General features: G+C 39.9%; 1 protein-coding gene across 1 annotated transcript; it reads left to right on the top strand.

Moving 5' to 3' along the window:
• Nucleotides 1–2,930: 2,930 nt before the first annotated feature.
• Nucleotides 2,931–99,327, top strand: nckap1l (NCK-associated protein 1-like). The gene is made up of 31 exons (XM_002935658.5): nt 2,931–3,216; nt 7,317–7,427; nt 8,475–8,567; nt 10,272–10,328; nt 10,781–10,923; nt 11,971–12,061; nt 12,160–12,297; nt 13,315–13,363; nt 14,631–14,787; nt 15,644–15,700; nt 17,027–17,123; nt 20,059–20,168; nt 21,060–21,192; nt 21,290–21,371; nt 23,932–23,990; nt 26,472–26,617; nt 27,921–28,053; nt 28,933–29,052; nt 29,465–29,604; nt 29,730–29,861; nt 30,217–30,435; nt 35,719–35,855; nt 39,874–39,971; nt 40,636–40,729; nt 42,259–42,341; nt 43,090–43,170; nt 59,632–59,725; nt 61,436–61,552; nt 63,038–63,147; nt 69,162–69,251; nt 98,361–99,327. The coding sequence occupies exons 1-31, from the start codon at nt 3,115–3,117 to the stop codon at nt 98,472–98,474; spliced, it is 3,387 nt and encodes a 1,128-aa protein (XP_002935704.2). The 5' UTR covers nt 2,931–3,114; the 3' UTR covers nt 98,475–99,327.
• The last annotated feature ends 12,906 nt before the right edge of the window (nt 99,328–112,233 follow it).

Raw genomic sequence — 112,233 nt, 5'->3', positions numbered from 1 at the left:
TGGACTTGTGCCAGGGAACGCAAAAAAAATCCTTTTTACTGGTTGCCAGTCATTGGCTGACGTTGAAACAGCCCCTTCTACCAATTGCTCATTACTACTCTTGCTCTAATCAAAATTTAGTAGTTAAAAATTCCTCTATATTACATATCCATTGGAAACTACAGTAACCCCCCTACTCCTAATTAGACTGAAAGTTTTTATATAAACAAGGGCCATATTTGTCATAATTATGGGGCACATTTATCAAAGGATGATGACGATGATTGCGAAAAATTCATATTTTTGTTTAGAACTTTTAGTACTGTTAACGATAATATCGTTAAAAAGTACGACTTTTTCATGATACATTCACTCGTTATTCCACGAAAAAGTCATACAACGAAAATTTCAGAATTCAGTCAAGCTTTGGTATCGTGACTATCTTTTGGCCAGGTTGGAGCTGTCATTGAGTCCTATGGAAGGCTTTTTAAAAGTCAGAAGTTTCAAAGTCAGAAAGTTTTTGCGCCGTTTACAATCATTCGAATACAGAAATTTTGTAACTATCAGATTGCAACCACAATATTTTCCTACGACACGAATTTTCACGCAATTTACGCACAAACAGTACGAATTTTTCCAATTTTACGAAAATTTGTACTTTAATGAATGGGCCCCTTAGAGACAAAGCAAGGGGGTGGGGCAAATTTGGGAGTATGCAATATCTTATATTGACCAAAAGTGATCTTGAATATTTTGGATTTCCTTTACTTGGCATTACAGAGTCCCTGTCTCTTATGTGAAAATGACCTTGCCAGGAGACCAGCCTGCCATCTTGCCTCTCATTGTTCCGCAGTGCTTAGGCTCTTTTTTTTAAGGTGCCATTGGAGGGTCTCAGTGGTTTTTGTGAAAATAAAGGCAAGATATTTCACTTTTCAGGGCCAAAACAGTGGCTTAGGAGAAGACAAATGACTGAAATGAACCAAAAATAATCTTACATTTTTAGGCTCTTTTGGACACTATACCAAACTAGGATCCAGATTCTACATCTTTGCTTTGTTGATTGGTTAGCATGCTAGTGTGGGCAGTGACTGAATGCACTAAGGTTTCACCAGCCTTCCAGTTCTTTGCAAAGAGTTCATGGTAGGATGCAACTTAATATGGGCTGTGCTTGAGTATTAATAGGTGATTATATAAATGATTACAAAGCAATTTAAAGATTAATGCAATGCTGTTTAATTTAAAGGCACTCTGATTCAAATTAGTTAAAACTGAAAACACCTAAGCTGAACTGTAACAAACTTTCAGTTTGGGATTCAGTTGTCTTAAACAAGAACAACACATTGCCTAAAGAAGTAATTAAAGACAAGAAAGGTACTTCACTTAATCCACCCATCTTTTTACATTACAGCAGTATCATATGGGTATTACACATTACCACACCATATACCAGGATATAGCTTGCCAGGAGCTCTCTGTGTTGGCTCAAATGACTGTGAATATATATATATGTATCCAGTGGAGAATGTTGTGGTAGTGTAAAGGTTCGTGAAAGGTTCATACTGGAGTCTCTCTTGGCAATATATTTGCCAAATGTACATCAAAGCATACTTTAGCTAGAGGAGTGGGCTGGATTTTGGGAAGAGCAATCCATTACACTCTTGTTGATTGTTTTCTACAGAATAATAAATTACCTTTATCTTTCTATGTCACAACGTGGCTTTCATCTTTCCGTCTTTTGCTTATGTCTAGGGTCACCACCCAGCTGGTATTTAACCGGCCTAGCCTGGCAATATAGCTGACAGTAAATTTGTAAGGTTGGCAACCCTACCTATAATCCCTCCCTTCCTTGACTCCCTCCACAGCAAATCACTCCCTTTTATATAGAGGCCAGTTTCTGCCCCACCCATTTCCACTGCCTAGCCCAGGGGTAGGGAACCTATGGCTCGGGAGCCAGATGTGGCTCTTTTGTTGCTACATCTGGCTCGCTGCCAAATCTTTAATAAAAAAAATAACGGGGGCGTGGCCTGTGCTCGGCGGATAAAAGACGTGTTCTAAGCCTTAGAACACGTCTTCTATCCGCCGAGCGCAGGCCACGCCCTCCTCCACATCGCATCTGGCATCCTTGGCACCCACCGTACCTTGCCCCTGCGCTCGGCGGATAGAAGACGTGTTCTAAGCCTTAGAACACGTCTTTTATCCGCCAAGCGCAGGCCACACCCTCCTCTGCATCGCATCTGCATCCGGAATCCTTGGGACCCACCCTACCTTGCCCCGCAGCATCCACGGCCAAACATATTGTATGGCTCTCACAGAATTACATTTTAAAATATGTGGTGTTTATGGCTCTCTCAGCCAAAAAGGTTCCTGACCCCTGGCCTGGCCTGTCCATTTCCCCGCCCCCCAGGGGATGTCACTGCCTGCCCCACCCAACCTAAAGGTTAGTAATAAAAGAAAAAAAAAAGTGTCAATTCTACTCATGTCTCACAAAGTGTTTTTTTTTTTGCAGAAAACTGCTGATGAAAAAATAACAATTTTGTCTAGAAAACTGAAATCTTCCCCATGTGTGCAGTGACAGGCAGATGCTATTCCTCTCACTGCCTACGCACATGGCAGAAACAGGCCATATAGGTATTTTCTTTGCTAGCGGGGAAACCCTGGGTGTAACATTAGCTTTACATACAGGTATAAGATCTGTTGTCCAGAATGCTTAGACCAGAGGTATACTGGGTAAGGTGTATTTCCATAATATGGAGCACTACTGAAATATAGTGAAACATTTAAAATAATCACTATAGGATTGTTACAGCAACAAGCACAAAGGACTGACTATGTTTACCGAAAAAAAGTTGTATGAGATGCAAAGTAGGAAGAGGAAGTGCTTTGTGTCAGAATATCTGTATGTACCAATATATTGTCGTGCATTTAGTGCTGCTGTGCAGCTATAAGTCTGACTCTGTAGGCGTCTCCCTTTGTGAGGAAGAGGGGAAGCAGAAGTTAGAACAGACTAAAAACTTTTTACTTCACCACTAAATATTTTGGATACTAATTGGCTAGCACTGGCCAGCATAGGTTGTGAGTAGATCGCACTTGTCATTTCATTTCGTGGGTGCCGACCATTTAGCTGGTGGTGGCAAGATGTCTCTGGGGTCTGTATATCAACACAAACTGGCAGAGAAGCTTATGATACTGAATGACAGAGGCAAAGGGGTCCTGATCCGTATTTACAACATCAAAAAGGTAAGACAGGCTATTTTAAAATCAATAGGGCCCAGTCTCTAATTTTAAGCACTTAAAATCACATGTTAAAATTGAGAAAGGGAGGTTCTATGGAATGAGAAAAGCAGCAAAATAAGGTGGGTCTGTAGGAAAAGAGAAGTTTTGCTCCCAAATAGTTACTTTGTGTCCTTTCTTTTATTCTTATTAGATAATTTCTGTTATTCCATACATAGTAATATACAGTACAGAGTTGCTGACATACCTCCCAGTGTTTAAATGTAAAAAAGGGGACATTTTAGGCCACACACCTCCTTGCACTTGCCCTGCTCTTTTTCCAATAACATCAAAACTTTTCATGGGCTGCAATTCAAGAATGTAATAGTGCTAAACCTACACTCAGCTAACCATCACCATCATTTATATACTTATTTATATTAGGGATGCACCGAACCCACTTTTTTGGGTTCGGCCGAACCTTCAAACCCACCCGGCAGGATTCGGGCGAATGCCGAACCGAATCAGAATACTATTTAACATATGCTGATTAGGATCGTAAGGGGTTGTGGCGGAAATTTTTTGTTCACTGCCCATTTAACCCTTTCCGAATTCTAATTAGTATACGCTAATTTATGCTAATTCAGATTCCATTCGGCCGGGATCACAGATCCGGCCGAAACAAATCCTTAAAAAACGCCGGGATTCGGACGAATCCCAAACCGCAGCACTTCATAATAAAGTTAAACAGGAATATTAAAAAGTTTAACAAACAAGGGTATCCCGAGTAACAATAGGATCAGAGGGCCCTGCTCATGAGAGCTTACAATCTACAGGTTGTGCTGGGCTCTGGCCCACAAAGAGAAATTTGTGTGCCTCTGGCTTTGATTTGATTAAAATGGACACAATGTTAGATGGCCTTCATGTAAATCGGAGCTTTCTGGATAATAGGTTTCCAGATGTATGTGTCTCAAGTCTTTCTGTGAAGGATTCACTTAATGTAGTCCCAATAAAGGACCTCTGTTCCTTTGTTCCTATTTTACCTTTATAACTGTCCTACTGAAATATTAAAAGGTGCATCTATTTTTCTCTGATTTTATAGGTTCCTAGCATACAAGAAGTAGGTACATGGGGGATTAGTCTTGTATTGCTGTGTAAGCATCTGACCACAGCCTGTCTTTGTTCTTTCTATAGCCCTTCCCCAGTGTTATAATTCTGCTACAATTCTTTTGCAAGAAACCAACATGACACAGCCAAATGGGGACAGATATCATAGGGGCTTGTTATTTGTTAAATTCATTAACTAGGTCTAAGCAAGAAAGACCTAGTAGGAAACTATGCTGACATGGCTATGCTCCGACCAGAACACCAAGTTCAACAGAAAAACAGAACCATTTTCTGACTTGTTTTACTATTGAGAAAAATAAACTGTTTTGTTTCACTTTAAGGCGTTTCTGAAAGAATCGTTTTTTTACAGCATTTGATGGCTATTTCCTTGGTGCAGAAAAGTCTGTTTCCTGTTGGTTGAGTTATTATGTGAAAGAGGAAGTAGGGGGCTATGGCTTGGTTGAGATAGTTTGCTTCTGTGTGTGTATACAACTAACAAAGCCAGTATAAAGGGGTTATAAACTGCTTAAAACAGTTAAATAATAATAAGATGCCTTTTATTAGAGGCTTCCTAATAACTTCTCTGTTTAGTGTTTCTGTAATTCAAGTTGACGCTTGTTTTAAGTTCACAAAAAATCTAAATGATTAGTATTCCATGTGCTTGCTGGAACCACACCGGTGTTATTCTACAACATCAGTCACACTCACTCCTGCTTTGGTTTCATTAAATAGGTGTCAGGCACAGGTGACTAATAGCAGGCCCGCGGGGTGACAGACTTCTAAAACCCTTTTCAGATTCTGTATTTGCTGGCTTTTGGGCATATATAGTCCCACATGAATGAAGTTAGCAAACTCAATCCGTTTTTAAGCTGGAAGCTTCAATAAAATAGAATGAATATTGTTAGAGGTGAAAGGTCTGTATCATCTGTTTTTTTCTCTGAAGTCAACACACCTGAAGGAAAACTTACACTCGCATTGTAATATTGAAAATAAGAAGTAGTTCAGCCTTTTAGAGTTCTTCTACAGAATGAGCCCAAGAACGGCTAACTGACAAAAAGCAGACCAAATTTTTGTTACCTAAAGATGGCCATATATGGGCCGATAAAAGCAGTTTAGCAGCTTTATTAGCCCGTGTATGGGGCCCTTAGACAGCCCTTCCTGATATTGGGCTGGTTTAATAATCCTGCCAGGATGAGGAGGGCATTGGCATGTTGATGCGGTCCTCGCCCCGACAGCCTCTATCCTAGCAATATGACTCATCATTTGACCCAAGGGCTGAACGATCGGATCAATCTGATATCGCCTACCTCAAGGTATGCATATTGGGGAGACCCACTCATTTCCTCACCAGTGATCAGATGTTCCATTGTATGGCCATCTTTAAACTTAAGCACCAATTAGATATCTCCCTTATCACTCACTAGGGATATTAGAGCTCATTTACTTCCTCAAAGTGCAGTTTCTAGTACAATTGCCATATTTTTTTCTAACAACACAGCAATTTCCACCAGAATAATTTGGCATTCTGTCTGATGCAATTGTGCTGTGGCAGATCTGTGAAAACACAATTGCTTATGCAGTTTGTTGTAAACCAGGCTCAATTCCATTGCATCTTTTCGAAGTCTGTGCTTAGGTGAATGATGCAGGGCACAGTGGGAACCCTGGAGCTACCGTCTGGCCAGGAGGTTTGGTGTAGCCCCAGGTTTTCCCTGTGCCAACATGCGCAGACGCACCTGATTCAGAACAGAAGGCAGGAACACAAGTAAAGTGGTTTAACACCTAGTTGCCCACTGTGCTCGCGGGCATAAATGGGCCCTCTTGTTTGGTAACAATAGGGATATTTCTATGCAGAAGTGCCAGAGCGCTGGGGCACAATAAGCAAACCCCAGTGCAAGATGCTGTTGGCACAGGCTAGCTGGCCAAAGTTTTCATTATCACATCCACAACTCTATGATTGTGTTTAAAACACTCTGATTGCCTGAGCTGCAAGTGCCCTGTCTTGTTTCAGGCAATTACCAGTCAGGTCAATGAAGGGGCAATTCCCAATGTTTGATACCCACCAAGCTGGAATTTGTGGGGAAGGCAGAACGCTGGCAATCTTCCTGTGTTACACTGCATTAAGGTTGTAATATCAGATAAGAAGACCCAGTGAAATATTTGTATTGCTCAGCAATTCTAGTCAGGTCTCTGTTTTTTTGCTTCTAGATTATTGTTATCCCATTACTTTCTTAGGGTGAAATATACCCTTGCTAAAACATGTTTTTGGACATAGATTTTATTGCTTCCTTACTAACTTGTTATTCATAACATTTGGTTCTTTATAAGAAATAATCTTTCTTCTTTGATTTGCATATCCGTTAGCTATTCCACTCATTTCTTTTTTATATACTGTATAATATAGTGAATAATGTACACCCTTATTGTAAAATATAAGGTTATTGTAAGTCACCGAGAAGTTCCATGACATAGTCTTTATTTTTTTTTACTGAATCCATGACATAGTCTTTAATACAGGTCATGGAACTCCGAAGTTAATTCTAATAGCCTTATATTTTACAACAGTGGGTACATTATTTATTTTAATACACACATTTCAGTGAGTTGAGACAGAAATGACACTATTTAGCACCAATTATAACTAATGTCATCACCTGGGATGCAGGCATAGGACCTGTTACCCAGATGCTCAGAACCTGGGGTTTTCCGGATATGGGGTCTTTCTTTACTTTGGATCACCAAACCTGAAATTTTCTAAAGATCATATTAACATTAAATAAACCCTACAGAATTGTTTTGCCCCAATAGAATTAATTATATCTCAGGATCAAGTACAAGTTACTGTTTTATTATTACATAGAAAAAGGAAATCATTTTTAAAAATGGAAATTATTTGGTTAAAATGGAGTTTATAAGAGATGGCCTTCTCATAATTTGGAGCTTTCTGGATAAATGGTTTCCAAATAAAGGATACTATACCTGTACCATTCTCAGTGCATATTGTTTTCTTGATTTTTTTACAGACATGTTCAGAAACAAAGACAAAGCCACCTTTTTTCACTGAGAAGTCAATGGAATCATCTATTAAATACATTAACAAGAAATTCCCCAATATTGACGTGAGAAGCAGCACGGTAAGAAGCAGTTTCTGCAGAAACAGTAGAGTTTTTATGAAAACATTCCATTTTTTATAAATGGAATATCAGCAGATATCTGGTTGCTAGAGTCTTGTCTGCCTTAGCAATCAGGCAGTGGTTTGAATGAGAGACTGGAACATAAATAGGAGAGGGATGGAATAGAAAGATAAGGAATACAAATAACATAAAAATTTGAAAGCTGGATAGATGCAGAAAGGAAGGCAAATAATTTAACAACTAAAAAAAATAAATATTGCAGACCAATTGCAAAGTTGCTAGGAAAAACAAATTCTATAACATACTAAAAGTTAACTTAAAGGTGACCCACCCTTTTAAGAATTCCTAGGACAGGAATACATGCAATATCCATATACACATAAAACAATCCTAAGAAGAATATAGGAAATGCACACTTTGGGTTTTTTTCTGGATAACTAGCTAAACTATTGTGCAGAACTGCAGAATATGTTGGCTTTCTAAAAATACAAGTTATTGATAATTGTAATAAAATCTAACAAATCATCAGTTATCACTCTTGCACTGTGTATAAAAGCAGTAAATTGTGCCGTTATATTTTAATTAAAAAAAAACAAAAAGACTATCAATTTAAAGGGACAGTATTACTTTATTTTTGCAATTACCATTATTTTTATACTATTTCAACTGAATTTGCCTAAGCCGTAAAGTATAAAATTATTATCTATTAGGTGGAGAGTGCAGTGAAAAATAACAACAAAATGGAATATTGCATTGCTGCAATGGCTTCAGACAGCAAAGAAACCAGTCCATTCCCCATTCAAATCACTTTCTTCTAGATAAACTATGAAACTGGGCAGACACTGGTGGATTTTTTTGCTTTAGCAGAGAGAGGTATAATGAAGATAAACTTGATTATTTCAGAAACAGTACAGCATTTTTAATTGATTAAATTTAGAAAGTTTCTTATTTCAGTATAATGAAGCATATATCTTTTATTTATTTTTATTTTCATAATAGTTCCCCTTTAAGTATAATAGCAAACTTTTCACTCTTCTTTACTTACAGCAACACCTTGGCCCAGTTCACAAAGAGAAATCAGAGATTGTGAAATGCCTATCAAGCTACTATTTGTCATTTGTGGATGTCATGGAATTTCGGGTAAATATATTATAATTGCACTTGTCTGAAGAGATCTTCTTCTAAGGTTTGTCTGTGTGTGAAGGGGTCAGAGATTAGGTGCCCATGCTGCATTCAGACAAGGTTGCTTGAGGCCATGAAACATTGTGTTTCTCCTACAGGAGATTTCTCTGCCATGTTCCAGTAGTGAGGTCCAGATTGGGGGATAAAATTGTTCATTGTTAAAGAAAGGGGTTATTTAGCTTATGTACCTACAGAAGGTAATCCATTTCACTTGTTGCTTGCAGGATAATGTTATTTATAGTGAGATCACATACATTCATGTTAGGTACTGTAATTTATTGTGCTGGGACAGCAGCTGGTCACATGTTCTCTTCTTCCTGTTCTTACACTGTGTATGTGGAAGTCTAAGTCTATTTTGCAGTGTGCTATTATATGTTGCTGTGTTAACCCTTAGTAAAAGTTATTCTCTACAAGACCAGTTCCTGTGTGTGCCTGTGACCTGGTTCACTGTCTTAAGCTGGCCATACATGCACCAATAATATCGTACGAAACCTAGTTTCGTACGATATTCGGTGCGTGTATGGCAAGTCGGCGAGTCAACCGATATCGCAGGATGCTGCTGATATCGGTCGACTCACCGATGGGACCGGTTAAAAGATTTTGATCGGGAACCATAGAAGGCGCCTGAGCAAAATCTGCCGTTAGGGCTGAATCGGCAGAAGGGGGTAGAAATCCTATTGATTTCCCTGGAATCGCGGAAGTTGTCTTGAGAGGAAACTAAAGATACAGTGACACTTACTGGCAAGGTGTCAAGTAGCTTACCAATTTAAGGTAAGGTATCAAATATCTTACCAATTTAATTAGGTCAGCAGAATATTTAATTTCAGGGTAACACTTAGTACCTGCCTTTGGTTGCCTGTTGAAAGTATTTCCTCCTACATATTACCATGTGTAGGCTCTGTCTATAGGTATTGTTGCATAGCTAAAACAATCAGATTTGCAGGTACTAGTCAGCACAATGCCTTGGATCTGTTTTAAATTAGTGCAGGTTCTCCAATGGCCACTTCCCACCGGTATATCCAGACAGATAACAATTTAGAACAGCACCATTTGTATTTCTTGTTTAAAATGCCTTTATTGCATACATCTTAGGGCTCTGGCACACGGGGAGATTAGTCGCCCGCGACAAATCTCCCTGTTCACGGGCGACTAATCTCCCCGAACTACCATCCCACCGGCGAAAATGTAATCAGGGACAAGACAGGTACCAGGTTTCTCATTTACTGTATCTTGATGTGAAACTTATAGAAATATAGAACATGCCTCGCGAGGCATTTTCGGCGATTTGCCGAAATCGCCTGCGCAGCGTGTGCCATCCCACCGGCGACTTACATTTTCGCCGGTGGGATGGCAATTCAGGGAGATTAGTCGCCCGCGAACAGGGAGATTTGTCGCGGGCGACTAATCTCCCCGTGTGCCAGAGCCCTTAGGGCATTCCAGCAATGTTTCAGGCCAGGTGTGGCCTTTTATCAAGCTGATAAAGCTTGATAAATGGTGCTGTTTTAAATTGTTTTCTGTCTACTTAATGACTTCAGAAACTGAACTGTGAAGCCCCTGTGTTTGTTTTGCTATGATAAGGCAGTTTGATGGTAAGGTGATAGGCTGTAAATAAGTACAGATGTTTGAAGTAACTGAACTATGAAAATGTTTTTTGTTCTTTAGGATCATGTCTATGAGTTGCTGAATACCATTGATGCCTGTCAGTGCTACTTTGACATTGTAAGTATAATTAATTCCTAAATTACTAAAGAAACATATGAGAAAGTGCCCCCATAAGTCACAAACCGGGTTAGGTTGGTCTCCTTGTCCTAATAAATACTATATAGACACCTTTTTTTTTTTTTTTTTTTTTAAATCTACCAGTCTATGGCCACCTTTAGAGTCCTAGCTGAAATATTTTGCCAAAATACTACTGGAATTTTATATTGAGCCAGGCAATTGTCTTTTGCTTACTTCATTCCATTCTACTCACAGCACCTACTGATGGCTAGAGCTAGGCCATGGGAAGGCTGTGTAAGTAGAGAGTTATTAGATATCCAAATGGGGTTCTTTTTAAACAACAGTTAGGTTGTAATAAAAATAAAAATGCTTTTGCCTAATCTCTTTTTTTCTTTTTAATGTACAAATGTAAGTTTTGTTTGTGTTTTTTATTTGTGTTTTTATTGAAACAGAACATTAACTACAGCTTTACCAAAAGTTACCTGGATTTGATAGTGACATACTTCTCTGTCATTTTGTTGATGTCCCGTATCGAAGACAGAAAATCACTAGTAGCTCTTTTTAATTGTGCATCTGAAATGCTGCAAGGGCACAGGTAAATTTATTTTCCGTAGGGCAGAAATCCATTAAAGGAAACATGCCATTTTGAAAGTAGATTTCCAGTTTGATATCCAAGTAACCCTTTTTGTAAAACTCACAACCTTTTTGTAAAACTCCCAAGGCCATGACATTTCAAGTGCACAAAGGCCCAATAAATAGTGACTGTCTATGCCATCTTACAGCAGCCCCTCTGGCATTTGCCAGAATCCACAGATTCTGTATCAAGCCATTCATCACGAGTCAGTTATGGTACAACTAGGGATGCACCGAATCCCGGATTCGATTCGGGCCGAATCCAGCCTTTTTTGATGGATTTGGTTTCGGGCGAATCCACGGTCCTGGCCGAACTGAATCCGAATCCTAATTAGCATAAATTAGCATATGCCAATTAGCATTCAGAAAGGGTTAAAATTTAGGGAGAAAATTTTTATATATATATATTTTATGGTATTCGGCAGAATCCATCAGGGTGGGTTCGGGGTTCGGCAGAACCCAAAAAAGTGGGTTTGGTGCATCCCTAGGTACAACTGTTGGAAATTTCCATAAAACAGGCAAGAATCTCATATTGCTTTCTTAAAACTGTCTCTGCTGGTAGGTCCTCTCTTACAAGTAGAGATCTATATCTTCAGGGCCGGATTTAAAAATAGGGTGCCCCTAGGCCCCAGGGCTTCAAACAAATGTGTCTGTTGATGAGATTATGCTGATGTACATGAAAACTTTTGTTATATTTAAATATAAATAAATGTAACAAAATGTTCTTTCATATCGGCTCAATACATAGGTACATGTTTTCTTTAGTGCAGTTATGTATACAATTACATTATATGCAACCCAATCATTCTTGGAATCAGCTTTGTGGCCAAGAACTGATTTAGAATCAGTTATGCACCTGATTTAGTTCCTATATTTCCGGATGAAATGTCCCTTTGATATGCCCTAAATAGCATGGGGTCCTGCTTTTGGGTTCTGAAACATTGGAGTTTATGATCTATAGGAATAAATATGTTGCACTTTAAGAAAAGGCTGACATTTTTTTTTGTAGTGACCCAACCTATGCCAGGTTGGCCCAAATGCTACTGGAATATGACAACCCACTAAAAAAGCTAAGTGAGGAATTTGGACCCCATACAAAGGTTAGTTGCATAGGAGAAGATTTTTTTAATCTAGCATCAGACTGTATGATATATATGAACGTCTTTTGGGAGTACAAACTGATTAAAAGTCTCTTTAGACAGTGACCGAGGCTCTGATGTCTCTACGCTTTCTCTTCTGCCGGAGGACACAACCAGCAGACCAGTGGAGAGGGGCCCAGCTCTTGAGCCTTCTTAGCAATCCAGCTTCTATGATTGACCCATCTAGTTCTGACACAGTAAGTAAAAATGTGGTCTGAGATATTTTGGGTCAATATTGTTTCCATATATCAGTCTAGGAAGCAGAGGAGATATTCATGCATACAACAACAAACGACACCATTCCTACAAGCACACCCATAATTACATTATGTTTTTACCTTTTTGTTTTAAATAAAATATGGACTGAAAGCTATTTTATTTTCTTCTTTTTTAATAAAATCACCAAATATGTTCAGCATCAACCTACACTATTACAACTATATTAATCAAATGATGGTCACAATAATTGCTTCTGTTATGTAGTTTCTTGTTATCACAAACCACACTATATTGAGTTCCTGGCAGTCTATATGTAAAGACTTTTCATGCAATATAATCAGTCCCTAATCAAAAGATATGACCATCCTGCATGTGTAAACATGTATTTAAAGCCATTGTTTTACCCCATTATTTTTATTGCATAATGCCAAGTAAATTCCAGCGGTAAAAAAGCAATAGATGCTCACAGTTTTAAAGGACAAGGAAAGGCAAAGTCACTTGGGGGTGCCAAAATGTTAGGCACCCCCAAGTGACTTAAATCGCCTACCTTTTACCCCGAGCTGGTGCCCCTGTTCTGCGAGAACAGCACCAGCCCGGGGTACCTGCAGCGCTTCCTCCTTTTGGCTTCGTGCGCGCATGCGCAGTAGAGTGAACAGTGGAATTTTAACAGAGAAGTCGGCTTTTCACTCTACTGCGCATGCGCCGGTCCCGGGGTCCTGGCAAAATGAAGCAGGAAGGAGGAAGCGCTGCGCTACAGGTGCCCCGGGCTGGTGCTGTTTTCTCCTAACGGGCACCAGCCCTGGGTACAAGGTAATCGATTAAAGTCACTTCGGGGTGCCTAACATTTTGGCACCCCCCAGTGACTTAGCCTTTCCTTGTCCTTTAAACAGCATTTTTAATGGACCACTGCTTTTCATGCTGAAAATTCACACATAAAAATGTATGCTTAAAAAATGCTGATTATATCACATGACAGTAATTATTTATTTATTCAGATGCCATGCGAATATCTCTCCGTTGAGACAATGGAAAGATGGATTGTGAGTAAGTACATTTGTATTTGCTACTGTTGAAATTTCAATTCTGATTCCAATGAAGCCTCAGGTTATTGATATATGTTCCCATATTAGCCCTGCACTGGGGAAAATGTTGACTGTAACTTATGATGTTGTAGCCCAGGGCATGTAACCCTATTTTGAAACTGCAGGTAAGGCCCATGTAGCACAATATTGACCCTATTACTATTTCCATGCTCTTAGCTACTTGTTAACCACCCTTTTCAATACAAAACCTATAAAATACTAAATTTCACCTATTACCTTGAAATTGAAGAAATAGCAATATAAACAGGACTTCTAATGTTGTGGATTATAGCCATTATCCAGCTGGACTTTAGCTTTAACAGCATAAAAATATGTTACATTGGACCTAAACACTCCCTACTGATAAACAGATTCACTTGTTTTGTAACAGGCCATAACTACACACCTAAACTTTACACACCTAAACTTTACACTCTATGGCAGGGATCCCCAACCTTTCTTACTCATGAACCACAGCCAAATGTAAAAAGACTTGGAGAGCAACACAAGCATCATAAAAGTTCATGGAGGTGCCAAATAATGGCTAAGATTGGCTATTAGGGAGCCTCTATGCACACTATCAGCTTACAGGGGGCTTTATTTGGTAGGAAATCTTGTTTTTATTCAACCACAGCTTGCCACCAAGTCAGAAATTCAAAAATACCACTGGTTGGGGTCACTGCTCTATGGATAATGTCAGATGGGCTAATTTTTAGTCTTCCTTATGCTGGCATCAGCCTCTTCCTATGCCTTAATCTGAAGCCATTGTGTTGGGCTGGGTGCAGGCACCTGGAGTGGATTTTGGCACTGAAATGCGCACATTATTTCAACATAATGGCTTCAGGTGCAGCCACAGGGATAGGCTGATGCCAGCGTAGGGCTGATCCTCAGTCATTCCCATCTGGCATTAGCTTATATTTGTTCATAAAACTAATGTTTCATGATTTAATTAGAAAAGTTTCACTTATTTATTTTAAACCAAGAAATGTATTTCCCCTTGTATATGTGGTTGTTTTCGTTTTTGTCTCCCCCCCTAGAAAAGCCCCATCAACAGTTCTGTAGTGTTTTAAGGCTGAGATCCCAGCTACATTTGTAACCGACCATTCTGTCACATTAGTTATGAATCCTATCTGAGTTTGCGCAACTATTAAAATGAGATATGCATAGCAGTATACAGGGGCTACTATAAATCTTTCAGCTCTCTAACATGATTATCTGCCCCTTCCCAGTTGGATTCTTGCTGTCTCATGGCTTTCTGAACACAGTCCCGGCCAGCATGGAGCTTTGGAAATTGGCTCTTCAGGGTTCCCATTGTATCACACTCATCCGGGATGAGATTCTCTTCATACATCGTGTTACAGAGGACTTCTTTGGCAGCATAAAAGGGTGAGATACAAGGTGTAATGGTTTCATGGATTAAACATTTTTTATAGTTGTTTGTAGCTTCTTAAATTGATATTAACTACAAAAAAAAACTTAAATTACAAGTCAGTCTACTGGTGCATCTACTACAGAAGCAAAGCTGTTTTTTGCATCTTGCACTTCCAAGCTTAGCACCTATAGGCACAGATCTAGTGATGAGTGAAATTTTTCACCAGGTTTCGCCACAAATAAATGCCAAAAGACTCCAATATCTGCAAAAAAAGTCACACAGTAAAAAAGAGATTCCTCAAAAAAAAGTCACCTATTGACTACAATGCATTTTGCGATTTTTTCTTGCTAATTTTTAGGTGAAGCAAAATGGGACAGATTCGCCCATCACTAGTCTTCAAACTGGATTGCAAAGACCAACATGTTTCTTATCAATATAGTGACTGCCTTTGGCACTGCTGTATTCATGAGGGGTGGGCTTGGGGTGCCACATCCGGCGCAGGATATTAAGCACCTGTGCTCCTAAGGTTGCTGCATTCTGCCCCTTGCACTGAATTTTTAGTCAAGTGCAAAGTGCACAGTGCTCTGTAGAAAGGTCTTCTTTTTTTTTTTTGATGACATTCGGCATGCTTCTTGTGCAAGAATCATCACACTTTTGAATATCATGTGAATATGAGCAGTGTTTTAAAAATTACTTTAACAATGTTTCAGTTGCTTAAAGCCAGACAGACAACCTAGGTCTGTAACTCAAGTAATCTGATTATTATTTTGAATTCCATTTTTGGTTCTTTTGCTATTTTCCCTCTCACTTCTCTCTCTCTCTCTCTGGCCATCCATATCCATACGCGCTAGTCATCTTTTCTTTTAACAGGTATGGGAAACGTGTGGCAGATGTGAAAGAGTGCAAAGAACACTTTATGACACACTGGTTAGTAGTGCTTTGTCTTTTATTTATGTGGTAGAGCACTCTGTTATTATTTGAGCTGTTATAAACTGCAGCCCAGTAGTATATTGGCATTAGAAGCTACTAATTGACAGGCTGAGAAAAGACAGTCAGGTTGGCAAAAAATTATCAAAATGACCTATAAGTAAATTTTAATGAACATTTATACTATGAGGAGAATATTTTGAGGTTCACTCCCAATTTAAGTTTAAATTTGCCCAATCTAATATTATTTATTGTACAGTTCACTGCAATTATCCTTTATATGTTTGCTAGTGCCAGGGTTTATTGTGATCAGCAAAGTAACTAGGCTCAGGTTTGATCATTTATCATTCACAGTGCCACTGATGTATAGTAAGTACCCTCACTTACAACAGCTATCTTGGGAGGCAACCCAGAACTATAGCTGAAAGAAATGACTTGGTCAAGATGAGGAAATGTTTGGAGAGGTTGTGTCCTTTTAAAGAGGAAACTTTCTAAAAGCTCTTTAATGAGTGCAAAGTGAAGGGTACAAAAATTTACCCAAATGTCCATTTTTTTTAATCAACAGTGCTGTGTAATAGTGGGCAAACACAGAGCAGCTGCAATTAATTTTCTAGTACAGAAGTAAACCAGAGTACAGTTTAGTAAAGAACATGCAGTGTGCAGCCTATGTTTCTTGTATTCATTGCGTGTGCAAATTCCATCATGTCTGACAGGGGTGATTCTCATCCTAGAGCCAAGCTGAGGCAGCTCCTTTGATGCCACCCCCTCACCCCACAGTGCTTACCTTACCGGGAAGAGCTGCATTTCGGCTCTTAAAGTGACTTTTTGCCACCCCTGCAAACTTGTGGGTGCTGCCACCTGAGCCGAGTTTCTAAACTCACCTCATAAGCAGCAGCACCCCTGATGTCTGGTCTACAAATGCATGCAGCATTTACTGCTTTACCGTGACATTCATTAGGTGCAAGGAGCAGAGACAACATGCCTCAACACAAGAAAATTTTGGTAGAAAATTCTCAGGGTCCACTTGTGTGTTGTGTGTGCCCTGTACTTTTGCATTTTGCATGCAAGTTGATGCTAGTAACAAGCTGTAAGGAGTATGTTTACATGCAAGTACCTTTTGAAACTCATTTAAGAACAAGCAATTTTGTGTGTGATTTTGTTCTTGTTCTTTGCTCAACCCTTTATAAATTATCAATTTGAAAAGCCAAAATATTTTGGAAATGAAATCAGTTTTCAGGCAATATCATTTATTATCTCTATGCCTGGTCTTAATGTACAATCTACGTTACGGTTTATACAATTAAGATCCAATCTGTGTTGCCACAGTGGCCAGTTTCATCGTGCCAGACGCTTCTTTCTAAGAAGTGCTGTCAAGGAGTTGGAAGCCATTTTGTCTGATGAACCTGGACTTTTGGGACCCAAGGTAAATCTAATTCTTTTACTATTTATTAAAGTATTTGGTATAGAAGGTGCATAGCTAGTACACACAGAAATAGATAAATACTCGTTTGTGGCCTATAAACAAGCAAAAGAGAGAGGGACATGCTCCCATAGAGTAATATAAATATATAGTAATATACTGTAAATTTATTCTATAACAGTAAAATGTAAAGCTTAGAATTACATTCAGCTCATCAAAACAGTGTCCCAAAGGGTTTTGTCATATATACAACTTCCATAGGGGCAAATCACAGTTTACACAATAAAAAGTATTTAAAGGGGACCTGTCATCCTAAGACATAACTCCAAATTATTTTCTATATTGTTAGTTAAGCAAAATAAACTTTACTTACGCTATATAAATAATATAAATCTTGTTTCCTTCCATCTTGGAATTAATCAATCAAAGCAAGCAGGCAGGCACCATTTTGTGGACACTGTTATGAAGGCAAGCTTTGTATCACCCCAAAATCTTGCATATGTGCCAGAATGGGGGACCAGATGCCCAGGCCCATGCACTGGCTACACAATTAGATGATGAGGAGGGAGGGGAAAGTGAGATGTGCAGTGACATCTAGGTAGTGCTGAATGGAAAGCTAAAGTTATTGTCTGCCCCGCCCTAAGGCATAGAGGTGGGGCAAGCAATATATGATTGACAGCTGGGATTTTTAAATGCCTTTATAATGGGTTTGGATTTGTTAATATAAAAATGAATTTGGGTTTCATGTTTAATTTGAAAAGGACTTTTATTATATAGCTTTCTATGTCTGGGTGACAGGTCCACTTTAAACAATGCATTCAGATGTTGAGCGAAGTTACAGCAGTGTTCAAAGGTAAAACTGCGCACTTGCCGGATGTTAAAATTAAAATAAGGCCTGCAAACGCTGAGGGAAGTGACATCAGTGTTAAAAGACAAGAGTTCCCTATGTTAAGACTGGGAGTGAGTAGTAATCCATGTGATTATTGTCCACTCAGGTGCCCATTATCAGGCAATAATAATGGGTAGTGATAAGCGAATATGTTCCATTCCACTTCTCCAAAAGATTTGCAAAACGGCAAAAATTAGCAAATACCACACAGCTTTTTTTACCCTGCAACCTTTTTTAGTTTGCGGCCATTGGAGTCTATGGGTGTTTTTTTACAGTGAAACCTGGTGAAAAATTTCACTCATCACTAATCATAGGTCCAAGACCATCTGCAGTGATATGGGGGCAATAAATCAAATCACTGTCCTCTGCAGAATGCTCTCCTTTGACATGAAACTAATTCATGTAGGGCAGACTGTGGTACTTCACATTGAAGCAAACTAATTTTTTGAGTAATCAAAATCTAAATAAATGTGTAGTAAAGTAGATTTTGTTATTCTCTTATATTTTATTACAGTAATGTACAATAATACAGCAGAACCCCCATTTTACGTTTTCAGGGGACAAAAATAAATGGTTTAAAATCTAGGAAAATGTGTTAAAGCAAAGTAAGCTTCCAGCATTCATAGGTTATAAGCGCTGGCATCAGCCTTTGTTTACTGTATAAATTGCAAAGTGCAGTACAGCATTAATGTTACACTATGGGACAGGATTTCCAAAACTCCCCTTGAGAGTCAGATGCAAAACCTAACACTGTATTTGAATTGTGGATGTCCAAAGGAACTGCAAACCAACTGGAATTGACTATTTACAGAAGGATCCAGGTCCATATGTGTATATGCTTAGTATTTTAAAGGACAAGGAAAGGCTAAGTCACTTGGGGGTGCCAAAATGTTAGGCACCCCCAAGTGACATTAATTGCTTACCTTGTACCCCGGGCTGGTGCCCCTGTTACGAGAAAACAGCACCTGCCCGGGGTAGCTGTAGCGAGTGCTTCCTCCTTCCTGCTCGTTCTGCCGGGACCCCGGGAAGGAGGAAGCGCTGCAGCTACCCCGGGCTGGCGCTGTTCTCTCCGAACAGGTTGCACCAGCCCGGGGTAAAAGGTAAGCGATTTAGGTCACTTAGGGGTGCCTAACATTTTGGCACCCCCTAGTGACTTTCCTTGTCTTTCCTTTAACCAGATTCACGCAGAACAAACAGACGTTTTTTGGAAGACAACACCACATTTTTGGTGTAAAATGTGGGAAAACATGGTGTAAAATCCAGGAAGAGCATCCAGTGAAATGCCTTACAAACTGGCAGAACCATAACAAAAATGGTGGAAAACGGGAAAACTTAGAATGCGAAAATTTACATTTGAGGTTTCACTGTATTAAATTAAATAGTATTGTTAGGGAGTTTACACAAATATTGAATGTTGCTTTGCAACATGTGTGAAGGAGAAATGTAAAAACAGACATTTAAAATGTAACACTGGCCAACTACAGGATGTGCAGCCCCCCTCACTCCCAGACTAACTTATAACATAGATACTCATTATTTCTACAAGGTCAGCTTCAGATCATGCAAGAGTTAAAGAATGAGAGTTATAGAATGAGGTATATAATTGACAGTTAGACATAGAGAGAGTATAATAATCCATAGCACTACATTCTCTTATTAGAGTTAAGCTCTTTTCTTGCTTCCAGTTAGTTTGTTATGGAAGTAAAACACCTTACACCTTTACAGGGACTGGTCCAGAACCAGTTCTATAATAGTGGTTGAGGTCTATATTTTTAGTTTTATGAGGCTGCTGTAACAAATTTGAATTTGAGTTTTTTTAAGCACAAAAAAAGTGCGAACGTTGATAAATGTTCCCCTTATTCAAGGGTTTTAACTGACCTTTAAGGCCATTATGTATTTTACATTTATACTGTTCAATTTATTCTGTAATAAATATAGTGGACATGTGCCCTTGACACTAGTGCTATTATCACTTGGCACATAAGTACACACACTAATCATTTTTTATTTTGCAAAGTATGTCGCTTTATAATAAAATCCTTTCTGTAGGCACTTTTTGCATTTATGGCTCTGTCCTTCTGCCGGGATGAGATTAATTGGCTGGTACGTCATGCTGAAAACATCACCAAAACAAAGACACCAGAAGATTACGTGGATGTGTAAGCAAATATATATATTAATTTGTATAAAATTGTGTTTAGAAACCTTAGTAATCAACACAATGGCATGTGTGGGCATTTAAAACAATTGTACTTCAAAAAAAATTAATGTGAATCAATCCCATTATAGTCCCAAGCTACTGTAAATGTAATAAAAGGCCCGCTCGGGTTTAGCAACCAATCAAATGATTGATGTTGGTCTTGAAACAGCTAATAAGTAAATCATTTACCCCAAAAGACAATATTGTTTATAACCCATGCCACCCCCCCCCCCTCTAACCACATCAACCCCATTGTATTATTGTCATCTGTTCCCAAGTAACAGCTTCCCAACTGCAAAACTGCTCAAGAGGATTTGGAAGCCTCATCTTTGGCTACATGTGTTACATTTGGCCCCCGACTCCATAGGTGTTATCAGTGACCAGGGCATTTACACTGGTAGCTGACCCATAGTCCTGGATAGTGTGTATGCACCTGTCCAGCAAAGTGATAAAGACATTCATGGGTTTGCCAATCCCACTATGCAGCTCTGCAGTTTGGGATTGGTTAACTTTTAGGCAGCTTAATTGAAGCCTTTGGGGTGGGGGTAGGGAACTAGAACTTAAAGGAATAGTTCAATGTAAAAATGAAACTGGCTAAAATAGATATCCTGTGCAAAATAAAAAAAAAATTCAATATAGTTAGTTTGCCAAAAATGTAAATCTATAAAGGCTGGAGTGAATAGATGTCTAACATAATAGCCAGAACACTATTTCCTCCTTTACAGCATTCTATGCTGTTGGCAGTCAGTAACCAATCAGTAACTTGAGGGGGGGCATATAGGACATAACTGTTAAGTTAGTTTGCTATTGAATCTGAACTGTTTTATTTTCCTTTTTTACCTTTTTTTAGACAAATTGCAGAACTGATCTTTTACGTGGAGGCGATTCGGGCAATAGTAAAGAAGCATCTGTCTGTCATACAGAAATACCACATTCAGTATCTGGCTCGGTTTGATGCTTTGGTTCTGAGTGATGTCATTCAGGTACAGAGCTGGGGGATTCTCTCTGCATAAGTGAAATTTTATAGCAGCAGTACAGAATGTAACAATGTGCATTACTCTATATCAACATACTTTACAGAATCTGACTGTCTGCCCAGAAGAAGAATCTGTGATCATGTCATCATTTGTTAGCACCTTGTCAGCACTCAGTGTAAAACAAGGTGAGTATACCTCTAACCCTTGCTAAACTGCACCAGTGCAACTGCCTTGAGCAAAAAATCAGCACATGGTTTTGGTTGGTTCAGCACAAGGTACAAGATGAATACAAAGACCTGATTAGTTTCTATGGGCAACAATATGAGGGTAATCTAACAACTGAACCCAGTTATTTTTTTTCATTGACATCACTGGGTGGGTATCTGAAAACCAGGAATTTTATAAATACTGCATTGAAATCTCTTTTTTAAAAGTGCAAACAGATTTTTTGTATTTTATTTTGAAATTTCACATGGTGCTAGCCATATTCTTAATTTCCCGGGGTTCCACAGCCATGTGACCTGTGCTCTGATAAACTTCAGTCACACTTTAAATCTCTCCATGGGACATCAGCCTAGTCCCCCGCAATAGATCTCTGTGCCTTTTCACTGGTAACATTACAAATCACTGGTGGAAAGGCCTACAGTTGTCTCAGGAGGAAACTTCACATGACTTCGGAAAACCAAAGCAATGCATAGGCCTTTCCACCAACAATTATTAGGAAAGGCATTTTGGAGAGATTAGTCGCACACAGTGGAAGAGATCTATTGTGGGTGACTAAATCTCTCCATGGGACATCAGCCTTACTGCTGCACTGCAAGTTGGAGTGATATCACCCCCTTCCAGCAGCCAATCAGCAGAACAATGGGAAGGGAGCAAGGTAGCAGCTCCCAGTAGATATCAGAATAGCACTCAATAGTAAGAAATCCAGGTCAACAGAAACTTAGGCAGATGGTGATTTTTTTTGTTTGGGGAGGCTAAAAATGTTGCTTATCTATATGCAATGACAGTTACCCCACTCATACAGACAAGCATTTTTTACATGCGTTTTCCTGCGCTGGATCTTGCATGTGTTTCAGCGCAGGGGAACACAAAAAGAAACGCAGGCCTGTATTTCCTATATGACTGTAGTCACTGTGGCACAGGCAAGCGTGGAATGCAGGTGGAATGCAACTTGCTGTGTTAGGAGCTTCCCTGTGCCACACAGAGTACAGCCTAATAGGATATATAGGCCTTCCTGTGCTGAAACACATGAAAAATCCAGCACAGGGAAACACAGGGAAAAACACTGTAAGAGCCATGAACAATTTTTAAAAAATGTTGGCACACATATACGTTGACAACTTTAAAATACTGAAGTAAAAATGCAGGTTGGATCAGTTAGGGTAACAGAAAAAAAAACATTCATTTTTTGGTGGCATTGGTCCTTTACAGCTGAATTTTATTCGAGATTAATTTTAAACCAACAGCTGCCTTACAATCAACTCCCAGCATTCATTTTTAAGTTCTACAGATTGTCTCTTGCACCCATTATCAGCTTAATATCTCCAAAACTTAAACCCCACAATAACCAATTCCAGCTGAACATTTCTCCCATAAGCCTTAACAGAGTTCATATTTCTAGCACCCCAATCCTTTATCTAGAAAGATTAATCTAGATATCGCCAAAAGAATCAGTTTCCACCTCAGACTTAACTCTTGGGTGTACTTCTAATTTATATGAGCTGAACATTAGATCTGTTACAGCTATGTAAAACTTTGCCAGCACTCCTACAGTTCCGATATAGTACAAGACTATAAAAATAAATGATATATAAAGGAATATATGTGAGCTTATGTTACTAATAAAGTAAAGCAGCACCTTTTCCAGCTCTCTGCATTGCTTTCCCTCAGTAATTTCAGCTCCGTGTAGCTACTCCCCCTGCTGGGCGGGCTAATGTTACACTGGGAAGGAAGGCAGGGAAGAGTAGCAGGCTATGAGCAGAAACTAAGGAAGATTGTACTTAGCCTGAAAGGTGGCATACATTAAGGCTGGATTATTATTATACTTGCACCCCTTCACATCACAACCCTCCTTTCCCCACACAGCCCTGCTAGTGATACACTGATGTCTGATCTTAACCTGCAACCTCCCTCATGTTCCGTTTTCAGTTAGAAACTTGTACAGCATTATATTGCAAACAAGTTCAGGTAAATTTACAAAGTTCTAATCTGTAGCGCTGGCTACTTCTGAAAGCTTAGACTCAGGCACAATGCACTGAGATGGCGCCTACACACCAATATTACAGCTAAAAAAATGTTGTTGGTTTAAGAATAAAATGTTAAATGGTAAAGGGAATGATTTGCTATGTAAACAGTGTAATTTATAAATAAAAAGTAAATAATAAAAATTATGACAGAATCCTTTTAAATGTTTGGGTATGAGGTCCATTGTCTGAAAACCAGTTGTAAGAAATGTAAGAAATACAGGAATGCCATTTTCCCTAGAGTCAAACAGTGAAACAGTTCTCCATTTTTGACTTGCTTATTCTCTGTATGAAAACAGTACTTTGTGTACCTTGGTGATAACTAAGCAGTCTAAATCCTAAATGTTTTATAGTCGCTTTAAAGCATGGGGCTCCACATTACAGAAAACCCCTTTTCCTGAAAACCCCATTCCTGTACTGTATATTTAGTTATAAAAGTTTATAGGACTTTTCAAATACATGCCATCTGACTGGCTTTATACATCCTATTCTATTACAGTTGAAAACAAAGAAACATTTGATTTTTGCGCTCTGAGACTTGACTGGTTCCGGCTGCAGGTGAGACACAACACAATTTCTACATTATACAATTGTGCAGGAGCCCAAAGTGCATGATTTTCAGACAAAGAGAATAATGACTTTATAAATCAAATTGGGCTTAGCGAATACAACCCTGAAACCGAATGTAAAGCAGATATATTATGACTAGTGTGTGTGTGTAAAAATATAATATATAATATATATTATATAATAATATATTAGTATGACGTAGACATTGATAATCTGAGGCAATTTGCACTTGGGTTCTGTTTTTTATTTTTTCGTGGTTTTTCAGTTATATAACTTTTTATTCAGCAGCTCTCCAGTGTGGAATTTCAGCAGCTATCTGGTTGTGAGGATCTTGTTTAACTTAGCAACCAGGAAGTGGTTTTAATATGAGACAGGAAAATGAATAAGAGAGGAACTGAATATATAAATAAGGAATAAAAAGTAACAATAATAATAAAAACCTACCACATATGAGACGCTTAGTCGACTTCCAATATTGGCCACAATTAGGAATCAGACACCTAGATGATCTACTGGTGGAAAACTGTTTTGCATCATTAGAACAACTGAAAGTCAAACTCAATGGGCCAAATATTGAGTTTTTTCGTTATCTTCAACTTAGACATGCCTTTCATTCCCAGTTTGGGACCTACCAACTCTCACCCACATTACTGTCGTGGGAAGCTAGACTCTGGGCCTTAGACCCCACCAAACTAGTCTTTCAACTATATAGCATAATCCAGGCCTCACACCTGGCTCCATTTAATAAGGCCAAACGTAAATGGCTGGCAACTGTTCCATCCCTAGACGAGGATCAGTGGGACGAAACAACCGATAACTTATATGACTTCCTAATATCACTCAGAGATAGAATGATCCAATTTAAAATGCTTCATCAAATATACGTTACCCCCCTGAAACTCAAGGCCATGGGGAAATTAGAAAGATCTAAATGCGTGAAATGTAATATTGCAGAGGCAGGGTTCCTCCATTTGATTTGGGACTGCCCCGAAGTACTAACATACTGGACAGAAGTCACTCACTATATAGAGGAACACCTGTCCATTCCTGGCATCAGGTCCCCCGAAGTATGCTTGTTAGGAATAATTGACGAATTAATACCTCTTCAAAAATCAAGAACATTACTACGCTCCCTTGTGTTCTACGCAAAGAAGGTAGTAATAATAAAGTGGATGAGCCCCATTCCTCCCACAATTCAACATTGGATAGAACTAATAAATGGGACACTTCCACTGATCAGGCTGACATACAATGCCCGGGGTGCACCTGGGAAATTTGAGAAAATATGGGAACCCTGGCTAGATGCCAACCCCAGTATATCTCTACCGGATGATTAATACGCACATAACCCCTGGTGTACCTTGACAAGTTGATACCACATGGAGTTCTAACTGTCACCAAGTGTATAATGTAAATGATATATACTGTAAGTGATAAAGATGATGTAAGTGCCAATTATTTTACTGTATCTGTTTTTCTTTTGTTTTATTTTTGTTTGTTTAAAAATGCAAAATAAAAACCTTTTAAAAAAAACAATAATAATAAAATTGTATACTCACTGAGCAAACGTTTGTGGCTGCCGGAGTCAGTGACCCCCCTTTGAAAGCTGGAAAGATGCACAAGACAAAGGCACATCATTAAAAAACTGCAAATTGCAAAGTTACTAGGAATAGGGTATTCTATAACTTACTAAAAGTAAACGGAAAGGTGAACAACCCTTTTAGTGAAGAAAGTGCAAATGCAATTGAATTGGGTTGGTAACCTCAGACAGCATGAAGCCATTTTAAATGGCCAACAATACAAGACAGGCAACCCTTTTCTTCATCCTGGTGTCCTGCCTCGTACCATCAAAGCAACGTGCCTCTGAATTTATTGAGACATCAGTATCATTATCACTGCAAAAACACTTTAATTGCCATATATTAGGCCACAGTCCTTTTGCATCATTAAGTTTGTATATTGTAATTACTATTAACATATATTTCATTTTTAAACCTCAACATATTCTGTAGCCCAGACGTTAGATGGGTGAATACACTGTGCATACAGATTACATACAGAAAACAACAACCCTTTTTATCAACTAGACTTCTTCTGAGATTTCCTTAATTACTATATCTTAATATTAATAATGCACAGTAATGCAGAGAGCAGAACATATTTCCACTTACTTCATCTTTCAAGACATAGAAGATATCCTTGAACAATACCTAATCCTATGATAGCACCCAATGAATGACTGGCAAACAGTATGCACTGTGTATGCCTAACATGGAGCACGTGTAAGATAAAGTGGTACTTTAAAGATGAGTAGGACATTTAAAACTTATTAATACATTGGTATTTCTTTTATTTTCACCGTTTCACCCCTAGATAGATGTAGCTCATGTTTGTACATGTGATTTCTCTAATGGTCACTAGGTGTCACAAAAACCACACAAACTGACAGCTGTTCCTTTCTATCCTTAGGCTTATACAAGCATAGCAAAAGCCCCACTTTCCCTGCGGGATAACCCCGACTTAGGCAAAGTGATGAATCTAATCATGTTTCACAGCTGGATGTTGGACTCAGTGGAAGAGCTTCTTGTGGAGACATCTGACCTCTCAGCCTTTTGGTAGGTAGTATGCTTTTCATTTTGACAAGGATCATGATAGAGGCTTTTGGCTCTGACACGTGCACTTGGGACAGCCGCCAATCTTGCTTTGGTTGCCACTATAAAATGATAAACAATATATTTGTATTTACATTTTAAAAATGGTTTCAATGCAGAGGGTTGGGTATATATTGTTATATTTTATATATATTTATTTTATATATATATATATATATATATATATATATATATATTTATTTTGGTTGAAACTATTTTTAGATTGCTGGAAAAGCCCTTGCAACTGGATGTATCTTGCCTGGGTTTGACATTTTTACATATACATGTGAACATTCTGATTCTGAAGCAACTTGCCTTTGAACAATAAAGTTGGTAAAATATGTTCTAAAAGTTTAGCTGGTTTGCCAGTGCTGTATTAAAGGTACAGAGCATTCCCCACACAGGAAGGATCAGAGGTTTGGTGAGGTATCAGGGCCATAGATTTTTTTATATGGCTTCTGTGCCTGTGGGTTTGTACAGCATGCTATGACAAAAGGATGTTATTACTATTATCCTATACAGTTTATACCACCAATGTTTTACCAAGAGCTTTATAGATGTTGTTCACCCCTGTGGCGCTTACAGGCTCCTACCATTCCACACATGTATAGTGTTAGAATTAGTATTAACTGGGAGTCATTTAAGCTGTATGTTTTTTAAGCGTAAGAGAAAACCAAAAATACACACTGAGAACATACAAACTCTTTGCAGACAATACCCCAGTCAGAATTGAACTCAGGGCCCCAGTGCCAGGGCAGCAATGCTAAATATAAGTCCATTTAGCTTAATTTTGTTAACCATAAAAAAAAATCATAGGGCCCATCACTTCCCTTTACCCAGAAGGCCTTGGGTTACTAGCCCCAAACAAGAAAAAAAATGTTCACATATGTAGCACGCTATACCACTCTTTATCATGCTCCCAATCTGCCTAGTCTATGTCCAGTTACACTCACAACCTGTCCAAACGCATCCCTTTTCAGTGCTAGAACCAACACGTCCGTTTAGCAGCTTACTGGCCTGTTTATGGGGCCATCTAACGGGCCTGCCTGACCAATATCTTTCTGAAATTTGTTCAGATATTGATCAGGGCTGCATCTGACCGATGACATGGTGCTTGTCCTGAGTGTCTGCCTTGCCACAATTACAATCCAATCATTGACCCAAGGGCCGAAATATTGCATCAGCCAAATATTGCCCGTTTTGCAAAATCTGCAAAATATTTTTTAATGTGCTATAAGCTTTTTGTTAAGTTGTTGCTCTGCTTTAGCTTTCATGTACGCACATTTGAGAAGATGTTCTTGATGACAATGGAAGAGCCTTCTGCTTTGCGTTATTCGATTGCCTTTCCTCTGATCTGCTCCCACTTCTCCAGTTCCATTCATGAGATGTGCCCAGAGGAGGTGAGAGCCATAGACACAATATTAAAAGGCCAATGGTCCAGGTCCCTGGACTGAACTTTATGCTAAAAGCTAATTTAAGTAGCCTTGTATTTTCTCACTTGCTAAAAAGACTCTTTCTTGAATCTATCTAACGTATATGTGAGTACAACCACTTCAGGAGAGAATTTCACTTCACAACTCTTGCTATAAAAAACCTTTTTTGATTTTGATTTTGTTATGGAACCTCCTTTCTTCTAATCTAAACAGTTTGAATGATCTACTGGTAGAAGTATCAGAGAGTTTAGTATATGCCCCCTGTATATATTTATACATAGTTATGCTCGAGTATGCAATTCCACATTAAAACCTGCTCTGTGTTCCTGACCCAGGCCTGCCCTACAGGAAACTATGCGTGACTTTGGAAAACTGAAGTGATACGTAGGCCTTTCCACCAGCGATTCATATTGTTGCCAGTGGAAAGGCATTTTGGAGAGATTAGTCGTCCGTGGTAGCAGAGATCTATTGCGGGCAACTAAATCTCTCCATGGGACATCAGCCTTAGCCTATGGGGCAGATTTATCAAAATTCGAGTTTGTGAGAAAAAAAAAAATGCAGACGTGAAAAAAAAAAAAAATGTTATACATTTTTTACCACGTATGGATTAGTTGCGAAATTTCGCATTTTACTATTTCTTCAAAAAAGTTGCGCAGCAGCTGCATTTAATGAAATTTTCATTCAGCACTAGTTATCATTAGTGTTTAGTACTCTATGCACCTTATGCCACTATTTCCAACTTGTGGTTTATAACCAGTTAATGCTTACCTGTAGACACCAGACAAACCTGAACAACTGTTGTAAGGAAGATATTGTAGGAAGATAATGTGTTCATTGTATTTTCAGTACCCACATCTTAAGAACTGCAGCCTAGGATTCTGCAACAACTTCTTGGATGAGATGAGCAAGCACGCCAGTAACTGTGCGATGGACATCTGTGCTGAGCAGTGCAACCTCAGTGAGAAGGTATCTTTTGGTTTCATTTGTAACAGTGAGGTCATTGCTTCTGATATTCAACTATCATTTATCACCCTTTTTTTAAACATTGTTTCAATACTTTGTTCACAGGACACATTTGTGAAAGTGCACGTAGACTCACCCATACCTGATGCATCAGAAATGTGTGTGTGGGGGCAGGCAGATGTTGTTCTCATGTCTATCCAGTGTTATTTAATTTATATTTTCTTCTTACAGACAGGGTTAGATACAAATTGGCAACAGGTTTCACTTTGATTAACTATAGTTAAAGAAATTAATAAAGGTAATCAACCACCCAGGATTAGAGAAAATTGGGTAATGCGAAAACAATAAAATCCCCAGAATGGACTTTTGCAACTATATTCTTTATTATTTATAATATATTTGTGTTTGTTTTCAGCTGCTTCCAAAGCACTGTGCTGCCACAATCAGCAAAGCCAGAAACAAGAGGCTAAAAAAGCCACCTCCAAAGAGGGCAGAGCCAGAAAGGGAAAAGCCAGGCGCAGAAAGCCAAAGACGCGACCGCAGTGTTACTACAAAGTAAGAAACACAGACATTTATTCACTATTATTCACTATAATACCTAATACACCATTGGTTGGCAGCCCTGTTGTTTAATGGCCTTTGTTAATTTTGGTATACCGTACGTATTTCCTCTACTGTAGCTTGGACAAATTGCATCTGACTCTGTGTGAACTCTCCATGGCACTGAACCATGTGCGAAGTATTCGTGTGTTTGAGCATGTGGTCACCCCAGCAGAATACCTGAGTTCCCACCTTGAGAACCGATTTGGGAGGTATGTGCCTATCTGGACTCTAGGGCTAGATGCTTCTGGGCCATGTTGATCCCATGGTTCCTGGAACTTCCACCTTCCACCTGGTTCAGCAGATGCAGGCCAAAAGAGAAAGTACCCACCTCCTGCTAAACACTATATTACAGTGTGGCAGGAAGTGGTATCAAACATTATGGACCAATGACACATAAAATGCTAATAGCAAAATAGATATACAGGCATCCGCCCATTAACAGAAATAATGAAGTGTAGGGATTTAAAGCTATAGGGAATGTTAACCCTATAAATCCCTACAGGAGTTTTAGCAGACTTTGTGTCTTTTATTACATTACTCCATATATGTGTTTTCTCTTTGTAGGGCTTTAGTTAATATGGTGAACTTCAAACAGACAACGAGAGAAATTCTGCGCCCATCTGAGGTCCTGCATGGGATGCGTTCTTACCTAAGTACCCTTAAGTCCATTGGTCACTTGGTAAACATAGATGTGACGCGTATTATACGGAGCAGCTTGTTACAGCAGACACAGCCAACTGATGCCAATGGGGAACCAACCATCACTGCTTTGTATACTAACTGGTAGGTAGGCTAGCAGACATCCTCCTGTGTATATGTATGATACAAAGGCAAGTGGAGCGTGAGGCTCCCTGGGTGTTCAGAACCAAAGTAGGTGAATAAAGCAGGAGGCAGATTAAAGTGGGGCTGAAATAGATACAGGAGACCCTAAAGGTGGCCATACATGGGCCAATTATAGCTGCCGATATCGATCCTTTAGGCCAATGCAGCAGCTTATCTGCCCATGTTTGGGCACAAGTGACGGACCTGCCTGACTGTCATCTGGTCTGAAATCGACCAGATCTCAATCCGGCAGGTTTAATTTTTACGTCGGATTGGGAATGAATCTGCTTGTTGATATGGTCCCGAACCGAATGTGCTTATACCCGCTGTTCTAATTCAATCGTTTGGCCCCAGGGAGAGATCCGCCAGTGGGAAGGTAAATGATTTTAAGGATACCTTGAACTATGAGACCTCCCAGCAGACAGTGGAGGGCAAGGCTTGTAGGTAGAAGTGGGTGCAGTGCCCAGTTTCTCTATTATTGTTAAATAACAATATGCCACTGATGGTATAGTCATGTATGGAAACCTTAAAGGCTACAGAGATATACTGTACATCATCAAAGAACTGCAATGGTCATAATCTCCCCGAAATGCCATCCCACCAGTGATTTACATTCTAGCTGGTCTGTCACAGCCCTTAGAAATGCATTTTAGTAAACTCCCATTGTTTCCCTGGCCTTCTTGGCCACTTAGCTTTCTTTTAACCTACTGTGCTCTGTGCTGCCCCACCACTGTTCCTGGTTTATCTGGTTTCTATCTAGTCCAGTCCCAAGCACATTGTATTAAGATAAAGTACTCATAGGCGGATGGTGATTTTTTTGTTTGGGGAAGCTGAAAATGTTGCGTATCTATAGGCAATGACAGTTACCCCACTCATACAGACAAGCATTTTATAAATGCGTTTCCTGCGCTGGATCTTGCGTGTGTTTCAGCGCAGGGGAACTCAAAAAGAAACGCAGGCCTGTATTTCCTATATGACTGTAGTCACTGTGGCACAGGCAAGCGTGGAATGTAGGTGGAATGCAACTTGCTGTGTTAGGAGCTTCCCTGTGCCACAAAGAGTACAGCCTTATAGGATAAATGCAGATTGGGGCAGTTAGGGTAACAGAAAAAACACATTCATTTTTTGGTGTCAGTGGTCCTTTACAGCTGAAATTTTTTTTAACTCTGTTCAGTTCCATAATGCTGTCTCTCTAAGAACTCTTTTCACTACCTGTCATTTCCTAGAAACATTAATCATAAAAAAAACTATCTTCAGACAGGGGCGTTTCTGGGGTCTATGCTGCCCTAAGGCAGCCTTTCAAATGCCGCCTCCCTCGCAGAGGTGTGAAGAGGGGGCCACATTCATTGCTAGTACAGAGTAGAAAATGCGATTTAAAATCTGAAATTCAGCTCTTAAAGCTACCAGGAGCAGCTTTTTGCCACCCATAGTAACTTGCAGGCTTATGGCAGCAGCGCCCCTGTCTTCAGAATATCCAGCTATTGCTGACCTGCCACTGCTTTCAGTCTGTTACTGCCATTGGCATTGGTCTGATATCTAATGGGCTCTCATAGTTATATCACAAGCATCAGGGATGTGTATCAATTGACTTCTTATTGCCAGTGGAAAAAAACTGATTTTTCCTGTGACAATTGCTTTCAGCTGCCATAGACCTCAGATGAGGTGAGAGTGACATATAGGGAGAGGAGGTGGCACATGAAACACATGAAAGATCCAGCACAGGGGGAAATGCAGGGAAAAACACTTGTCTGTAAGAGCCATGAACAATTTTTTTTAAAAATTTTGTCACACGCTACATTGACAACTTTATAATACTGAAGTAAAAATGCAGTTTGGAGCAGAAAAAAAAAACATTCATGTTTTGGTGGCATTGGTCCTTTACAGGTGAATTTTTTTTAACTCTGTTCAGTTCCATAACGCTGTCTCTCTATGAACACTTAATATGAGATTAATTCTGAGTGCATATTTCTAGCACCCGGAATCCTTTATCACTCCCTATCATTATTTCCTAGAAAGATTAATTATTATTAAGATTAGATTATTAAAAAAAGATTAATTATTAAAAAAAAAAACTATTCATCTTCAGACAGGGGCGTTTCTGGGGTCTATGCTGCCCCGAGGCAGCCTTTCAGATGCCGCCTCCCTCGCAGAGGTGTGAAGAGGGGGCCACATTGCTAGTACAGAGTCGAAAATCCGATTTAAAATCAGAATTTCAGTTCTTAAAGCTGCCAGGAGTGGCTTTTTGCCGCCCAAAGTAACTTGCAGGCTTATGGCAGCAGCGCCCCTGTCTTCAGGATATCCAGCTATTGCTGATCTGCAACTGCTTTCAGTCTTTTACTGCCATTGGCATCGGTCTGATATCAAGTGGGCTTTCATAGTTAATATCACAAACGTGTATCAATTGACTTCTTATTGCCAATGGAAAGAAACTGATTTTTCCTGTGACAGTTGCTTTCAGCTGCCATAGACCTCAGTTCCACTAACTGTGACAGGGACAATCAACCATAATTAAGGCAGGCAATTTCATAGCTGGTATAAATCATTAGAGGATTGGTGGGGAAAGGTAAATGTAGCCACTGAAAAAGTAAAAACGGCTCTCAAGCTGCCCGCGCAGCTTGCTGGCCGGGACATGGGTATGTGAGTTAAGTGACTTGTCCAAGGTCACAAGGTGCACCTAGGGTGGAATCGAACCCGAGTCGCAGTGGGTCACCCCACTGAAGGCCGATTCCCTAACCACTAGGCTATCTGAGTCCTCCCACTTGTAGGAGGATCTTTTTGTTCTGTTGTCTTAGATATGACAGTTGGTGCGTCCTAACTGTGTGAAGGAAACATGCAGGGTTAAAGCCGGCTGCTTGCACCAAGACCTGTATGAGTAGGGGGACTGTTATATAAGCAGAGAGAATAAATCTGGAAACTGTGCTGCACTATTCATAACATAAAAATAGGCACAACATCGATTTGAAAAGTGTTTGACGTGAAAGCAGGTGCCTGTATGGCTATTCAAGCTGGACCCAATAAAGCCCTATGTGGGTTATATGAGAGACTTTCCATACAAGGCTGGCTGGCCACTCTTATATCATGTATGTTTTCTGCTTTATAAATGTGTATATTGACAGACATATTGGTAGATAGTTTAGAAGCAGGATGGGCAAACAGGAACAGAGCTGCCAATCAGTGGGAAGTGCCAGAACATAAGAGACTTTTATCAGGGCTGCCATCAGAAACTTTGAGGCCACATACAGGTTATTTATATGATTAATTCTAAACCAACAGCTGCCTTACAATCAACTCTCAGCACTCATTTTTAAGTTCTACAGATTGTCTCTTGCATTTTTCTGTCAACTCCCAGCCAGTCCAGCCATTATCAGCTTAATATCTCCAGTTCCAAAACTTAAGCCCCCCACAATAACCAATTCCAGCTGAACATTTCTCCCATAAGCCTTAACAGAGTTCATATTTCTAGTACCCCAATCCTTTATCACTCCCTAGAAAGCCCCAAAAGAATCAGTTTCCACCTCAGACTTAACTCTTGGGTGTACTTCTAATTTATATGAGCTGAACATTAGATCTATTACAGCTATGTAAAACTTTGCCAGCACTCCTACAGTTTCGATATAGTAAGACTATAAAAATAAATGATATATAAAGGAATATATGTGTGCTTATCTTTCTAATAAGATAAAACAGGACCTTCTCCAGCTCTCTGCATTGCTTTCCCTCAGTAATTTCAGCTCCGTGTAGCTACTCCCCCTGCTGGATGGGCTAATGTTATACTGGGAAGGAAGGCAGGGAAGAGTAGCAGGCTATGAGCAGAAACTAAGGAAGATTGTACTTAACCTGAAAGGTGGCATACATTAAGCCTGGATTATTATTGCCTTATACTTGCACCCCTTCACATCACAACCCTCCTTTCCCCACACAGCCCTGCTAGTGATACGCTGATGTCTGATCTTAACCTGCAACCTCCCTCATGTTCCGTTTTCAGTTAGAAACTTGTACAGCATTATATTGCAAACAATTTCAGCTAAATTTACAAAGGACTTCATTAAAATCCGCCTATGAAAGTACTAACATTTTTGGTGTTTTTCTGAAAAAATACAGCCAATGCAAATATGGAAAACGGTAACAGACAATCTATGTAGGTTCAATAGTTCAGTTCAGTTATCAACAGTCAGTATAACGTTAATAGCGGGTTAGAAAAAAATAATAATTTTCTATTTAAAGGGACGGTTGAACTTTAATAGCATGTTATAGAATGCCCTTTTCCTAGCAACTTTGCAGTTGGTCTTTATTATTCATTTTTTAATAGTTTTCGAATTATCTGCCTTTTACATCTCTTTTACATCTTTCCAGCTTTCAAATGGGATTGTCTGACCATGACAGCCAAAAACTATTGCTCTGTGAGCTTACAATTTATATTATTGTTACTTTATATTACTATATACTATTATATTACTATATCCCAGTCTTTCATTTAAACCACTGCCTGGTTGCTAAGGTAAACAAAACCCTAGCAACCAGATAGCTGCTGAAATTCCAAACTGGAAAGCCACTGAACAAAAAGCTAAATAACTGAAAACCATAAAAAAATGAAGTTGAATTGCAGAATATCACTGTCTGCATTCTCTTTGGAAATAAAATTCACGAAGGTAATAGGGGCAGTGCCCCACTGGGTAATGGCCTGGGCACAGGAACACAGAGCAGATTTTTGGCACAAAACTGCTCGATTATGCAGTCTCGCTCGGAAGTCAGCTCCATGTGCGTGCACCCTGGCTGACGCAATGGCTCCGGGTGCAGGCACATCAATACATTTTTGAAGCGTAGGTGCAGATTCTCGACCTGTGCTTATCTGCAGGCTGATAATCCGCGACGTCTGGCATTAGCTATATAAGCTTAAGGCCGATGAAGGCTGGCACAATGCACTCCTTTTATGGCCACAGGCTAAACATAACTTGCTATATAAGCTTGTTGAATAGATCCAGCAACAAATTGCTCTTACTTGAAACGTGGTAGTACCCATTCCCAGATAGAAAACAAAATAAAGATTTCCTAATTTGATAAATGTATTGTCAAACAGAATTACCAGGTTCAGCACACATTCAATGTACACATGACTTCATGCTATAATTTGTTGTGTTAATACATTGCTAATTATTTCAGCCGTTAATTGCTAAGATATGTCTGACTTTTGCAGCAAACTATGCATAGACATGATTGGGAAAATCATTTTGGGACTGTGTTTAGGTACCTGGAGTGTCTTCTCCGCCAAGCCAGCGCAGGGTTTATTATCTATTCACCAGCAAGGAGAACCTTCATGGACCTACCGACTGAGATGAGTGGTGAACAAGGCCTTAATGCCGAGGAATACTCCGACGTGTCAGGTATGAAATGAATATGTGTGAAACTAAATGTTATTTCAGAGTCTGTCCCCAGCAGTTTGTTCTCTATACAGTATGTCGCTGATTGAGGCAGTAACATGTTAATAGGAAATCTGAACTTATAGGCAACTCATCCATCTTGTTGCTTAGTTACAATATGAAGAAAAATGTTGGATACTTATTTTTGCAGCATATCCCTAAACTATTAATTTGCCTCAGGCTTATTGCTGCTCCAGAAACTGAATCTCAAACTAATGTCTAATGTATCTGCCAGTACTAATACCTCAGGGAGATAATTCCAGAACTTTGCTGTTTTCACTGTAAATAGCACTTCCACATGTTTAAATGGAAAAATTAGCTTGTGTGCCCTAAAGAGATCTAATGAGAAAATTGTATTATATATGCCCCTTATATATTTATAATTTGTTTCAAACAGGTCCAGATTGTGATTCAAAATAGGCCCTGCTGTTTCATGTACACAGAGGTCCAAACAGCCCCCCGCCAGTCCAAGAGACTCTCTAGGCATCTTACTGTAGCCCCTCTGGTATTTGCCAGAATCGCCTAGTTTCAAATAACCTAACCGTAAATAATCCTCACTTCAGTATTAGGCTCTGTCCTATTGTTACAAAAAGACAATTTGAAACTAGTGCAGGGAACTCCAACCTTTTTTACCTGTGAGCAACATTTCAATGAAAAAAAACAACTTTTCTAGTAGGTGACCGATAAGGACTCGGATTGGTTAAATTAGCAGCCCAATGTGGACTGGCAGAATACTAGAGGCTCTGTTTAGCAGTACACATGGTCTTTATGCCTCCAAGTTAGAAATTCAAAAATGAGCTCCAACTTTGAGGCCACTGGGAGCAACATCCAAGGGGTTGGTAAGCAACATGTTGCTCACGAGCCACTGGTTAGGGATCGCTGAACTAGAGAATGCCCAGGGGTATCCCCAGTGCTGTGTAAAGGGTTAATAAAAAACACTCTTCTCCTGTGAGTCTCTAAAGGTGGCCATGCACTGGCAGATTTTAGCTGGCAATTTAGATCCTTAAGACCAAATCAGCAGCTTATCTGCCCCTGTATGGGATGCCTACCTGACTAATATATGCCCAAAAATGACTAGGTGTCAATTGAACAGGTTTAAAAGTCTTGTCTGAGTGATGACCGCATTGGCTTGTTGATGTTGTCCTCGCTCTGACAGTCTGTATCCCTGTCATCGTGATCCAATTGTTTGGCCCTTGGGCCTATCTATCGGATCAATGTGTGACCAGCTTAAGAGCTTGCTGATCCTCACCTTTTCCTTTTTGTCTACAAGTTCCCTCTAGATAACTATCTAGCATAGTTGCAGGCACCCGAGGGCATAGGAAGGCCCAGACTGGCAATCTGTGGCTTCTGGCAAATGCCAGAGAGGCTGCTGTAAGATAACATTGACAGTTACAATTTATTGGGCTGGGGCTGTTTGGGCCTTTGGGTACTTGGAATGCCACCTATTTTGACTCCTAGTCCAGACCTGGGCCTAGGGTGGCAGCTTTAGTGGGGAGGCTATTGGGTCACCTTAGCCTGATACTTTAAGCTAAATCTGGCGGTGGAGATGAGGGAAGAGGAGGTACCGCCGCAATCAGTGCATGCATAGTACCACAGACTAGTCGTAGCATGTGCTTATTGTGAGCAATGGGGCAAGAATGAGATCCAGTGTCTAGGGCGACGCTAGACCTTAATACAGCCCTGGCTGCGGTAAATAGAGTATATGGCCTGTATATGTTGAATTTAAGCTCATAGCCTTAAATTTATCTACATTATTCTATCTTTATTAGTGGCACTTGGCTAGTGCCGTATGATGGAAGCCTGGGACCTTGGAATCTGGCACCAAAGTTCCTCACATCAATACCCCCTAATTCATTATTTAATTATTCACAATGCATATGCTCTTTATTACTGCTCATACCCACATTTAAACTCACTGTTTTGTACATCATTCTTTCTCCTGTTTTTCAGGAGAAATATTTGAACCATTTTTCTGTTCAAGCACTTGGGTCACAATGTTCTAACAGATCAGCAGCAGTTAGAAGGCAATCCCTGCTCCTATCTGTGATTATCAGTTAGCAGGCAGAGCCTTCCTTTTGTTCCAGGCATCTGTGGTCCTGTGCACTGAGCGCATCCTTCCGAGCATGTTGCCATGGAAATGTCTCTGGTTTCCATCTTTACACAGTTTTAATTCTCGTCAACTGTTCTTAACCTCTTTAATTTTATAGTGGAAAGCCATAGTTTCAGTTAATTTTGTTACAACGCTGAGAAGTGAATATTAGGAATTACCAAGCACAGGTATTTTTTAATGTTCATTAGCTAAAAATGTTTTCCATGCATTGCTAAAAAGATGCTGCAAGATACACATCTTAATGAGCAATTCTGGCTTCATGGTATCTCTCAGAAACCTTGTTAAGCTTGCATGTGAAAATGCTAGAAATTCATAATGGGAGTCAGCATGATTATGTTATGAGGTTTGTACCTCATAGTTATTTAGACTGAGCTCTTCTTCAAATCTGTTATGGCAACCATTTGTACTCTGGATGTTTTCAAACTACAGCTCTCAATGCAGGAGCCTGGGCTGCTTTAGTATAATATATAGAGGGTGCCTGATCTACTCTGCTTCTACAGTATAATGGAGATTCATTCACTCCTTCCTGTTCAAAACCCTTAAGGGTCATTTTCAAGTAGTAGTACTTTCATGGAACTCACATACAGTGAATACAAGACAAGCAGAAACTTAAAGGACCACTAAAGTAACACTAAACACTTCTGTCTTGCACATGTTCTGTTATGCATCTGTTATGCATTTGCTATTAGCTCTGCTGCATTCATCCATCATTTATCCATCCATCTGATATTGAAATAAAACTCCATTCAGTCTGTTATGCTTAATGGAGCCTTAAGAAGGTCAACATCCAACTATAGTTTTATCCACCCAATGGTTGAATCATTTTCTGATTTAGGGGCGTGTTTAATAAGATTGGAGATAAATATCACCAGTGATGTTGCCCGTAGCAACCGATCAGATCTTTCCTTTTGATTTCTAACTTGTAGGTGGCTGCTTAAAAATGTAGAAGATTGCTCAATGATTGGTCAATTTGATCAGGGCTGCTCCTGCCATCAGACAAGGTGTAAACCTTGCCTCAGGTGGCAGTGAGCGGGCAGTTACAAGGGGCAGCAAAAAGTCACCTCTAGTAACTTTAAGAGCACAATAGTTCTTTCTCTACTTGAGATGCAGCCTCCCTCTTGACCCGGTCCGACATCAAAGAGGCAAGACCAGATCGGGTTGCTGGAGCAGCATCAGGGCTGCTGCCACACCTGGACAGAAATGGCTCTGAGATTGGTATGCCAGTATCCTCAATGATGAGGTCTTAAAGGGAAAATAAATTCCCCTATTTGGCATGAGCTCATTCAGTTCAGCTTTTTGTCTGAATTTCCATATATGTATATTGGAAACCAAGATAGTTTGTGTGCCAGCTGGGACCGGCTTTCTACTCCTCTTGAGCTCACAATAAAATGCAACCCCATCTTCACCTTGTTCCATTGTGAAGTTATGAATTCTGGTTCTTGAAGTCTCTCTGCTTTCCAGAGAGTCTGTGCACCAGACTTTAAGTCAAAAAGGGGGGTATGGTTTCCCTTTAACGGGCTGTGGCTCTTTCACTTCAGAATATGAAAATGTACAGGCATCTACAGTTTAAATTTATCATCCAGTCAGACTCTGCTTTCTAAACTGCTTGACCAATTCCTTCATTTATGGTTATATTTAATATTATCATGCTTTCCAGAAATGATACTGAAATTTGACAAATGAAACCTGACATTGGAAATGTCTTTGAAAAAAAAAATCAGTAGGGCAGGATTCTCATGGTCCGGCCTTTCTTGAGGATAGTAGATTGGTAACATGTTAACATAAAACTTAGGTCACAAAGCAACAGCATTAATCAGCCATTAGATTGCCTACTTCGAGCTGGCTCATTGATTTTTCTTTGACTCTTTCTAGAAATGAAAGCTTTAAGTGAGCTGATTGGCCCTTATGGAATGAAGTTTTTGAGCGAAAATCTGATGTGGCATGTAACCTCCCAAATTGTGGAACTTAAGGTACTTTATACTTGAATAATATTGTAATTATAGAATGTAGTGATTATTTGATTGATATATTCTTGACTAATTACCAAAAATGTTCAGTAACAAGTTAGAAGCTTTTTAGTTTTTTTATTAATTGCTGTTATATACAAGCTTTTTAACAATACATTTTCTGTAAGTCCGTACCTTTAATAATGCAGATAGCCTGAAAATAATTACTCTACTGTGTGTGAATGTGATAGAAGCTTAAATTGTAAGCTCAGGGGCAGGGACTGAATGATGTATCATCTTTATAAAGCACTAGAGAATATATTGGTGTTATATACATAATAATAAAGAAAATATTATGGTGTATTCAGTGAGAGATTTCAGTTTTACAATCATCTGATATATCATATACAGCTTTTACTATATATACCATAAAATGACACAGAACATTGCTAACTGAAGTTCCCAGCACTTTGGGATTGAATAAATGTAGTACCTTCTTATTCTTATGCAGTAGAATGAAGCTCATTTGCTAATTGTATTGCAGTAGATCAGAGGCATTTTTCAATTAAAAACACAATGCTGATTACAACAAAATTATGAATGACTAATAATAATTCAGTGCACAGTGTGAATATTGTACACTGAGATCTCTAAGAGATTTTGTCTGTTCTTTACATTTCCTTTTCAGAAACTGGTTATAGAGAACATGGATGTGCTGGTACAAATCCGCTCGAACTTCAGCAATTCAGAACTTATGCCGTCCCTTCTAGCCAAGCTCTCCTGTACGTCTAAATACACATCCAGCTATTCTTTCATGCTACTGTTTATAAATGATGCATGTTCCTAATAATAACTGCTCTTCCATCTACAGGGGTGATCCTGGCACCTCTAGCTGCCCACAGCTTCTATTCCTATGTCACCCCACTCGTCCCCCATGCTTAACTCTTCAGCTTTGGAGGCGGAGTGAGGAGGGGCAGCATTGCTAGTGCAGAGAGTGCTATTGCAATAAAAAACTGAATTTTGGCTCTTGAAGTTACCAGGAGCGGCTTTTTGCCACCCCTGCTAACCCACTCGGCACTGCGCCCCTTTGCATCTAGGCCTCCCTTCTTTTCTGGGTGACTTATATAATCCTTTTCCTATTTTACTATTAAGTAGCCTGTACAGCCACAACAACCCCTACTTTTACTAATGAACCAGGTAGAGTGGTGCTGGGGATATTTCCTGGTATCAATTTAGCTCCACATTAATCTGTTCCAAACTGGAGAGCTACTGAACAAAAAGCTAAATAGTTATCTTGTCTTATAATATCAATGTGTACATCATTCAAAAAATGGTTTTAAAGGTAAACTAACCTTTTAACCTCATAAAACTGAAATCTGAGATGTTTTTGCCGAATATATGACATGCAGTGACCATGCCCAACCACACCCTGTTACACTTCAGCTACGCCCCTTGCTCCATTCAAATTGAGGTGTAATCAGTGTCGGACTGACCCACCAGGATACCAGGAAAACTACCGGTTGCTAATACAAATAACCTTATCCGCGCTTAAACTAGTATTAATACCCAATGTATAGATTATACTTAGCAATTATCTAAAATCCAGAATAATACTCAAAAAGTGACACCCCACCAATAAAGTGAAATTGAAATAACCTAACGTGAACAGCTGCCTTCCTCCAAACTAATCCTCTATCAACAAAACTATCTCAAACCAGAGTTGGCGCTCTCACAAAACAAATCACCATGTAATGTGAATTAATTCAAATAATTTATGTTTATTAGTGAATCACAATAAAAAACAAATACACATAATTAGTTCTAACAATAAAAATCTAGATAAAATACACCAATATACAGGATAATCCAAGATTCATTTGAGGAACTGGGGTAAATACACATTACATGGTGATTTGTTTTGTGAGAGCGCCAACTCTGGTTTGAGAAAACTACCGGTTGGCCTAGGTGTCAGTGTGCCTTCCTGCTCACCCAGCCATTTGCCGTTTTTGCTTTTATCATGGTCATTCCTCATTTCTATATGAAAATAAAAGGAAGGAGGGAAAAATAAATAATAATATGTATGGGGAAGTGATTAAGAGAATAAATAATGTGAAGAGAGAAGGAAAAATTTTTGGAGACTGGGCCCACAGTCTAAGGTTTTCTGGTGGGCCCCAGGCACCCCAGTCCGACACTGGGTGTAATGATGTAATGACTGGTACAGAATGGTACATTAACCTAAACAGTTACAGTCAGCAATCATTTTTATGCCAGGTTTTTGCTGACTTTGTTACTGTTTTCTTTTCTGTTACAGCTCCTGAGAATTTGCTAAAAAGAATGACAATTATTGGTGTTATCTTATCTTTTCGGGCTTTGACACAGGAAGGTCTCAGAGAGGTGGGTGCTGGTCTTAAAAAACACATCAGTTAATAGAGCTTCTCCAGCAGAATCCTGCATTGAAATTTATTTTTTAAAAATGCAAACAGATTTTTTAATATTTATTTTTGAAATTTTACATGAGGTTAGCCATATTCTTCATTTCCCAGGGTGCCACAGCCATGTGACCTGTGCTCTGAAAAACTTCAGTCACACTTTACTGCTGCAAGTTGGCCTGATGTGACCCCCCAGCAGCCGATCAGCAGAACAATGGGAAGGTAGCAAGATAGCAGCTGCCAGTAGATATCAGAATAGCACTCAGTAGTAATAAATCCAAGTCTGGCTTGGGACTCCTCCAGTTACATGGGAGTAGGAGAAACAATAGGTTACCTGAAAGCATTTCTAATGTGTAGCGCTGGCTCCTTCTGAAAGCTCAGACTCAGGCACAATGCACTGATATGGCACCTACACACCAGTATTACAGCTAAAAAATAAATTTGTTGATTCAAGAATACAATTTTAAATGGTAGAGAATTATTTGCTATGTAAACAAAGTAATTCAGAAATAAAAAGTACACCATAAAAATCATGACAGAATCCCTTTAAAACTTTTTGGCAAATAGAAACATTTACAGCAACCAGATCTACCATTTTCATTTTATTTCAGTGTTTCAATGGCATCTTGCAATGACCCCTGGATGATGGGCCATAAATTAACCTTTCACAGCTAAATTGAATTTAAAAACTGGTACCTTTTCCATTTCTGTAGGTGTTTGCTCATCATTGCCCATTTATAATGAGTCCCATTGAATCGCTGAAGGACCTGGTGAACCCTGATATTGATATTCAGGTAAGGGTTCAAGTTTTTCTGACAGCTTGATTTTTTTATCTTTTCTTTATTGTAAGTAGCCATTTAATTTAAAGGAGTAAATGAACAGTAAGTTTTAATAGAATGAATGCAGGCATCAACTTTTCTGAAGTTATACAATATTATCATCTTGAAAACTTGATCTCCTTTTGTTTTCCAAAATATGGTGATGACCTACCCTGTGAAAAGACAAGAATAATTTATGTTTAATGTTTTGTGTCACTGAAATAAGCAGAGAGTCTGCACTAATCCTCAGTGTTAATATTTGTGGTTTAGTTCTCAAATATCTGCAACCTGTTCTGTACTGTTCCCAGCAGCAAGAAAGGAGATTTGTTTTTATTGTTCTTATTTTTCCTGTTGTCTGTCATCCAAATGCTTTCTCACTGTTTTCATATCTTTTTTTGAATTATCAATAATTGGCAGCTCCGCAAACCTTTCTCCAGTTAAAGCTGCAGAGTTTACACAGTAAGGCAGAATGAATAAGACACAAGTCCACCAAGTTCAAAACATAAAAATCATTTACAAGGAGTCTGTTGTGAGTTTGTTGTGGCATATGTGGTTTCATGGTGACTCCCTTCTCATGCATATGGAGAACCTTGCCTCATTGATGAAATAATTGCCAGGTGTATGTTCTTACTTGAGTAGTAGGACAAGCCAGTAGTACCAAGCAACATAGCGTAAGATTGCACCAGTCCTGGCAATCAATCAGGCACCTTGCAGGGGGAGCTCATTCATAGTGTGTGGGCTGCAATGTGGCATTTTCACTGCAAAATTCAAGATAAAGGGATCACTGGGACCAAAGGTGTAGCGCTACTCTACTCTTAGATCCTGGTGTCACTATGATTTTTGACTTTCTATTTTATTGTGTCTGAGAGTTTTTTGACTGATCCTGATCACTGCCTGTCCTGAACAACTCTGCTTGTTTGCCTCCTCAGTTTATACTTTCTGGCCTTGACACACAAACACCTGCTACACCAACATAATACTGTATACTGTTTATATCATTATATACACCATGGGATTCATTCATTTTTAAGTTCTACAGATTGTCTCTTGCATTTTTCTGTCAACTCCCAGCCAGTCCAGCCATTATCAGCTTAATATCTCTATCTAACTCTATCCCTGAATCCCTCCGTAGGGAACACTCACCCACTCTCTTAAAGATAAAACTCAGATGCTACCTTCTGGAGTGCTAAAACATTATTTTGCCTAGTCCTGCGCTTGAATTGATTGTAAGGCAGCTGTTGGTTTAGAATTAATCTCATATTAAGTGTTCTTAGAGAGACAGCTTTATGGAACTGAATAAAGTTAAAAAAACAATTTCAGCTGTAAAGGACCAATGCCACCATTATTTTCATTTATTAACCCCACCCTGTCTCCAATCCCCATATATCCCTCATGCAATGCTGGTCATAACAGGCTTTTCACCCATATGCCATTCCCCATGTGTCACTCACTGCCACACTCACTGCCCAGTGCCATTCTTGTGTTCATGGGGGGACCCATATAAATAACTTGTATGGGGCCCCAAAGTTTCTGATGGCAGCCCTGATAAAAGTCTCTTATGTTCTGGCACTTCCCACTGATTGGCAGCTCTGTTCCTGTTTGCCCATCCTGCTTCTAAACTATCTACCAATATGTCTGTCAATATACACATTTATAAAGCAGAAAACATACATGATATAAGAGTGGCCAGCCAGCCCTGTATGGAAAGGCTCTCATATAACCCACATAGGGCTTTATTGGGTCCAGCTTGAATAGCCATACAGGCACCTGCTTTCAGGTCAAACACTTTTCAAATCGATGTTGTGCCTATTTTTATGTTATGAATAGTGCAGCACAGTTTGCAGATTCATTCTCTCTGCTTATGTAACAGTCCCCCTACTCATACAGGTCTTGGTGCAGCCGGCTTTAACCCTGCATGTTTCCTTCACACAGTTAGGACGCACCAACTGTCATATCTAAAACAACAGACCAAAAAGATCCTCCTACAAGTGGGAGGACTCAGATAGCCTAGTGGTTAGGGAATCGGCCTTCAGTGGTGTGACCCACTGTGACTCGGGTTCGATTCCACCCTAGGTGCACCTTGTGACCTTGGACAAGTCACTTAACTCACATACCGATGTCCCGGCCAGGCAAGCTGCGCGGGCAGCTTGCGAGCCGTTTTGACTTTTTCGGTGGCTACATTTACATTTCCCTACCAATCCTCTAATGATTTATACCAGCTATGAAATTGTCTGCCTTAATTATGGTTGATTGTCCCTGTCACAGTTAGTGGAACTGGGGTCTATGGCAGCTGAAAGCAACTGTCACAGGAAAAATCAGTTTCCTTCCATTGGCAATAAGAAGTCAATTGATACACATCCCTGATGCTTGTGATATAACTATGAGAGCCCACTAGATATCAGACCAATGCCAATGGCAGTAAGAGACTGAAAGCAGTTGCAGATCAGCAATAGCTGGATATTCTGAAGACAGGGGCGCTGCTGCCATAAGCCTGCAAGTTACTACGGGCGGCAAAAAGCCACTCCTGGTAGCTTTAAGAGCTGAAATTCTGATTTTAAATCAGATTTTCGACTCTGTACTCAGGGCAGCATGGACCCCAGAAATGCCCCTGTCTGATGTCTGATGAATAGTTTTTTTTTATGATTAATCTTTCTAGGAAATGATAGGGAGTGATAAAGGATTTATGGTGCTAGAAATATGAACTCAGAATTAATCTCATATTATGTTCTTAGAGAGACAGCATTATGGAACTGAACAGAGTTAAAAATAAATTCAGCTGTAAAGGACCAATGCCACCAAAACGTGAATGTTTTTTTCCTGTTACCCTAACTGCTCCAAACTGCATTTTTACTTCAGTATTTTAATGATGTCAACGTATGTGTGTGACAACAATTTTTAAAGATTGTTCATGGCTCTTACAGACAAGTGTTTTTCCCTGCGTTTCCCTGTGCTGGATCTGTCATTTGTTTCAGCACAGGAAGAAATGCAGGCCTATATATCCTATTAGGCTGTACTCTGTGTGGCACAGGGAAGCTCCTAACACAGCAAGTTGCATTCCACCTGCATTCCACACTTGCCTGTGCCACAGTGACTACAGTCATATAGGAAATACAGGCCTGCGTTTCTTTTTGTGTTCCCCTGCGCTGAAACACATGCAAGATCCAGCGCAGGAAAACGCATGTAAAAAATGCTTGTCTGTATGAGTGGGGTAACTGTCATTACATATAGATAAGCAACATTGTTAGCCTCCCCAAACAAAAAAATCACCATCTGCCTATGGTCTCAGGAATCAGTATCATAGCCAATACAGCAATAGCCAACAGTGGTTTGTGTAAAATACAAAGGAAATGTTGATACTAACGGCTCTTTATCAAGTTGTTAATCAGTATAATAATTCTGTGCCAACTGGAGTGGCAGGCAGCTATCCCAGCTCCTTCACCCTCTTCTTCATAGGCTTTCACACCTTTCCAGTAATATTATCAAATTTTCAAAAGTGAAAATGTGCTATTGATACTAATGGGGCTATTAGACAGACAAGAAATAGAAGATACTTTGGGGTTATTATATTATATAGTTTACAATGTATGGCGAGTCAAGGGTGTAAGAGGTTGTATGACATCCTTTAATGGAACAGTAACACCAAAAAAGTATGTCATTGTAATTCAAATAAAATTTAGTGTTGATCTGCAGTGTTTAAAACTGTGTGTTTGCTTTAGAAACACTACTATAGTATATATAAGCTACTGTGTAGCCAGAGGGGATAGATATTCAAACTGAAATGGGGCTAAATGGCACAAGTTATATAGCCAATAACATATAAGTCCTGTTAAACACCATTGTATTTCACAGAGCTAATTTGTCATCTGTTATGTAACCTGCACCCTTTCTCCTTTCTCAGTGTTGAATGGCTGCCCCCATGGCTACATAGCAGCTTATTTATGTAGGGATCCCAAGATTTGGGCCCCTTAGGTTGGGTTCCCTTTTAGACAGGCACCAGAGGGTGGCCTTATGGGTTATGGACACCTAAAGGCGGTCCTAGCTGTTTATGTGTGAAAAGGGAGTTTCCCTGTTATTCAACCACCAGGTAGTGTGCTGCAATATAAAAAGGAATGACACACATTCTGTGCAAGGTCTTTTGTCCTGGGACCCCCCTCTGTAAGAGGCCAACTTTAGGCTCCAGTTATACAGTTTAGAGAGATATGTTATAGTCACTCTAGGAGTGAAAGGTTAGCTAAAAAGGGCAGTCTGAAGCCCCTCCAGGAGATATTGAGGTTAAGACCTCCTGACATTACTGGCCGGAGTTCAGGTACACTAAGTGGCCAGCTCAGGTGGTAGCTAGGGACCACAGAAAGGAGATTGCCTAAGCAAAGGGTATTCTTGGTGTGAGTACCGGGGAGAGTCCTAAGAGAGTGTCACTTGGCGGGAGTACCGGGGAGAGCCCTAAGAGAGGGTCTTCTGGCATGAGTACTGGGGGGAGCTCTCAAAGAGGGTCTTCTGGCAGGGAGTACCGGGGAATAATCCTATGTGAGAGGGTCTCCTAGAGGAATTAAGGAGAAAGTACCTGAACCTGCATATCATACTTCTGGATACTCTGTGTGAATACAATAAACAAGTTCATCTGGTTAATCAGCACTTCCAGTGTCTTGGCTAATTCCTCAAGGAGTGGATCCTCAACTGCCTGGTAAGCAACCACCCCAAGGGGGGCAAGGTCCTGGGAGTTGCAGGGAGTCCATACACAAGGAGGACAATACAGAGTTGTCCCTACCCTGGGTGGAAGCTATAGCCAAAAGTGGGCTACATTTATATAAACTATAGTAGTTTTTCAGAGGCAAACACACCAGATTTACCCAGTGCAGGGCAACAGGACACCAATATTTGTTACAGGTTACAGTCTTTCCAGCCATTTATTTCCAGCAATTGACATTATTTGACTAGACAACTGTCATTATTGCGATATTTCAGCATTTCACAGAGAGCCTTCTTTAAATGTAACCAACAATTTAATGGGGCTCATCTAATGTACCCCCTGGTCATATAGCCAAAGCTAGCAGTTGAATGCTGTCAATCTGCATACAAAGCTCTCTGGAGCTAGCTACATTGGATAGGGAATTAGGTTGTCCTTTTGCCACAGGTTCATGGCCAAATGTGTCAGCAAATAAAATAACAGTACATTGGCGCTCAAAATCAATTAATGCCATTCTGTTCAGTGCTATTTCTGTTGAACTCCTTAGCTACAGATCAAGTAGATTCAGGAATATAGTGAGGTTGACAGTGGTGTTTCATTTTCTGGTCTATTGATAGGCAGTTTACTTACAGTATCTAACTGGCAGATAAACTAGAATCACAAGCATGGGGATGTTCTCTTTAGCCGTGTATATAACATATATTGATACCAATCACAGGCAATAATAAAGGGAACAAAAGAACGTCAGATGGCTTATCTTCACTTATTGCAAAAGACTACAAGGTACATATTGTACATCTTTCTTTCCCCCTTTGATTGAAATGCTCTGTTCATGTAGGTTCCATTTCAGGTTTGGAACTTTTTCTTGACATTCCTATCTCCTTGGTAGAGCACAAACCTCTCTTTCTAGCTAACCTGTCTATCTCATTACATTTAAAAAGGTGCTATTATAGGATATGCTATTCACTGTCTGCACCTTGTTCAAGGGTCTGTTTCCCAAACTTCACTAAGGGGTTTTCACTTTCTTTAAGGCACAAAAATTCTTATTCTCCAGACTTCCCAGCACATCAACCTCTGGCACCAAGTGACGTCCAAAGATAAAGAGCCAAGGAATAACTAAAAGGAAGGGTCATGAGCCCCTTCTCTTTTAGTGTTGTGTGGGCCAAAACCCGTGGGACCCTCTGGCGCTCTGATTCCTTCTCCTTTCCTTGGCTGTGGCTTTTTTATATACTTGTGTATATTTACTGACATCAGAGAGGGGGTGAGTTGGGCATGGGTATATAAGTAAGGGATTGGGAGAGGGCATGTTAGGGTCAGGCCGTTTAGAAATACAAAGAGGTGTATTTATTAACACTGGAGACAAACATCACCAGGAATGTTGCTCATAGCAACCAATTAGATCTTTCTTTTGTTTGGAGGAGATTGTTTATATTGAATTGCTGATTGGTAGCTATGGGCAGCATCACTGGTGATGTTTGTCACCTATGTTACTAAATACACCCCTAAATGTAAATGATATCATTTTAGGCTCTTTAAAAACAGAAGAGGAAAAATGTTTTTCAAATAAACAGACAAAAAAGTTGTCCCTTGCCTATATATGTCTCAATGAGGTTGCAGAGACTACTGCCATCACACATATATATATATATAAGCCTCAGGAATTATGATTTCTTCATTCCCTTATTGCATTAATGATGTTTTCATAATTGTTTTAACGCACACAAGTGTCAGCCAGTTAGGGTGATTATGATGAATTGGGGTCTTTGCTCATACGCTCCCTTTACTTTATTCAGAATTTCCAGGCACTGACTCTCAAGTGACCTGGTCATGACAGGGCATTTATCCAGCTGGACAGGAGTCAGACATGCAATTTCAGAATCTGCAGAATGAAAAATCCCCCAGAAATAGCTTTAATTGGCTCTGCCTTTTAACTTCTTTGCTTAATTTCCTTCTTTTGTCCTTAACTTTTTGTTGGAAGAAATTTTTATTTGGATGTTTCCTATAAAAAAGCGGTTTGGAGTCATTTACGTATCCCTTCGGTGCAAGTGCTAAAACATTAAGAGCATGGTGGGGTGGTGCCCCTTTACATCTTCCCCTTATTTTATTCTTCCATCCTTAATTCTTGACACCTCTACAGGACAAACTGAAAAGCTGAGATTGTAAGAGAAAAAAATTGAAACAGGTCACTATGTCATTTGCTCCTGTAAGCCACTGTGCCATGGCTTTTGCGTCTGAAATTGCACTTTGCTCACTGTTTCTGGGTAAGTGAATGGGCCCTCATGTCTTGCTGTTATAAATGATTATTACCAGGTGTAGAAGAGTGTGGAATCGAAGAAGCATCTTGTGTTGCCACTAGAGGGTGCTCTTCTCCTAAATATTTTTTGGTTTATTGTTCATAACCTCTTTACCCTGTTGGTCCCAAAATGATTAAATGCAATTAAGACCACAGACGCAATATAAAGCCAAAATGATGTTCCATTTGTTTTATAGTATTACATTACAGATTTATACAAATAACTAAAGTAATTATGATAATTAAATACGTTTTGCACTGTGTTAGTGCGAGAAATATGTTATTGTGGTTAAACAATATTTATCATTGCGTCAGGTCATTGCTAATGCAGAAAATGGTATTTATGCTCCAGTGTGTAAGGACAAGGAGAAACTCTGGTCCAGTTTGTCACATTTAGATAAAATGGATGAGCTTCATTATCCTTGACTCTGATTTAAGTTATGGGCTGGAATAGCTAGTAGCTTTCGGGAATACTGTGATATGATTAATTGGCAATAATTGAGATTAACATTATGTTAAAATGAGTGCCTTATGTTGTTAAGTGAGCCTTCACGTAAGAAAATTTACCACCTGCTAATCCTCAGCATGCCATAACAGCCACAGGCTGGGCTTTCTGTTTGCATTACATTAAAGGGTTATGGTTCAATTATTGTATGGAAAATGATTATATGTTTAAAAAGGTTACAAGCAATTCATTCTGCTGTCTTGTGACTATAAAATTAGTAACATCTCATACTGAATCTCCAGGATGTCCCACCATTTTCAGTAAAGATAAATAAATATAATGTATAAAGATGAAGTGGTAATCTGTTGGGCAAAAATCATCTCAAGATGATTGGTCTGTGTCAGTCCCCAGCGTCAGTAAGGGTGATCAAACTGCTGTGTGTTCCCAACAGCAGTGAAGCTGGTCCCCTGGGAAGGTAACGTAAGGTGGCCTATAAAGCTGCTGAAGAACTGAGTCGGCAGCTTATCTGGCCATGTATGGGGCCCTCATACAGGCCCACCCGACCAGTGCCCGATTTCTAACCCGGACAACCCGAGCCCCCCCCCCGCATTCGTCCCCCTATCCCCCCCCCGCGAATGCACGAACACGTAAACACAAATTTGTGCCTCCCTTTGTGGCGTCGCCACAAATCTGGGCCTACAGATCTCTATCGGGCAGATTTAAAAATCCCATTGGGGTGTGGACTGCATCATCTTGTCGATTTGGTCCTCAGCCCCAAGGCCTGCATCCTATAAGTTTAATATAAATGTTTGGCCTTAAGGTGGGCATATCAGGGAAAGATCTGCTCATCTGGCAAGTGTATGACCACCTTTAGAGTAAAGAGTTCCTGGTTGTTGTCTTTAATGCACCTGAATGCCCAGCTTCAAGGTCAACTAGGGTGAGATTTGGGGTGATTACCTATAAACTTTGCTATGTATCCATGTAACTATGGCTGCTGCTCTTCTTTTCTATATTTGTAATCTTGTCTTAGTCTAAGGTGGACTTTAACCCTCCAATTGGGGGGGGGGGGGGGCTTGAACCAAATAGGTCAACAAATTGTGAACAGAGGTTTCAGATAGAATGTATGACCATAATTATAGAAAACTTTGTTTAGAAGACTGGAAGTTAGAATTTCAGCTATAAAATATACACACATTTAAAATGATGACAGCACAGTGACTAAAGCTCTGCCTATGTGTAGTGCAAATAAAAAAATTATGTTTTCACTTGAATACCTAAACTGATACAGACAGGTTTCGTTATCACTTAAATCTCCCTAATCTCCTGCGCTCACTAATAAAACAGTAGAAAGTCACACATTAATTACTAAAAAGCAAGGTGCTAATTAGTTATTTTTATTATCAATCTACAAGCCCTGCAGGAGTTCATATAAATGTTTATAACTCAGCCTGTGCTACACGGCTGCAGAGCTTTGATTCCTTCTGTGTCTCTCTGAAAGGTCCCAGGCTTTGCTATTAAGCTATTTTGTCAGTATGGAACATGCAGTGTGATAGACAGTGTTAGAGCAAATAAGTGCAGTAACAACTGATGTAACATATATATTTATACCAACACGCTCGCCTCGAGCTGCTTCCTACAGAATCCCACAGGGATCCATTCTGATTGTTTTTGCTGTCCACTTACATAATGGAATGGGGGAATTGCACAGCAGCCACTATATTATATGTCAGAGTATTTGTTTTTATGTACTTGTTCCCTTTAGTTGTCAATAACAGTACATTTTATACAGTAGATAATGACCACCATTTAAAAAAGTACTCATGCTGTAACTACTTTATTATTGGTGATTGTTAGTTGTACATGAGCAGAGATTTGCGAAAAGATTTAATTATTTATTACTGAGAAAATGGCAGCAATTGACTTTGCCACTCTGATGGCATTTCACTTAATAATATCACCACCACACCTCTGGTGTGTTCCTTGGATTTTGTAGGAGCATCTTATCCCTATCTCACCTGTATTAGTTCAGTAGTGTATACAGTACTCTGTTCACACATGATACCATGAAAATGTTTTTTTTTAATGTCATTCATTAACTACTGCCACCATTAACTAGTTTTCCCCCTAGTCAGTACAAAAAAGTACAAATAGTTTTGGCCACTATCGGCTCCACCATCACACGGAGCACTCATGGGTGAGGCGATAGTTGCTCTAAAATACTGACCAACACATTTTTTAGGGACAGATATCTGACATTGGCTGTGCTGCAAAATGCGGTGGTCAGTAATTTTTTGAGCAACTGTCGCCTCACCCACGAGTGTTCCATGTGATGGTGGAGTGTTGATCTCCCTTTTGTTGTAATCCATTGGTTTCCTTTTGGTCAAATATCAAATCCTCTGTAAGAGATTTGGAAAAATATTGCTGTGGACCCAAAACACAGTTTAAGCAAAATCCCTGGGAAAATACATTTTGTTGTCTTCAGCTTCTACCACAGAAGCAATGTACCTAGGTTAGAACTTTAAGGGGACATTTGCTAAAACTTTAACATTTCTCATATTATTATTTTTAAAAACTCAAAGAAACTAATTTACACAAATTTCTGACATTGACTAAAAGGAGAAGGAAAATCACATTAGTGCCACCTAGAACACTATATTTATTCTGCAGAAAGCATTGCCATTCCTGAGTAAAGAGCCCTAGACACTTTCTTTGTTTGCTTAAGATTGCAGCTGCCATTTTAGCTTGGGCTTCATAGCTTCCTGCTGTATAGCTCTAACCCTTATAGCTCAGATTACACATTCCTAAGGGAGGGGGGTGGGAGTTCTTAGTATTCTTATGGGAGGGGGAGAAGGGAGGGAGGTGCAGACTCTGGCCCTAGGAATGAAGGATTTTTCTGAGAGAGGAAGTCAGATACCCAAAGAACATGTTTACAAAAAAGGAGACAAGAAATCCTGTGTTTCTTTTGATAGAGGACCCAGTGTAGTTTTTCTATGATTGTTTTTGGCTGTATTCCCTTAAGAATGTGTAATAGGAGATATAACGACTAGAACTATACAACAGGAAACTAGGAAGATCAAGCTAAAATGGCAGCTGCAATCTTAAACAAACAAAGAAAGCTTCTAGGGCTATTTACTCATGTATGGTAATGCTTTCTGCAGAATAAATATAGTGTTCTTGGTGGCACTAATGTGGCAAATCTATTGGCACTAAAATGCCAAAATGACTTTCCTTCTCCTTTAAAGAGATACTGACAGTATAAATTAAACTGTTCTGAAAAAATCAAGTTTCTTTTTACTCGCCCCCCCATATTAGCAATCTTTCTTTCTTCATATAAGAGTTGGAGTAAGATTTTCCTTGACAAGTTAGGTATAATAAATCTTTTAGGGGAGTGCACCATTGCCCACAACATGTACTAGAGCTTACACTTTTAGAATAACCAACTCAGTCAGAAATTGGAAAACTGGAGTGGTTATTTGAGTTGAGAATGAAGAGAGACAGTGAGAAGAGAGATTGTTAAAAGGGAGATAGTGAATGGTGATAGTTGATTATTTCAGAAATAGTACAGAATTTTTGATTGACTATATAAAGAAAGTTCCTTATTTCTATGAGACAAAGCTTACATTTTCACAATAGTTCCCCTTTAACGCAAGCTTCTGAGACTTAAAAAGAATACAGTTAGAAAAAAATATTCAAGTTTTTTTGTAAACTGATGGTCAATTATGGTAAAAATATTACAGTTTAAAGCTGTCTACACTCACATTCACCCTTCAATTAGCTTAGAGACTCATTTGGTGTCTAATGGTGCCTGGAAATGGCTTTGCCCAAGGTTGTACTAAGCTCCTCTCTACACTGGCGTGTCCTGGACCCCAGACTTTTGACAGTAAAATCATAGGTAGTGTGGCACTTGTTCCCTGTAGTAGCGGCGGCGGCATGCTGTGAGCTGCTTGGTGATGCGTTACACACAGAAGGAACTTGACGTGACTAAAAGATATCAGACATGGCTTGTCAGGGGCTGGAGTTCCAAGGAATACTAAACAGAACCTTGCCATGTGTATACAGAGGAGACTCTCCCTGCTGAAGATGTGCACTGGCAGCTCTTTCAGAGATGCACGATGAAGGTGCTGACATTTCTACTGGATCAGCTGAGTGATGTCTTAGAGGAGTCATTTGTGACAAAGTACTATTCCTACGTTACACTCTAGAACTGTTGGAAGTCAGCTGATGGCAGAGCTTGTGTAACAGGCAGTCACGTTTGTCACAGAGAAGAAAAATCTGTTATTTTACTGAGGCAGTTACTACCTTTAATAAATGACATGCTATTTCATGGGTACAATATCTACTTAAGTTGTAGCTTCTGATAAGTCCAGAAAGCTTGGAGCTCAGGAGCAGTACCTTTCAATGCAGATTAATAAAGAACAAGGGACACTTAAAAGAAATCTATACCCCCAAAATAAATTCTTGACCAACTGATCATTTTTGTCATATTATGTGATCTATTAAAGTATCTTACCAAATTAGAATATATATATATATATCGGTAAATATTGCCCTTTTACATCCTTTCCCTTGATCCACCATTTAGCGATGGACTGTGTCGTCCCTCCGAGATCACATGACAGGAAATAATGCAGCTTTAATTGTAACAGGAAGTAGTGTGGGAGTAAAAGGCAGAACTCTGTCCATTCATTGGCTGATGGGGCCTAGCATGTATGTGTACCTTGGCTTGTTTGTGTGCACTGTGATTCCTTTGATCGCAGGCGGCGGACCTTAGTACTTAAACTGGCAATTTTCTATTTCGGATTACCCAATAGCACATACTACTAAACAGAGGTTTTCTGGTTTTTTGATGCTGCTGTTATCGTGCGACAAGTCCGAAAAGTCATAGTTTTTTTTGACAGTTCTGCAATTTTTTTTTATATATACATTTTCAGTTTAGATATTTTGTGGAAATTAGTTTTCTTGTGGTTTCTAAAAATAAAAATGATAACATTTTGAATTTTAGTAAATCTGCCTCAAGTACAAGGTGCTGTTTTATTATTACAGAGAAAAATAAAATTACTTTTTAAAAATCTGAATTATTTGCTTATAATGGATTCTAAGGCAGATGGCCTTCTTATTATTTGGAGCTTTCTGGATAATGGGTTTCCCAGTAACAGATCCTATATCTGTATATATGTTTTATTCTGTGAAAGGTAGCCTGGAGGAAGCAGGACTGCTATCAGGGGAATCCACGATATCATGACCATTGTTACAAGGTTGCCACCTAGCTGTTATTTAACCAGTCTAACTGGTCAGAATAAAGCTTGATGCCAATGTTATTGGCAACAAAGAATGCTAAAAATAGCTAAAAGATAAGAAACCCAGTATTTTTCTCCAGGAGGGGTGCAACATTGTCCTCATAAGTGTATCACCAAGACCGCAACCCTTTCCCCAAAATCTACTTCCCATTAACCCTCTGCCCCACCCTACTTATCTCTAGATACCAACCAACCTGCTTGTTACGCTCCTCTACTGACCTTTTTCAGATCCTCTCTCATTCCCTCCTCACACACTGGCATTCAACATTTTGCAAGGGCTGCCTCCTTTCTCTGGAATTTGCTCCCACAATCTGTCAGACTTTCTCCCAATCTCTCTGCCTTAAAAAGATCTCTAAAAATGCACTTATTTAGAGAAGCTTACCCTCATTTAGTTTAACATAACCTCAGTGTGCTGCTAAAAGCAATAACCTGTGCCACACCTCTCACATTGCTTAATTCTGATCTTGCCCACTCCTACGCCTTGTCTCAACTCTTTCTCCTTGTAGAAGCTCTTTTGGGCAGGGCCCTCTTCACCTCTTGTATCGGTTATTGGTTGCTTAATATGTTACTCTGTATGTCACACTTAGGGGCCCATTCGTCAATGTATGAATCTGAATCCTGAAAAACGGTCATTTCTGATGATCGAAAAGGTCTTTTCGTTTTTATATGAAAATTTCTGAACTTTCGAATCATAAGTACGAAACTTTCATATTGAAACGATAGTAAACATATTGGCGATCCGAAAGTCACAAAATTTTCGTATCCCAACGATCGTAAATGGTGCGAAGCCCTTTCTGACTTTGAAACGTCAATGCATGCTTTGGGAAGCTTTCCACAGGACTCAGTGGCACTCTGCAGCTTCAACCTGGCCAAAAGAAAGTCACGATACCGAAGTTTGAATGAATCCGAAACTTTCGTACTCATCAAATATGATTTTGTCGCAAGAATTGTCGCACAAATTGTCGCAAAGTCGCGGAAATTAAAGAAAAAAAAAACGCAGAAAATACTCACAGTTCTAAAAGTTAGAAAAAATACGAATTTTTTCTAATTGTAAGCAATCGTACATTAATAAATGGGCCCCTTATTGTGCAGCGCTGCGGAATATGTTGGTGCTTTATAAATAAATGTTAATGATAACAAATACCCCTTTTAATATATACAGACACCATAGTTGGAAAGAGAAGGCTGCAGTTATTTTTTAGGAATAACAATTGACATCAGTTAACATGTGTAACATTAACAACTTACATTTACGTAATATTTTGTAAAACAAACAATTAACAGCAATCAATAATAACTTGCCTCCTAGAGGGCCAACCCTGTCATGTCTTGATTCCCTATACACAGGTCACTGGATCCCATGCCTGAAATATGAAAATAAATACAGTATGCATCACGGTTATTCAGTGCTGTAAATGAGAGGTATTTAGACTCAGGGGCTGACACCCTAGGGGTCCTGTAGCAGTCCATGGATGGCATACATGCTGAATGCCTACCAGGTTTAGATTTAGTGGTTTATAGTTTCCTGCTGTGCTGGATATTTCTAGAAATGCTTACTGTAAAAGTCATATTTTAATGTGTCTGTACCTATAAGCTGCAAAGGGTTTGACTGACCAAATGTCAAATAGAAAATGATAAGTAAAACTATGTGAAAGCCGTTGCCCTAATGCAAAATTAAACAAGATGTCATTTATATTTGACTGATCTCCACAGGGGAGACATAGATGGTAACAACTACCAGTAATTGCAGGAGTTTCACTTAGTAGTGTTAATGGCCCTGCAATAAAAATCAATTTTGCAATTAGCAATTAATCAGAAGCATATGTCATGCACAGTCCTATGTCACAGACAGGGAGCTGGGAGATTGCATAAAGCCAGAAGGGAGTCTATATATTGACATTTTGACTAGGCATGTATGAGCTTTACTTAGGGACCCTAAAAGCCAACAATTCTGTTAAAGGTGGACTAAACCCTTAAAATGAATATGGCTAGAAATGACATTTTATATACTGAACTTATAACATCAGCTTAAAGGAGAATGCAAGTCAAAATTTAAAAAGCATACTGCCCAATAGTCCTCCTATTGTTTAGTAAAAACGCCACACTTTTGGCTCACCTAATCAAATATTTACTCAGTCACACTTACTTCACATTTTCTAGAACAGGCAGCCATCTCTAAAAAGGTATTCTCCCTTCCTTTCCCTCCTTGCTTCATACTGCACATGTGTTTCATTCCCTCCCCCCCTCCTCTCTGCCAGATCTGCTTGTGATTGGCTGGTGGGCATGTGTAGCTCAGAACAGGAGACAGGATCAAGTTACACACATGCTCAGAGAATAGGAAGGCTGCCGCTGGCACCTACAGGAAGGGGAGAGAGATTTCAGTGATGTCACTGTAGGCTTCACACTGCTGTAGGCTGTCAGCACCATATCTCAGAGAAGCAAGCAGGGATCTGGGAATTTAGATATGCAGTAAGTACTTAAAAAGAATGCCTTTAGACTTACTTTTAATTTATACTAACCTTTCATTGTCCTTTAAAGGTTCAGCATCTCTATAGTAGTAATAATCCAGGCCTTCAAAGTTGTGCATAGGAGATCTCCATCTTTGATTTTGTTGTTGATGTGTCTGTGGCACGCACATGCTCAGTGTCCCCCACCCAAAATAATTTATGTGGGGCCCCCATGAAGACAAGCAAGCAGTACAAAAATGTTGCCCATGCCCCTTGTGTGTAATATAAACTACTGATATTACTATATAATTAGCCATTCATATAAAGAGTTCCAGTGCTAATAAGTCATTCAGTTTATTGGGGGTCAGTGAAATTTGTCTTAAGTTTAGCCACTTCCCACCTACCTGCCCCTGCTCTGTGCTGTCATTGCTTGATATGGAAGTTTTTGCGTAAGTTTTATGGCCCAATGATCTTGCTGTGGGGCCAATAACTAGTCAGTAGAGGTTCATAAAAATAGTAAAAATGGGTAAATGTTGGCCTTTTTGGTCTCTTTTTCCAGTTAGAAATGTTGTAAGCTAGTATTTCCCAAAGTGCGATGTTTGCAATGGACCCCAATTTCTATCTTTATTTTACCATTGGGACTTCATTCAGGAAAAGACAGACAAGCACAGGTTTTTCCCAGAGACCTGTATAGTCGTACTAGTGCTGTACAGCTGTAGTTTTGTGTACATCTAAAAAAAGAAAGTTAATTTGTGTATAATACGATAATAACTCTTGTGTAGGGCCTAACAGGGATTTGGAATGATTGCATCCTACAGGCACCTGTCTACACAATGTTCCATTCCTCTCACTGTGTTGACCTACGCAGATTTAGAAAACAATTTTCTCTTTATGGTGCACAGCCTTGAGGAATTAATAGGTAATTAGATGAGTGCTAGTTGTTCATAATAATAAACCAATTTTCCACTAAGCAGGAGGAAAAAAAATATGCATGGTGCGGCACATTAAGACCAACCTGTTTCAGTAAACCTAAAGGGATTCCAGGCCATTACATGCCACAACAAGAACAACGGCACAGTGTGAAGTTTCCATTGTTTGCATACTGTGGGAATTAACCATTAAGTAATTGCCTCATTTCAGAGGCCCCATGGGATGGCGCTTCCTCAACTTCAAAAACCCCAAGTGACTTTGAAAGGTCAAGCACAGGATGGAAGGTAAAACCTTTCTAACAAATAATGCATCAGTAACACTAAATGCTCTTTTTTTTCTAGGTGACTCTGAGCATTTTTGAACTGGCAACTGCGGCGGGTGTGCCCTGTGATGTAGACCCAAGCCTGGTTGCCGCTCTCTCAAACATTAAAACAGGTAGGCATGAATCTGACTCAGATACAAAGCACTGAATGACAAGGTAGAATTCACCATTTATCAAAGACCATTTGTTAAGTGGAAACTCTCGTTAATATATGAACTATTGGCCTGAAACAGTGTTATTCTGAAAGGCATAGTTTTACTACTGTTAATAAGATTTCAGATTCACTTATTGGATCAGTGACAGCTCCCTAAGCCGATAATGACTACTTTTAGCAGGACCAGCAACCCGTTTACAATCTATGTATTAGGGACACTTTTAAGTGAGTGCCTACCCTGCTATACCCAGCACCAGGAAAAAACTTGTTGGGCACTGCGACTCCCACTGAGCCAGGTCTGCTCTCCCAGAAGATAACTATGTGCTGCGCTCTCCCTCTCATCGTGGCCTCAATGAGGAAATGCCCTAGTGTGGATGCAGCAGCTCTGGACTGGGGGGGGGGGATCCCAGGCAGCAGGCCCAGTGGGCCCTGGAGACCCCAGCCTGGCACTGCTTTCATCCACAATCAACTCAGCAAGAATGCAGACAATATATATATATGTGTGTGTGTGTGTATATATGTGTGTGTGTGTGTGTGTGTATATATGTGTGTGTGTGTGTATATATGTGTATATGTATAGAATTTCTAATATAATGACCTGTTTTGCTTTGGCTTAAAAAGTTTTTGACCAAGAACACACAACTGACTCTTGTTTATCTGCAGTTAATCTATGAAATGTGCACTAGGCAAACATACACTTTGGGGTTTTAAATATCAGCTAGTGATTAGCCTAAATGTACTGCAGTTTTAGATCACACTCTGATGTGAGAATGTATCCCTGTCCTTGCATATTATCACACACAGTGTTGGATTCTGCTGCAATCAAATCCAATCCAACTAATGTTGTATTCTTTGCTACTGCAATAACATAAAAATGAGATCCATTACAGTTATTGAGGTATACAGGGCAATATGCTTCATACCTCCTTCACCAGCCTCTGGCTGTATCCTACTCCCTCATTCATAAAACCCAAAGACCTTTACAGCATTTCATTTCATCAAGCATTTCATTTGGATAATTAAGCATTGTATTTGGAAAAAGGCTGGGAAAGAGTGATGCTAAGAACAGGAAGTCCAGCAATGAGCAGTGAGAGGTTAAATTGAAATTATCAGATCCTATAAATTGTAACCTGCACAATCTATCTATTGGGTTAATACAGTCTCCTTCCTATATAATTCTCTGCTAGGGAAATATGAATCTCACCCACGGTGAGTATGTTTCACTTGGTTTTAAATAAATAACTTAAATAAAGCCTGGCCCTGAATTCCCCCCTGACTAGAACCATTCAGATTCACTTAGGATATTAATCAGACAGCTTTATTTGAGGTATTACAATACAGAGTAGTAAATAATACCTTGTGCATGGTCTCAGAAGGTATCTGTGTAGTGCGTGGGTTTCTGAGGCTTTTTGTGACTTTCTTAGCCTAGCACATGGCAGTACTACTGACAGGAGACAATAGATGTGGTCCTTGTACTGCACAAAGCACCCTAGCAAACATCTCATCCATGTGCGATTAGATTGCAAACCTAAATACAAGCAAATTGGTAAGTTTGTAGCCCCTAACAACAAGTGTCACACTAGATTGCTTCCAGAGCCAAAACTTTCAAAATGATCTAATAACTGTCCAAAGACTTTTGATTTAATTAAAATCCTGATTTTTCTTGCAGACAGTGCTTCCCTAGAGGAAGAGTACAAGGTAGCTTGCCTGCTGCAGGTCTTCCTAGCGGTATCTCTTCCCCTGCTGGCCTCAGATCCAATGTCATTTTACAGCATTGAAAATGATGGTAAGATGGATTTCTGGAAATTAAGGGCAACTTGTAGGGGTAGTTCACCTAGTTAACTGTTATAGAATGGCTATTTCTAAGCAGCTTTTCAACTGGTTTTCATTATTTATTTTTTATAGTTTTTGAATAATTTGACTTCTTCTTCTCTTTTCAACTTTTTAAATGGGAGTCACTGAGCCTGGCAGCCAAAAAAAAAAAAACTATTGCTCTGTTTGGCTTCAATTTTGTTGTTATTCTTACTGCTGAACAAAAAGCAAAAAGTGCAAATTGTCTCTGAATATTACTCCCTACATCAAACTGGGGAAGCACCAAATCCACGATTCAATTTGGCCAAGATTCAGCCTTTTTCAGCAGGATTTGGCCAAACCCATGGTCCTGGCTGATCCTTAAAATCATGTGACTTTTTGTCACATAAGCAAGAAAGTTGAAAATTTTCAATTTGCCTACATGGTTCTTTTTGGTCCTTTGAGCACTTAATTTGAATATGCAAATTTGGGTTCGGTTCAGTATTTGGCCGAATCTTTCACAAAGGATTCGGGGTTCGGCCGAATCCGAAAATAGTGGACTCGGTGCATCCTTACATCAAACTAAACTCAAATCTGAACAACCCCTTTAAAGGAAAAGGGCTAAAAGGCTAATAAAGAGTTAATCTCAAGCTGCAGGCATACCTTCAGCTGTCTCAATAGTGCCCTTAAGTCTCCCCATATTTCTCCTGTTCAGATGATCAGAAGCCAAGAAGGAAGCCAAGTAAGAAAAAACGCTGAGCTGTGTAAAGAAAGTTCCCATAATGCCTCACTCCTGCACCAAAAGCAAGACCCCTGTACATGCTCAGTTAGTTAGACCATGAGTCAGCTTTCTGCTGATTGGCTCAGATCCACATTCCTAAGGGGGGGAGTGAGTTCTTAGAATTCTTGAGGGAGGGGGGAGCAGGAGAGGGGAGATAGCAGAGAGCTGTGTGTCTCTGGCAGAGGAAAACAGACACAACAAATCCTTTGACAGAAAACACAGTGCAGCGTTTCTGTGATTGCTTATGGCTGTATTTACATAGACCTTTCTTATAAAGTTTACTTAGTTTTTAACTTTCTTTCTTCTTTAAGCTTGTGTGTAAAGAGTCTGGTTATAATAGTGCCCCTTTCAGCATACAAAATAGACAAAATGTATCACAGCGCAGGCTCAGTCACAGCGCCACTGGGACTGGAGCGGCGCAGTCAGGCAATTGGTGCTGCATGGTCAGGCACAGTCACAGAGCAGTCAGGCTACTGGTGCTGCTCGATCAGGCATAGTGACCAGGGGCCACATAAAACAGCCAGGTGGGCCAAATCCAGCCGCCTGGCTGTTTTATGTGGCCCCTGGCTGTTTTATGTGCTCTAACAAATCAAAGCAAAGAAAGATCTTCCAGGGAAGGGAAGGGAAGGGACATCTGCATTGACTTAACATGATCTCAATGTAAAAATGTATCTCATGCCATTTTGCCTCTTTCTGTAGGTTACAATAACAACATTCACTGCTTGGCCAAAGCTATTATCCAGGTGTCTGCTGCCCTCTTTACTCTCTACAATAAGAACATTGAGACCCACCTAAAGGAATTCCTGTTGGTAAGAGACAAAGTTGACTGTGTTTAGAAAACTACAGAAAATAACTATATTAACTTAAATACAAGGAGAGTTCCTAGACTGGTCAGTGATAGTGATGATGGTATAATATTTTGAAGGTTATTTATCTGTATACAGAAACAGGATCCCTTATCCATAAACCCTTTATCCAGGAGGCTCCAAATTATGAGGAGGCCAATTTTTAAAAATAATTTTATTTTTCATTTTTATAATAAAACAGTCCCTTGTACTTGATGGTAACTAAGCTGCATGAATCCATATTGGTGGCAAAACAATCATCTTGGGTTTATTTCATGTTTAAATAAAAAAAAAACTTATAGTATGTTACATAGTTACATAGGGTTGTAAAAAAAGTCCATCAAGTTCAACCCTTCCCAGCACACACAAACCTATCTACAGTATACACTCACACAAGCATTCCAGATCCTTTACATGTGTTACTATAATGTGTCTGATACTATTGGTACCTGTACAAGACCAATAAGATTATAAAAGCACTTTCCCTGAGTTGATAACTTTGGTTGGACCTCTCCAAAAAATATTTAAAGACAAATTAAGAAAACAAAAGTAAAAAAATATATAAAAAGGAAGCCAGTAATGCAATGAAATGTACAACAAGGAGACTGAGGGACGGAGTATTCATCACAATTTAGTTGCACAGTGAAATAAAAGAATAATAATTCTAAGCATTTGCCCAGTATACAGTAAATTAACATATTCATTAATTTAAAACTATTGCAAATATAATTGTTAATAAAAAAAAATATATGTCTGTACTTCACAGTTCTCTTTACGGCTTGTCTGACTACAGATACACTGTATACCGTAACAGAAACTGGCCCTCCTCCAGCCAAGAATCCTATTCCCATTGGTACAAGTAGTGAGAACAAGCAGTGAAAGAATAGGAGGGACAGACAGATACTGCTTTCAGTAGCCATGACATTTTCAATTACAGGGATAGGATTCATTATCCAGAAATCTTTTATCCAGAAAGCTCCAAATTACGGGAAGGCCATCTCCCATAGATTCCATTATGGTCAAATAATTTGAATTTGTAAAAATTATTTATTTTCTCTCTGTAATAATAAAATAGTACCTTGTACATGATCCCAACTAAGATATAAATAATCCTTATTAAAGGCAAGTGGTGGGTCTCTACTTAGAAGGGGGAACTGTCATGGAGAAAGTCAGGGAAGGGAGGGATTTATAGGTAGGGTTGCCATTACAAATTTACTGGCAAATAAGTTGCTGCAGGTCTCTGCACTCTGCACTGTTTGTAACATAGAGACCTTTGGATAGCACCATGAATACATTGTTTCCTGCATGCTGCAGCTCTTTATACTTAAAGGGTTGTTCACCTTTGCGTTACATTTTAGTATGATGTAGAAGGTAAAATTCTAAGACAATTTGCTATTAGTCTTCATTTTTTGTTATATGCGTTTTTTTTAATTATTTCACTTTTTGTTTAGCAACTCTCCAGTTTGGAATTTTAGCAGTTATTTGGTTGCTAGGGTTCAAATTACCTTAGCAAATTACCTTAGTGTTTTAAATGAGAGATATAGGTATACGAATAGGAGAGGTATAATGAGAGGTATACAAATAGGAGAGGACCTGAATACAAAAACATATATCAAAAAGTAACAATTAAACCAAAATTGCAGCCTCACATAGCAATAGTTTTTTGGCTCCCGGGACCCCCATTTGAATGTTGGGAAGAGTTAGAATAAGAAGGCAAATAATTAAAAAAACAATAAAGAATAGACCATTCTAAAACATTTAAAAAGTTTGCTTCAAAGTGAAGGGGGGCACATAGGTTTTGCACCCTTTCGGCTCCTAACTTGCGCATGATTGAGACCCTCAAGTTAGGGTCTACACTGTCTACACTGGGTCTTTCTAATGAATATGTAAAATCTCATACACCTGCATGCTTCTGCCGACACAATTCGAATAGACAGAGTACAAACAAGCGGCACAAATGAGCTGAAATAACACAGACTTGCAGATAAAGATTAAATAGTCCATATCTCACACAGACTAGTGAAATCGTTATGTGAAGGAAATGATTTCAATCTACATGAAGAAATTTGCACTGGGCATATGGATGCTGCTTTACATGCAAAGTATGGGCATTCTGCATTAACCCAGAAATAAAGGTGATGCAAGACTGGATGGGTTATATTTTTGCCATAGTGATAATTCTAGGCTTCAGGACTTAGAGATGAGTGAGATCTTTATCATGGTGAGATTTTAAAAGGGGCAGTAATACCGCCTTTTAAAAATCAGCGCAATAAATAGGACTTTGTGTGCTGGTACAAAAATACTAATATGTCTTAATTAAAACAATAACAAAAGATATATTTTATAAAGCCTAACAAAGGCTGAAGTTTAGGGCAGGGAGGGGTTAGTTTATACAAAACTCATTAGGGCTGATTTAAATCCACAAGCACAGTTGGTAACTTGTGCTTTTCATCACTTCTCAGTCCTTCCTGCCTTCCATTCTGCTGCTCTTATTGATGCAGGGGAACTGCCAGACCAAGTGGTTGCTCCAGGGTTCCCTCAGTACCCTGTGTCAGTAGGCACAGCTCACTTGCTCCAAAAGAATTAGTGCACACGTAACTCGCTCACCAAACACTGGAAATTCTGGAAATGAAGCCTAGTATACGACGGATGCAACTGCAGTAAACGCAGCACAATTGACACAATGACACCCTAATATTGTGAAAAAAACATGGTGATTGCACTTTGCCCACTGCCTCAAGGCAAGTGAATGTACCATCATGTCTCCATTTTGAATAAATGACCCTGTTTACAGGGAAAGACCTATAGATTAATGGGGAGTGGTCATCCTAAGCAATAATTCCAAATATTTTGGTAAGCAAAATAAATTTAGTAACAGTATATCATTTTTTTCAAATCTTGTTTTCTTAAGTCTTGGAATTCCCATTTACAGCAAGCAGGCAGCTGCCATTTTGTGAAGACAAGCTTTGTATCAACCCAAAATCTTAATTATGTGCCAGAATGGGGGACCTGATGCCTATTCCCTTGCAGAGATACACAATTGTAGACCATGAGGAGGGTGGGGGAAGGAGAGAAGTGCAGTGACATATAGGAATGGAAAGTGAAAGTGATTTCTTTCCTGCCTCTATGACTAAGGCAGGCAATATATGACTGGCTGGGATTTTTAAATACTTTTATAACAGGCATTGATGTTTAAATAAAAAAAACAATTTGTGTTTCATGTTTCATTTGCAAATGACGTTCTTTCATGTCTGGGTGACAGTTCCCCTTTAAAACCAAACAATTTTGCATTAGTGCTTTAAAATTGGTATACAATAAGGAAATTATGGATATGAATTGGTAGAAAATTATGGATATGTTTAAATGATAAAAATAACAGGTATATACGGTATATATGTGTGTACTGCCCCTTTCATACTATTTCTCTGAATTCTTTGAGCTGCAGATTCACTCAGCCCTACAGCATTATCTGACATAGCTGATATGATATTTCAAAGAGAAAATAAGTGGGTGGATTAGTACAAATACTTTGTCTTCATTATGCCACTAAATTGTATTAGAGAATAGCAGGGCCGTATTTATATATAGGCAGCTGCCTATATATTTGAATTTCTCCTGGCTGAAGTGTTTTAGGGGGTGAGGGGGTCACACGTGACTGGACGTGCGTGATGCCACTTCCACATCTGGGGGTTTTATTTAGATCCAGTGCCTACCGTGCCACTGAACCTAACTACAATACTGGAACAGTGCCATTTCGATTTTGTGAAAAAAGGCTTAAACAAGTACATAGCCAGTTTAATTTTAAATATGGAACTTGTTTTGAATCATTTACTGGAGGAAAGAAAACCTATGCTAAGTGTGCCATGCAGGAATGGATAATATTTGATTCTATTAAAAGTGATTTCAAACAGAAAAAAATAAATACAACAGGCATAGCAATTTGCAGTATTTAGAATAAACAAGAGACAGGAATAACATATCTAAATGGCAATTAGTAATGTACCTAGTTTTAATCAACACAGAATCAACAAGGAAGGAAATGTATTGCAGTTTGAAATCACAGTTTTTCCCAATTAGAGAAAATCGCAGCAAAAATGCCATTTTTATATATATGAAAATTCATGTTTTTTCTAACTCAAATTTTCTAGAGTTATCAAAAAACTTGAACAAGGACAGGCTTCCAAGGTTAAATAGAAGCCAATGAAATGTGTATCTGAAGCATTCAGGCAAACTGAGTGGCAAACTGCTTGGAGTTTGCTCAAACAGAGAAGATTTTACCGCAAAGGAATGGAATAATATAAATTTTGTTTGTGATTTATTTGCGATCACAGAAATATAGTTATGGAACACCTTAATATATTCTGTTATGCTTAATATGGCTGCAATATTCCCTGTGTATCCTAAAGATGAGCAAGTTTAACAGTGTTAACTGAATGTTAAGGGGTTGGCCCATCCAACATCAATTCAGGGCTGGAACTAGGGGTAGGCAGAGTAGATTTCTGAATAGGGTGCAACGAGATGGAAGGGGGGCAACTTGGAGGAGTGGGGGGAGAACATGGTAATTGAGGGGCCAGCAGGGGGAAGGAGTAGGGCCTTTGGCACCAATAGAGCCCTAGTGTGACACTGTATAAGTTTACTGTGCAAACAGATATAGATTGTAAGCTCTACGGGGCAGGGAAATCTATCCTCTTGTGTCTTTGACTCTTAACTTATTTTAACTGTATTTATCTGTATTTATTGTTATACTTTGTATTTATCTATTATTATCTTAATAACCCCCTGTTTGTATTAATGGATTCTACTGTACAGTGCTGGGTACATAAGTAGCGCTTTATAAATAAAGATATACATACATACATACAGATAATGAACAGGATGACTAAATCTGAAAAATAGTGGAATGCAAATCAAGTAAGCATTGCTTATTAGATCAGATAAGTTAGGATAGAAAGCCATCAAGATCAGCCCTTGCAAATTGTTCTACAAGACAACAGGAAACATTAAAGGACATGCACAATCAGCAGAGTAAGGCTAAAAAATACAGGTGCCCAAGGCATGGACGCCCGCTTGCCCAACCACCCCTGCTCCCCAGGCACATGCCAAACCACCCCTGCTCGCCACCAACATCAGCACCCCTTAGCTGGCCTTCTCTTCTCTCTCGTTACTAAGCCCCACTGTCAAATCGCTCATCTCATGTGGCGCTTGCTCTCCTTCTCCTTTCGATACAGGGTGTGCGAGTTAAAGAAGGCAACTAAGGCATGTGTCTAAGACCCTAGTGCCCCCCACCCTAGTTGCACCCCAGACGAATGCGTCTGCTGCCTACCTCCAGTTCCAGTGTTGAAATCAGATGAAATTTATACCCACACAAATAATCTAACTTCAGTGGTAAAAGGGAAATAAATGAAGAGACAATGAGACACAGAATACTTTATAAATATACCTGCTGTAAAATTGCTCTGTGCTCTGTCATTTTAACACAAAGCTGCACAGCATCCATCAGCATGATTGAAGGGTGTTTTTTGGCAGCACTGATTGACTGATTCAGTCCTGCTTCCCAAACCATATGATAGGAACTAAAAACAAATTGTGTGTAATATATCATCCAAATGGCAGAGAAGCCACTGCAGCAATGTTGCTGAGTTCTGACATTGCATCTGTACACTGCATCCATTTTGGCTGCCGGGACCCTGTATCCTACAGCTTGACCAGTGTGTAACTTTATTTGTGGTGGGACCCACCATTAAACTTCTAAACCCCATGCCTCATAAGAAAATGCATCTAGATTTCCTTTTCATTTGTTATGTGACAAATCTGCTAAATTGTGTAAAAAAGCCATATGGAGGAATTCACAACACCCTAGCAAACTGTTGATTGGTTGCTATGGGCTACTGCTAAGGTAAAATGACTGTAATTCCCCCTTAGTAAATATTACATTCTTTATCTTCTGCCAACAATCCATTTTGATTTTTTTTCCCCAGATGGCATCAGGGAGCCTGCTACAACTTGGGGAGGAAACTGATAAATCAAAAGCCAGAAATCGAGAGTCGATACTGATTCTGCTGCATCTTGTAAGTTACAAAGCAAAGTGCATTGTTCTTTCTTTTTCTATTACCCTAATGTGTCCATTTCCTAGCAGTTTACTCCAGTTCACTGAAAACTGTGCTTTTTTTTCTATATTAAAAGGGATGTCCGCCCAAAAAGTGTTTTTGCATATGAATGAAAAAAACTGTAGAAGTTCTACAATTAGGAAATCAGTGTGCAAAAAGCAAAAAAAGAGATCTGCGTTTTTTTCCAATCCAATTTTTGACATTTGCACACTTCCTTGTTTAAAGCATTTGCCTTAGGTCTCTAGTCTCCATTTCAGCCTGCAGCATACACCATAAATATCACACTGTACATCATTTTCCACCTCAAGCTGGATTTTTTGGCGCTATTTGCCATTCGCAGTCAGTCTCTGCTTTCTCTTGCGCCCCTTAGTGCTCATGCTCTTGTAAATTACTCTTAGTAACCTTCTATTATACATGAATTAAATAGTAAACAATTGAAATGATTACATTCTAATTGCAATTGAAGCAATATTTATTTATCCCTTTCTTTTTTTGTAACTGATGTTTTATTTTTCATTTATGCAGAAAACAAAATACACTGCAATAAGAAAGTATATATTAAGTTTCAATCATCAAGGGGAAAAAACAGAACATTGCTTTCAGTGATAATTTCTGTGTATTGTGTCTTCTTTATCTGTAAAAATCTTACCAATCAGAGCATAGGAAAAAGAATAATAAAAAAACAGATTATAAAAAGAAACAAATAGTTTAACATCAAAAAAGAAAACTATAGCAATATCTTTCGAATTGTGAGGTGGATGCTAGGCCATAAGACATATGGGTAAGTTGTAGGTTATCAAGAGCAAAGGTTTAACAAGGGTAGCAATATAGTAACATAGTAACATAGTAAGTTGGGTTGAAAAAAGACATACGTCCATCACGTTCAACCATAATGCCTATATATAACCTGCCTAACTACTAGTTGATCCAGAGGAAGGCAAAAAACCCCATCTGAAGCCTATAAACAATGAATTGTGACCAGAGGCAGTGGGCAGGTGGGTGTCCCCAATATAGGCTTAATTAGGTGGCCAAGCCCTGCATTTATTTATCCCTTTCCAACATCTGGTTTTGACTTTTTGATAATGTTGCTGAAGTCAGTTTTTCTCCAGGTGTGATAATCAGTTGACTTCTCAAATCCTTGAAAATTTTGCATTCCAGATGTAAAACCTAAAAGGCAATAACTGTGGGAGGGAGAGACTGAGATAAAATCAGAAATAATGGGCTGGCTAAAACTGAACTAACCTCTGAAGTACTTACTTCTACTTTGCTTAGATGTTTATGTCATGTCCTCAGTCAGCCACTGAAACTATTTTTTAGTAGGACCTTCTGTACTACTACAATGTCAGACCTGTAATACTTGCTACTCTATACCATATAATTAAAAAACAATATAAATTAATGTAAATTCCAATGTATATTGCACTATGTTTGTCTACACAGAGGGTAGGACAGACCTGACTTGATAACTGGATCCTACTTATAACCTGCATATAATAATAATATTTGCAACACATTCATTATTATCTACTTGTCCTCACTTTGCCCTTTAAATTGTGCAGTTATTTTTGCATATTTATATAAATCTGAAAAAGACTCCTACAAAGTCAAAGTAAGTCAGGGGGAAATACTGCAAAGAACTGCGTGACAGTCAGTGTATGGGGTTCTTCTTTCTGCATAGTTTCAGTTTTTATATTGTAACCCCCTTTTTGGCTGTAAAACAGACAAGACCAGCTACATAGGCTAAAGAGCTAGTCCAGTACACTGGATGAGCTTTCGCTATGTGGAAAGATCAAGGGGGTGGTAGTGAAACTACAACTCACTTAGGCTATGTGCAAAGTAAATGAATTAAGGACGCCAGAAGGTTCTTGCAGCAAACTCAAACTGAACTTAATTATTGTACAAGACAAGGATCCACAGGGTTATGCAGTAAATACTTACAAAACAGGTGTAACATTGGATTAGGCAATGTAGAGCAAGCAGAATGGAAAGGCACCACTGTGGAGAGTAGGATGGGTAGTAACAAGGTCCGTAGGGTTTCTAGTGGTCCAGATCCCCTACAGCAGACATGGATCAGGGAGAACAAGTTATACCTGATACCCTTGTCACTACTGCGGTCCCTTCAATAATGCAGGAGAGACTCTAAAGAAGAATTCTCCCAGCTACCTCTCCTGGTTTCTATCTAAGGCTAATGCCACATCATGTATGGCGTATATTTTCGGCGAGCTGAAAATACGCACCATATGCTCATTAACTGTGCCTGCACCCGAATTAATTGAATACACTCGGGTGCAGGCACATGTAGCCCAAATTCTCTTGTGTTTTTATTCAGATTTCGGCTACATGTGCCTGCACCCGAGCGTATTCAATTCATTCGGGTGCAGGCACAGGTAGGAGCAAATGGAGCATAATGCACGTATTTTCAGCAAGCGTTTTTCAGCTTGCCAAAAATATACGCCATACCCATGGTGTGGCATTAGCCTAAAGCTGATTGTTTCATTTTGAAAGTTCTATTTCAAAATATATCCTGCTCTAATCCTCATTTATGGGTCCCTGCTCCCTGACTTCTCTAAAGGTAAATGTCCCTCTGGCGTATGATGGCTTTACTGGGGCCTTGTTGATCCCAGGATCAAAAGAGGAAGAGACACCTTTGCAAACACAATGTTAGTGTAGGGAGCAAAATATAGATAATATAGGTAATTTAATACGGTATAAGATAAGAAATATGGATAAGACCTGCAATCCAACCTGCGACCCACAGACCTGTGACCCTCTGACTCGCATCTATACCCACATCTAAAAAATCTACCTGCAACCTACAGGGTACCCTTTTTTTTAGGTAAATTTAAGACAACTCTTAGTACTCAAGTCCAAGTAGTTATCCAAGGTCTATATATTTTATAGGGACATCATCTTCTTAGGGGGCTTAAAAAATATTGTCTTCATACAGGTAGGCCATAAAGCCTTGACGGCTTGGCCTTGATGTTTCTTTTTCCTTATTTCTTTAACCTCCCAGCCATGCTGCCTCTTCATTATATAGTAGTCTAGCACACTTAAATATGGTGTAACTTTGCCACCAAGCTACCTCCACTGTAAGCCTGGGCGTAATGGTGGCTAGTGTCATAATAAAAAATGGCCTAAAGTACATGAAGTGTCTTAGACAAAGGGCTACTTACTATGACAGGGCCAGAAATAGGGGTAGGCAAAAGAGGTAGCTGCCTAGGGTGCAACTGTGCCCGACTGGGTTGCCTAGGCTGCCTGGCCAGCTTTGCCTGCATCTGCTGTGTGAGATTGTGTCCTTAATATATCCAGACGCAACATCATACACTGCATATATTAGAGGAAGCTCAGAGGCTATGTGGTCAACATATAGATGGCACACGTTTCATATTAAAAAGTAAAGAATAGTCCACCTAAGAACCTCATTGCTAGCAACAATTTGAGGGATTTTATTTCGTCTTTCTACACTGTTGGTTGTGACTCTTAAAACAATGTTGTAGAAGTTAACTCTCCTCCAGCAATGACTCTTATTTGGCACACAGCTTTGCAGCTTCCTCACAGGCCTTATAATCTGCTGGTTGTTTCAGGGTGACTATATTTACATTATTAAAGCTGCACATGAATACATTTGTTACAGAACAAGATTGCCATATTGGTACAGAGATTCATTCAGGAAGCAATATACACATTTATAAAGCAGATAACATACATGATATATGAGTGGCCAGCCAGCCTTGTATGGAAAGTCTCTCATATAACCCACATAGGGCTTTATTGGGTCCAGCTGGAATAGCCATACAGGCACCTGCTTTCAGGTCAAACACTTTTCAAATAGATGTTGTGCCTATTTTTATGTTATGAATAGTGCAGCACAGTTTCCAGATTCATTCTCTCTACTTATGTAACAGTCCCCCTACTCATACAGGTCTTGGTGCAGCCGGCTTTTACCTTGCATGTTTCCTTCACACAGTTAGGACACACCACAGGCAGCTTGAGAGCCGTTTTGACTTTTTCAGTGGCTACATTTACTTTTTTTCCCCACCAATCCTCTTTTTTGCATTTTGATACCATCTATGAAATTGCCTGCCTTAATTATGGTTGATTGTCCCTGTCACGGTTAGTGGAACTGAGATGGAGGAAGAGACCTGAAGGAAACCCAAACTCTCCTTGCAGACAGTGCCCAGTTTGGAACCAAACTCAGGACCTGAAGGAGCTGAAAGGCAGCAATGCTATAACCACTGATATTTATAGACCATATGTGTCTGTCTATTACTTCTAACAGAACAGCAAACCATCCCCCAGACTTTTTTGGTTTAATGAAATTCAGTGGATAGAGCAGAAATTTAAGCTGTGTCCGCCTGAGCATTTTTTTTTGCCTTGTCCTATATTTTGTCTTGACCTATTTTTTTGCATTCGTGGTTTTGGATAGCACTTGTGAATTGTTTTTGGGCATAAAGTAAAATAGGGGAACAACAAGACACTTCAATAATCCGCTTGCTATCCACCATCCAGGAGAAGATGCAAAGGCAGGTGAACCCAATACAAGTGGTAAACAGCCGATTGTGTGTAAATAGCTTAACAGATTGGTGAAGGGGTACAAGTATAAGGCAATAATAATCGAGCCTCAATGTATGCCACCTTTCAGGCTAAGTACAATCTTCCTTAGTTTCTGCTCATAGCCTGCTACTCTTCCCTGCCTTCTTCCCAGTGTAACATTAGCCCGCCCAGCAGGGGGAGTAGCTACATGGAGCTGAAATTACTGAGGTAAAGCAATGCAGAGAGCAGCAACGGATTTCAAATCCAGCCTCCCTGAGGCCGCCCCCATTTGCCCACCCCTCCCCAATCGCGCATGTGTGAAAATCTCTTCCCTTACCCCCCCCGCGCCACCGCAAGCGCGCATGCACAGGCTTTAAACTCCCATACGGAGCTGTGGAGAGAATTCCCATTGCTCCGTATGGGAGCAAAATGACAAAATTTTGTTGCGGCGGGGCGGCATGCCGCCCCTAAATTTGTGTCGCCCTAGAGAGCTGGAGACGGTGCTGCTTTACCTTATTAGTAAGGTAAGCACACATATATTCCTTTATATATCATTTATTTTTATAGTCTTCTACTATATCGGAACTGTAGGAACTGTAGTGTACATAGCTGTAATAGATCTATTGTTCAGCTCATACAAATTAGAAGTACACCCAAGGGTTAAGTCTGAGGTGGAAACTGATTCTTCTGGGGCTATCTAGATTAATCTTTCTGGGAAATGATAGGGAGTGATAAAGGATTGGGGTGCTAGAAATATGGGAGAAATGTTCAGCTGGAATTGGTTATTGTGGGGGGCTTAAGTTTTGGAACTGGAGATATTAAGCTGATAATGGCTGGACTGGCTGGGAGTTGACAGAAAAATGCAAGAGACAATCTGTAGAACTTAAAAATGAGAGCTGAGAGTTGATTGTAAGGCAGCTGTTGGTTTAGAATTAATCTCATATTAAGTGTTCTTAGAGAGACAGTGTTATGGAACTGAACAGAGTTAAAAAAAAAATTCAGCTGTAAAGGACCAATGCCACCAAACTGCATTTTTACTTAAGTATTTTAAATTTGTCAAAATTTTAAAAAAATTGTTCAAGTTTTTTTCCCTGTGTTTCCCTGTGCTGGATCTGTCATGTGTTTCAGCACAGGAAGAAATGCAGGCCTATATATCCTATAAGGCTGTACTCTGTGTGGCACAGGGAAGCTCCTAACACAGCAAGTTGCATTCCACCTGCATTCCACGCTTGCCTGTGCCACAGTGACTACAGTCATATAGGAAATACAGGCCTGCATTTCTTTTTGTGTTCCCCTGCGCTGAAACACACGCAAGATCCAGCGCAGGAAAACACATGTAAAAAAATCCTTGTCTGTATGAGTGGGGTAACTGTCATTGCATAGAGATACGCAACATTTTTAGCCTCCCCAAACAAAAAAATCACCATCCGCCTATGACATAAATACAGGATAATACCAAAGTGACACCGTAGCAGGTGGGACAGGAAGAAAGCCAACCTTAAATACATTAGGGGAATCTCTTAGAAGGGAGCCATCTCCCAAAGCCTTACCGCCCTCACAGTGAAGAACCATTGACGTTGCTTCAGGTGAAAATTCTGTTCCTCAAGTTTAAATGGGCGGCCTCTTGTCCTGTTTTAGTCTAACAGCAGTTGGTAAAGTTTTACTAATGAGGAAATAAAAGATGCAGTAAGATAAATCATCAGTCAATAGACACAGAGCAGTTCATACCATCAGGGCTGTGATTGGGGGGTGACAGGGGGTACAACTGTACTGGGCCGTGTTCCCCTCCCCTATGTGCCACCTCCTCTCCCTATATGTCACTCCCATCCAACCCCTATGTGTCAGTTACTGCCTTCTTCATTACTTTCATTTATTAACCCCACCCTCTCTCCTGTCCCCATATATCCCTCATGTAATGCCGGTCATAACAGGCTTTTCACCCATATGCCATTCCCCATGTGTCACTCACTGCCACACTCACTGCCCAGTGCCATCCTTGTGTTCATGGGGGGACCCATATAAATAACTTGTATGGGGCCCCAAAGTTTCTGATGGCAGCCCTGATAAAAGTCTCTTATGTTCTGGCACTTCCCACTGATTGGCAGCTCTGTTCCTGTTTGCCCATCCTGCTTCTAAACTATCTACCAATATGTCTGTCAATACTGTTGATACTAGCTATGAAATTGCCTGCCTTAATTATGGTTGATTGTCCCTGTCACGGTTAGTGGAACTGGGGTCTATGGTCTATAACCCACATAGGGCTTTATTGGGTCCAGCTGGAATAGCCATACAGGCACCTGCTTTCAGGTCAAACACTTTTCAAATAGATGTTGTGCCTATTTTTATGTTATGAATAGTGCGGCACAGTTTGCAGATTCATTCTCTCTGCTTATGTAACAGTCCCCCTACTCATACAGGTCTTGGTGCAGCCGGCTTTAACCCTGCATGTTTCCTTCACACAGTTAGGACGCACCAACTGTCATATCGAAGACAACAGAACGAAAAGAACCTCCTACAAGTGGGAGGACTCAGATAGCCTAGTGGTTAGGGAATCAGCCTTCAGTGGGGTGACCCGCTGTGACTCGGGTTCGATTCCACCCTAGGTGCACCTTGTGACCTTAGACAAGTCACTTAACCTATATACCCATGTCCCGGCCAGCAAGCTGCGCGGGCAGCTTGAGAGCCGTTTTTACTTTTTCAGTGGCTACATTTACCTTTCCCCACCAATCCTCTAATGATTTATAATACCAGCTATGAAATTGCCTGCCTTAATTATGGTTGATTGTCCCTTAGTGGAACTGAGTTCTATGGCAGCTGAAAGCAACTGACACAGGAAAAATCAGTTTCTTTCCAATAAGAAGTCAATTGATACACATTCCTGATGCTTGTGATATTAACTATGAGAGCCCACTAGATATCAGACCAATGCCAATAAAAGACTGAAAGCAGTTGCAGATCAGCAATAGCTGGATATTCTGAAGACAGGGGCGCTGCTGCCATAAGCCTGCAAGTTAATAGGGGCGGCAAAAAGCCACTCCTGGTAGCTTTAAGAGCTGAAATTCTGATTTTAAATCGGATTTTTGACTCTGTACTAGCAATGTGGCCCCCTCTTCACACCTCTGCGAGGGAGGCGGCACCTGAAAGGCTGCCTCAGGGCAGCATAGACCCCATAAACGCTCCTGTCTGAAGATGAATTGTTTTTTTTATTAGAGCAAGTATGAATGTATACGGCAGGGTCAGCATTGTTTTCTAGCTTAGGGTGCATCAAGGGCTCACTTATAGAAAGGGTTAATAAGCACAGGAATTTACCAATGGCTCAGCTAGTGGGAAAACAGAAAGCTTTTTTGTGCTACAAACCCTGCTGATTTCTGCCAGATGTAAAAGGAAATGGGAATTCACATCACAAAATGTTTCAGTCATTTTTCTCTCTTGATTTACTGCAGTGGCCTTTTAAAAAAAAAAAAGTAATTTCTGAAAAATGTTTTGGGCTATTCATACCTTTGATTCTAATCAAATTAAACATAATAGAAAGGTAAATGATGTTGCCTTAAAGGAGAAGGAAAGGCTAATAAAGAGTTAATCTCAAGCTGCAGGCATACCTTCAGTTCTCTCAATAGTGCCCTTAAGTCTCCCCATATTTCACCTGTTCAGATGATCAGAAGCCAATCAAGAAAGTTCCCATAATGCCTCGCTCCTGCACCAAGACCCCTGTACATGCGCAGTTTGTAAGACTATGAGGAAGCTTCCTGCTGATTGGCTCAGAGCACACATTCCTAAGGGGGGGGTTCTTAGCAATCTTGAGGGAGGGGGGAGCAGGAGAGAGGAGAGAGCTGTGCAGACTCTGGCACAGGAATTACAGAGACAAGGAAGCAGACAAGAAATCCTGTTTCCTTTGATAGAGGACTCAGCGCAGTGTTTATGTGAGTGCTTATGGCTGTATTTACAGACCTTTCTGAAAGAACCCTGCTTGCCGTGTTGCTGCTGTTCTTGCCTCATTTCGAAGCTGTTATATTAACTTGCATTAGTGTGTTTTATTTATAAATGCAGCAGCGAGGCCTTAACTTTATATTACACCGTGTTTATTGGAGTTCATTACTGAAATCCACATCAGCAGAAAACAAAGACTTCAGTCTAACAAAAGCAATAAAAGTTGATGAAATCAGACAAGTGCTTACAGACAAGTGTTTTTCCCTGCGTTTCCCTGTGCTGGATCTTTCATGTGTTTCAGCACAGGAAGAAATGCAGGCCTATATATCCTATTAGGCTGTACTCTGTGTGGCACAGGGAAGCTCCGTTTCTTTTTGTGTTCCCCTGCACTGAAACACACGCAAGATCCAGCGAAGGAAAACGCATTTAAAAAATGCCTGTCTGTATGAGTGGGGTAACTGTCATTGCATATAGATACGCAACATTTTTAGCCTCCCCAAACAAAAGAATCACCATCCGCCTATGAATTTCCCTTTATAAAGGGGTTTTAAAAATTCTCCATTTACTAAAGTTAACTTTAAGTGGCAAATAATACAGCGTTGCTGTAAAATTCTAAAATTGACATCATAATAAATGTCCTCCAGCATGTGGTTCTTGAATCTGTGTGCTTATTTATGAGCCTGTTAGTGCCGCTGAGCCCTGCATCACAAGTTGATACAAATGAATGATGTTTTCTAAGCCGTAGCAGTGCTTTATTTCAGACTGTCAAATAGAGGTAAATATGCCAGTACCCAAACATAAAACAATGATATGAGAGAATAATAAAATACATTTAAACCTCCATAGAAACAGTATTATTGAAACCAAGGTATACAAGGTATTACAATTCATATGTAAAAGCAGCAGTTTCTATCCATGACTCTTAAGAACATATTCATAGAATAAAGTTCGAAGTTTCGGATAGCAATAAAGAGAAAAGAGTCTGCAACCCAACTTCCACAGATTCTTCCTAAACTTCCAGTGCAATGGTGTTTTTACAATCATTTACAATTACATAATAATACAATTATGTATTTAGAAAACAGTACATGAAACAGAATGGTGTACAACTGCTATTGCCATTCCCAATACTCCATTATAATTGAATAAAATGTAGGAGATTACCTTCTCCCTATGATCTGTGGTTGGTTTCATTAAATGTAAATGTAAGCTTTGGTGGGATTGTTAGGTTAGCCTTACCAGGGTGGTGCCATGCTGGGTAGACGTGTATGGCTTTCTGTTGGATCTCTCTCAGTAGAATGAGTATGTAGATCCTGGGTTTGGAGGAGGCCATAATGAAGAGTTGTGCTCTAAGGCCAGATGTCTCAGTTAGAGCCCATATGTGAGTGAGTGGACCCTACGAATGACTAATAGAAAGGGTTAGAGCCTATGTATCCATGGTCTAGGAATTTAAAAAATAGAGGGGTTATTTAGTGGGTAACTTTAAAGTTTCAGTAGTGTGAGTGAATTAATATCATGAGTGTATACTCCGCTTGGGTTCCATAGTGTAAGGATTAAAGTGTATTTGCTGGTACTGTAACCAAAGAGTCACTGTGCCAATTGCTGTTATTTAATCCAGAATATTAAACCTACTGTTGTGCCTCATTTGTGCCTGTTAATATCGTGTTTATTAGTTTTATCAGAACCATAGGGGCCCACTTTCAGCCTACGCATCATCCTTCTAGTTTAATTGAAGGCATGCCCTTGACTGGAAGGGGTCAGGGATATAAAATGTGTTCTGCTTTGGGTGAGCCTAATGGTATTACAGAAATAATTCTACCTTCATGTCTGGTTGGCTGCTTCTTTTATTGAGAAGCAAGTTGGGCTAATAGAAAAAATGCATTTAATTCAAAGATGTCCTACCTGCCACCCTCAAGCTGTACATGAATTGCACCTCTTGTGATCAGTCTATAATGCTTTATTCAATTATATTTTTGTGTCTATGAGTGGAAACAGCCATGTTTGTTCAGATGAGGTAAGCTCGCCCACAGTTGGATCCCTGCAGCCAAGCGCTGCTAAAGTTATTTACCAACCCATGATCTATGCTGTAACACTATAGCAAAGGCTTTGGGTCCCCGTGATATCAGTCGTTCTTGGTAGACCAGCAAAATCAATGGCAACAAGTGAACTAAACTACATTTGTCATTTTCCAGACAAACTTTAGGGGCAGATTTATCAAAGCATTAATAACATTTTCATTTTTTTAAACTTTCCCAGAAAATTTGCCAAATTCTCAGCACTCTACTAGAAATGTAACATTTTAACACATTTGCAAGGTCAAATTGAATTCTATTGTTTTTTTTTTCTCTAGCAGTAACAACTGGGAGCACTCAAAAAAAATCCCGGATCTTTAGCAAATCTGCCCTTTAAATCTAGAGATTTCTGAAACATGAATAAATGATTGTGATGAGAAATATTTAAAAACAATATTTTTTTTATTTATACCATTACAATTCTCAGCGAGTACTAATGCAGTGCGTTGCTAGATATTTTGATGGTAAAGATCTTCCCATAAAAGCCTAATAATAATTAATTCCCAGGGTCCTCTCTACTCATAATTATTTTTTCATTGATGTTTGCCTGGATTAGGAGGGCACCAGGGAAAGGCTGTGAAGCTCAGTAACATGTGGGAGATAATCTATTGCATTAGAGCAACTGATGCCTTCTCCTGCACTACAATATGACTCCCAGAGCCTGACATATGCAAGGAATTCATAATTCTACTTCTCTTTAAAATATTCAAAGAAGTAGCAGTGCTATGTGAATGTGCTGTGTGTATCTACCTTGATCTAATGAGTTCTCCGTACATTGTTTATCAGACTATGCAGCTATAAGATACATGTGGTAGAACTGTACTCCTTCAGACTGAATGTGGCATTTAGTGATTTTATAATGGAAGAGCCAGGCAAGATACAGGTATGAAACCTGTTATCCAGAATGTTCAGGACCTGGTTTTTTTTACTGATAAGGGGTATTTCCCTTATTTGTATCTCTACACTTTAAGGGTCACATTTACTAAGCAATTTTAAGAAATAGTCAAATTTATTTTCAAGATTTACCAATGGGTTTTCACCAGTACTTGATTTTTCAATATTGTTTCTGGAAAAATTAGAGTTTCTAAAAAGTTTTCCCCAAAAACTAATATTTTTCTGGAAGAACTCGTGTAATTTGAGATTTATTAACGCTTAGGTTACTTTTTTCTCTGAAAAAAAAATTGGGCAGGTTTGATCTGGCGAGTACCATTGAGTCCTATGGAGGGCTTCATATACTAGAAATGTTTGAGTTTAACTCAAAAATGGTTAAAAAAGTGAATATTCATTGACAGCCTGTCCTTTTGCTATAAACTTTCAAGTAGAAGTTAATCCCATCATTGTTTTCTATTTCACTCAGTTTCAAGGGGAAGTTAATCCCATTATTGTTTTTCGATTTCACACACTTTCAAGTGGAAATTAATGCCATAATAGTTTACTATTTCACACACTTTCAAGGGGAAGTTAATCCCATCATTGTTTTCTATTTCACCCGGTTTCAAGTCCCCTTATCCGGAATACCCTTAGTCCCGAGCATTCTGGATAACAGGTCTTATACCTGTATACCACTACTGGTGCAAGCAACACGGGGCACTGTCATGTAATACTTTGAAGGAGAACTTAAAATAGTAAATATAGTAAATATATACACATTTATTTAATAGCATTAAAATTTTAAGACGAGGGAACTGGTTCCCCTATATGGAGAAACAAATGATAAGGTAATGCAAATTTTAGGGTATGCTGTAATTGCAGTATCAAAGCAATATCATATAAATGTATTCTTCTACATGCTCTTGTCTTGGCAAGGTTGGTTCTGAATCTGAACATCTGACCAATGACAATCAGGAAAATGGCAACTACAAACATTTGGAGATGCTAGAAAGTAAGGTGAAGATAGTGTAAAACAAAACTTTCTCTAGATTCTCCATTTAGAAATGTCCTGAGAAGCACAATTGGAATGTAGGGAGCCTGAAGAACAGTGTCCAACACCATTCCTAATCAATAAGTCAGCATTTTGTACTAGGAAAACGTATTTGTACTTATTTTTAAACATTTAAACCTCTGCAATATGAACTGCTGAAACAATTGAACTTTAATGTGCCTATTCATGAAAGCGCCATGATGTTTCTATAATTGGAACGCAACTAGAGAGGTAGAACTTTAAGACCTAAGCATTGGAAAGTAACAAAGTTGTTAAGCAAGGGCTTCTCCTACAGCACCCTTGGCTTCAATTAGTACATCATTGTGTTGTGCAGAGTGTGGAGATAAGCAACAAACAACACTGACCTACTCCATTTTCATATATATTTTGAAATATTGTTGTAATAAGTTTATAATCACAGCACCCCTCTGTAACCTTGGAATGCAGCCATACATTTTCTAAATTATTTCTTTAAAGGAACATTTATGAACTATGTTCACACATTGGGCCAAATTCTATTGAAGGCAAAAGAAAATTCTTAATACCAGATTTTCCCATAGACTTTAATAGAGTTTTAATGTCATAAACCTTGAGATATATTTTTCTCCTCAAACTAAATCTGCGTTGCTTTGTGCTTGCGTGACATTGCATGGCACAGGGAATAGTGGTGTAGCCTTTTTTTGCTTCTCCATATTTCCATGATTGTGGCTGACTGATGGCTAATGGCACTCTTCATGATGACACAGGCCAACATGGTGTTTATACACCATGGGGCCAGATTTACTTACTACTGTAGCTACTGTATAATAGGAGAAATCCTCTTGAATCATGCCCATTCGTTTTCATGTGTTGGACCAGATTCAATACCATGAGAAAATGTTATTATGATTTAACACGTGGATACTTGTAGAAGTGATTAAATTTGAGGAGATTAAACTTTTCTCCTAATTTATTTCCAGTTTTCCCCATAGAGTTTTCATGTGATAAACAGTGAGATAAGTTTCATTGCATTGCATGTGGCTCTGTGGGAAAGTCTGGAACTGAATTAGGAACTACGCTTTCCTCATCAAATTCAATCTGGCCCATTAAACCATAAAATAATATTTTCCCATTGATTTGAATCTGGTCCTGTATTGGATAACTCCTAAAGCCTATGCTAGGGTTTTTTTTCCTTTGACCATAGAAAGAGTTCTTGTGCTGTTTAGAGTGTGTCCCAATGACCAGCTTTATTTATATGAAGCTTCTTCCTTCAGTAGAAACAGAGTTAGAAGGGAGGGCTTCAAAACAAATTTCAAGAAAGAAATGAAAGGCACACACTATTTCACATCACAGGGATGTTTTTAGTTGTAAATGAATTATTGATGATTATCATGACTATGATGGCATGCAATATGTTGTCTACAAACATCTAAGCATTTTATAGAGCGAGCCTTTAGCATGTGGACTTTTATTTGAGTCCAAAAAAGGAACAGCTCAGGGTAGTAATTTATTCTTTATGTTTGAAGCTCTGTAATGACATTTTAATGTTTTATCTTCTCAAAATATTCAATTGCAGGCTTAAATTTGTTCCCCTGCATATAAATTGGAATAACGTGTCACCTTCTCAATATGGGACAGAAGCCTAGTTTGCATAAAAGTATTCATTGTAACAAAGTATGCTGGGAATAAAAATCTTGCTCTTAAATATACAAACCTTAAAGTCAAGAGATCCATGTGTCTGTGCTGCTATAAAGTTAATGAAAGTTATGTGAAAATTCCATATACGATAATGTGACAAGACAGACGATTAATTAATCCATGTTTTGCTCTTGCAAGGTAGATAATTTGATTCCCATTGCACAGATAATCCCCCTGCATAATGGACTCCTTCTAAGGGCCGTGACAAATAGGGAGATTAGTCGCGCAGCGACAAGTCTCCATTGTCGCAGGCGACTTATCTCCCTGCAGTGCCATCCCACTGGCTAGAATGTAAGTCGCTAGTGGGATGGCATACGCAGTGCCGTGATTTGCCGAAGTTGACTTGATAGGAAACTTCTGCGGCTTCCGCAAATTGCGGCGCCGCGACAACAGAGATTTGTCGCGGCGCGACTAATCTCCCAGTGTGTCACGGCCCTTATGTGTAGACCAAAACAGCCACAACAAAGGGGAAAAGGGGGAAATTGTTTAATCTAATTATCTACCTTGCAAGGATTAAACATGTAGTAGCTTCAATTTCTTTTTGCCCTGTTATTCTCAATAAACATAGACCACCATAAGGTAAGAAGTATGTTCAACAGAAGCCCTATTTATTGTGAAGGGGAACCATCACAAAAATAAAAAATTAATACAAGCTTGATTTCATAGAATTAATAAACTTTTTAAATATAATCAGTTCCAACTTATGTACCGTTTATTCTCTTCACTATACCCTACAAACAGTAGAACATATAATTGTTTATATTTACATTACTATTTCTGATTTTCATGAGATGAAGCTGATATTCAATTTTCATTTTCCAAAGAATTTTCCTTCTTGGAAAGTCCACAGTGCAATTTAAACAAATCCCATTCCAACCCCCATTAAAATGTAATAGAAGGATACAGACTAATAGCAAATATACAGAACTTAGTACCAGTCCAGGGTTGTGTATTCTTGTACTTTGTATTGGACAGGAAAATACACTAAAACATAGCATTGTGCTTTGTGCACATTTGGGAGTGAAATGTAACTCTACAAAGGGGGTATGTTGTGAATATTTATTGACACATAAATAACATTGGAAAACTGCAAAAACATTAAAAAATAACTCATTTCAAAGCATCTAAAGATCTTTGTAGTAATGCACAAGGGATGTCTTGGGTATTTTATATACTTTCATTCTCTTGACTAGGGGAATGAAAATGTAACTTCCTTCTGCTAAAATCAGCAGTTTTCATTCACAGAGGGATAATGTATCCAGCCTAGTAACGCTGACATAGCTGATATCTTCTCTCACAAGATGAGAGGGAAGCAATGTATGTTTTACAGCACTCTCGTGAGTTACAAAAAGTACCTTTGCTGCATGGATTTATGGGAAACAACATTTGTGCAATAGGATGTCATCTAAGGGTGACTATTGATTTGCATTTACTAGAAGTGCGCTCTCTTACCCCAAGTCTGCATATTTATACAGGTATGGCACCTGTTATCTGCATAGGTGGATTTTAATGAAGGCTTAGGGAGGCTTAAGTCCTACGTAAATTTACTTTAACTTGTTTGCAATATAATGCTGTACAAGTTTCTAACTGAAAACGGAACGTGAGGGAGGTTGCAGGTTGAGATCAGACATCAGCGTATCACTAGCAGGGCTGTGTGGGGAAAGGAGGGTTGTGATGAGAAGGGGTGCAAGTATAATAATAATCCAGCCTTAATGTATGCCACCTCTCAGGCTAAGTACAATCTTCCTTAGTTTCTGCTCATAGCCTGCTACTCTTCCCTGCCTTCCTTCCCAGTGTAACATTAGCCCATCCAGCAGGGGGAGTAGCTACACAGAGCTGAAATTACTGAGGGAAAGCAATGCAGAGAGCTGGAGAAGGTGCTGCTTTACCTCATTAGTAAGATAAGCTCACATATATTCCTTTATATATCATTTATTTGTATAGTCTTCTACTATATTGGGACTGTAGGAGTGCTGGCAAATTTTACATAGCTGTAATACAGTGCTGTCCAACTGGCGGCCCGCGACCCCCCTCTGTGTGGCCCCCCACCTGTCTGGCTGCTTTGATGGCTTACTCTTGTGTAAGCTTTAAATGGTATCAGTACTGTGATTCACTGCCCCCCCTGCATGGCTCTCACCTCAGATTCAGGCTGTAATCCCCCTGTATTGTTTAAATATGTAATCCCCTGTGTTGTTCACACCTTTTAGTTTCTGCATTGTTCACCCCCTGCAGTGTTCACACCTCAGGCTCAGGCTGTAATCACCCACATTGTTCCCCTGTTCACACCTCAGGAGCAGTAGAAACCCACAAATAATCCCTGCACACTACAAAAAGAACATATACTGAGGTGGTACTGCAATTAAAAAGTTTTTTTAATATATAGTTATCGTGCAGACTGTAGGAGCAGTGCCAGCATTGTGTCACTGTAGGCTGCCTGTGTGTGCCATACACACAGGCATCATAGGGCAAGCAGAGTATGGCACACACAGGCAGGGTAGGGAAGGCAGAGTATGGCACACACAGGCAGAGTATGGCACACACAGGCAGAGTATGGCACACACAGGCAGAGTATGGCACAAACCAGCCAAGAATGGCAAACACAGTGAAAGTATGGCACACGCAGGCAGGGTAGGGAAGGCAGAGTATGGAACACACAGGCAGGGTAGGGCAGGCAGAGTATGGCACACACAGGCCAAGTATGGCACAAACCAGCCAAGTATGGCACACAGGCAGGCAGAGTATGGCAGGTTTTTGCTGTACTACAACCATTAATATGGGTATGGTCAAGTGATAACATGGGTGTGGTTTCAAGTGGGTGCGGTTTCAAAAAGGGGAGTGGTCAAAACTGGCTTCCATTATCGGCCCTCCACCACGCAGGTCGGAAAAATTCCGGCCCTCGGTACAACAGAAGTTGGACAGCACTGCTGTAATAGATCTAATGTTCAGCTCATATAAATTAGAGGTACGCCCAAGAGTTAAGTCTGAGGTGGAAACTGATTCTTTTGGGGCTATCTAGATTAATCTTTCTAGGAAATGATAGGAAGTGCTAGAAATATGAACTCTGTTAAAGGAGAAGGAAAGGCTAATAAAGAGTTAATCTCAAGCTGCAGGTATAACTTCAGTTGTCTCAATAGTGCCCTTAAGTCTCCCCATATTTCACCTGTTCAGATGATCTGAAGCCAAACAGGAAGAAAAAAGGCTGGGCTGTGTAAAGAAAGCTCCCATAATGCCTCACTCCTGCACCGAGCCCCAGACCAAGTGAACATGCTCAGTTAGTTAGACTATGGGGCACACTTACTTATCCATGAATGCTCCAAGCGTTCCTGCTGTCCAATCGTATTTTCCACGACTTTTTCGTACCTTGCACGACTTTTTCGACGCTTGCGCGACTTTTCCGTATTTTTAGCGCGAAAAAATCGGATTGGTTTTGCCGCTGTTTACAATCATTCGGTACAAAAATTTTGTGACTTTCGGATCGCCAATACGATATTATTGTGATTTATACGATTTTTTCGGAAGCATTTTCGTGATATTTGCGATCTTCAGAAATTTTTATTTCCAATCCGAATTTTTCCCATTTGGGATTGAAACTCGTGTTTTGATAAATCTGCCCCTATGAGTCAGCTTCCTGGTGATTGGCTCAGATCCACATTCCTAAAGCTGGCCATACACACACCTATAATATCGTACGAAACCTGTGTGTGGCCACCTTTAGGGGGGGGGAGCGAGTTCTTAACATTCTTGAGGGAGGGGGGAGCAGCAGAGAGGAGAGGGGAGAGAGCTGCGTGTCTCTGTCACAGGAATTACAGACACAACAAATCTTTTGACAGAGAAGTCAGTGCAGCGTTTCTGTGATTGCTTATGGCCGTATTTACATAGACCTTTCTGATAAAGCTTACTTGGTTTTTACCTTTCTTTCTCCTTTAAGGCTTATGGGAGAAATGTTGAGCTGGAATTGGTTATTGTGGGGGGTTAAGTTTTGGAACTGGAGATATTAAGCTGATAATGGCTGGACTGGCTGGGAGCTGACAGAAAAATGCAAGAGACAATCTGTAGAACTGAAAAATGAATGCTGGGAGTTGATTGTAAGGCAGCTGTTGGTTTAGAATTAATCTCATATTAAGTGTTCTTAGAGAGACAGCGTTATGGAACTGAATAGAGTTAAAAAAAAAAATTCAGCTGTAAAGGACCAATGCCACCATTATTTTCATTTATTAACCCCACCCTCTCTCCTGTCCCCATATATCCCTCATGTAATGCCGGTCATAACAGGCTTTTCACCCATATGCCATTCCCCATGTGTCACTCACTGCCACACTCACTGCCCAGTGCCATCCTTGTGTTCATGGGGGAACCCAAATAAATCACTTGTATGGGGCCCCAAAGTTTCTGATGGCAGCCCTGATAAAAGTCTCTTATGTTCTGGCACTTCCCACTGATTGGCAGCTCTGTTCCTGTTTGCCCATCCTGCTTCTAAACTATCTACCAATATGTCTGTCAATATACACATTTATAAAGCAGAAAACATACATGATATAAGAGTGGCCAGCCAGCCTTGTATGGAAAGTCTCTCATATAACCCACATAGGGCTTTATTGGGTCCAGCTGGAATAGCCATACAGGCACCTGCTTTCAGGTCAAACACTTTTCAAATCGATGTTGTGCCTATTTTTATGTTATGAATAGTGCAGCACAGTTTGCAGATTCATTCTCTCTGCTTATGTAACAGTCCCCCTACTCATACAGGTCTTGGTGCAGCCGGCTTTAACCCTGCATGTTTCCTTCACACAGTTAGGGCGCACCAACTGTCATATCTAAGACAACAGAACGAAAAGATCCTCCTACAAGTGGGAGGACTCAGATAGCCTAGTGGTTAGGGAATCGGCCTTCAGTGGGGTGACCCGCTGCGACTCGGGTTCGATTCCACCCTAGGTGCACCTTGTGACCTTGGACAAGTCACTTAACTCACATACCCATGTCCCGGCCAGCAAGCTGCGCGGGCAGCTTGAGAGCCGTTTTTACTTTTTCAGTGGCTACATTTACCTTTCCCCACCAATCCTCTAATGATTTTATAATACCAGCTATGAAATTGCCTGTCTTAATTATGGCTGATTGTCCCTGTCACAGTTAGTGAAACTGAGTTCTATGGCAGCTGAAAGCAACTGACACAGGAAAAATCAGTTCTTTCCACTGACAATAAGAAGTCAATTGATACACATCCCTGATGCTTGTGATATAACTATGAGAGCCCACTAGATATCAGACCGATGCCAATGGCAGTAAGAGACTGAAAGCAGTTGCAGATCAGCAATAGCTGGATATTCTGAAGACAGGGGCGCTGCTGCCATAAGCCTGCAAGTTACTATGGGCGGCAAAAAGCCACTCCTGGCAGCTTTAAGAACTGAAATTCTGATTTTTAATCGGATTTTCAACTCTGTACTAGCAATGTGGCCCCCTCTTCACACCTCTGCGAGGGAGGCGGCACCTGAAAGTCTGCCTCAGGGCAGCATAGACCCCAGAAACGCCCCTGTCTGAAGATGATTAGTCTTTTTTATGATTAATCTTTCTAGGAAATGATAGGAATTGATCAAGGATTTGGGGTGCTAGAAATATGAACTCAGAATTAATCTCATATTAAGTGTTCATAGAGAGACAGCGTTATGGAACTGAACAGAGTAAAAAAAAAAAATTCAGCTGTAAAGGAGCAATGCCAACAGAACACGAATGTGTTTCTTTTCTGTTACCCTAACTGCTCCAAACTGCATTTTTACTTCAGTATTTTAAAGTTGTCAAAACTTTTAAAAAATTGTTCAAGTGTTTTTCCCTGCGTTTCCCTGTGCTGGATCTTTCATGTGTTTCAGCACAGGAAGAGATGCAGGCCTATATATCCTATTAGGCTGTACTCTGTGTGGCACAGGGAAGCTCCTAACACAGCAAGTTGCATTCCACCTGCATTCCACGCTTGCCTGTGCCACAGTGACTACAGTCATATAGGAAATACAGGCCTGCGTTTCTTTTTGTGTTCCCCTGCGCTGAAACACACGCAAGATCCAGCGCAGGAAAACGCATGTAAAAAATGCTTGTCTGTATGAGTGGGGTAACTCATTGCCTATAGATACGCAACATTGTTAGCCCCACAAACAAAAAAAATCTGGAATGCTTAGGTCCTGGGGTGTTTTAAATAAGGTGTCTTTCTGTAATTTGGATCACCACACCTTAGGTCTACTATAAAACCTTTTAAACATAAATCAACCCAATAGAATTGATTTGCCATAAGAATTAATGATATCATAGTTGGGGTCAAGTTTTTTTATTACAGAGAAAAAGGAAATCTTTTTTAAAAATCTGAATAATTTAAATAAAAAGGAGTCTGTGGCAGATGGCCTTCCCGTAATTCAGAGCTTTCTAGATAATGGGTTTCTGTATAACAGATCCTATATCTGTATAGTAAGTCAGACTGAAAAAGACAGCTCAGATTCACTTAACAGAACAACCTGCCAATAGAGACAGAGAAAGGGAACCAGAACCCACCTATAATAGTGGGACCCCTTCTAAGCAAGTCAGTCTACTAGGAGAGGAAACCTGTGCCAGGCATTTCAGCCCATTACTCCAGAATGATCATTGAATTGAAATTCTCCAGGGATCACTGACTTAGAATTATGTAAGAAATCATAACCGTATATCGTGTTTCTCATCAAAAAGACATTAAGCCCATTTTTTAACCCTCATAATAAATAAAATGTAAAATGTATCAAATTATTTTGTACAGTACTACCTAAATGTATTATTAACTGAGCAGACTTTATCGATGCTGCCTTGGCACAAAAGGCATGACAATCTTTTCAGTAGAACAATGAATATAGTGAAATGTGCCAGATGCTTTTATAGTCTGCTCTATCTGTTCCATTACAGAGTCAACTTTTTCCAGTTTTTCCTTTGTAAATGTGCGTGGCTTGGAAACCGCAGACTTTCTCTGCTTCTTTATTGGTTTCCTTAATATTTTTTTGGCCTTATCCCCCCCTCCCCACACTTGTCCCTAAGGCCTTCTCACCATCTTTCATGCTTTTTCTCTCATCTCCACACAAGCCAGATTTATATTCGGGAAATGCACCCAGATTTACCAGCAAAAGCAATTTAAATGCAAATATTTCCAGAGGGCCGGAGCTTCTAATGAGAGTGGACAGCGCTGATACAGAAGGAGGGCGTACAAGTTAGGAACTAATGTGTCAGCCCCCACAGTCATGCTTTGGAGATTTGTACCAGGCAAAAAGGTCCTTAATCTTCACTGCCAGAGGGCTTAAACATATTCCAGAGCAATGGGCCATCAATACATTCCATTATTATGAAAAGGGTTTGATAAAGAGTATGCCAAATACCTAATAAATGTATGTGGATTAGCACAAGTGCTCATCAGATGCAGTGTGATGGAAAATATTAACCTTTTTTCTGCCAAAGGGACTGTTTACCCATCTTTTAGCAGTTTCTTGATGGAAACCAGTTCATGGCATCAGCAGGTAAAGCTGTGTTGATGTTGTTGTTGATACATATGGCATCAAAATAGATATAATAACCTATATATCAGTAACATTTTTGTTTAATTTTCTGTATCTTAGAGAGTAAGATATGCACTCAGGTACATGGAAGTGTAAGAACTGTAATGCAAAGGAGAACCTATTAATAAAATGCTAAGCAAAATAATTCATATGCAAATAATTCATGTATTTATTTAGTGTATTAATTAATTAGTGAGGAAATAAATACATATATCAGGCCCCTTGCATTTGTTGGTGGATATTGTCTGCGTGTGCCTGCACCCAGGCAGATTCAGTGCTTCCGGGTGCATTGAGCCTGTGTTTATTTTTTCCATAAAAGATGGCAACCGTATATAATACCAATAATCTTCAAATAGACAGAACCGTATAGAACATAAACTAATTTCTGATGAGGGCGCCCATAGGCTGCACCCATTCTCCGCCTCCGCAGGATCGGGCACATGCGCATCCTTGTAGCTCACATACAGAGCACTGGGAAGAAGATGCACTGAAGTTTTCTGCACGTCCTGTCCCCACTGCTCCGTATGTGAGCACTGAGCAACATTTACATGCGGCTGGGCGGCATGAAGCCCCTATATTTTTGCCGCCTTAGGCCTGAGCCTTTGGGCCTTGCCACAAATCCGGGCCTGTGAACAGGGCTTTATGTCTTGGACGACAGCAACATTTCAGGCTCACATTAGCCTTTCCATCAGCTGGAGGAAGGCTTTTTAAATGTATGTAGGGACCCCAAAGAATTGGGCCCCTCCAGGATTAGTTCCCTTTTAGACAGGCACCATGAGGGTGGCCTTATGAGATTTGGACACCTAAAGGTGGTCCTGGGTGTTTATGTGTGAAAAGGGAGTTTCCCTGCAAGTTAACAGCCACCACTAGATGTCGCTGTGCTAAAAGTATAAAAGGGAATGACTCCCAGTTTCAGCAGGTCTTCGTCCTGGGACTGCTTCTTGTAAAGAAGCGTATAACAGGCTTGTGTTCTAGTACAGGAGGTACTGTAACAGGTCACTCTAGGAGTGACAGGCAGGCTAGAGAGAACGGGCAGTGATAGCCCCAACAGGAGAGAGAGGGGTTAAGGCCCCCCAGCACTCATGGCTGGAGTTAAGGACCTGTAGTGTGTAGTAAGAGGAGCCAAGTCAGCACCTGGGAGTGTTCCCAGTGAAGGGGCCCTACGCGTGGACCGGGGTGAGTTCCTAGGTGGAAGCATCCGGCGGGAGTACCAGGGGTAGCCCAAAGAGAGAGTGTGTGACTTGAGCCGTCTGTGTGACATCCTCTGAAGTTTTCTGCCTGCATCAATAAACAAGTTCATCTGGTTCACCATTTTAACCAGTGTCTTGGTGGTTCATATACTGAGGATCCTCAACTGCCTGGTAAGCAGCTACCCCAAGGGAGGGGCAAGGTACCGGGAGTTGCTGGGAGTCCGGGTCCAAGGAGGACCTCATAGAGTTTTCCCAGGGAGGAGACATATAGTTCTACCTATACCTACCCAGGGTGGAGGCACGCCATTCATTTATATTACACCTGTCCCCCATAATAAGCGGGGGCTCAGGGCTCCTGTAGCGCCACACGCAGGTGATTGCGTGTTAAAAGTACAACCGTAGCCAAAATAGGGTTACATGTATATCATCTATGGTACTTTCTATTGGAAGATTATCATACTTCCCAACATTTGAGAATGAAAAAGATGGACAAAATGTTCTGCTGTGTACAGCACGGCGGAATTTTCTTTGGCCACTCATTGTTTCCCTGGAGGTTAGGAAACCAGGGCCAATGCTTACAGCTACAGAGAAAACAAATAAAAACTAATATAGTGTAGTACCCCAAGCACCGCCCCCCTTGACCCGCACCCCCCCTCCCATCATGTGCGTATGCGCATCCTTACAACTCACATACGGAGCAATGCTGAGAGGACGTGCTGAAGTTTTCTGCGTGTCCCTACATTTTTGCCGCCCTAGGCTCGGGCCTCTATGGCCTCACCACATATCCAGGCCTGCAACTACCCCTTCTCAAACAATCTCCAAAAAGTCACCAACTGCTCGATAACATCCACTTGTAGGTACTTACAGTTGCACATCTCTCCTCGCACATTGCCATCAATTTTATCACACCTGTAAATAACAAGGCTTGTGGCCTAGAGATTCCTGCTGCAGTGAGATATTTCTACCCACACAAAGATAAGGTTAACACATTAAATGAGCACTGAACTAAATCAAATATATGGAACATTTCTTTCTTGTGTGTACCTTAGGCGCTGCTAGGAGACTGCAGAGAGAATGTACTATACAGAGGAAAAACAAATTATTTTATATATTTTTATAATATTTTATTAAATACATATTCACATACCATATTTAGGAAGGCTGAACTCCTGCAAAATCCTGCAGGTAAGAAACAATCCCAGCCGCTGAACATTTGCAGGTTAAAATCATTGTTTCTGAGCTTTTGATGGCAGTGTCCTTTCTCTCCACCCTAACTTGATTTTCCTGTTGCTAAAAGCTCAGTCAGGCCATTTGGCAGATGGGCATTCCTAATTGCTGCTACAGGTTGGAAACAGTCTGATAAATCTACAGACAATAAAAATTATTTAGTGAGAAGAAAAACTCCTTGTGAATTTGCTCTGCTTAGAAAATGAAGTCATTGGGCAGAGAAGAGTCCCATGACATTACTCTCAGGTAACTCATTTTCACACAACTGTTGCCAGCTGGCCAAAACTAACAGCATTAACATCAGGTGGCACTGTTCTTTTAAATTCATTATATTAGCAGTTTAGAAACTGCTATTAAAGGGGAACTCCACCCAAACACAACTTAAAGGAGAAGTAAAGTCATTTTGGTATTTTACTACCAATAGATTTGCCACATTAGTGCCACCTAGAACACATATTTATTATGCAGAAAGCTTTACCATATCTGAGCCCTAGAAGCTCCTCCATTTGTTAAGATAGTAGCTGCCATTTTAGCTTGGTCTTCCTAGCTTCCTGCTATAGCTCTAGCGGTTGGTAGCTCAGATTATACACTCTGAAAGAGAAGAATGTTTATTCATACTTTTTGATGGAACAGATTACAGTTATTGGTATATTAGGGTTTCTGTGTTGTGTGGGGCTCTTTAACAAATTTTGGTTTGGAAGCTGGAGTTCCCCTTTAAAATACATTACAGTATATAAAGACATTCAAAAGATTTACACGATCAGCATGATAGATTCACTTTTAAATGAATTAAGATTTTAAAAACCCTTTATTTGCTGTTTTTGTGCATTGCAGAATGGAGCATTTTAGCCATACAGAACATTCCGTGTTATCACCTGTCAGGCTGGGTTTTCTCCCACAGGGCAGCAAGGTGGGTGGGCAGCAAAGGGGGCAGCTTCAGAGCGCCCTATTCAGGGATCCGAGCCTGCAAGCAAGCGCTGGCTCCTGGTGAATCTGTGTTGAGTGAATGTGTCCATTAGATTGTAAGCTCCATTGGGGCAACAAGTGATATGAGTGATGCATAATCTCTGAAAAGTGCTGTGAAATGTGTCAACGCTGTATAAATAGTAAAAGTAAAGAGTAAGAGTAAAAGTGTGTCGGCTGCAGCAAAGCAGAATGATAATTCTGCGCACAAAATTTCAAGGGAAACATTTATTATGGGGCTCTTTGTGTATTTATCAATGGGTGAATGTAAGAGTTCACTATTTGATAAATACAGTTTTTATGTATTAAGCTCTAAACTCACCTAAGTGGTGCTTATACTTCACCAAAATCAAACCTCCCTTCGATAGGTTAGTGACCCCCCCCCAAAAAAAATGTTATCTTTTCATAATTGTGGCTGAAATAATTGGGATAAGCACCTCTGCATGATGAGTTTTTAAACTGCTAATATACTAAATTGGAAACAACAGCACCACCTGCTGTTCTTTTCAGCTGACTGGCTACAGTCAACTCTAAAATAAATGTAATCATAAAAGGAGCATCTTGTGATTAAAACTGCTTAGAGAAAATCAGATGGCTCAGTTCTACTTCTAACTTCATTTTCTAAGCAGATTTTCTCACTAAATGAATTTTCAGCCCGCTGTAGCCAGGTTTAACAGCAGGTGGCGCTATTATTTCAAATTCATTATAATGGTTTAAGAACAGCTAATAACCTAAAAACAAGACACAATCATGAAAGGCAATCACAAGAGTGCTCTGGACAATTTTAAATTCATTTGTTTGAGGGTTTGCATTTCCTTTTAACAAAAGAATGTCAAGAGTGAAAAACACACTGTGTAAATGGGCTGATTTTTGTGGTCTTTTTGGCACATTACTTTCCCAAGTCCTAAATGAACATGCACAAAATGCATGAAAAGCCATGAAAGTGAGATGGGTGCTTTTGGGCGATTCCATTCAAATTAACAGAGCAGCGTTCAGAATCAGCCTGTGTGCAACGGCCTGGGGTTATTCCTCAGTTACCCACAAGGTGCTACCACTATAGTCAGTTACAAGGGTCTGTTACACATGCCCAATGTTCATGTTTATATCCTGTACAGAGAGAATCAGTGCTAAATAGCTGAGTATATTTGAAGTAATATAGGATTTCATGGAGGCAGAGTTATGGGCCCCTCTATTCCCCACCTGTCCTTATGTCAGGGCTCAGGGGTTTTGTCCAGTCACGGTCTCCTGCCTTGATTATTTGGCTGATTATAACTGTACCCTGAGAATATCTCTGGCTCTCATTCATAGTTAATATTATTTGTTCTCTGGCAAGACCTGTTAGGAGAAGCAGTAAAACAATACAATGCATGTTATTATAAGCCACTATGAAAACCTTGATGTGAAATGAAATAAGTACATTTTTTTTCTATCTGCTTGATTAGATTTGCCGAGGGAGCTGAGTTAGGCTGCTAATTCTGCGAGGGTTTTCTCATTCCACCCCTGTGCCTCGCTGTGCACTGTCTGTGAAAGAGGTAATGAAGTTTGGGCCTCATTATGAGCCGCTCAGCATTTATCACAGTGGGAATGAGAAGGACCAAAGCTGTCGAAATCAATAAACATATTTACAAACCTGGCTTCATTTGTCTACCACACATTATAAGCACTATTCCCTTTTAGCAATGAGACATCAACATACAGAGATGTTTCAAAATGGCACACAGCGGGGTTTGGGCATCAACAATAGCCTGTTCCGTTCTGCAGGTGTTTAAAATATTGTCAGCATTTACGGTATTCTACAAAATCCAATGTACTTATGTAGGTTTCTATGCTACAACCTAATATTTCTCTTTTTCCAATCAGCTCCAGATAACAGGGAGATTCCAAACTGAGGTCCTTTGCATTAATGGCGTATAGGACTGATATGGCATGCAAAGTGTGATTATATCTTACAGCAGTGCCATGAACCTTTACAGCTTAAGACATGATCAGCATTCAAGGCACGGAGCATGTTCTGGTAGCAGCACACGTAGAAACTGCTGTACATTAAGCTGAAGATTAAAGCTTTTTTGTTCCATGTGCTGTATTTGTATATTAAATAGGGACAACTGTCATTTTTTTTGCTCTTCTGCTGTGTAGATCAATATTTTCCCCCCAGTGTTAATAAAGCTTCTTGTTCAATAGAGGAAATCATTTACACAGTAAAGCTGTGAGTGAAGGCTGTTGAGGGTTCTGGCTATACAGTTTGTTTCTCATGATACAGTATAAAAGGCTCCATCTTATACACAGATACTAGTTCTTATGCCTGTGCCTTCTGCTGCAACACGAATTAGTATCTATTTATTATTCTATGTATTATTATTATCTCTTCCTTTCTTTATAGAGCACCAACATACAACATCATTAATTCATAGAAATATTTATATCAGTATAGCACTGCTTGTATACAGAGTATTTACATTTAAACAGGAGGAACTAACAGTGCAATATAATATATACAGTTTCAAAGAATATGCTTGCACACACAGGAGGGAAGAGGCAACTGCACTGCAGAGGGTATCATTAAACTATTCAGCAGTGTAACTACATGGTGCCAGCCCTCCCCCCCCCAAAATAAATATTTGAAACGACCCGGGAGACACAGCCACCCTAAACATCCCTTCCCCCCTTTACATTACTCACCCATCTGCCCTCTTACATCCCCTCTACCTGCCCACTCTTAGGTAGGAGAATGGCTGTGGAGGGGGGATATCTAACCAACTATAGAGGACAGACCCCACAGTTTGGGGTCATGGGGGTCTGCTTCCTTTATAGTTATGCCACTGATTTTTTTTATCTAGCTCTCATTACTTGTGTTTTGTAATCCAGAATGTAAGAACCCTGACATTGGGGGTTTAAATAGTTGCTGCAATCTGGGGTAAGGGGAGTATGATGTTAGCACAGTTACAAAGACCTGGAATATACCATAAAGTTATGGCCACGTTGCATATATGCAATCTGCATAGAGAAATCTGTGCCACGTCAGATACAGTGGAGAATTCTTTACAATATTACAGCAAACTGCAAATCACTCTACTAGAAAACCGTCTATGCACAGCGGGATCTGAATGAGGAAGCAGCACTCAGAGCCGTATTTATATATATAGGCATATGGGGACCTGTGCCTGGGGCTGCAGCTTTAGGGGGGCTGCCCTCAGGTGCCTATATAATCAATAACTTTAAAAATAAAAAAATACATAAAATAATAATAAATAAAAACCTCCCCAGCAGCCGCCAGACTATATCCGTCCTAATGATGAACATTCATGTTGCAGTGGGGTTTGCGTTGGACCATGCCCAGTCGCTAGAAATCAATTATTGCTTAGTTAATGCTCAGTGCCTCATTTTCTGCACAGGCATTTACACTGATTTCATTGGCAACTTCTGTTCAGTGATGTCAGTGCAACAAGCAATAATGCAGAAGGCTCAGCATTTGGATCCAATGAAAAATAAAAATATATTAGTATCACTAATCAGATACTATGCATTTAATACAAAAACAAATACTAGGGATGCACCTAATCCAAAATTTGTGGATCTGGAGAAATAGTAAATTGTTCACAATAGATTCAGAGAATATGAAACCAAATCCAAACCCTCATTTTCATAGGTAAGCTTAAAAAAGCCAATTTTCTCAATCACATGAACTTAAAGGTACTGATTGGGTTTGGTTGAACAGTTTGGATTTGGGTGAATCCTGCAAAAAGTAATCAGAATGGGCAGAAACACCGACTGAATCCTGATCTGGGGAATCCCTAATAAATGGGAATGTTAGGCTCTCATATTCATTTATTTGTGTAGAATAAGGACTAACAAAATGTGAATGTTTGAATATGGATTCCTGAAATGTAACAGTTCATATCTAGGTTATTCCTAATATCTGTATCCGCTGATGTCATGATCTCTTCCTCAAGCCAGAAAGCATGCTCTGGGTTATGTGGTTTCATCACTTTCATTTCTTTTCCTTTTAGATTGTAGAAGAGTCTTCATTCCTGACAGTGGACATGCTGGAATCCTGCTTCCCTTATGTTCTGCTCCGCAATGCCTACCATGAAGTCCACAGAGCTTTTCCTACTGTTACTTAGGCCTGAGAAAGCCAAGACTTGCCTGCCAGAGCAACTAGAACATGTTGGTGGTTTTGCCATCCACTCTATAATATAAAGATAAAAGTCATGGTAAAATAATTAAAATGGCCCAGGCACATTACATAATTCTGACATGGGAAAGTCTATTTATCAAAATTCAAATTTGTAACATTTTTGAATTTTTCAAATAAACTCGAAATTTTGCCAAACTCGAATGTTTGCTTAAAATTTAAATATAAAAAAATGATAAAACCATAACAGAGACCTTAAATGACACATTTTCAATGGGTCTACAAACCTCCAAAAATTTTGAAAATCTGGAATAAAATTTGACGTGGGGCCCCATTAACCCATTAACATTAACTCGCAAGATTTTAAATTCAAGTTTTTTGTGCTTAATAAATACCAAACATTCGAGTTTTTAAAACAATAAAAATTAAATTGCGGCTAAAATTCCAAATCATTAAACAATCACCTACGTAGTATGGCAGCTGCTACATAATCAGTAGAAGAAGAAGGGTAACAGAAAGAGGCACTAAATTAGTGCTTTCTTTCATCCTCTGACTTGCAATTGACAGAAGAAAATTAACTGCTGGTTGGTTGCTATTGGCAACTGCACTGGTGCAATTTAGTATCCGCGTTAGTAAATGTGCCGCTTTGATATAAAATCTCATATAAAACTTATGCAGAGTAAAATGTACTTTTTGCTATTAATTAAATACTGGTCCCTGATCAGTAATGATGATCACACACATATATAACATATCACTCTCATTTGTGGCTAATTATATTTTCCTAAAGACAAAATTAATGAACTGTGCTACACAACATTATTAAAATGCAGAAAACATAATTGTATTCTAGTATTTCCTTTTTGGCCTGGATGTCTGATTTCCACTTCAGCTGAGTAATATTTTAAGTCGTAGAACTGTTGCTTCTGGAAGACATTTAAAAGATCATATATATTAACCCTCAAAACAGCCTATTTATCAAAGGTAAGAATAGAATTCTATAGAAACTGCTGGATATGGGAATTACAAAAAAACATTTTTAGTCTCCTGATTCACAAATTCTTGTGGGAAGATGATGCGACGGGGCCATTCATGCTCCCGGACCCCCTGCAGTTCCTGGGCCTGCTATCTGATTTTACATTCCTGCTTAAAAAGCAAGATAAGTGATATTTCATTTTTTTGCTGGATGAATTTTACGGAGAATTTATATTTTATGCCTTTGTTAAACCCAACTTGGAGACTTGAAAGAGTTGGCACACTGCTGCTATGCTCAAAGTGCAGTCTATTCAAAGAACGGGTGCTAAAATGATATAGTAGCTCAGGGTATGAATGGCACGCAAGACTTTTTAATGCACATCATATGCATAGAACACAAATGTGGTTTCTTTGGTGGTACATATGCCAATCTTTATTTTCCTTTATTAAGTAAGCTCTGAAACACAATCTAGAGCAGGGGTGGGCAAACTACGGCCCGCGGGCCACATCTGGCCCGTCAGCCCTTTCAATCTGGCCTGCCGTCTCCGGCCCCCTTAAAAGAATGACGGGCCCTGATTGGTTGCGCCCCGTGCGTGCGCACAGCGTCAGCACGCACGGGGCGCAACCATATAAAAGAATGCACTGGTGAGCCGGGGAACAGAAGGACGGGACGGAGGAAGCAGCGGGTCGCTGGGGGGGGAGCTGAGAGGCCCCATAATTTTTGATGGCAGCCCCGGGCGTAACGCTGTCCCGGCCCTGTCCGTTAGTTAATGTGGCCCCTGAGCGAAAAAGTTTGCCCACCCCTGATCTAGAGGTTAAGTAGTATTGCCATCACTTTCACCACACCAGCATTCATTGATCTACAACGTGTGGTCCTCTTTAAACCACAACATAGCTTATAAATGAACCTTTTAGGGTAGAGATGGGTATGCTCGCACATTAAAAAATCAGATGTGCCTGAAAAAAAGCTTCCTTAAACATCTGTAAGTATCCATCTGCTACCCAACAAGGTGCATATGTAACGTATGTCGGTTTAAAGGGGAACACACCTCGTAGATTTATTAATGTTGGTGTGGTGAAAGTGATGGTAATACATTTATAACTATCCCTGTAATTGTGCAACACTACAAAGGCTATACAAAAAAAGCTGAAAAACTGCTGCACTACATTATATATATATATTTTTTCCTTTTGTTTGTCTTCTCCTGGGCCATTGGAGTGCTGGCTCTCTTTGAATTTTGAAGATTTTGGAGCCAATGGAGCAAGTTTGCTATACCACCCTGGAACATTGGCCTATGCCGGAATCTATTCACCTGCTAATAGAACACAAAAAGATCCAAATATTTTTAGATGATCTCCAAATCCAAATATGCAGACTAGAGTTCTATTGGTTGTAAGGGTTGTAGCCCTGTCACAATAAAAATGTAGTCAATACTAAGTTAATGGAATACTGTCAGGGGAAAACATGTTTTTTCAAAAGCATCAGTTAATAGAGCTTCTCCAGCAGAATCCTGCATTGAAATCTGTTTTTCAACAGATTTTTTTAGATTTAATTTTGACATTTCACATGGTGCTAGCCATATTCTTTATTTCCCAGGGTGCTACAGCCATGTGACCTTTGCTCACACTTTGTCACACTTTACTGCTGAGCTGCAAGTTGGAGTGATATCCCCCCCCCCAGCAGCCGATCAGCAGAACAATGGGAAGGGAGCAAGATAGCAGCTCCCAGTAGGTATCAGAATAGCACTCAATAGTAAGAAATCCAAGTCTGGCTTGGGACTCCTCCAGTTACATGGGAGTAGGAGAAACAATAGGTTACCTGAAAGCAGTTCTAATGTGTAGCGCTGGCTCCTTCTGAAAGCTCAGACTCAGGCACAATGCACTGAGATGGCTGCCTACACACCAATATTAAAATTAAAATACATTTGTTGTTTCAAGGATATCATTTTCATATCAATAATATGAATTATTTATTATTAAACAGTGTAATTTAGAAATAAAAAGTATACCATAAAAATCATGACAGAATCCTTTTAATACTGTCTAGCAGTCACTATAATTAGTCTGTTTTGCATAGAAGGAGAACTAAACCCCTCCAGAAAAATCCCCCTATCCACTGCCCACTCCCAACTGACCTATACAAGCAGAATATCACAGCAGAGTTAGCAGGCGCCATCTTCCGAAAAGATACTCTGGGATTACTCTGTGCCGCTGAACTGATCCAAAGCGAACACAAAGATTGTGAAGATGTTGCCTGTTAGCTCAGCTGCACTATTCTGCTTGTAGGGGTCAGCTTTACTATCAGACGCACTGTTCTCTGAAATAGACTCTGTGGACAGGAAGCAGGGAGTGGGCTCGGTGAGGGCCAAAGGATTTTTATGGCCCCCAGTCTGCTGAAAGGTTCCATACTGTATGACATCATCAGTTTAATTGAATCTGGCATTAAAAATTGATTGGCCCAGCACATGTAAAATGCTAGACAGCATTGGCAACCTAGAAATATAATGGTCTTAACTACCAATTAGAGGCAGGTAAGCTGTTAGGAAACATTACATTGTTGAAGGACCGTGCTTTAGTGATTATTGATAGAGATGTAACGAACTGTTTGCCAGCGAACTAATTTGCGCGAACATCGGGTGTTCGCTGGTTCGCAAGTTCTCAAATTTTTCGCGATGTTCGCAAATTGGGTTCGCCTTAGGCGTTTTTCCGCTGCGTTTTTTCTCGGCCTAAAAACGCCGCACAAGCCACACATGGCGTTTTTCAGCCTAGTACTGGTGACATAAACAAATCCCGTTTCCATGGTGATAATAGTGCGAAATAGCAAAAAACGCCGCTTATTTCCGCTAGGTCTGCCAGCTGCCTTTGCGTATACATAGGAATAGCTTGCGTTTTTACCCAACGCTGTGTCAACAATGTATTTTTCAGAGAAATTTTTGCCCTTGATCCCCCTCCTGCATGCCACTGTCCAAGTTCGCCTTCCCATTGAAGTCTATGGGGTTCGCAAAGTTCGCGAACTTTCGCACTTTTTGGCGTAAGTTCGCAAACGGGTTTGTGAACTTTTTTTTTGAGGTTCGCTACATCCCTAATTATTGACTCAACAATTTTTATCCATAATCAATTAAGTGGGATCTAACGATGCCAAACAAGTCAGGGCCACATAGGGGGTGATTTATCAACATTTGAATTCCATTTTTTTTCCACCATCCAAGTTTTTGTTGAGCCAAATATTCAAATTATGGTTTAAAAACCTGAATGTGCAAAACATTTACAAACTTGAACATAAAATTTTGGCATCTCAAAGCTTGCGAGTTTATGTTGAACGCAATTGGAGTTGTCCTAAATAAAATCAAGTTTTTCGATTTTGTAAACTCACAAATTCGAAGTATTCAAGTTATTTTATTTGAACGGGTTTTTCATAGCTGGATTTTTCAATAAATAAGCCAACATTAGAGTTTGTGAGATTATTCGTATTGGAAAAAACTCTTGTAAGGTTTGATATAATATCCGATATTCTCATATTCATATAATCATATATTCATATATGCATGTATTTTGATAACTTTGATACACTTTGATGCTTAGCATATCATACTCCATTTTAGAAATGTATCTCCATTTTGTAACAGCAACCAGCAAGGTTTGAACATCCCATAATAGTTGTTTTTCCCAAATAGTACCCTAGCACAGCTTGCACCTTACGAAATATAAGCCTTGAGAAACAACTTAATCTTATCTGTGCACTAACGCCTCTTCTACTCCTTGGGGCTGATTTACTAATCCACGAATCCGAATCCCAAATGGGAAAAAATCGGATTGAAAACGAACATTTTGCGACTTTTTCGTATTTTTTGCGATTTTTTCGTCACGGTCGCGACTTTTTCGCAGCCATTACGACTTGTGCGAATTGACGCGACTTTTGCATAGCCATTACGACTTTCGTGAATTGTCGCGACTTTTGCATAGCCATTATGACTTTCGTGAATTGTTGCGACTTTTGCATAGCCATTACGACTTTCGCGAATTGTCGCGACTTTTTCGCATTGAGCACTCGAAAGATTCGCGACAATTCGCGAAAAAGTCGCAAAATACCGATCATTACGAAAAAAACGCATTCGGACGCTTTTCGCACGTTCTTGGATTACTAAATGTGCCCCCTTGTGTCCTCCTTAAAATTCCTGTCCCGCATTAGCCATCCTTGAAGATAATGAGGTTCTACTCCATCTTTTCTTATAATGATCCCTTTGTATCTGCACGTACACAAGGGGTATAAAAGCCCTGATCACGTAAGAATAAACTGAACAAGTTTGAACTCCCATTTGGTTGTGTCCTTCTTGTTCCTGTGCACGTCTTTGTCTTGGTAGGAGGGCTCCCACGGATTACTAAATTTACAGTCAGGAACCTTACAACTCCCAATTCAGAAACTGAAAAAATTGATAAATAGCCCAGTAGTGCTAGTCAGACAAGTGAAAACAATACATTACCTGAATCTATTTGTCTGTCTGGGATCAGGCAGAGATCCTCTTCATCATGTGAATTATAAAGGTCATACAGATCACATGACAGACCCTTGCACAACATGCACCAGAATTACTTGATAATAATGATAAATTTGTCTATAGTTTTCCAGAAAACAAATTCAGGCTGCAATTTAGACCACTCGATCACGTAAATTAATAGAAAAAACTATAAAAAAAATAAACATAGGAAGACATTTCACTTATTGCAGCTCTTTTTTTTATCCACATCCACAGTTCGAGATCTAATTTACTCAATTGCTTTGTCAGAATCATATCTTACTTTATGAATATTATGTAGTCACTTTCCAACTTGAAATGTTTCTCAAACAAAGATGTGGAGGATTTTCCCTATAGAATACAGTTTTTATTCTATTCGTCAGTTAGAATGAAATTGCCTTGATATTTATTTTGAGAGGAAAGCAGGAGTGCAACTTAGGTGATACATACATTTTAATAGCTCTGGGGGGCAGAAAGCAAATGAAAGTAATTAAATAGAATCACATACATATTTGGTTGAAACTTTTTAAAGCAAACATTTAAAAAAAGTAGTTCAAAACAATTCCCAGTAAGTTATTGTGAAAGTTATGCTTCATAATTTCTGGTTTATACTGCATCACTTTTGGCTCTGAGGGGGCAAGACATGGTCAAGAGCAGATCTGCTTACAAAGCCTGTGAATAAGCTGATACAATGTTCCTATCTCTCAAACACCAGCATGGGCAAGTCCTAGTAGGGGAAAAGAAGCCGATACCCACAAGAACAACATATATAACCCCATGTGTTTTGTCAATATTGTTTGTTCAGATGCACAATCCAAAAAGAGTGACCTGGTGCCATCTTGGATGCAGATGCCCATAATAAAGGGTATTATTCTGCCTTCTTTATCGGGGGAGGGGGGGCTAAATGAGTTCTGACCCATGCAGACCCTTTGCAACTGGACAACATTTCATTGTGGGAGAGAAAAGACAACTGGCAAATGTCACTGCCACAAGTAGCAGCATGGGAAACCACTAATTCTACTAGAGGGCATTCAGGGGTGCTTTTTAGCCTGAAACTAAATGAAGACCTGTATCTAAAACCAGTGTCACAGGTAAACCCACACACTTCAGGACAGGCTTGGACTTGGATTTAAAATAGGCACTGGCATTTCAAGTACACAGAGGCACAAACAGCCCCCCCACCAGCCCACTAAATAGTGACTGTCTATGGCATGGGTCCCCAACCTTTTATACTTGTGAGCCAGACTCAGATGTAAAAGTGTTGGTGTGCAACTCAAGTATGAAAAAAGTTGTTTGGGGATGCCAAATAAGGACTGTGATTGGCTATTTGGTAGCCCCATGTGAACTGCTGGCCAGCAGGAGGCTCTGCTTGGAGTACAACTGTGTTTATGTGGTTGCAAAACCAGGAATGTAAAAATGGCCCCTTAATTTGAGGCCAATGGGAGCAACATCAAAGGGGGTGGTGAGCAACATGTTTCCCCCGAGCCACTGGTCTATGGCTTCTTACAGCAGCCCCTCTTGCACTTTCCAGAGTCCTCAGATTGCCAGTCTGGGCCTGCATCAGCACTCCCCATATTTAGCCAAATTTGTAGATGTGCCCCATCTGTGATATCACACATCTATAAATATAGCCTTTCATAGGCAGAAGCATGGCAGTGGAAGGTTGCTGGCTGGACGAGGTGAGCGTTCAGCCCAAACCTGACCAATCTGCGGGTCCCGGGAGTTTCCGATTGGCCAACACATTACTAATAAGCAGTGTACCTACATTAATTACTATATAAATTACAGTTTTGTGGTGTTGTGGTCCCTGGATACCATAAGACATAGCATAGGACAGTGCTGTCCAACTGGCGGCCCGCCCGTCACACATTTAATCTCTGCATTGTTCAACCCCTGCAGTGTTCACACCTCAGGCTCAGGCTCTAATCACCCACATTGTTCCCCTGTTCACACCTCAGACAGACTGTAGGAGCAGTAGAAACCTACAAATAATCTCTGCACACTACAAAAAGAACATATACTGAGGTGGTACTGCAATTAAAAAGTTTTTTAATATATAGTTATTGTGCAGACTGTAGGAGCAGTGCCAGCATGTGTCACTGTATGTTGCCTGTGTGTGCCATACACACAGGCAGCATAGGGTAAGCAGAGTATGGCACACACAGGGAGGGTATGGCAGGCAGAGTATGGCACACACAGGCAGGGTAGGGCAGGCAGAGAATGGTACACACAGGCAGGGTAGGGCAGGCAGAGTATGGTACACACAGGCAGGGTAGGGCAGGCAGAGTATGGCACACACAGGCCAAGTATGGCACAAACCAGCCAAGAATGGCACACACAGTCAAAGTATGGCACACGCAGGCAGGGTAGGGAAGGCAGAGTATGGCACACACAGGCAGGGTAGGGCAGGCAGGGTATGGCACACACAGGCAGGGTAGGGAAGGCAGAGTATGGCACACACAGGCAGGGTAGGGAAGGCAGAGTATGGCACACATAGGCAGGGTAGGGAAGGCAGAGTATGGCACACACAGGCAGGGTAGGGAAGGCAGAGTATGGCACACACAGGCAGGGTAGGGAAGGCAGAGTATGGCACACACAGGCAGGGTAGGGAAGGCAGAGTATGGCACACACAGGCAGGGTAGGGAAGGCAGAGTATGGCACACACAGGCAGGGTAGGGAAGGCAGAGTATGGCAGGTTTTTGCTGTACTACAACCATTAATATGGGTATGGTAATGTGGTTTTAAGTGGGTGCGGTTTCAAAAAGGGGAGTGGTCAAAACTCGCTTCCATTATCGGCCCTCCACCACGTAGGTCGGAAAAATTCCGGCCCTCGGTACAACAGAAGTTGGACAGCACTGCTGTAATAGATCTAATGTTCAGCTCATATAAATTAGAGGTACACCCAAGATTTAAGTCTGAGGTGGAAACTGATTCTTTTGGGGCTATCTAGATTAATCTTTCTATGAAATGATAGGAAGTGCTAGAAATATGAACTCTGTTAAAGAAGGAAAGGCTAATAAAGAGTTAATCTCAAGCTGCAGGTATAACTTCAGTTGACAGTCAATTGTAAAAAAACTTGGAGAGCAACACAAGCACCATAAAAGTTCATGGAGGAGCCAAATAAAGGCTAAGATTTGCTATTAGGCAGCCTCTATGCACACTATCAGCTTACAGGGGGCTTTATTTGGTAGGAAATCTTGTTTTTATTCAACCAAAACTTGCCCCCAAGTCAGGAATTCAAAAATAACTCCCTGGTTTGGGGGCACTGAGAGCAACATCCAAGGGGTTGGTGAGCAACATGTTGCCCCTGAGCCACTGGTTGGGGATCACTGAGCTAGAGAGTGCCTGTATGCCACAGCAGGGCCTGTATTTATTGCCTGCCTTTGTCCGGCAGTAGTAACACGGCTGGCCTGAGCCCAACAATGCTGTACTGCGATAAAAAATATCCAAACTCAAAGTGCAGAGCAAAGCTGAACTTACATCCATTTTTTTCTTGTTGTTGTATGTGAATTTGGGGCTTGAGCTAGGAGCCTCGCACAGAGTGTGTACATTTATATTATTGTTTTCATTTTAGACAACAAAATATTATATAATATATATATATTATCCCACTACATTCAATAAGTTGGACAGCACTGGGCTACATAAATATACAGTAATACAACTAACAAAGGTAGTGCCCCTTGGGCAATCATAGATCCACATGGGGAATTTGTTTTTATTCATATAGCACAACTGACAAACAGCCACAAATGTATATACATATACAGAATAATATATTCAATATAATTAGTGGGTAAAGATTTGTGGCAGTGTGTATAGGAGGTTCCCTGACATAAGTGTTATGGGAGTTCTAGAAAATAAGTGACATATTATGTTACTGACACATCTCTCTGGATGCAGAAACACTTCCTGTTTCCCAAGATGCAATGGTTTAAATTTACTGAGTAGTTTAATGACCAACAATGAAGCAGCCTGGCCATTGCCAGAATAATGAATGAGCTGCGCTGTTCCTACACCCACCGGCACCCTTACTAGAAGGAAACTGCCCCCCCATACATAACTTGTATATAACATTTCACCAGCTGAGGCCAAACCCCTTCCTACCCCTGAGGGTGAGTATAACCCCCATCTCTGCCCACTATTCAGGCCAAGGAAGGGACACCCTACCTGCTAAGGAGCCCCGGTTACATCTGATTTAGCAGCAGCAGGTAGATAACCCATGGTAGATGAATTAATGGATCATTCCAACAGAACAGTAAAGCAATGTTCTGTGTATACAATAAGCTGTGTAGGTACTGCACATATAAGGGGAAACTCATGGCATATAAACCTCACTCATTAACAGGGTACATTTCCCCTTTAAGAGTGGCTCCTGCCTTACACTATGTGACATCAGCGCTGTGACAGTTATTCAGTTGGTTGGCATTGTAGTGAGAGGTAAGTGATCTTCCCTTCTGAGAGATTATTTGGCAAAAAACTTTATTTTATTCCAAAAAGAGTGGAAATATTGATAGTGCTGTGCCCCTGAGACTAGTGGGGGTTGGATTTTAGTTCATTTGGGCAGAATTCGGCTAAAATGGGCTTTGGAGATGGCCTTAATGCTGGCTCTGGCTGAGGGACACAACCAATAGTGACAGTTGGGGGGGATAGCAGCAAAACACACTCCCCCATAAAGTATTATTATTAATATAATCATTTGGGTTGCCATGTGCTGTACTGGGCAGTATTTATTGTTTTCTAGAAATGATGATTTTAGCACCTTGTACCCTCAAATGGCTGCCCTGCTTTGATGTACTAAGTGGTACTAAGGCAAAGCAATGGCAGTAGGCTAAAAGCTATTTTATCCAGCAGAATTGCACTATTTAGCCTTGGTAAATACACAGTGTTAGAATATTCAATTATTATTCCATGAATATCCAATTTAGCCCCTATGTTCATAAATCCAGAAATGATTTCCCCTTTATGCCTCTCTCCAACTGTCACTGTCACATTGTTACTATGGAAACACTGCGTGCTTTACTACTTCTATGTTTTGGAGTTGGGGTTAAATCCAATGCAGTGGTTTCTTAACTGGGGGGGTAGTTTCCTTAGGGAACCCAAAGTGGTTGGCTGGGGGGCAGGGCAACCCTGAAGGCGGGGCATCAGTAATGATGCAGATGATAGCAGATTCCTTTCCCCAAACTGCTGCCACTCTTACAGCTTTGAAGCTAAACCCCCCAAAACTTGAATAACATAATTATGAGGTCACCCCCAATGAAACAGCAACATTTGTTGGATGACCCCAAAGTGGGAGGGGCCAACAACTGCCAATCAAATTTCACCCATTGACTTTAATGGGGAAATTGAAACTGCTGCCACACTTAAAGCTTACAGCTACACTCCCCAAACTTCAATCACATAGTCATGGGGTCAGCCTGAATGAAAATATGATGGATGCACAAAAGTGGGCAGAGCTGTGAACAGCCAATCAGATTTTACCTATTGACTTGGTGGAAATTCAACCTGCTGCCATTCTCACAGTAATAACCCCAGGGTCCCCAAACTTTTCATAGTTGGTCACTAGGGGGCCGCAGGTTTTGTTTTGAAAAGTGGGCGGAGCAACCAACAGCCAATCAGATTTCACCTATTGATTTTAATTGGTTTGGTGCCAGGGTTTCCAAACTTTTTTTTAAAACTGGGCGGAGCCATAAGCAGCCAATCAGATTTTACCTATTGACTTTCAATGAGGAAATTCAACCTGCTGCCATTTTCACAGAATTAACACCAGGGTCCCCAAACTTTTAACAGTTGGTCAATGGGGACTGCAGTTTTAGTTTTCAAAAGTGGGTGGAGCCACCAACAGCCAATTAGATTTTACCTATTGAATTTTATTGGTTTGATTCCAGGGTTCCCAAACTTTGCACAGTCAGTCACTGGGTGATTACATATTCAAGTTTAATGTGTTTTAAGTGGGCGGAGCCACCAACAGCCAATCAGATTTTACCTATTGACTTTTAATGGGGAAATTCAACCTGCTGCCATTCTCACAGTAGTAACCCCAGGGTCCCCAAACTTTTCACAGTTGGTCACTAGGAGACTGCAGTTTTAGTTTTGAAAAGTGGGCGGAGCCACCAACAGCCAATCAGATCTCACCTATTGAATTTTATTGGTTTGGTGCCAGGGTTCCCAAACTTTGCACAGTCAGTCACTGGGTGACTTTGTACTCAAGGTTAGAAAAAGTGGGCGGGGCCGCCAGAAGCCAATCACATTTCTTTCATTGTTTTCAGAGGGGAAACTTTTACTGCTGCCATTCTCACATGTTTAATGTCAGGGTCCCCAAACTTTTCACAGTTTGTCACTGGGTGACTACATACCAAGTTTACAAAAGTGGGTGGAGCCAACAACAGCCAATCAGATTTCATCCATTGAATTGCATTGGCTTAAATATAAAGTATAATTCACGTACTGACTTTTATTGGTTTAAATTTAAACTGCTGCCGTTCTTTAACTATTAATCCTAGGGTCCCTAAACTTTGCAGAGTTAGTCACTGGGTAACTGCAGTTCCAGGTTAGAAAAAGGGGGTGGAGCCACTAACCTCCAATCAGATGTCACTCGTTGACTTTCAGTGGGGAAATTTAAATTGCTGCCATTCAGACACTATTAAAACCAGGGTCCAAAAACTTTGCACAGAGGTTTTTACTATATAACTGGTCCAAGGTTAGAAAAAGTGGGCGGAGCCAACAACAGACCACGTTTTTCAACCCAACATGAATTTTGTTCTCAAACTTCCCTTTCTAGTTTACTAAATGCATTCTGTCTGAAGTTTATTTGCTCTTATATTATATTCTATGGTCTCTCTATCCAGATTGCTATACTGCTGAGCTACTGTACCTGCGGTTTGTGCGACCGGCGACTTTAATTGCTATTTCTGAGCGATTTTTTGGCTTCCCCTTTAGTTTGATCAATTCTATTCTGGTCTGAGCTTGGGGAAAGCCACTTTCGACTGAGGGTCTCCCTTGGGTGCCCCGGCCTTGTGCCGGTCCTCAAGTGTGAGGAACCCCTCACTATACGAACCAGAAGAGTTTAACATCTGGCACTTCTGGTTCCAACAGCACCTTCTGGCACACATCTTTTAGAGGTAATGTTACTGATCTTTAACCATTTGTTATGTAGCAAGTCTGCCCAGAATACTATTTAATACTGATATAATGCCCCTTTGTATTACTTGCCTTTAGGTGGCTGTACTTTGAGGCAGCAGAATGCCAGAGGTAAAGGTAAGGAATCACTTTATTCTCTCATTTAAAGTAAAGGGAAAATGGAACTCTGCACTCATCTAAAGTGCTCTTTCTCTCTCATTCATTCTCCTTGAGTGTTTGGTCTCATTATACACGATTTGACACCTTGCATCATTTTGGGTGTATCCTAATACTGAAAACAAATGGTAAATAGGGCCCTGCCCAAAAAAACTTACAACTTTTAAGTGCCACAGAAAAACCTTTTCTTTGAGACTATTTTGTATTACTTCTTACTATATACACTGTCCTCTTCCCTAGCAGCATATACTTAGCCTTTTCCCTAGCAGCATATACTTAGCCTCTTCCCTAGCAGCATATACTTAGCCTCTTCCCTAGCAGCATATACTTAGCCTCTTCCCTAGCAGCATATAGATCCATTGAGAATTGAGTGCCTAACGTTCTTTTACCTACAGGTGCTTTTCGCAGTCCTGGAGGACTACATTCAGCAGCAGACGATCGATGAGGCCCTTTATGGCTATTATGGTAAGAACATTTTTAAGAAATTTTAAGGTGTCACACCCAACATTCCCTTGTAAACATTCAGAACTTTTCTTCTGCTAAACTTGAAGCCACATTTCATTATGCTTTCCTTTATCTGTGTAGAGCCAACCCACTTTTTAGTAAGCCCTGTCCAGTTTCAGGGCTGCTAATTCTCTGGCAAACAGTGAGACGACTTGGTGTATACAATAAGGGGCACGGTAGTGTAATTACCAGGGGGCCATGGGATGGGGGTGAGGCCCATGAATCTTTTACTTTGGGGAGGGGGACCAGAACAATGCTATTACCGCTGATGGGACAACTATATAAAAGGAGAGGTTATACACCAATTATCGATTACAGTCACTGGTAGTATCTCGCAAATCACACCCCTCAATAATATGGGGATTAATTCTCCTTTAACTGAATAGTACTCTGCAGTACATGACACCAGTATATGATAGAGCAGCCTATGGTTTCATTTAACCCAAAATTTATTGGGAA

Source organism: Xenopus tropicalis, chromosome 2, assembly GCF_000004195.4.
Source record: "Xenopus tropicalis strain Nigerian chromosome 2, UCB_Xtro_10.0, whole genome shotgun sequence".
NCBI lineage: Eukaryota > Metazoa > Chordata > Amphibia > Anura > Pipidae > Xenopus > Xenopus tropicalis.
The sequence above is the reverse complement of the archived record's forward strand: the minus strand, read 5'-3'. Positions and strand labels throughout refer to the sequence as shown.

Excerpts from the sequence above, each read along its gene's own strand:
- nckap1l (XM_002935658.5), top strand. The coding sequence starts at position 3,115 with ATGTCTCTGGGGTCTGTATATCAACACAAACTGGCAGAGAAGCTTATG. Across the intron at positions 15,701-17,026 it reads GAACACTTTATGACACACTG|TGGCCAGTTTCATCGTGCCA; the intron begins GTTAGTAGTGCT and ends GTGTTGCCACAG. Across the intron at positions 21,193-21,289 it reads TTCTGAGTGATGTCATTCAG|AATCTGACTGTCTGCCCAGA; the intron begins GTACAGAGCTGG and ends CATACTTTACAG.